General features: G+C 43.0%; 2 protein-coding genes across 4 annotated transcripts; both read right to left on the reverse strand.

Moving 5' to 3' along the window:
• Positions 1-3,846: 3,846 nt before the first annotated feature.
• Positions 3,847-22,082, reverse strand: galnt6 (UDP-N-acetyl-alpha-D-galactosamine:polypeptide N-acetylgalactosaminyltransferase 6 (GalNAc-T6)). Its single transcript, XM_052482513.1, has 12 exons — positions 21,863-22,082; positions 17,780-18,014; positions 16,778-17,061; positions 15,998-16,170; positions 12,343-12,492; positions 10,937-11,171; positions 10,533-10,650; positions 9,696-9,896; positions 6,979-7,110; positions 6,405-6,506; positions 5,830-5,988; positions 3,847-4,700 (listed from the first exon to the last, which is right to left on the reverse strand). The coding sequence occupies exons 2-12, from the start codon at positions 17,984-17,986 to the stop codon at positions 4,587-4,589; spliced, it is 1,875 nt and encodes a 624-aa protein (XP_052338473.1). The 5' UTR covers positions 17,987-18,014; positions 21,863-22,082; the 3' UTR covers positions 3,847-4,586.
• Positions 22,083-25,819: 3,737 nt separating this feature from the next.
• LOC118360139 (adenylate cyclase type 6-like) lies at positions 25,820-111,713 on the reverse strand. 3 transcript variants are annotated; one of them, XM_035739325.2, is made up of 24 exons: positions 111,496-111,713; positions 107,176-107,269; positions 103,911-104,050; positions 102,607-103,549; positions 53,166-53,315; positions 52,729-52,850; positions 51,591-51,702; positions 51,218-51,345; positions 50,902-51,060; positions 50,402-50,543; positions 49,973-50,110; positions 48,027-48,055; positions 47,400-47,547; positions 47,016-47,113; positions 46,620-46,707; positions 46,251-46,367; positions 45,826-45,984; positions 45,550-45,725; positions 45,154-45,222; positions 43,571-43,703; positions 42,071-42,334; positions 31,052-31,256; positions 30,280-30,404; positions 25,820-28,734 (listed from the first exon to the last, which is right to left on the reverse strand). In XM_035739325.2, the coding sequence occupies exons 4-24, from the start codon at positions 103,546-103,548 to the stop codon at positions 28,597-28,599; spliced, it is 3,642 nt and encodes a 1,213-aa protein (XP_035595218.1). In that variant the 5' UTR covers position 103,549; positions 103,911-104,050; positions 107,176-107,269; positions 111,496-111,713; the 3' UTR covers positions 25,820-28,596. The 3 variants fall into 3 exon arrangements, with proteins under 3 accessions (XP_035595218.1, XP_035595215.1, XP_035595216.1); XM_035739322.2 differs by having other exon boundaries at positions 102,607-103,552; positions 111,496-111,712; XM_035739323.2 differs by lacking the exon at positions 107,176-107,269 and having other exon boundaries at positions 102,607-103,552; positions 111,496-111,712.
• Positions 111,714-144,179: the final 32,466 nt, after the last annotated feature.

A 144,179-nucleotide genomic window follows, 5' to 3' on the forward strand; every position in this document is an offset into this window, starting at 1 on the left:
CACAATTATCTGTAAGGTACATCAGTTGAGACCAGGGAGGTTTACCAATGCCATGCAAAGAAGGGCACCTATTCGTAGATGGGTACAAATAAAAAAAGCAGATACTTAATATTCAATTGAGTATTGTGAAGTTATCACTTACGCTTTGGATGGTGTATCAATACACCCAGTCACTACAAAGATGCAGACTACCTTCCTAACTCAGTTGCCGGAGAGGAAGGAAACCGCTCAGTGATTTCACCATGAGGCCAATGGGGACTTTAAAACATTTACAGAGTTTAATAGCTGTGATAGGAGAAAACCGAGGAAAGCGTGTACTGTATGACAGAGTGATAGACCGTTTTGTCAACATAAAAGAGAGGATGGCGGCATTGGTGTTTCTCTACAAGTAGGGTGAGTCAACATGTTTCGTCTACTTGCACGAACGCGCACACACACAGAAATCAGAGACATTGACAGCCACATCATATTTAGCTTACTTTGATTGGACAAAATTATTTTTGGTGTCTTCTAGTTGTCACCATATAAGACTAAGCATAGATGATTTGATGATGTTGAAATGTTGAAGTTAATTTGATTGACCACGCTGAAGGTTATGTTACTGTAGGTTTGTTACATGTATTGTTCTCTGGTTTTGTGATGAAACAAGTTGTGGTCATAACACTGTCATGACCCATATAGTTACACTTGTTGTGATATACAGTGTATTGCGTTATTTTATGGCTGGTTATGACACCTACATAAGGAGTGTCGAAACCTTTTTTTTCCTCTGCCAAGAAGTTTGCTTTCATGTTATGATGATGGGTGTCAAGTAAAGTGTTACGTGTTCCCCATCACAATATGTTGACGAATTACGTTGAAACAACGCTGATTTAACCAATATGTGCCCGGTAGGTTGAGGTGACGAACCTTGACCAGCATTTAGGCGCAGTCGTAATTTAGAATGATGTTTCAGAGACTAAGGACATAGAGAAGCAGTTTGCTAATAACTAACAGAAAACATCAGAAAACACAAAAACATCTCACCCACCATAGTGTAGGATAAATATTATTCTTGGCATGATCTCCCTGAATGGATAGAAGTTCATACCAAAATGTGCTTATAATGTTAAGTCTGAAAGTACTCCTCATATTTTCTGTCTCCTATTGGTGCAGTGAAAAGCATGTACATGACACTGAGTCTATCACGTGAGCCAAGTCCAATATCCAACCTACACATTACCTACCTACTGGAATAAAACTATAAATTGACCTAGTCAACGTGGGCCATGTTGTGAGTAGTGGATATGTGGGTCATTTAGAACCTTTTAATGCACTCAACTGTAGTGAATGAGGATCATCATTTGTGATTGGCAGACTCACATAAGTGGACCAACATTTTAAGTCCTAAACTTCCCTCTTTTTCAGCACTGGATAAAGGTAGATGCAGCACATTTCAGTCAGTGTGTGTTCACTCCCCCTTCTCTTCTTTACCCTCTCTATCCCCCAGTCGGCTTCCTGTCTGTCACCACACTGTGCGGTTATACGTATTCCCTATTGTATCACTGACACACACACACACACACACACACACACACACACACACACACACACACACACACACACACACACACACACACACACACACACACACACACACACACACACACACACACACACACACACACACACACAGTTAGTTAACCCCATGTTTGGACTTCAAACCAGATGGAACTATACGAAGAGAGGCACTCCCAATAGATATACTAGTTGTGCAATTACAACAAGCAAGACGCCACGTTTCCATAACAGAACTCACAAAGTAGCCTAAATAGTAGTGTGGCTGCTGAGCAGAGTAGGTCATGCGGTTGGTCTTAAAGAATATCTCAAAGAAACCCCTTTCTTATCAGACAGTGGAATTAGTTCAACATTAGTTCTTCCTTTCACATACTGTGAAACCACAGTTATGTTCCAACATTAGCACAAACATACTTCCAGCAATGAAGCAATATGCTGCGCATGCAATCAAAAGATGTGGTATGCTAATATGGGCATTGAATTGTACTTAATGTATCCTATGTATCTGCAAACGCAGAACAGAAGTGAACACACAGTTGAAGTCGGAAGTCAGTTTTTCACAATTCCTGATATTTAATCCTAGTAGAAATTCCCTTTTTTTAGGTCAGTTAGGACCACCACTTTATTTTACGAATGTGAAATGTCAGAATAATAGTAGAGAGAATGATTTACTTCAGCTTTTATTTCTTTCATCACATTCTCAGTGGGTCAGAAGTTTACATATCCTCAATTAGTATGGGTAGCATTGCCTTTAAATTGTTGAACTTGGATCAAACATTTTGGGTAGCCTTCCACAATAAGTTGGGTAAATTCTGGCCCATTTCTCCTAACAGAGCTGGTGTAACTGATTCGGGTTTGCAGGCTTCCTTGCTCGCAGACGCTTTTTCAGTTCTGCCCACAAATTCCCTATAGGATTGAGGTCAGGGCTTTGTGATGGCCACTCCCAATACCTTGACTTTGTTGTCCTTAAGCCATTTTGCCACAACATTGCAAGCATGCTTGGGGTCATTGTCCATTTGGAAGACCCATTTGCGACCAAGCTTTAACTTCCTGACTGATGTCTTGAGATGTTGCTTCAATATATCCACATAATTGTCCTCCTCATGATGCCATCTATTTTGTGAAGTGCTCCAGTCCCTCCTGCAGCAAAGCACCCCCACAACATGATGCTGCCACCCCCGTGCTTAACGGTTGGGATGGTGTTCTTCGGCTTGCAAGCCTCCCCCTTTTTCCTCCAAACATAACAATGGTCATTATGGCCAAACAGTTCTATTTTTCCTTGCTGAGCGGCCTTTCAGGTTATGTCGACATAGGACTATTTTTACTGTGGATATACATACTTTGTACCTGTTTCATCCAGCATCTTCACAAGGTCCTTTGCTGTTGTTCTGGGATAGATGTGCACTTTGCGCACCAAAGTACGTTCATCTCTAGGAGACAGAAGCTGTTTAAAGGCTCACTCAACTTAGTGTATGTAAACTTCTGACCCACTGGAATTGTGATACAGTGAATTATAAGTGAAATAATCTGTCTGTAAACAATTGCTGGAAAAATAAGATATTCATTGACTAGCCTATTCAACAGCTCACTCAGTCACACGGAGGAATGTTTATTATTGCAGGAAGATCTTCATTATGTAGGGAATGGGGTGCCATTTGGGACGCCGACAGTCTCTTATCAGCATCTAGCTTCCGATATGAACCAGGGTCTTACCTCCAGAGTAATAAAGTTGGACCAATATCAAGCAGCACTCTAGCGTCACTGCTGTGGATACCGTAGGAGTGTGCACGACCGCACATAATACATAACAGGCGGTGTCAAGAGGAAGACCCCCAAAAATGTCAAAGACTCCAGCCATAGACCTCTCTCTGCTATCGAACGGCAAGCGGTACCAGCGCACCAAGTCTGGAACCTGAACAGCTTCCACTCCCAAGCCATAAGACTGCTAAATAGCTCATCAAATGGCTCCCAGGACTTCCTGCATTGACCCTTTTTTGAGTGCATGATGTTAATAAAAAGAAAATAAGATCTCTCAAAACGTACTAATTCCATTTCTATCATATGTTTATAGTAATGGTTTTCATTATCTGAGAATATCTCTTTTAAAAGTAAAAGCTATTTTGTGTCATTTAGCAGATGCTCTCCAGAGCGACTTACAGTAAGTAGTGAGTACTTACATTTTTCTACTGGTCCCCTGTGGGAATAAAACCCACAACCCTGGTGTTGCAAGAGCCATGCTCTACCAACTGAGACACACGGGACCAGTCATTTCACTCGTATGACAAATAATCCAACTGTATACAGATACAACTTTATTTTAAAAAATGGACACCTTTCCCTTTGGCAGTATTGTCACAGAAACAACATTCACTATATCTACATTCATTACCTGACAAGATAAGTTAAGACAAGCAAAACTATGATTAAAAAAAGAGAACACACTTCTAGGTTGAGGTCCTAGTTGTCAGGAAGAGACCTCCTTCCTGCCACTCCAGGGTCGTGTCCAGTAGGGCACACAGTGGCAAAACGTTTTGCAACAGAAAACTAAGATATGTGCTCTTTCTGGATAAGTTCGGGTAGTAGGCCTAAGTTCTCCCCGTTTCACTCCATTCCAAAACATTTTCTCCCTACTGAACACAACCCAGGCTGCAGAGTCCACTGTCCACACACTCCACAAGAAGAAACCTTCATTCATGAGTCTCTATTATCATAAATATATAGTTAAAAGTGGTTATCCTGAGATCCTTCACTTAGGTGTACACTGCCATAGCACAGTCAGCACTCTATATTCTATGTCCACTCCACTTAGGTCATCAATGGTCTCCAGTGCAGTATGACTCATGTCCTGTCAGGTTCAGCTAGTACTGGTGCTAGTACTGCCTGCTTGACCCAGAGTCTATAGGTAGATTGGTAGGGTCTATACGTTTGTTAATAGCATCTATGGGTGGATGGGCTGGCGGGGGGCGGGGTGGGTCAACGTCTAGTGAAAGCTTCAGTTCTGCTCAAGGTCAGGGGTCGAAGGTTAGGGGTCAACTGAATGCCCAGTGCTGGTTGAGGTCAGCTGCTTTACAGTCGTCCATCACTATCTGGCCCCCTTTCAGGAGTAAGCACTTTCCACTTGGTGGGTTCTTGAGGAGATTCTCCTAGAGAGGGCAGAGGGTTAAAAAAGCATGTACTGCAGTGGGATAACACTGGGTCTGCTGTGGACAGATTAGATCTAGAGCAATAACTTCTCTTGTGCGTTGTGAAAGATCGTTAACAGATAGTTACCTAAACAGATTAAATGTACTTCATTGCGTTTATTTCATCAGTCACACATGCTTTACAAAGGCACTCTTCAAGAACGAGGAGTCTAAAAAATGTCTCCCAGCAGATCTAGAAATGTGTATGCGTGTGTGATATACAGTACCTTCGGAAAGTATTCAGACCCCTTCCCTTTTTCCACATTTTGTTACGTTACAGCCTTATTCTAAAATGGAATAAATTGGGGGAAAAAAATCATAATCTACACACAATGCCCATTAATGACAAAGCGAAAACAAGTTTTCTAGAAATAAAATACCTTGTTTACTAAAGTATTCAGACCATTTGCTATGAAACTCGAAATTGAGCTCAGGTGAATCCTGTTTCCATTGGTCATCCTTCAGAATTCAAAAGGCACTCGCACATCTGAGCAATCTTTTTTTGCAGATGCATGGAAACAGTTGAACAAGATGAAGGAAAAAGGAAACCTCACACTGCTCTTGATAGTATCACTGATCTTTAATAAGCTTACGTATCGGCTTCATGGCCTTCATCAGATCTTGAGTTTAAATATTTTTTGCACCCTTATGTAGACCTAGCCCCACCCACATCCATTCCACACTTGGAAAGTGGTTGGGAGGCGAAGGAAAAACAAATAAGTGCTACCAAATATAGCAATATGCTTTTCATAAATATTTGAATAAAGTGTGTAAATAAGACGTATTAAACACATCTGTAAAACCACAATGAGGACATAGCAAGTTTTCATTAATCATTGGGTACATCGTAAGAAAAACATCAGAGTGAAAAGGGTCTGAATAATTATGTAAATTAGATTTTTATTTGAATACATTTGCAAAAAATACTAAAAAACTGTTTTTGCTTTGTCATTATGGGTATTGATGATGAGGGGGGAAAACAATTTAATAAGGCTGTAACGTAACAAAATGTGGAAAAAGTCAAGGGGAATACTTTCTGAATGCACTGCATATGCGTGCGTGCATGCTTGTCCAGGTGATGCTTCCTTACCTCTGTAAAGAGCCACTCCTGTTGTGGGGCCACGCTAGTCCCTATTCCTTTTAGTGTACAGAGCTCAATCTTAACCTGGTCTGGCTGGGTGTTGGCCTGTAGACACAGCTGCTTCCCTATGTTGTGACGCAGCTCCTTATGAGACGTGTACTCAAAGTACTGGGGAAACAGCAGGAGAGATAAGCATATGAAATCAAACATCACTGTAATATGGTGCTGGGGACTTATTATCGAAGATCGTCGGGGTTCACTTGAAAAATAGATGTTCATTTCAATGTGATTTAAATAAAGGCTAAACAAAAGCGTTGCCTATAAACCTGAATATGGAATTCCAAAAATTGACTGAACATACTGTTGTTGAATGCGTATCAATATCAGAATATCCCTCCACACAACCATAGAGTACAGCGGAGGCTGGTGAGAGGAGCTATAGGAGTGCAGCCCATTGTAAGTCAAACATGCGTTTTCCATAAGTTTGATACAGTTCCATTTATTCCATGCCATTACAAATGAGACAGTCCTCCTACATATCCTCCCAACAGCCTCCTCTGACAGTGTGAGTGAATGTACAGTACCTGGTTACCCCCCATATTGTGGCACGTGTACATGATCAGTGGCTTCCCTCCTTCATTTTTCTCTCCCACATCCAGACAGCTCTGAGCACCAGAGTTCTTAATCTGCACACACACACATTTAACAATGAACACTTATGCATCGCCATCATGTACAGTACCTTCCTAGTCACACTTATGTAGATGCTCTACAGATGGTCATACTATCAACAAACCATCTGTCGATAAGCAACTGCTTGCTAAGGTTACGGCTAGGTTTAGAATAACGGGTTGGGTCAGTGTTAGGGTCAAGTTTAGGGTTAGTAGATATTTATTTGAAATGTTACTTACAGAGCATCTATAGATGGACTATTCCCCCCCCCCCAAAAGTGTTACCTCAAATACTTGTAGCATTTGTTTTGGCCTGCCTGGCTAAACCCTGCATTTAATGAGCAGGATTTGCACTTTTGAGACATCTCTATTATTTTCATGGCAACAGGCAAGCTCAATCATGCACAGCTAAAGAATTTCAAAATACTTCAAATAGTACTTGAAACCAGGTCTGATAGTTAGTACACCTGAATGGAACAAAACGTACCGCTCCGAACTTGGTAGGGGTGAGGTCTGGCACGAACGCCTCGGGGTAAATAGTATTCAGATACCAGGTGAAGTTCTTACACTGCAGCCTCTCCCTCAGATTCACACGCTCCGAGATGTCACCAAATCCTTTCTGCAACATACACAGAGTAGTGGAAAGGAGTGAGACAGGAACAAGTGACTTGCTCAATCCTGTGCTCTGATAGTTAACTTTAAAGTAACTGTCCAGTGAAAATCTGACATTTCTCTAACTCATACCCAAATAATGTTGACTCGTCCGATACTCGTATTTGTGGCCAACACATACATTTGAGAAATATATATATATATAAAAAATAATAATAATAATAATAATTTTTTAAAAACCCCCACATCAAATTTGTATCTCAAACAGACCATTAAAAAAAGTATAGCTATTTCCTCAGAGTATGATGTCATAATCCTGAGGAGGATGAGCTGGCCAATCAGCGGTTTACTTGCGTGAATATTTAATGACCGGTATACACCTACACCATTCTGTTGTTGGGGTACGTCCACACTATTCCAACACAGAAAAGCTGCTTTTCAACATACTTAAATGACCATTTCTTGGAAGGAAAACTATTATTTCATTCATATTATAAGTAATTAAAGGTCATATTTCATAGAAATCTGGAAAGACTGGAGAGTTAACCCCATATAACGGTAGTCATGTCAAATCAAAAAGTATTGGTCATATACATAGATTTGCAGATGTTATCACAGGTGCAGCGAAATGCCTGTGTTTCTAGCTCCAACAGTGCAATAATGTCTAGAAAAAAACCCACAAAAAACAATGCCAGATGTTTGAAGTTTTGAGGGAGTATGCAGTTGGCATGCTGACTGCAGGAATGTCCACCAGAGCTGTTGCCAGAGCATTGAATGTTCATTTCTCTACCATAAGCCACCTCCAACGTTGTTCTAATTTGGCAGTACGTCCAACTGGTTTTACAACCGCAGACCACATGCATGGGGTCGTGTGGGCGAGCGATTTGCTGATGAAGTAGAGGTGAACAGAGTGCCCCATGGTGGTGGTGGGGGTTATGGTATGGGCAGGCATAAGCTACGGACAATGAACACAATTGCATTTTATCCATGGTAATTTGAATACACAGAGATACTGTGACGAGATCCGGATGCCCATTATGAGGCCCATTTTTTAAAAAAGGTATCTGTGAGCAACAGATGCATATCTGTATTCCCAGTCATGTGAAATCCATAGAAATCCATGACTGATTTCCTTATAAGAACTGTTACTCAGTAAAATCTTAGAAATTGTTGCAGGTTGTGTTTATATTTTTGTTCAGTATGTAATGGATATACATATAATGGTGTGTAAAGACATTATGGACAGTATATGATTAGAAAAAGGTGTGCATAACAGTAGTTACATAGAAGAGCCATGACAAGAATACAGTATATACATACAAAGTGGGTAAAACGTTATTTAAACATGTTTAAAAGTGACCAGCGTTCAATGACTATGTACATAGGGCAGTAGTCTCTACGGTGCAGGGTAGAGTACCAGGTGGTAGCCAGCTAGAACAGTGACTAAGGCTAGTGGTGACTGTTTAACAGTTTGATGGCCTGGAGATAGAAGCTGTCTCTTGGTCCCAGCTTTGATGCAGCTGTACTGTCTCTGCCTTCTAGATGGTGGCGGGGTGAACAGGCCTTGGCTCTGGTGCTTGATGATCTTCTTGTCCTTCCTGTGACAGCGGGTGCTGTAGATGTCCAGTGATGCGTTAGGCTGACCACACAACCCTCTGGAGAGCCCTACGTTTGCGGACGGTGCAATTGCTGTACCAGGCGGTGATACAGCCAAACAGAATGTTCTCAATGGTGCATCTGTAGAAGTTTGTGAGGGTCTTAGGGGCCAAGCCAAATTTCTTCAGCCTCCTGAGGTTGAAGAGGTGCTGTTGCTCCTTCTTCATCACACTGTCTGTGTGAAGGGACCATTTCAGGTAGTCAGTGATGTGCACGCCGAGCAACTTCAAGCTTTTGATCCTCTCCACTGCGACCCCATCAATGTGGATGGGGGCGTGCTCTCTCTGCTGTCACCTGTAGTCCACAATCAGCGTTTTGTTAAGGGAGAGGTTATTTTCCTGGTGCCACTCCGTCAGGGCTATCACTTCCTCCCTGTAGGCGGTCTGGTCTCAATCATTGTTGGTAATCAGGCAGACCACCGTTGTTGTCAGTAAACTTGATGATTGAGTTGGAGACATGCATGGCAACGGAGGGGGCTGAGCACGCACCCATGTGGGGGGCCCTGTGTTAGGGATCAGCGTGGCACATGTGTTGCTGCCTACAGTATACAGGCACTCATAAGAACATATTTATTGTAGTTTAGCCTATTCCAGATAAATAATAATATCTTATAATAAACAGATTGCAGTATGCGCAGGCCGACACATTTTGCACAGTAGTGTGTTGTCTAACAGTTAGCCTTCATTCAGCCTTTCCTTCTGTGTCGAACGAATGTGAGATTACCAAGTCTGGCAACACAAGATTATCTACAATTATTATGGAACTTGGAGTGAACGAAAACATGCCATAGGCTTAACCCTGTTCTCTCACCACTTGTTACATTTTAGCTGCGTTCTGGTTGTGTCGGTTGTAGATGTTTAATGCACAGCACTATATCTAACAGTACAGTATATGAAACTTTGAGTTGATTGAGAACATAAGAGAACATAAGCCTACCTCCTTGGCCATCTTGGCAGCGTTACTGTTGCGTCGGTAGTAGATGTGTTTGTAGTCATCCATCCAGACCTCTGCGAGTCGTACCTGGTTCCTTGTGATGACCTCAGTACCTTTAGGGAAGGTGTGGGGTGACTTGGTACGGAACACGTGACCCACCACGGAACACGGAATGATCTCCAGCTGGCCGCCACACTGCCACACCTAGGAGAAGGTTTATTGAAGTTAGCTGGCTAACTTAGTGACCTGCTTTGTCAATGGAGGCACAAGGACACCGATTATTCACTGTTGAATTGTATTGATGACATTCTGTGAACAGTGTGATTCTGTAGCAGCTGACAAAGTTAGACAAAGTTGCTTTGACTTCCTACAAGCATTTTGGGCTGGTGTTTACAGGACATTTGGTGCTGTCTGATTAGGATATATAGGGCCTGTCTCCAAGAGGCCAGATAGACATTTGCTCCGCTTCTGTGCTGAGTGGGGTCTCCTTGTTGCAACTTGTAATAAACCAGATTTTGATTAACTTTACCTACGGCTGTGCTTGTTTTTATTCACCCGGAAATTCCTACTACGGATACACATGCTCACAAAAAACAGGTTAACAGGATTCCTAAGACCTTTTCTGAGATGCTTTGTAGACACAGGCCCAGAGCCATATACAACATCGAGGTCACATGACACCATTCAACCAATTGAATTGAGGTAATAATCAACTGAATTGTCTTTGAGAGAAACCATAATCAGCAAACTCTCTATATATGGCTCTGTTTAAGACTAGCTTTAGTATTTGATAGATATTCCTTTATAATAACATTGTTAGAGGAAAGAGGGGAAACTAACCCTAAAGGACATCTCCACATTCTCACCCCCCCAGATCTCCATCTTGTCATCGTACGTTCCGATGTGTTCAAAGTACGTCTTGGAGATGGAGAAGAGACCACCGGCAAACGTTGGAGTTCTGAATGAACAGACATGCAGAGGTGAGTAACAGATACTAGATGTCCAATGCAACATTATGGAATATACATAGTCTGATTGCCGAGTAGTGATCTGATACATATTTAAAGTGCAGAATATAACATATGCTGAATTGTAAGATGAAAAAAAATCGGAATATATTGCAAACAACTTCAGCAATCACAGCATTATATTCACTACACATACTCTACCCGAAGGACCTCTCCACTAGCTGTCGGAAGGCAATGTACTCTATGAAACATGTTAGGTGGGTCCTTAGCCCTTACTTGACGGGGTAGGTCTCATCTTTGCGTCTGTTGCTCTCATGCTCGGGGATGCCTTCCCAGCCGAAGCTGAGGCTCCAGTCAAAGTTCCCTCTGTTGCGGGCCTTAGCGGTGGCTACAGGCTTGTTGAAGGTAAAGTCATTCAGGTTGATGCTAGTGATCTCTGGGCTGACCACGGCTGTTGGCTCCTCCACGATACGAGCCAGCAGGGGCTCCAGCCAGCCATGGAAACACTCACCTGGGGACGGGAGAGGAGGGTAGAGTTCAGCAGGTGTAAAAAGTTTTCAAAGTACAAGAAGTCGGTAGTTGTCAGTTGGCAAACATTGTGAAGCATTACAGATTGAGATACAATGAATGGAGCTTAGTTGGCAAACATTGCGGAGTTCAGTTGGCAAACATTTTTGGAGCTGACACCACTCCCAATTCTACACAACAGAAAATCCTGTCTATTCTACACAATACTTTTCTATGTGAACATAGTGTAACTCTGCATCCTCCTGGCCTCAACAGACCCCCCAGTATGAGTCCTGAGCATTCTGTCAATGATATGTAATCTGTGTTCACAATTGTCTGACAACATCACATTATGCAAACGCCCTTGTCGGGATGACCCTGGGAATTCACAGTATTTGTGTATGTTTTTGTATACTTTTTATACATCACTGCAAAGCCTTTATCTCCAGTACATTAGTATCTACCTTTCGTCTGTACGTATAGCCCCTCGTCACTCCAATACATTGCATATCTCTAAGCTTACGTGAGTGGAATGTGGTCACACATCTAGTTCTAGCAGGGAAACCCGAAGAGTAGGTTTCAACTGTTCACTGCTTGAAAAAAGAACCGCAGGTAGTAAATCTGTTATAAACATTTATGCAAATAAAGTTGTAACACAATGGTTGTAATTGGATTGATCACTTGGGAAACATTTTACCCACTCCACATATCCTTCCTAATGGGATAGCAAAAAGGGATGGGGGGGTCAACAAGGAGTTAGTTGTGTTGCTCTGGCCTTGTGAGCTAGCTAGTCACAGTGCATCAATCCATCTCCTATCGTATTGTTTGTGCTTTTGAACAGAAAGTACAGTAAAGGTACAGTAGGAGATGGAGAAGGTTGAGTCAAAGGGCAGAGGGCTGTATTCAAATCCATATAGACTCTGGCATACATCTGTGCCATAGGCCAACATATATGTTTTCCTAGTTGGCTAGCTAGTCACATTGTGCATCCAGAAAGGTAGGTCTCTCCCTGGGCCCCTGAGTATTAATGAATGAATCCATCCATCCCTTGTGGGCTAGTTACTGAAAGTGAGCATTCAGGAAAGTGTGTATATTTCTCTGTGTCCTCCTGGCCTCTAGGAGCTTGGCTGTTATCAGGCACTCATTTATTCATCCATCATGGGCTAGCTACTCACAGTGAGCATCCAGGAAGGTGAGTATCTCTCCCAGGGCTCCCCGGGCCCCCAGGAGCCTGGCAGTGATCAGGCCCTTCCTCTCCTGCTGTCTCACCACCTTCACTATCTTTAGCTGCTTCACATACTCATCCAGCCGAGTCCCCAGGTGTTCTGGTAGAAAGGAGAAAACACATACCTGTTATGACATTCTTTTCTTAAGGTGAGCTGGAGCATCGGAGGGAATCGCTTAAAGGGATAGTTCACCTAAATTACATTGGTTTCCTAACCCTATAAGCAGTCTATGGCACAATGTATGATCCTTGCTTTTGGTTTTGTTCACCTGGCCACTCTTTCAAATCAAAATTGTTTGTATTTGTGGCACAATCCAATGCAAGTCAATGGTAGCATTTTTGTTCTTCATGTACAAACCTATAAGTAACTTAATTCCGTTATACAATCCATTCTCTTAAACCTAAGGATGATTTGGACATTAAGAGAGGAAATGCTAATATGGGTAGCATTGACTTGCATTGGATTGTGTCACAAATTCTAAACAACATTTGAAACAGTGGTCAGGCAAACCACTACAAAGCATTGATTACAGTCATACCTTGTCCATTGACTGATTACAGGGTAATGAAACCAATATATGTAATTTTGTAATTTGGGTGAACTATGTAAAAACTAGACATCAATTAAACACAAACACAAAACTTCATGTTTAGTTAGGAATGTGGCTGGCTCTTCAGGTAATACAACATTATTTTCATCAGGTGAGGGTGGAGCGGTTAATGACAGGAGGTCAAGACCAGCATCGCTAGGTAACTGACTAACATAAAGCAGGGGTGTGTTCAGTGACATGTACATAGGAATGTAATGAATAGAACTGACACAATTCTCAATACTGCCAGACAGTCATATCTGTTCTACATAATACATTGCTTTCTAAACGTGATGGGACAGGACGGTAAGTATAGTATTCTCTCTGGTATGCAACCTGGTTTCCGCTCAGGTTATGGATGTGTCACTGCAACCTTAAAGGACCTCAATGATGTCACCATTGCCCTTGATTCTAAGCAATGTTGTGCTGCTATTTTTATTGACTTGGCCAAAGCTTTAGATATGGTAGACTATTCTATTCTTGTGGGCCGGCTAAGGAGAATTGGTGTCTCTGAGGGGTCTTTGGCCTGGTTTGCTAACTACCTCTCTCAAGGAGTGCAGTGTATAAAGTCAGACAATCTGCTATCTCAGCCACTGCCTGTCACCAAGGGAGTACCCCAAGGCTCAATCCTAGGCCCCACGGTCTTCTCAATTTACATCAACAACATAGCTCAGGCAGTAGGAAGCTCTCATCCATTTATATGCAGATAATATAGTCTTATACTCAGCTGGCCCCTCCCCGGATTTTGTGTTAACTGCTCTACAATAAAGCTTTCTTAGTGTCCGACAAGCTTTCTCTACCCTTAACCTTGTTCTGAACATCTCTAAAACAAATGTCACATAATTTATAGATCGGCAGGTAAGGGATATTCTGTTAAAGGTCCCCAAAGCACACACATCCCTGGGTCGCTCGTCTTTTTGATGTATTGTTGTCTCTACCTTCTTGCCCTTTGTGCTGTTGTCTGTGCCCAATAATGTTTGTAATATGTTTTGTGCTGCTACCATGTTGTTATGTTGTGTTGCTACCATGCTGTGTTGTCATGTGTTGCTGCCTTGCTATGTTGTCATCTTATAGGTCTCTCTTTATGCAGTGTTGTGTTCTCTCTCTTGTTGTGATGAGTGTTTTGTCCTACATGTATATATATTTTTGTTTACATTTTCAATCCAAGCCCCCGTCCCAACAGGAGGCCTTTTGCCAGGCCATCATTATAAATAAGAATTTGTTCTTAACTGACTTGCCTAGTTAAATAAATGTTACATAACACCCCCCACCCCACACACACACACACACATCCAGTTATATTTAGAACAGACAAGACCGTAGAGGTCTGAAATTGTGTCACAAGTTTCAGTTTAGTATTAATAACACACACTGTATGCAATTCACTGGCCACAACAGACATCACACTTCTTCCACAGCATACTTTTTAAAAACCAAGTGATAATGCAGCTAGCTAGTATACAGGCGATTGTTAGAACACAGCGCGAGATTAAACCAAACTATATGGCCAGGAGGTTCCAAGGTCCAGAAGTAGATATTGAACTCGGTGTCAAAGCACATCCTCTTTTAGTCTTGATTAGTGAAGCGAGGCCAATGCAATTTCTTGTTTATTTCAACAGTACCCTTAGTTTCAGAATGACTGACGAAACGTTTTGCTGTTGGTGTGCCCTAATGTACAGTTCCCCTTTGCTTTTCCCTTAGCCCATGGTTAGTATCAGGCTCCATTACCTAGACTGGGTTGCGTCACTGCCTGGTATGGCAACTGCTAGGCATCTGAGTGTAAGGCGCTACAGAAGGTAGTGTGTAAGGTCCAGTACATCACTGGGGCCAAGCTTCCTGCCATCCAGGAACTATATAATAGGCGGAGTCAGAGGAAAGCCCATAAAATTGTCAGAGACTCCAGTCACCCAAGTCATAGACTGTTTTCTCTTCTACCGCACGGCAAGCGATACCGGAGCGCCAAGTGTTGGACCAAAAGGCTACTTAACAGCTTCTACCCCCAAAACATAAGACTGCTGAACAGACTACCCAAATCAAATCAAATTTATTTATATAGCCCTTCGTACATCAGCTGATATCTCAAAGTGCTGTACAGAAACCCAGCCTAAAACCCCAAACAGCAAGCAATGCAGGTGTAGAAGCACGGTGGCTAGGAAAAACTCCCTAGAAAGGCCAAAACCTAGGAAGAAACCTAGAGAGGAACCAGGCTATGTGGGGTGGCCAGTCCTCTTCTGGCTGTGCCGGGTGGAGATTATAACAGAACATGGCCAAGATGTTCAAATGTTCATAAATGACCAGCATGGTCGAATAATAATAAGGCAGAACAGTTGAAACTGGAGCAGCAGCACAGTCAGGTGGACTGGGGACAGCAGTCCACCTCCATTTGTTTTGTACAACGCTGCTAGGAGCTGTTTATTATCTATGCATAGTCACTTCACCCCTACCTACATGTACAAATTACCTCATCTAACCGGTACCTCCGCACACTGACTAGGTACCGGTACCCCCTGTATATAGCCTCGTTATTGTTATTTTATTGTGTTACTTTTTATAATTTTTTACTTTAGTTTATTTGGTAAATATTTTCAACTCTTCTTGAACTGCACTGTTGGTTAAGGGCTTGTAAGTAAGAATTTCACAGTAAGGTCTACACTTGTTGTATTTCGGCGCATGTTTACCTCCCTAATCTTACTACATTTGCACACACTGGGTAGATTTTCCTATTGTGTTATTGACTGTACGTTTGTTTATCCCATGTGTAACTCTGTTGTTTGTGTCGCAATGCTTTGCTTTATCTTGGCCAGGTCTGGCCCAAATGGCCTACCTGGTTAAATAAAGGTCAAATAAAAGAAAATAAAATGTGTCAAATAAAGTTGGATTTGACTTGATTTAGAGTCATCATGCCCACGGTAGCCATAGAAATATTCAAGTCCATGACGCCACAATGGGTAGACTGGCGGCCATTTTGAGTGAACCCATAGGATTTCTTTTCTCTGTATTTTTTTTTCTCTTCACCTGCGGTGCTGGCGTCGTCCACCATGATGATCTCAGTGAGCAGGGCGGCAGGGGAGGTGTGGAGGACACTGTAGACGGTACGCAGCAGGGTGGACCAGGCCTCGTTGTGGAACACTATGATTACACTGGTGGTGGGGAGAGGAGGGCAGTGGCGGAACTTACGCTCCACACACCTGGGAAGCAAAGGAAGAGCAAGACACTGTTCGTCATGAAAAGGAAAAACTGTCAATATTATCTGCCCTGTGTTTGAGTTCACATGTGGGGTGTTTGTGTCTACGTAGATGCCCTAGCCTTATATAAATACAATATATACAATATATAAAGAGCATCCCTTAGCAAATATTCATACATAAACCAAATTGATTGTGCTTTTCATGGCTTTCAAGGTTTTGAAATGTTGATTAAATGAAGAAAAAGAAACATCTGCAGCAATACAGTCGTAAACAATAGAGAAGATTGCTAATCTAGGACAAGTCTATTGAAAATGCATCTTTGAACAAGACAAGGAAACCACCCCCAAGAATAATATGCTACCCATCCCTTTCATCACCATGGTTACAGTTAAGACTGAAGCTTTAAGGTGCATCCCAATAATATTTTGTTTCTCGTAAAAATGTGCACTCATTCACTACTTCCCACAAATCTAAAAGCATTAGATTGGTATAGGCATGGACCAGTGGTAGCTTCCACCATGTTCATTATGCCCGTCATTTCCTTTCAAAAACAGTGAATAAGTGCACCTTGTAGGATGAAGGAGAGATAATTGGGACATAGTCTTACTCTGGTGGCCGGGTGTCGTCTCCTAGGCTACGGCTGAGGGAGATCCTGTCGGAGGAGAACTGGTTGAAACAGTTAACAGTCATCCCCTTTTCCTTCTCTTTCTCCTCCTCTGGTGTCATGTTCTTTTTCTCGTAGCCCCTCCCATCGGCCCCAGGCCCTTGGGGGTCCTGTGGGGGCCTCTCCAGGGCCGGCTTCAGCTCTGCCTGACTGTAGTGACCTGGAGGACAGTGGCGGTCTGGGGTGGCCTGCTGCTCCTCTATTGAAGGGGGCTGGGGAGCTCCGATCTGGAATCCCAGGTTATTGTTTCTTTATTTTATCATTTTATTTAGATTTCTTGTATACTTAACAAAAATATAAACGGAACATGTAAAGTGTTGGTCCCATGTATCATGAGCTGAAATAAAAGATCCCAGAAATGTTCCATATGCACAAAAAGCTTATTTCTCTTTATTTTTTATCTACACATGTCCAGTTCTTCCATGGCCTACATACTCAGACATGTCACTAATTGAGCATGTTTGGGATGCTCTGGATCGATGTGTATGACAGCTTGTTCCAGTTCCCGACAATATCCACCAACTTCGCGAAGCCATTGAAGAGTGAGACAACATTCCACAATAAACAGCCTGATCAAATCTATGCGAAGGAGATGTGTCGCGCTGCATGAGGCAAATGGTGGTTACACACCAGATACTGACTGGTTTTCTGATCCACCCCCATTACTTATTTTTCTTTTGGAAGGTATCTGAGACCAACAGATGCATATCTGTACTCCCAGTCATGTGAGATCCATAGATCAAGGCCTAATGAATTTATTTAAATTCACTGATTCCCTTATATGAAATGTAACTCAGTAAAATCTTTGAAATTGTTTAGTTTTGCATTTATTTTCTTGATCAGTGTATAATTATATAACAAACAAAAACAATAAAGTCTGTTCATTAACCCCCTCCCCCTATTCTACTCCCCCCCAACCCACCAAAAGGACCCATACAGCTGTACCTGGAAGCCTAGGTTGTTGACTGCTCCTCGAACCATCACCAGCACCCGATCCTTGCGTTCCACCAGATCCTGAAACCAGGGGTCCTGGGCAGAGTTGGAGCCGGAGCCCACATCCTTCTGTAGGACCACCAGGACCACCATGAACAGAGTTCCCCCAGCCAGGGCCAGCTTCAAGGGGGATAAGCGCCGACGCAGGAACATACGCATGGTGGGTCACAATTCAAAATGGCCACCGCTGAGAGAGCGAGATAAAAGAGAGTTCAGTGTTTCCACTATATTAAATTTATGCAGCGGCACAACTCTCTATTCATAGGGTTAGCTACACTTCCAGGATTACAAGCTAGCTAGCTAGTCACCTTGGAGGATTTTTTTGTACATATCTTCCTTAGATTCTTATCAGCTATGGTAAAAACTATGGTGTAAAATGATTTAGGGGATATCAATGTTTTGACCCTTGTTGAAACACTCTTCCCAAAACCAATTAGTCTTTTCAATGTGTAAACTGTTTTTTTTTAAACTGCGGTGTTTTGTGGTTTATGTTGTAAATGTTTGAAACTGTATGCTGCTTTTTTTGGCTTTAGGTCTCTCTTGCAAAATAGGTTTTGAGACTAACCTGGTAAAATAAAATGTCATCCTGGAAGTGTAGTCAACCCTATTACTAGATGTATGTTATAATTGTTAGTTAAGATACAGTAAGGTAATGCTAGCTAAATAACTTTTGGGTTTAATATAGAATTGGTCGGTGATGTCATTTAGATTAAGGGATCCTAGGGGAAACACTGGAGTTATAAATTAACTGGAGGCATTACATAGTAATAGCAGTGAAGAGCTGGAGTATGAGACTATAATTGTCTTAAATAGACACTGGACTCAAACCCGTTTCGGAATAGAACAAAACAAACAGAAAACAGACTCAAATACTTTCTTTCCCTGATGCAAAGGCGAATCTATGGAGACTAAGGAGACATTTTAAAATGCAGTTCTACCCAAAACCAGATGACTATAATAACTACATGCCAAATGTCAAAAGATGTGATCCAGTCAGCTCTTCTAAACCAGCATGTACAGTCCCTGTGTACCTAGCCACTCCCATAACACTTCTCTGCTGTCATAGCTACTCTCCCTCCGTCTCCCTCCGTCTCCCTCCCGCTCTCCTGAGTAGAGGTGGAGCCCCAGAGGAATAGCCTCACACACACGCACACGCACACACACACACACACACACACACACACACACACACACACACACACACACACACACACACACACACACACACACACACACACACACACACACACACACACACACACAGAGGGAGCAAAGTGAAAGAACAAACAGAACACACCTCTCGGTAAACAACTTGGAATATTGCACCTGTATTCACCTTCTCTAGCCAAGAACACACCCGTCATATACCCACCTGTTCCACTCCTTCCCGGATGCTGACTTAGCAGCACCCACATTCACATTAATGACTGCCACCTTACATAGACACAAACACCAGTAGAAGGAGTATGACTGGACTGATAACAAACACACCGGACATATTTAGCTCCACAACTAGCATGAGTCCTCATTAGCGCACATTGAAGTAAAATGTATCGAAACATTTCGCAACAGAAAAGGAAAACAAGCTTTTCTAATTTCTTAAGTTCAGGTGGTCCCTCCCCGTGTCAGCCCTTTCGCGTCCAGTTAGTTATTTGTGAATACAACCCAGTTTGTGCTGTCATGTGAACTCCATTACGGTCATTCAATGGAGTTGGACACACGTCACAAAACAGATCTGGGACTCTGGGACTCAGGCTATTTAACAATGACCTGCTTTATTAAGAGGGATATCAAATCACAATAAATGATACCCTTAGGTGAACACTGCTTAGGGCCTCAAACTCTTAGTTTGTCATCATTAATTTAAGCCAGTCCTCTCAAGGAAATCCTACCTCCTTCATAATTGATCAAAGACACTCTCATGCTTCCAGAGCCCAACAATGGGCACACAGTGCACTCTCCTTGACTCAAATGTCATCTTAAGTTGACAACCTGTTTGGCTTGTTCCTATACTGGGAACAGACATTGGTGATGTGTAGAAAGGAAGACTGGCAGGTGAGAGGCTTGCTGCCTCAACTCTTTCTAGTTCTACCATATGATATGGAAACAAATGTTTTCAGAAGAACTTTGAATTAAACGCTTGCCCTTCAATTAAAAATGTAATTAATGTATAATAATGCCATCAAAAAAATGTATGTCCAATGCAGCCATTTTTATCTCAATATAAAATAATTTATTGAAAACAACTAAGTATCTTACTGCGATTGTTTTCAATTAAAATGCTCAAAAAGAAACTTAATAGCTTCTTAACAAAGAGCAATTTCTGAAAGCAAGAATTTTACTAGGACTGCCTGGGAGTGGTCTGAGCAGGTAGGGGAAAACTGAAAACTAGCTATTATTGGCAGAAAGGTTTGGAAGTCTATTTCTTATTGGTCTATTAACTAATTACCAGGCAGGCCAAAACTCCATCCCACCAAAACAGGCTGAAATTTCAGGCGGTCTTTTCAGACAGCTCTTACACTAATTTGGGCATTATCATGTTTCACAATATTACTCTAACCTCACTGTTTATTTATTTATATAACACAGGAAAATAGCATTTGACTGCACTGGGCCTTTAATATTTTGTTGAAAAGTTTATCGACAAACATTTATATTTGCTAATAATGGATGAAATTTGTACCATAACAATACTCCACTTCAAAGTATTCCCTTTATGGCTATCAGTGAATGCAATGCTAAATATAATTTCACTATGCAGTGAGAATAGGAAGGCCACCCATAAAACTGGTTTACCAGGTGGAGTGACTGATATTTGTGCATTGAACTTTCTCACTCATTTCACGATTAATTAAGGACTATACATAATCACGGTAGCATCCACATTAATGTAGAAGTGTTAAGAAACATTCTATTGTTATTTACATTTTGTTTTTAAGTGATTCAAATGACAAATACATTATTTACCATTAATTTCTATTGGGCACAAAATAATCTGAAACAACACAAAGAAACAGCAAATGCAGCTAACACATTTCTAGAGTCACAAGCTTGATGTAGGCATTGCGTGCTATGAATATTGGACCAAATACTTAACTTACTACTACTTTAATACACATACTGTATAATTGAATTTGTCCCAATACTTTTGATCCCCTAAAATGGGGGGGACAATGTACAAAAAGTGATGTACTTTCTAAGCGGATGAAAATACCCTCAAATTAAAGCTGACAGTCTGCACTTTAACCTCATAGTCATTGTATCATTTAAAATCCAAAAGTGCTGCCCCAATACTTTTGGAGCTCCCTGTATAAGGTCCTTGGACCTTAAAGAGTAATGACGTATGAGTACAATCTTGGGCTAGACAGAAACTACAGAGAGACACGAAGTGAACATCAAAACCGCAGCAATGTAACACTACTAAAACTAAATAGGATTTTGAAAGTAACTAACTACCGATTAATGGAAGGCAATGTATACCCCGAACTGAACTCCAATGAATTCAATTTCCAAGGAAAACGTAGTTTTCCTAAACGGTCCGTGCCAAAGCGGCTCCTTGGGACCTTATGGTAGGGACGTCCCAAGGATGCTCATTCCTTGAAACCACTGGCCGTTTTAAAAAAGGTTGCCTCATCAACTAAGAAGATCAGCTCGAGCGTGTAACATGATGCAATTTAACAGGAAATTGTTTGTGACAAGAATATCAGGAAGTATGAGAGTATGGCCGATTAGAAATGACTACAGTTAGTAAATATAAAAAGTGTTAAAATACATCTGTCCCTTTGATTTACACAATGAGAAAAATAACTAGTGTATGACAGATAGGATACAATAGAATCATAATATGTCACGATCTTTATCGTGTATCTCAATTGATTTATCTTGATATCCAGTGCCTCACAGGAAATTACAGATAGTTATATGAAAACGTAAAGGCTACATTGTTGCAATATAAATTCACCCTATCTAGTGCAACAAGAAATAACACAATTCCTGATAAGATACAAGAGGCGCAATGATGCGTTGTCTTCTTACCTGTGAAACTGTTCACAAATTTGAAGACTGCCTTGCTGTGTCTTTGCGACGCTCTTTATTTAGTAACGCGAAGGCGACAGATGGACGTAAATATTAACTTCAAAAGCCTTTTACCAAGCGCAAAAAGGATACACTAACACCACCAATGATGTATATATATATATATAAACGGTAGAGCGCCACCATCGCGGCTTCCCCTTTGAACGTAACAGGTGACATTGCTTGAAAGTATTAACTGCAGTCTCCAGGGTCCTAAAGAGAACTTTGTTCGGTCCTAACATTTCAAACAAACATCCCACTGGGCACAGACATAACTTCAACGTCTGTTCCACGTTGGTTCAACATAATTTCATTGAAATGACGTGGAAACAACGTTGATTCAACCAGTGTTGTCCTAGTGCTACTCGTTTTTTTGCCACCAAGAATATAATATAACATTTGGAGCATAGATTAATTTAACTCCACATCAAAATCACTCTGATTTTCAAGACAATTTCATTTGCTTTTGTCAATGGGAAAAAAATATTCACATTGTAAAATTAATGTTCAGCACAGAGTACTGTAGCCTAAGTTAACACAACCATTACCTCAACAGAGTTACATTATTCATGTCAAGAAAGTAAATACCATCTCCACGACCGCTGTCTTGAAACCGTAGAGGGATTTATTCAGTGGCAACCTATTCCCTACATGGTGCAATACTTTTGACCAGAGCCCACAGGGTTAAGTGTCCATAAGTGTCCATATAGGGAACAGGGTACCATTTGGGATGCAACCCTCAGACATTGAGAAGATACTCTCAAAAAGACACATGCTGGGCTCCATCTATCAGATATTGTCAGAAATCTACATTTTGATTAGAGGCTATTGATTGTCAAGTTGCTTGTGCAAATATGACATCCCAGGTACAACACAATACCAAAACCATGCCCATGTCTCAAATGGCACCCGATTCAATATGAAGTGCACAACTTTTGAACAGAGCCCAATGGACACGGGTCAAAAGTAGTGCACTGTACAGGGAATAGGGTACCATTTCGGACGCAACTAATGTGATATTTAATGTCTAAAATTCAATTGTTAAACAAATTGCTTATGTGGTCTGTCAAAATTATAAATAAAAACAAATGGAAACAATTTATTCTTTGAAAAAAGAACAAGAGACAAAAGTGTGGTCTTTCACTTCCCTCCAGTGGTGCTAGCTAGGTACTTCCTTCCGTATGGTGTGTTGAGAACAGAGAAATTGATAGAGGTCATTAATTGGAAATAACTAGTTTCTGCTTGGAAATTACCATTGACGACTTGCATACTTTTAAATTAGTCAACAGGGTTGGACTTCCTATGGGTTAAGGAGGTCATCAGGAGGGATCAGCCAATGAATTATACTTGTGCGGGTTGTCCCGAAGCCACTCCTGCATTGTCTTGGCTGTGTGCTTAGGGTTATTGTGCTGTTAGAAGGTTAACCTTCTCCCCAGTCTGAGGTCCTGAGCGCTCTGGAGCAGGTTTTCAATCAAGGATCTCTCTGTACTTTGCTCCGTTCATTTTTCCCTCGATCCTGATGAGTCTCCCAGTCCCTGCCTCTGAAAAACATCCCCAGTATGATGCTGCCAAGACCATGCTTCACCATAGGGATGGTGCCAGGTTTCCTCAAGATGTGACGCTTGGCATCAAGGCTAAAGAGTTCAATCTTGGTTTCATCAGACCATAGAATATTGTTTCTCATGGTCATAGAGTTCTTTAGGTGCCTTTTGGCAAACTCCAAGCGGGCTGTCATGTGCCTTTTGCAGAGGAGTGGCTTCCGTCTGGCCACTCTACCATAAAGGCCTGATTGGTGGAGAGCTGCAGAGATGGTTGTCCTTCTTGAAGGCTGTCCCATCTCAACATAGGAACTCTGGAGCTCTGTCAGATTGACTATCGGGTTATTGGTCATCTCCCTGACCAAGGCCCTTCTCCTCCGATCGCTCAGTTTGGCCGGGTGGCTTTCGAGTCTCATAGCAAAGGGTCTGAATACTTATAAGGTATCTGTTTATTTTGTATTTTTTATACATTTGCAAACATTTCTAAAAACCTGTTTTCGCTTTGTCATTATGGGGTATTGTGTGTAGTTTGACGAGGATTTCTTTCTCCTTTTAGAACAAGGCTGTAACATAACAAAATATGGGGTCTGAATAAAGGGGTCTGAATAATTCAAACACACTCCCGGTGGTAGTAGAAATTGACTACTTCAAAATGGAGATAATCTCAATGGCGCAGCCCATACCCTCAAAGAAGCAATAATGGGAAAGATAGAAAGATGTGTTGTCTAACTAAGTCTATGGTTGAGAAATAAAGAACATACATTATATATACAAAAGTATGTGGACACCACTTAAAATGATTGGATTTGGCTACTTCAGCCACACCCATTGCTGGCAAGTGTATAAAATCGAGCACACAGCCATGCAATTCGCCATAGACAAACATTGGCAGTAGAATGGCCTTACTGAAGAGCACAGTGACTTTCAACATACAGCACCATCATAGGTGCCACCTTTCCAACAAGAGCTGCCCCGGATAACTGTAAGTGCTGTTATTGTGAAGTGTAAACGTCTAGGAGCAAAAACGCTCAGCTGCAAAGTGGTAGAACACACAAGCTCACAGAACAGGACTGCCGAGTGCTGAAGCGTTTAAAAATAGTCTGTCCTCAGTTGCAACGCTCACTACTGAGTCGCAAACTGCCTCTGGAAGCAACGTCAGCACAAGAACTGTTCGTCAAGGAGCTTCATGAAATGGGTTTCCATGGCCGAGCAGCTGCACACAAGCCTAAGATCACAATGCGCAATGCCAAGCGTCGGCTGGAGTGGTGTAAAGCTCACCGCCATTGGACTCTAGAGCAGTGGAAACGCGTTCTCTGGAATGACGAATCACGCTTCACCATCTTGCAGTCCGACAGACTAATCGGAGTTTGGCGGATGCCAGGAGAACGCTTTGTGCCTTAAATGCATATTGCCAATTGTAAAGTTTGGTGGAAGAGGAATAACAGTCTGAGGCTGTTCTTCATGGTTCAGGTTAGGCCCCTTAGTTCCAGGGAAGGGAAATCGTGACGCTACGAATGTTCCAACATCTAGTGGAAAGCCTTCCCAGAAGAGTGGAGGCTGTTGTCGCAGCAAAGGGGGACCAACTCCATATTAATGCCCATGATTTTTGAATGAGATGTCCGACAAGCACATACTTTTGGCCATGTCGTGTACCTAGGTCTACACTATACCTTGAGGCCTACTCACATCTAGTCTCCAGGGTTGGGGTCAATTCCATTTAAATTCCAGTGAATTTAGAAAGTAAACTTTAAATATAAATCCACATTTTCCTCCTTGAAAAGCATTGAAGATAATTGGAATTGGATTTTCAGTATACTTCCTGAATTGACTGGAATTGAAATGGAATTGACTTCCAACCCTACTGACCCTTATCCACCATCCTGACCACTGTGCGCTCATTTAGTTTCACTTAAGGGACAAGTTAACTTTTTTTTTTGAACCAAATCGGTATTTTGGATGTATATCAAATGTTAAAGGGAAAGAAAAGGGAAATGGGGATTCCTAGTCAGTTGTACAACTGAATGTATTCAACTGAAATGTGTTTTCCGCATTTGACCCAACCCCTCTGAATCAGAGAGGTGCGGGGGGCTGCCATAATCGACATCGAAGTGTCGACTAGCCCACCAGCGATAGACTTCCCCATTTACATCCAAAACACAGATTGTTAAAAAAAGAAAAGAAAGAAAAGAAAAGTGAACTTGTCATTTAATCCATATAGCGAAACAATATGTTAGCTCATGGGATCAGGATCGTGGAACAAGGCTAACTCCCATCCTAAAACCAATCTATTTACATAGAAATATTACTGTATAGTTACATAGGTATAGGGGCGATTTAAGGCACGGTACCCATTATTATGAACATGACATTACCAATTGCGTATCCAACGTATTATTTTAATAAAATGTGCATTGCAATGAAACAGCAGAAAAAAAACACAGGCCTAGATTGCACATTGATTAGGGGAAGACACTGAATAGTAACATTATAATAAATAAATGATCACCAATAACACAAAACAGTATTGTATTGATTTCCTTTTAAGGGGAAATCAAACCATTTAATTTCTTCAATTCTGCTATATTGTTATTTTTGGAATGGAAAAACAAACAGTATTTTGTTGGCCTTTCAACTCAAATACAGTAAGAAACTAATGGGAAAAAGGATGAAAAAAACGAAAAAAAAGGGGGGAACAAAACAACTTGAATCAGAGATCCATTCCTTCCTACACACAGGATCAGCAGGCTCAGTCATGTTCATTAGGCTCGTGTTCACAATAGGAACCCGTTTTACCCACGAAAAACCTAAACAAGCCATTTCTTATTTGACAAGTTCAGGTACTGTAGTACCTCCCTGTTTCACTTATTTTCTTCCGTTCCTAATGAACATGACATAGGTCGATGGAAGAAGATAGATAGCCAGAGACCACAAGTCACCACGGTAGGGCCTACATACTGTAACCTACTCCCTGGTTCAGTACAGTGAGCCTCAGTATTGGGGGGATAAGTGGGATCAAGGGACATAAACCTTCATTTCTATTCAACAGCAATAGTACTTCACATAATACAGAAGTAGCTCTTTCCACGTCCCTGTCCTGATCTGGGAGCCTGTATTGGCACCATTAAAACTAGTTTTCTGGTCATTTCTTTCAATACAAGCCAGATGATGTTTGTACCACAAAAATAATAATAAGTAGTAGTTTCACCATAGACATACAGTATATTTTGTACATTCATAAGATGAGTTTCAACTACTCCTTTGGGGGGTAAAGAGCATGCATCTATGTGCCAAATACCAATACTATCGAATGGTGTCAAATACTATGGAGTACAGATACTGCCATTATATGTACCTCTTATTTCAAGTTAACAGCTAGTGTTCAACCAGATAACTTTTGTGTATTCTCCTGTGCATGTTGTACTGTAGGCTATAGGCCCACCGTGTGTGGATAAGCACCTCCTTTAAACACAATCCAAAATCAATTTGTGGGTTTTTAGACATTAATGGTTGGAATGGAATTGTGATCATATTCACAGTAAAATAAAAGGCATGAAGTAAAGGTGATTTAAATAAAATCAACAAACATAAAATCAGGAATGAACACACAACTCCAAAAGTATAATATATAAAAACTACACGCGTAAGCCTTGCAGCATCAATTTGGCACGTGTGCGTCTAAAATGGCACCCTATTCCCTATGTAGTGCACTACCTTTGACCAGGGCCCTACAAAAGTAGTGCACTACATAGGGACTAGGGTGCCATTTGGGATGCAAACCCACTTGTCATACAGAATCTTTAAAAACCTCACAGTGAAAAATTATGCCCCTTTAAAGATAAAGAACAGCATACACTTAGCCTCACACGCACACACTTATTTCATATAAAACATCTCACAGCAATGAAAACACTCACTCCGGTACCATGGTAGCGATGCAGTTGTTTGTTTGTCCGTCACTAAAGTTTCTGTTTTGGCTTGTACCAAAAAAAAAATACATCTAGAGAGGGAATGTCATTGATGATACATAGGAAAGAGAAACCACACCCTTATGTGGATTAGAATTAGCCTGCACACAATAGAGGCCCTGAAAGGAACACAGAAATCCAGTCCAAGGCTGCTCTGCGTGTGTGTGGTCTGTCTTCGTTCACAGTGCACAATCAAATACAAGATTTCTCAGCTCTCTTTACGTATTAGCAAGCATATCAAAGTCAAAAACAATAATGTATTCGCCACTATCAAAGACAATGGCGTTGTTTTCCGTGGCCCTTGTTGTCAAAAGTGACTAAGAAAGAAAAAGCTGAAAAAACAACAGGTTTGCGGTTGTTCGATCCGCAGTCATTTCAGTTGATCCTTCTGCAGTCATTTCAGTTGATCCTTCTGCAGTCATTTCAAACAGAAATAGGTTGATGTGTGTAGAGTCAGTCCCTCATAATAAAACATTTGTTCTTTGGTCATTGTCATCCTTCTCATCCTTGAATATTTCATATAATACATATGTAGCTTTTGTTACAAGGTCATCATGACAACAAAAAAATTCATCCATTTCAGTGAAAAATAAATAATAGCTCCGGATGTGAAGTATTTGTTGTGTAGCTCACAACAAAACAAATATAGCCTTTTGTTCAGTATTTTCCTTCTAAGGCAATAGGTCTTCACTATAATTCGCTCATTATATCTTTCAAGTAGCTTCGTGTCAAAAGCCTTGAAGTGAGAAAAAAATACCTGGTTTGCGTCACATTTGGCACCGTATTCCCTATACAGTGCACTAATTTTAACCAGGGCCCTAAGGCCTATACAGGGAGCCATTTGAGACCCAAACCTAAAGTAGTGTGTATAAGAATACATGATTGCACACACACACACACACACACACACACACACACACACACACACACACACACACACACACACACACACACACACACACACACACACACACACACACACACACACACACACACACACACACACACACACACACACACACACACACACACACTTCCTTCAGGGCTTTGAACTGTTCCCTTTTTTCTCATCTCTCTCCCTCCTCTCGCTCTCTTTTCTTACACACTCACTCCCCCCTCTCCCGCTCTCTCTCCCTCTCCATCTCTCTCCTCTTCATGTATTAGCAGCCAGCGGTAGTTCCGTGGCCATCCGTTAACTCCCCTTGGTACCATTGGGACCGCTGGTCAGGAAGTAGGTGGTCATCTCTCCTTTCCCCTTCACCTTGACCAGGCCTCTGTGGTCCAGCTGGTAGCCTTTGTTTACCAGGACATGGTACAGGTCTGTGGTCACCTGGGAAAAGACAACACAAGGACACGTAAGTGTGTGTGTGCACGTGTCATTCGACACAGAGACACTCCACCTCCTCTCCACAGACAATGTCAGCCACAGCTACACAGCAACTGTCCTATTGTTTTCTGTTCTATCTAGGATGATCAAGGCACTACACTGTGGAAGGAAAAGTATATGATGACCATTGTAGCGATAGTTGAAGTGGAGAACTTGGTATCTGGTTACAATTCTTGTTCCTTGTAATAAATCATAGTTGCAAAATACTGCGCAGCAGTAGGGTTTTATATACAGCAGGTGGCAGCACCGATCATAGAGGACGGAGGGGACACAATCTATATTGCTATATTGAGTTCATCATATACTATATATACAAAACTATGTGGACACCCATTCAAATTATTGGATTCAGCTATTTCAGCCACACCCGTTGCTGACAGGTGTATAAAATCGAGCACACAGCCATGCAGTCTCCATAGACAAACACTGGCAGTACAATGGCCTTACTGAAGATCTCAGTGACTTTCAACGTAGCACCGTCATACGATGCCACCTATCCAACAAGTCAGTTAGTCCAATCTATGCCCTGCTAGAGCTGCCCTGGTCAACTGTAAGTGCTGTTACTGGGAAGTGGAAACGTCTAGGAGCAACAACAGCTCAGCAGCAAAGTGGTAGGCCCCAAGCTCACAGAACGGGACCATCAAGTACTGAAGCGCGTAAAAAATGTTTTGCCTGACCTCGGTTGGAACACTCACTACCAAGTTCCAAACCGCTTCTGGAAGCAACACCAGCACAAGAACTGTTTGTCGGGAGCTTCATGAAATGGGTTTCCATGGCTGAGCAGCTGCACACAAGCCTAAGATCACCATGCGCAAGGCCAAGCTTCGGCTGGAGTGGTGTAAAGCTAACCGCCATTGGACTCTGGAGCAGTGGAAACATGTTCTCTGGAGTGATAAATCACGCTTCACCATCTGGCAGTCCGATGGACGAATCTGGGTTTGGCGGATGACAGGAGAATGCTACCTGTCGAATGCATAGTGCCAACTGTAAAGTTTGGTGGATAACGGTCTGGGGCTGTTTTTTCTGGTTCGGGCTAGGCCCTTTAGTTCCAGTGAAGGGAAATCTTAACGCTCTAGCATACAGCAGAAATTGTTTGTCGAGATCGGTGTGGAAGAACTTGATTGGCCCGCACAGAGCCCTGACCTCAACCACATTGAACACCTTTGTGATGAATTGGAATGCCGACTGAGAGCTGGGCCTAATCGCGCAACATCGGTGCCCGACCTCACTAATGCTCTTGTGGCTGAATGGAAGCAGGTTCCCCAATGTTCCAACATCTAGAGGAAAGCCTTCCCAGAAGAGTCGAGGCTATTATAGCAGAAAAAGGGGGACCATCATCCAATGAATTACATTGACAGATCAATATAGCATTTAAATAAGTTTTAAATGGGTGAACATTGTATGACTCTCAATGACATGTCTAACATACAGTGGATACCAAAGATATGTACAGTAATTCTTAAAAGCAGGCAAAGTAGGTGTATCTACCTGTATGCAGTCTGGGACTCCTGTGCTGTCCATACGACTGGCCACGTTGACAGTGTTCCCCCAGATGTCATACTGGGGCTTCTTGGCCCCAATCACCCCTGCCACCACCGGACCCATGTTGAGACCTGCATGGGGAAACAAGACACAGTCAACATTGCACCACTTCACCCATCGAGTAGTAAACCTGTACATTTTGTCCTAGATTCCTGCAACATGTGCCGGCTTTTGTTCCAGTACAACATATCTGATTCAAATAGTCAACTAATGATAGACTACTGCAGCCCTAACCAGAATTGAATCTTACTCTGTGTGTTGTCTTTACAAAGGGACACTTTACCACACATGTAATACCACTTAATCTGGAAGTTATTGAAGGAGTGTTTGTAGGTGTACTTCATCTGTTCCCTGAGTCTCATGGCTAGTCCTACTCCTAATACTACTACTACCATCCCACCCCACCCCCATCGCTACTATAGGTCCAGGGACTCACCTATCTTCATCTGGAAGTTATTGAAGGAGTGTTTGTAGGTGTACTTCATCTGTTCCCTGAGTCTCATGGCTAGTCCTACTCCTAATACTACTACTACCATCCCACCCCACCCCCATCTCTACTATAGGTCCAGGGACTCACCTATCTTCATCTGGAAGTTATTGAAGGAGTGTTTGTAGGTGTACTTCATCTGTTCCCTGAGTCTCATGGCTAGTCCTACTCCTAATACTACTACTACCATCCCACCCCACCCCCATCTCTACTATAGGTCCAGGGACTCACCTATCTTCATCTGGAAGTTATTGAAGGAGTGTTCGTTGATGTACTTCATCTGTTCCCTGAGTCTCATAGCGTAGTCTGCCAGAGCCAGGATGTGTGATCGTCCCTCACGGTCGTAGGTAGAGTCGTTGAGGCCAGAAGCAGCCATGTAGGTACTACCGATGGTCTTTATCTTTTCCAGTTGACGGAAGTTGTCCTCACTGATGATCTGGGCGGTCGGGGGGTTATCGGTGAGTTATCGGTGGAAAGGGAAAGAGTTACAAGCAGTGCCAAAATGCACACAATAACAAATCATACTATAATAGCTGGGTCGTTCCACAAATAGGGTACATTTTGCACCCCTGATATTTTAGGTAGAAATTTTGCACCAATATTGAACTTTAAAAGCATGAATTCCTGACTAAAATAGATCACATGAAACATTCAATAAATTGAGATTTTTTATATGAATAAAGCGGCATTTTGTCCCTCGTCATGTTTTTCCGACTTCTAAGAAGATTTGAATCCACTTAACTCCAAAAATTGAAACAATTCCTTTAAATTTTTTTATCTAAAACACTGAACATATAATATTCAAATCATAGTGTAGGTGAGCTGGTTCTACTCTTTTTGGCAATTTTCTGGTATTTTGAGGTGGAAAACTGAGCACATCGGGCATAACATGTCAAACCATAGATAGATAGCCTTAGGGCTGATCCCAATTAGTTGACTGGTCGATTGTTTGCTTGTTAGGCTGTTGGTCAACCAACATTGTTTTAGGTCGAGCAGTAACAAATATATATACAGTACCAGTAAAAAGTTTGGACACACCTACTCATTCAAGGGTTTTTCTTCATTTTTACTATTTTTTTACACTGTAGATTCCAAGAACACAGGATGAGATGTTACTATCCTTTGTGCAAGCACTTCCAAGAGTTAATGAACAGTGAGCGTGGTGAAATTTGGGGAGCGCATCGTCAGTAGTGTACCTTTGGTTCCTAGGGTGTTTCGGCCTTTCACACTATACACCACATATGTCAGAGTCAAGGCCCGCGGGCCACATCCGGCCCGCGAGAAGGTTTTTTACGGCCCCTGGGATGATCTTGATTTATTATTAGAACCGGCCCGCAGACCGCAGCAAGCCGGCAGCCCGCAGATCTTTTACACGCACCAATACTACATTTCCCACAATGCAACGGTGACGCACCGAGCAGTAGGCTGCTTCATTTCAATATTTATTGGCACAGCAGTTGTCAGCATCACAGTAAAATTAACTTTCAGATACCCATCAAAAATGGCAAAACGGAAGGTGGACACTGAGAACCGGGGTTTCAAACAAGGTGGGAGTCGGAGTATTTGTTCACGGAGGTAGCTGGAAAACCTGTGTGTCTTCTGTGTGGAGAAAGTGTGGCGGTACTGAAAGAGTATAATCTGAGACGACATTATGAAACGAAACACGCGGACAAAAACAAGAATATGGACATGGAACAAAGGCTACAAAAGGCAGAGGAATTAAAACGAGGCCTCAAATCTCGACAGGCTCTGTTCAAAAAAGCCAAATCACAAGGCCAGGCTGCTGTCAAGGCCAGTTTTATTTTGGCAGAAGAGATCGCTAAATCAGCCCGGCCATTTACGGAGGGGGATTTCATCAAAACTGCATGATTAAAGTTTGTGACGAAGTTTGCCCAGAAAAAGGCAACTCTTTTAAATGTGAGTCTGAGCAGAAACACCATTGCCGAGAGAGTAGACCAGTTGTCCATCAATCTAAAAGAGCAGCTTGTGAAAAAGGGAAAAGATTTCATTGCATATTCCTTGGCTGTGGATGAGAGCACCGACATTTCTGACATTGCCCAGTTGTCAATTTTCATCCGCGAGTGGACTCCAGCCTAAGCGTGACAGAGGAGTTTTTGGCTTTACGTCCTATGCATGGCACAACTACGGGCATGATTTGTATGAAGAGGTGTCAAGATGTGTAAATGAGATGGAGCTGCCTTGGGAAAAACTCGTGGGTTTGACAACCGACGGAGCACCTGCGATGTGTGGACACAGGAGCGGACTGGTGGCGAAGATACGGGAAAAGATGCAAGAGGAAAACGCGACAGGTGAGCTGACAGCTTATCATTGTATCATACACCAGGAAGCGTTGTGCGGTAAAGCCTTGAAAATGGAGCATGTAATGAGCATCATCACGCGCACAGTTAACTTTATCAGAGCCAAAGGTTTGAATCACCGCCAGTTCAAGGCATTTCTGACGGAGTTAGAAACGGAGCATGGTGATTTGCCTTATCACACAGAGGTGCGATGGCTAAGCCAGGGAAAGGTGCTTCAAAGATGTTTCGAGCTTCGTGAGGAGATTTGTCTGTTCTGGACAGCAAAGGGAAAGACACAACACAACTCCGAGACGAAATGTTTCTGTGTGAAATGGCTTTTCTGTGTGACATTACGAGTCATCTGAATGCAATGAACTTGCAGCTGCAGGGTCGGGATCGTGTCATCTCTGATATGTACAGTACAGTGAAGGCATTTAAAACCAAACTGACTCTGTGGGAGACGCAGATGCGGAAAGAAAATTTGAGCCACTTTCCCAGCTGCCAGACCATGAAAGAGAAGCTCTCTACCAGTGCGTTCCCGAGCGCACAGTTGGCTGATAAAATAGGTATGCTTGCCGCTGACTTTCGACGCCGATTTGCTGACTTTGAAGCACAAAAAAGCAGGTTGGAACTGCTCGGTAACCCATTTGCTGTTGACGTGGAAAGCTCACCACCAAACCTCCAAATGGAGTTGATTGACCTCCAATGCAATGATGCACTGAGGGCAAAATATGCGGCAGTGGGTGCTGCGGAGTTCGCCCGTTTCCTCCCGACACAATGCCCCAGCTGCGCATCCAGGCTGCTCAAACGTTGTCTATGTTTGGCAGCACATACCTGTGTGAACAACTGTTTTCTTTGATGAACTTGAACAAAACATCACACAGAAGTCGACTTACTGCTGAACACCTCCACTCAATTCTGAGGATTTCCTCAGCTCAGAGCCTTACCCCGAACATTGATGAACTTGTGGAAAAGATGGGACACCACCAAGTATCACCCTCAACCTCAAACAAGTGAAGATTACTGTGCAATCACATATTTAGAGTTTTTACTCAGTTCAAGTTTAAAAGTTAAAGTTTAATATTTGTTTTCACTGCATGTTACTTCTCCTTAAACAAAGTGTTGTTTTTGATTAATAGATTTTTGCACTTTATTTTATTGTATTTCAATCCAATTATATTTTAAAAATATTTCAGTTGAGTGGATGATAGAAAATTGCTATTATTGTTTTTTTCTTTGAAGTAAATTTAGCCCACTTTTGCTAAAATAGAAAATATAGGCTACTGATGGTGCCTTGAATACCGGTTTCTTTCATTTAATGTTCATGTTATGGGGATTTTTATATAAAGGAAATTTGTCTTTTGTGTCTGTTGAAAATTAAAGATTACTGACAGAGCCATAAGAAAATATTGCTTTATTTATCTGATCATATTGGAATATATTTGTTAGGTTTTCAGTAGGTTCAATTAGGTTCACTAGACTATATGCGTCATTTAAAAATTTTTCAATGAACATTCGAACAGTCCGGCCCTCGGCTTGTAGCTAAATTTTTTATTTGGCCCTCCGTCCATTTGACTTTGACACCCCTGCTATACACCCTCCCCAAAGGCGGCCAGCGACAGGGTGATCAATCCTACGCTTGTGTCCCATTCCCAATTAGTCATAGGAGTTGCCTTGTTGTTGATAGCCAATATCCCATGGGACTATGCATGGCAGGGGCGTCCTCCTCCCTGAGTCAAGCATTGTTGACCGCATACCTCCTGGCCCTCTCACTTCGGGGCCCTGCTTTCCTCTTCATCCAGAGCCACTGACTGCTGCCTTCTGCCGCCTCCAATACAGCTTTGATTGCCGAACGCTGGCTCTGGCCCTTAATTCCCAGGTCTCTAAGCAGTCTGGTTGTAGATGTTGCCACAAAACCTCTGCAGCCCACCTCCACTGGTCGGACTTCTGTGTTCCAGCCATGATGCCGTGCTTCGGCAGCTAGATCAGCATAGCACAGATGTTTTCGCTCATAAGCTTCATCTACTGAGTCCTCCCAGGGTACTGTGAGCTCAATGATGAATACCTCATTGAGCAAACGGACCAGAGCACCATGTCAGGTCTTAGGGTGGTGGTTGCGATCTCCGGAGGAAACACAAGTTGCCGGCCAATGTCAGCTAGCATTTTCCAGTCGCGGGCCAACCGCAGCTGGTCTCGCTCTAATGGTGTAGAGCCGCTCTTCGGTGGTTTAGCCCCTTCGCGGACAAAGTTTGTCCGTAAGGAGTGTGATGCTGCTGTGGGTGGTAGGGAGTTGGTGGCAGCTCGCTTGTCCTCCAGGGCGGGCGCAAGGTTTTTAAGGACTTGGTTGTGACGCCAAGTGTAGCGTCCTTGGGTGAGGCTTGTTTTACACCCTGTGAGAATGTGCCTGAGGTTGGCTGGCATGGAACAGAGGGCACAGTCCGGATCTTCACCATACCATTGGTGAAGATTAACTGGTGTTGGAAGGACGTCATTTGTTGCTCTGATGGAAAAGCTCAACCGCCTCGCTTCCATGGCCCACAGATCCTTCCAGCTGATCTTCCTCTTCTCCACATTGTCCCATCGAGTCCACTGTCCCTGTTTGGCATGAGAGACTGCCTTGGCCCACCTTGCAGCCTCCTCCTGATGGCGTACTTCCTACACTACCATCTTCCGCCGCTCTGGTGCAGTGGCCTTACTCCAAGAAGCATGGCTAGTTAGCCCAAGGCCTCCTCTCCCTTGCTGAACATGACCCACAATGTCAGCATGTCTGAGGGCTGCTGTTGCCTCCTGGACTGCTTTTCCTGGCCTCCATTTGCGCCCAGTTGCCAAGGTCGGCGCGTTGTTGCTCACCACTGGGTCTCGAGATTCATTCAGTGTCATCTGGCGCCTGGTTTTTGCACACTTGAATTCCTCTGTTAGACTGGTGGGGGCAGCTTGAGGACACCATCTCCATAGAGGCCTATGGTGGTAAGGCATCGTGGAACTCTACTTCTTTAAGTAGCCTGTGACTCCTCTTTCCATCTTCTCCACTGTTGAGATTGGAACCTCATACAGTGCTAAGGGCCACAACACCCGGGGTAGGAGACCAAACTGCAGACACCAGGCCTTTAACTTTCCAGGTAGCTGGGTATTATCGATGGACTGTAGGCGACTACTGATGTCTTTGCGCAGCTGTTGCACCTGGTCTTTGTCCTTCAGGCTTGCATCATACCACCTTCCAAGGCTTTTTACCGGCTGCTCAGACACTGTTGGGATTTGGTCATCTCAGATGAAGAATTTCAGGTCAGAGAGTACTCCCTTCACAATCGAGATGCTGCGTGACTTGGATGGTTTAATCTTCATACGGGCCCAGCTGATGTTCTCCTCAAGTTTTCTGAGCAGTCTCCTGGTGCATGGGACAGTGGTGGTCAATGTTGTAATGTCGTCCATGTAGGCTCTGAGTGGAGGGAGGCGGAAACCAGAGTCGACTCGCTGTCCACCAGCAACCCATTTTGAGGATCATTGTGAATGCCAACGGAGAAACGGTACATCCCGCCATTATACCTACATTCAGGCACTGCCATGAGGTGGTGAACTCTGAGGTGGTGAAGCAGAACTGCAGATCCTGGAAGTACGACTTCACCAGGTTTGTGATGGTGTCCAGTATGTGGAAAAATATGAAGGAAGACCACAGGAGTTCATGGGGCACAGAGCCAAATGCATTGGCGAGGTCGAGTAAGACTACATGGAGGTCCCTTTTCTCCACCATGGCCATTTGGATCTGGTGCCAGATCATGCTGGAATGTTCCAAGCAGCCAGAGAACCCTGATTTCCCTGCCTTCTGTACAGATGTATCAACGCATTCCTTTGCAGGTACTCGGCCATCCTCTGGGCAATGACCCTAAAGAAGATTTTACCCTCGACATTCAGCAAGGAGATTGGGCGGAATTGGCTGATGTTCACTGCATCCTTCTCCTTAGGGATCAGGACCCCGCCTGCCCTACGCCACACTTTGGGTATTATCTTCTTCTGCCAAGCTGTTCTCATAAGCCTCCAGAGGAACCTCAGGATGTCTGGTGCGTTCTTATACACTTTGTACGGGACTCCAATTGGCCCCGGGGCTGATGCTGTTGCCCGTCGAACTGTGTTTTCCACCTCTTTCCATGTTGGAGGGCTGGTCTCAATATGATGTTCCGGGGGTTCAATGGGTGGGATATCTGATGGGATGGCCAGATGTTCATGTCGCTTTGAGTCAAAGTTTGTTGTTCTCAGGTGCTCCTCTAGGTCTTTCTTTGTTGTTTTTAGAGCTCCACTTTTTTCCTTTGTGAAGAGACTTTTAAGGAACTTGAAGGGATCTTTATAGAATCGAGTTCTAGTTTGTTCTTTCTTCCTTCTGCGTTTCCGTAGGTTCTCTGCTCTACGGAGGGATGCCAACTGGGTTTTGATGTCAGCCTGAAGTGCCTCTATGCCCTCCTTTTCCACTTCCAAGGCCTTCTTCCACTGTTTCTTAAGCTGCCGCCTTTCTTGAACGAGGCGCTTGATGTCTTGTTGCCTCCTGGAAACTGGTGGGGTTGGAACCTTTCTCCCGCCTTTTGCCTCTTCCACTCCAAATCTTTCTGTCCCGTACTCATAGATGATGTCCCCCATCCTCTCCAACTTCTTCTCCACTGTGCCTCAAAGTTTCTCGAGGGTCAAGGTAAGGTCAGTATTCACTGTTTCCCACAACTTCTTGTCACTGGCGCCAGGCCACTTCACATACGGTCTGTGCCCTGGTAGTCTCCTCTCGATTGCAGGTCTGGGAGGCTGGGCGAGTTCCACTCCTGTTGTTGGTTCCACCTCAGTTGCTACTTCGGTGCTTGAGTTTACGTCCTCCATGACAGTGGTACTGATGCACTGCAGACTATGGTTTGCGTCCAGTTGCTGTGCTTCATTCGACTGATTTGATCGCTTTCGCAGAAAGTAATCAATGTGAGTTCTCTGTCTCTCTTTACCCAAACACCCCTTCTTTCCCTGGTGGATCCTCAACCCATGGTGTGATGTAACTTTCCTCCAACCACAGACACATACCTGCATCTGTTTGTGGCTCACTGTTGCAGCAGAACTTGTGACGGTTGCTGTGGTGTTCTCTTGTGCTGTGCTCTCATTACTCGTAGTCGTTTCCAGTCCAGTCGTTACCATGTTGTCAGCCGATGAGTCATCTTCCGCCCCCGCTCTCGCAGACTCTAGAGGTATTCTCGTATGTTGACTTTCTGTAGCTAAAGCGGGTGTTTCCAACATACTGCGAAGCATGGGAAACTACAGAAATTGAATAATAGTGAAGACATCAAAACTATGAAATAACACATGAAATCATATAGTATTTTATATTTGAGATTCTTCAAAGTAGCCACTCTTTGCCTTGATGACAGCTTTGCACACTCTTGGCATCCTCGCAACCAGCTTCACCTGGAATGCTTTTCCAACAGTCTTGAAGGAGTTCCCACATATGCTGAGCACTTGTTGGCTGCTTTTACTTCACGCTGCGGTCCAACTCATCCCAAACCATCTCAATTGGGTTGGGGTCGGGTGATTGTGGAGGCCAGGTCATCTGATGCAGCACTCCCTCACTCTCCTTCTTGGTCAAATAGCCCTTACACAGCCTGGAGGTGTGTTGGTTCATTGTCCTGTTGAAAAACAAATGATAGTCCCACTAAGCGCAAACCAGATGGGATGGCGTATCGCTGCAGAATGCTGTGGTAGCCATGCTGGTTAAGTGCGCCTTGAATTCTAAATAAATCACCCACAGCGTCACCAGCAAAGCACCCCCACACGATCACACCTCCTCCTCTATGCTTCACGGTGGGAACTACACAAGCGACGATCATCATCATTTTTGGTTGTAACCAAAAATCTCAAATTTGGACTCTTCAGGCCGGCCACAGGACAGATTTTCACCAGTCTAATATCCATTGCTCGTGTTTCTTGGCCCAAGCAAGTCTCTTCTTATTATTGGTGACCTTTAGTTGTGGTTTCTTTGCAGAAATTTGACCATGAAGGCCTGATTCAAATCAAATCAAATTTTATTTGTCACATACACATGGTTAGCAGATGTTAATGCGAGTGTAGCGAAATGCTTGTGCTTCTAGTTCCGACAATGCAGTAATAACCAACAAGTAATCTAACTAACAATTCCAAAACTACTGTCTTATACACAGTGTAAGGGGATAAAGAATATGTACATAAAGATATATGAATGAGTGATGGTATAGAGCAGGATAGGCAAGATACAGTAGATGGTATCGAGTACAGTATATACATATGAGATGAGTATGTAAACAAGTGGCATAGTTAAAGTGGCTAGTGATACATGTATTACATAAGGATGCAGTCGATGATATAGAGTACAGTATATACGTATGCATATGAGATGAATAATGTAGGGTATGTAACATTATATTAGGTAGCATTGTTTAAAGTGGCTAGTGATATATTTTACATAATTTCCCATCAATTCCCATTATTAAAGTGGCTGGAGTTGAGTCAGTGTCAGTGTGTTGGCAGCAGCCACTCAATGTTAGTGGTGGCTGTTTAACAGTCTGATGGCCTTGAGATAGAAGCTGTTATTCAGTCTCTCGGTCCCAGCTTTGATGCACCTGTACTGACCTCGCCTTCTGGATGATAGCGGGGTGAACAGGCAGCGGCTCGGGTGGTTGTTGTCCTTGATGATCTTTATGGCCTTCCTGTAACATCGGGTGGTGTAGGTGTCCTGGAGGGCAGGTAGTTTGCCCCCGGTGATGCGTTGTGCAGACCTCACTACCCTCTGGAGAGCCTTACGGTTGTGGGCGGAGCAGTTGCCGTACCAGGCGGTGATACAGCCTGCCAGGATGCTCTCGATTGTGCATCAGTCTCCTCTGAACAGTTGATGTTGAGATGTGTCTGTTACTTGAACTCTGTGAGGCATTTATTTGGGCTGCAATCTGAGGTGCAGTTAACTCTAATGAACTTATCTTCTGCAGCAGAGGTAACTCTGGGTCTTTCTTTCCTGTGGCGGTCCTCATGAGAGCTAGTTTCATCATAGCGCTTGATGGATTTTGCGACTGTACTTGAAGAAATGTTAAATGTTCCGGACCTTCATGTCTTAAAGTAACGATGGACTCCGCATCTTTTACCAAATAGGGCTAACTTCTGTATACCACCCCTACCTTGTCACAACACAACTGATTGGCTCAAACGCATTAACACCTGTCAATTGAAATGCATTCCAGGTGATTACCTCATGAAGCTGGTTGAGATAATGCCAAGAGTGTGCAAGCTGCCATCAAGGCAAAGGGTGGCTACTTTGAAGAATCTCAAAAGAATCTAAAAAAATACCACGTGTTATTTCATAGTTTTGATGTCTTCATTATTATTCTACAATGCAGAAAATAGTCAAAATAAAGAAAAACCCTGGATTGAGTATGTGTCCAAACTTTGACTGGTACTGTATGTATATTTGTGCCTGTCGCAGTGATTTAATCCATTGCAGAGGCCAAGACTAAAAGCACATTTTAGCTTAATCTGAAAATGTGGTCGGAGCCTCCGGAGCCTCCAGAATGCAGAGGCCAAATCGAGCTCTATACCGCCTCCCAAATGATGTTACAATGCCGAGGGTTTTGTATAACTCAGCATTGACATGATTGGTTGACGGTAGGTGGGGGCGGTACATCCTGTAGAAAACACAAACTCACTTCCTTTATAACTCCTCCGCACTGTTCCACGAAGCGAAAGAAGTATGTATGCCCTGACTTCTGCTGAGGCCGTATCACCGTAAATTCTGCATGACCAATGCAGACATTGGATCGCCCAGATGCACTTCTCTCTCCAGAATGCACTCTTTCCCGCAAATTTGTGCTCATTCATTTTTTTCATAACTTCATTAAACTGTTTAAACAAAAATGTGCATATGAAAACCATAACTGGCACATAGATCGGTAGAAATGGCAAGATAAATAGGAATTTCACATGAGAAAAGGTTGCAGACTCCTCGTGTAGCCTATTAACGGCAACTTTAGGAGAGTGATGGCAGAATCTGCTAAAGCCAGCAGGAGCAGGATAGTTGGGTCAGGTTACATTTTGTTCAACAGACAGCTAGATAAGGCTAGATTTTTAAAAATGTATTTAACATTTTTGGTGAAGTTGCATACAATTGCCCCTTCCTGTTTGCACACAGCAAGTTTCCATTCCCCCAGTGATGGGGATTTATGGCTGATTTAAGATGAAAACCTCAACCCTGTTACTGTCACGCCCTGACCTTAGAGATCCTTATTATTCTCTATGTTTGGTTAGGTCAGGGGGTGACTCGGGTGGGAAAATCTATGTTTTCTATTTCTTTGTGTTTTTGGCTGAGTATGGTTCCCAATCAGAGGCAGCTGTCTCTGATTGGGGATCATATATAGGTTGTCATTTGTGTTTTGTGGGATCTTGTTTTCTGTATAGTTTGTTTTGCCTTACAGAACTGTGCACTTTCGTTTTTGCCATTGTTATTTTGCTTTTGGTGTCATCAATAAAAATAACGATGTACGCCTAACACGCTGGACCTTGGTCCGGTCATTCCACAAACGAGAGCCTTAACAGTTACGGTAAACCCTGTCAACACTTACTATCGTCTTTTTAAAAATTATTAACCCCTTGAGATGGGTAAATATGTTTTTTTTATGACAAAATGTTCAAAATTAGGTGCAAGTTATTACCCAAAATGCACTCTATTCATAGAACGACTCAGCTATATCAATCGCTATTCTTTATTTCTCTTGGTGACATTGTGGATTTTATTCCAGACCACCCCTTTCTCCCATCCCACCTCCTCCTATCTCTCACCTCGTAAAAGTCTACGATGATCTCGTTCGGTAATCTCAAAGACTCCATCCCCTCGTTGTCTCTCCTCCCTCCCCCATTCCTCCTCTCCTCCCTCCCAAACCTTTCCCTTCCTTTATTTATACAGATTATTCTCTCTCACCTCGTCAAAGTCGGCGATGATCTCGTTAAGTAGCCTGAGACACTCCACTCCCTCGTTGTTGGCCTCCAACTCCACGTAGAACTCAGAGAAGTTGGAGATGGAGGCGAACATGACGGCCACACACTCACAGGACTGGTAGTAGAGCTCGTCGTTACGCCGCTCCCGCGCCAGGAAGTGTGCGGCCACGTCTTTAGGCAGGATGTTGTGGAGGAGGCGGCGGTTGTAGGCCTGAAGCTCCTCCATCTCCTCTTTCTCCTCTGTAGCCTGGAGGGGACAGACACCGGGGAATGGGGAAATGGTTTGTTAAAAGGGATGAGAAAGTGACTAAATGATTAATAGGGCAACCTCATTGCTGTCTGTCTATAGGTATTGTGAGGAACAGAAAATGCTGATTGGCGTTTAGTATTCCACTGAATGTAGACCAGAGTCGAGATTAAAAGTCAATCTGCCGCAACCACTATCTACAGAGAAAGGCTGAGGTCTGCTGAGTGATGTCACCAGGTACAACAACCGAGGCATGTGGACTCTACTTGCTGGACGTGTGTGTGGGGGGGTGCCAGGTCCTACCTAGCTTCCAGAGGAAGTCGAGGCGTGTGTGTGTGCGTGTGTGCGAGGGATGTGAAGAAAAAAAATCCAGCCGTTTTTCCAACTGTTAACGACGATGATGCAATGGTGGAGAGTCGACTCTCCAAAATAATTGATTCTTTGCACAGACCCCATTTCTGAGTGTCAAGATTCAGTATTTTTGAAATAGAGCAGACTGATTAGTTGCCGTACTGCAGAGAACACAAACACTTGTGCCTTTCATAGCAAGCTAGTGAGGGGCGGAGAGAGAGGGGAGGGGCACAGTATAGAGAGGTCAGCCACCAGGCAGACAGAGTCAGAACCGTGCACTAGGCCTATCTATCAGCAATCAAAAGGTGTATCTCGCAATGGAATGCTGTATCTTGCAATTTCTTGGCTTGCAATGTCTCGCAGCTTCAGTAAAGCAGGGCCTATTATCAATGAATAAGTTAGGATATTTTACACGCAACAGACCGAAGACTGAACACACACTCACACCATTAGCATTAGTGGGAACCAAGACTGTTCTCAGGGCAGGTCTGCCGGTTTTGACGAGCAGAAGGGCCTTTTCGTAGAAAGTTAGGAAAATTTATAAAGCAGGTTAGGGAAACGTAGCATGTTAGCGTGGCATGTTAGGAGAGATAACATGCCAGGTTAGGAAAGGGGTAGCTAAAATTGCCCCAGACGAAGCGACACCCAGGCCATCCCTGAGAACTGTCTTGGTTTCCACTAATGCAATGCTGCCAGCACGAGGGAGAGAGGAGGGGGCAGAACCATGGTGTGCATAGGTCTTGGTAATCTGTATCTCTTGTCTTTTTCCCCCACAAAAAAACGTTTGTGGGAAAAAATAGAAAAAAGAAACTTAACGTTAAGGATCCCATTTTCTAAACGTTCACAATCTTAGTGAGTGTGTATGTGTGTGGTGCCAGGTCCTACCTGCAGCTTCCACAGGAAGTCGAGGCGTGCAGTGGACTCAACCTGCTGAGCGTGTAGGTACAGAGCCAGGACGAACACCGTCAGGATGACAGGGGTCATGACCTTGAGAGACACCTTGGTCACACTCTCCTGGCTGGGGGGAGGGAGACAGGGAGACACTCAATCAATCAAGCAATGAATCAAGTAATCAATCAGTGGAGGTCCCTTGGAGGAGGAAGGGGAGGACCATTTTCAGAAAATGACAAATAGTGAAACATTAAAAAAAAGCTAATTTCCATCCTCCTCTGGGTACATTGACTTCAACACAGTAATTATGACAACTTCTGGAGGACATCCTCCAAACTATAAGATATCTTGCAGTATGAACTAACATCTTGTCCATCCAATCATAGGATCAGAGAATAAATCTGGTACTGAAAGCATACCGGTAAACTACAGCTAGCTAGAACTGTAGTGCATAAAATATGGTGAGCACTTGACTCAAAAAGAGAGAAATAATCATTTTTCTTTTTTAATTAAGAAGAAGCAGAGAGAGCTAGCTATAGGTCATGTTTTTTTCTTTTTAGTTTACCTTTAGTTTAGCTAATGCAGATGATTTAGCCTACTCAACAACCTGACTCAAACAAAGACAAATGCTGTTTATGTTAGCTAGCTGGCTAAGGCATCCAACACCACAACTCTTAAGTCAAGGTAAGCTTTCAGTTTTATAAATGTATTGCCAACGGGGCCTGCCGGTTTAACTGCTAAACTGCTTGCGCTACATTTACTGCGTGATTTGATAGACGGATTGGATTGTGGGTATACTAACACGTTAGTTCTAGTTTGTTGACTATGATGTAGTACGCTCTAGCAGTAACCTTATGTTATAAAGGTTTGGCTCGGAGAGGTATTTGATGGAAAATTTAGAGAAGGAGAGCGCGTAGATGCGAGAATGACTTATACAACGAGCAAAGCAATGATGCTGTATGTGGCTGTTATGAAAGTGAACTGTGTTTGCAGGTGATCAGGGGTATATTCATTCCGCCGATTCCGTTGCAAAAAGTATCTTAATTAAACAGACCAACCTGAATTTGTCCAACAGAATCTCTTGTTTTAGTTGAAAATGGAATGTTTTGCAACTGTTTGGACTAACAATTACACATGCTAGATGCAGGCAAGAGTGTGCAAGGCGGTATTGTTTGTGTCACTGTATGTCACCTTGATTTCTCCAATTTGTCTATCGAACCTGTGCACCTACATTGCAAAAGTTAATTTGTAGGCTAGGTTGTAGCAACCCCATGATGGGTAGGTATACTGTAGGGGAACCTTTAGTATCATGTACTGTAGTAGCCTAAACCTATTGCTGTTACACTGAGCTGGGTGAATGGAATATGAGGCCATGCTCATAAAATTAAAATTGGTCTCCTTAATCTTGATTGGCATGAACTGCCACTGTAATCAATCAATCACGATCCTGGCTGAGGTCGGAGACAGAGGGAGGAGGGACTTAGTCTAAGAGTAGACACGCACACTAACATGGACATGGTAACAGTACATTGACCAGAATACTTAAAGAGAAGACCAAAAGATAACAATGAACTTACCACATCTCTGTAACTGTTTCATTGAAACTAGGAAACCAATCTAGAGAGTCATTCAAAGGTGTGAAAGAGCTACGGGCAAAAACAAAACACAAATTGATTAAATACCTTCAACACTTGACAAGACATTTGTGCATTGAACACCACAAAGGTAGACACAAGTTCACATTGACTAGAATTGTATATTTGCGCTCTTAAGCTTGTATTGTGGACTGCAACGTGATTCAACCTGCCTTGAGTACCATGGTCAGGGTTGGCACTTTCGGGACTATTCCATGCAACGTTATCAACTAGTGCAGCTTAAGTATTTGAACAAAAACAAATACTACTTGAACAAATACTATGAAGTGGGCGAACAGGCCACAGTTAGTGCCAGGGTGTGTGTGTGTGTTAACTTACAGGGTGTTGGCGGTGAGCAGCAGGTCTGCGTTGTCGAACAGGGCCACCTGGGGCCACTCCACCAGCAGCAGGAAGGTGACCTGGATCAGCACCATAAGGGCCAGCTTGCCTATACTGCTGATGTGGAGGAACACACTGCAGGCCAGCAGGGTCAGGAGAACACTGTAGCAGAAATACTGGAGGAAGAGAGGGGGGTGTAGCAAGTTCTAACAATGTAATTACATACAGTATTCACACCGCACTCACACCACCCACTAGCGTCCCTGCTGGGCTCACCTCAGGGAAGTGGCATGGCATGGGCTGGCTGGGGCACAGGGTCAGTCCGTCCTGTGCCGACTGTGTCAGGTTGTGTAGTAGACACAGAGTCACCAAACTGGAGGACAGGTTACGTTCACGCACCACACAGTCCACCAGGCCCTCTCTGTCACAGGTGAACTACAGGGAGAGATACACATGTCAACCAACAGAGAAACCCAAACCCACGGATGTCAAACTTGAATTACTACCGTTGCAGGCACTATCGGAAGAATGATTCACAATGTTCGTGCAACACGGCGCTCTATCATCTTCTACTGATAGCTTGTCACAAAAAGCTATGCCACAGTACTGTACAGCTCTTTAAAAAGGAACCGTTTTTATGACCTGTAATTCAAACTACACTGTTATTGTACATGAACGGGAAAGCAAATAGTGGTCCCTACCATGTTCACGAAGGCAGACATGAAGAGGAGTATGATGGTGAGGACCCCCACCAGGGTACTATTGGTACGAGACTGGACGATCTTCTTAGTCAGCGTCTGCAATGCAGCCGGGAAGAGCTGGGAGGAGGAGAGGGGGGCAGGGAGACAGAGAGCGAGAGATACAGAAAGAGAATAATTCATCTTAGTCCTCCTCTTAGATTAAAAGATACAGCCTGGGATCTGGGGAATATGTTTGATGGTCCTTGACATTCTATTTACACGTGGATTCTTGAGGAATATAACGCATCATCTAAACAAATGCCAACTTTTGGCTACATTGCTATGAAAGGGTGATAAGACGATTAGAAAATGGTGGCCCTTGTCCCGTACCTTGATGCAGGAGTAGATGGCACAGATGAAGAGGATGTTGACGAGGATGATGAAGATGCTGATGTAAAGACCCAGCATGAGGGGAGTGCTGTGGAGAAAAAGAAGAAGAATACATCTTACCGGGAAGTCCCATACTGCACCAAATTCAATTTACCATTAGGCTACTATTTAGTACATTACTACATGAATTCAGTATGTTGTCTTTGATGAGGTTTAATACGGTTAAAAGGGCTGTCCCTTATCTGGCTACCCCGTAGAGGTTCAACCAGACCAACCAGCAGCCTAGTTTAGTTCCATGCAGGTACAATTAGAAAGGTTAATGAATACAAAATAAAATATACACTTAAAAATTACAATGAGAAGAGAGGTTAGATATAATTCAAGATATTGACTTACTGGGGGAAAATGATGATCTGGATGAAACAAATGAAGCAGAAGACTAACAGACCACAGGCCACGTAGCCTCCAAAACGATCATCCACCTTCTTAGAGTACTGAAAACATCACCGGGAGAGGGAATAATACAATTAGCGGTTGTGTAACTATTAGCTGCGGCAGCAAGCTGTTAACACAATAAGGAGGACCACAACGGGAGAAAAATCCTTTAGGCTTTACTGTGCTTTCTTTATCATTTTGTAACGTATGTGATGTCTCCTGGTCTGGAGTGGGTTTATATGTATTGTCATAGTCAAATCGATCAAAAAATGAATCATTGACTCAATCAACAAATCACAACGCATCATGCTGAATTTAAGCAGTGTTAACATTTCTCCTCTAAACCTTCTTCTCCAGGTCTTTAGTCTGGAAGGTGAGGAGGAACTTCTTGACGTGGTCTTTACGGAGTTGGTCGATGCTGCGGGCGTCAATGGCTCGGCCCAGAAACTCATCCACCTCATCCTCAGGGTTCAGGGCCTCTTGGGCACAGCGGCTACAAACAGGGAGACAGGACAATAGACGCGGTCATGGAGACAGACAGACAAGGACAACAGACAGGGTCACGGAGATAGAAGCACAAATCAAACAGTATTTGAATTCTTAGCCTGTTTACAGATGTGCAGACGTTATACTTTTGAGACTATTCCATTCCATCATAGGCATTGCTCAATCAAGCGGTTTATTGAAAGAAAACAAATACTATTTGAACCCAGGCCTACCTCTGTGACAGGCAGTGATTAAGAGCCAATAGGGAATTAGTGCTGGACTGACTCTGACCCTCTAAAACCAACAGTCTGCTCTAAACTTAGCTCCAACAATAACTAACAGTGTGCCAATCAGTCCCCAATGGGCCAATGCCTACACTACTACATTAAACACACACACACACACACAAACTGGCCAATGCCTACAACAACACAGAGTACACACACAGTAACCCGATAACAACTACTGGGCCAAAATAGGACTCACTTGTCTTGTCTGGATGTTTCATCGATACCCTGGGAAAAGTGAGAGGAAGACAAAGAGAGAGAGCGAGAGAGAGAGCGAGAGAGAGAGAGAGAGAGAGGAGAAGAATGGATGAGAGAGAGAGAGAGAAAGAAAGAGGAGAGAGAGAAGAATGGATGAGAGAGAGCGATGTTTTAGACACATAGCCAGTGAAAACCAGTGTAACCAAGCCAGTGAAAAACACATACCGCCAGACTCAGACATCTGCACAGTTAATCCCTGGGAGCCAGACTGACATTTTAATTAATGCTGTAGGATTAAAATTACACCGTCCTCCCCCTGGGCAATACCCCTCAGAAAAGAAGAGAGAGTGAGGGGAAGGGAGGTAAATGAGAAGAGGAGAAAAGAGAAGAGAAGGAGAGGAACAAGATGACAGAGGTTGAGAAGGGGAAGGGAAGTGACTTTGGAGAGAGGGTGAGAAGAAGAGGAGAGAGAAGAGGAGAAGACAGGTGAAGTGTCGGGTGTGAGGAAAGAGAGGGGAATGGAGAGAGGTTGAGAACAGGAAGAGAGGAGAAATGATCATGGAGATGCAGCCCTGCTAGACTGATCAGATCTGAAGCATTGTTGTTGTGAATCATATCAGAGTCAATAACAAGTGTTAGGCTAGCTGTCTGCCACTGGCCACTAACTTCCATTGGGTGTTGGGTGGACATTAAAGGGGCAATCTGCGATTGAAACAATAACAAAGGGTACACCCTGCCTCGGTTTTGGTAAAAAGCTGAGGGATGGGCCTGGAGAAATGTAACCACAAAAATTCATAGCCAGAGCTATTGATGCAAAGACTGACCATCCAAGATATCGAAATGATAGTTTTGTGCATATTTTGAGGCTATACAATGTTTGTTTACATTTAATTTGTTTACAAACAATGTGGTAAAACAAGCTTATATTTTGGGTTATGATGAGTACGACAGTTGAACTGAGCTCATGAGGCATTTATAAGTTATATTCCTCAAGAAGAAATTAGTATATATATATATATATGATTAATGTATAACTTAAAAAAATGTATATAGCAATTGTGGATTACCCCTTTTAATCACAGCGGAGCTGTGTAACTAACTCCCACTTGTTGCGATGGAGTTGGATCTATACTGATCGAGACACGATTTCAGTTTTCCATTGGCTGTTTTAGAGGCTTGAGGCTTGTAATTACGCACATGATTAAAGCTTAGGTTGCTTGACAAAAAACATGAACCATTTTATGTCCGTAAAGTCATGCAGTATAATAAAATGTAAAAAATCACAACAGCTGTGATGGAAACAGGAAGTTTTGTTACAATTTTATAAATGTTCGACAGATAATTTGTTTGTTGGTGGAGTCAAGTGATGGTGTGGTCCTCCCACTAACACTCGTAAAACCATGCAGTTTATTAGGCTACGGATGATATAAATGACGAGCTTCACAGGGTGGTGAAAGTGCACGGTGATGAGCTTGATGCTCCGTTTCGAGGGTCTTGTTCTGGTGAGACAAATCAAAACATTCTCCCTCTTATCCATAATCATCTCATCATGTAGACTAGCCTACCCGCACTATCTGCAAGCTGTTAGCTAGAGTGCACATACTGAAACCAGAGCAGGCACATATGCTATTTAACGCAACAGTTTTTTGTGACCAAACTATTAGCAAGAGTTGAAAATGCGACGGAAACACATTGAACTTTAGATTTTTTTTTATTCGGTACATGTGAACTTAAGCCAAAAAGTACACCACGTAATCACGCACTGATTTTCTTTTATCCGCAACAAGTCAGTTTGGTGGAAATACCTCTGGTGGGAAAATGCACATCATTTTCTCTTGACGCAGATTTGAGAATATTCACGTGCAAATCTGTCGCCAATTGGATGGAATCCTAGCTATATAGAGCAACCATTTGCTCTCAGACCATTCCAGGTCATCAGTTTCTCACCATCTGCCTGAAGACCTTGGAGTCCTTGGTCCTGGAGAAGCGTGTGTCGGGTACCCAGCGTGGCATCAGGCCCTCAGTGGAGTTGGCGCGTACCCGCTGCATCATGGCACTCTTGGCCATCGCTGCCTTCTCCTCTTTCTGCAGGGAGGGAAATGACCACACCAATAGACCTTATTCACACTGGACATTTGAAAGTTGATACATTTTTTTATCCCCCGCAAAAATTCGACACTATTACCAACATAGATTCTGACAGAGATTTCGAACAATACACATTCTTTTTGATAATTCAATGAATAATCAATGATAAGTACCATCCAGGAAAAAAATCATTTCTGTGATCTGAAACTGACAATGGACAATAAACGATTATTTTTCCTCGTATAAATGGGGAAACGATTGATTTAACTCGTTAAATAAACAACAGACCCTTTTCTGGCTGCACCCCAGCACCAGGAACGTCTCGATGTTGTTCTCCTTCAGATAGGCGTTCCTGTCCCCTCCGAACCCCGGCTCCACCTCATAGTCCCCATTCAGGTACTGTAGGGTGGCCTTGGTGATGTGGATACGCCTAGTAACACACACATGCACACAAGGTCAAGGGGTCACATTGACACAGTACATCAGAGGACATTTTGAATCTCAAGGACTGCAATACCAGCAAGAGTGTAATCAATACTAACACTTTATTATGATGCCCCACATCTAGTTAGATTTATTGTATTATCAAGCGTGTTTTATCCTCTATTTGTGCTTAATTGTGATGTGTCTGAGCCATATGCCTGTAAGCCAAAAACAAATGTTTATTTTTTTACCAAAAAATTGACAATAAAGGCTTGAACTTGCATGCTCAACTAAATGGTTAGCAGTAGATCAAGTGCAACCCTATAGGAGTTTTCTATGTTGTGTTGGTGGTGGGAGGGGCTTACCCTGCCGCACCCCCTGCCTCCATGTGATTGGCTAGAGTGACATCGTTGGACCATACGTCAAACTGCCACTTCCTGAGTCCCAGCACTCCACAGTGGACCCGGCCGCTATGGATACCCACACGCATGTTCACATTGACCCCTGTGACCTCTCTCACCAGCCTGCAGGGAGACAAACACACACACACACAGTTAGACACACAGACACTTGCACAGACACACACACACCGAAAAAACCCTGTTACGATAGATTCTAGACAAGCCAAAATGTGCTTCTTACTAATTCAAAGTAGGTTATTCATTAGTGTGTGTGACTCACGAGATGGCCTCTATCATGTCCACTCCCATCTCCACACAGCAGTGTGCATGGTCGGCCCTGGGTTCAGGCAGTCCAGACACACAGTAGTAGCAGTCTCCAAGGATCTTGATCCTCAGACAGTGGTTCTCCTATAGGACACACAAACGTGCCGCAAACACAGGTTCAGGGTCAGGATGTAGTTCATACGTAAAATGTTAAATGTATTATGGAGCATGACACAACACAAATGTAAGTGGCCAGTAGCCAATGAATTACACGTCACTATGGGCGATGCAAAATTCACAATTTAAAAGTAAAGAGTACATCTATAATATGTTTGAAATCTGACGCACGGGGTTGAAGTGACTGATTATATGATGTCTTAACTGCTCACCGAAGCTAGTTTGTCGAAGCGAGCGAAAAGTTCATTCAGTGTCATGACCAACTCTTGTGCGGTGCATTGTGATGCCAGGCTGGTGAATCCTTCGATGTCTGCAAACAGTATACTGTTGGATGGAGAGAGACGGAGAGAGAAAGAAAAACAGAGAGAGAGAGCGAGAGAGACAGCGAGAGTAGGAAAGATTGTATGACAGAGGGAGAAAAAGAGAGAACGAAAGAGGGAGAGAGAGAGAGAGAGGGAACAGGGAGAGACAGATCAATAACCCATCATCAGCATGGTCATGTGCCTACAAGCCTGTCTGCTCCCTTCCTCCATCTCTTGTTGAGATAGAGAGCCATTTATTCTGTTCTATATGAGTCCAGCTTTTCGTCTGGACTCATATAGGTCACCTTCAGTCCTCCCTCCCTCCCCAGTGAAGACATCTCAGCACGATTCTCATTTTCTAACTTGTGGTATTAATTACAAGGAAGAGGAAAAACAACTGGAATATTGACACTTCTAGTGGAGAGATGACAGATGGCGCTGTTGCCCTCTTGATCAATGTTCTGACTCAATAATAATAATAATAATAATAACAACAACAACAACATGACGGAAGACATACCGATAGAGAGAGACTGTCTGAGGAGTTTCACAGTGTTAATTCAACACATCTTTATGGTGATTGAATAGAGTTTAGACTAATATCTGGGTCAAGAGGCTGGTGGTATTAGAGCAGGTAGCCCAGGGTCCACAAAACATCTCAGAGTAGGAGTGCTGACCTAGGATGAGTTTAGCGTTTTAGTTAATACTTAATAAGATAGCATGGAATGATCCTAGATCACTATTCCTACTCAGACACTTTGTGGATATGGGCCCAAGGCATTACTGGCTTTCATATGCTTGCTTCCTCCATCCTTGTTTCCTCAATTCCTCTAAAAGTTCATCGGAGGTAGCAGTCCCAGGGAGGGACCTTGGATCCTTTCCTTTAATGTGCTTTAAGAGGATTTGAGGAACTGTGGCAGTTTTGTCATTTGAGCCAATACAGATGTGTCACATTTTGACCTCAGCACCACTGGTTGCGGAAGAGAGTGAAATGGTCAGTGTGTGTCCATGGTTACGGCAGAGGGAAAGAGTGTGTGTCCATGGTTACCTGACGTTGTCATGTTTCTGGATGTAGATCTTGTGGAACATCATATCTTCCTTCTTGGCGTTGATATCTGCCTTCATCTCCATGGCAACGTGCCTCGGAAGCACCGACAGCAACAGACGCTCCTGGAGAATGTGTATGATAGACAGAGAGAGACAGAGAGAGAGAGAGAGAGACAGAGACAGAGAAGTGAGAGAAAAGCACTCAACCCATTGCCTTTCATGTGTTTCAACAGCTAGAAACCTAAATGAGTCACTGCCTTGAGTGCCAGTCATTCGTTGGAATACTGCGTGGGAACATGTTTAGAGGCATTGGGTTCAGAAATACTCTATATTGTTGACCCACAATAATTTGAAAATATAGTTAGGTCAACAAGTGTTATGGCTTGTGTAAATGAATGCCCGTATGTGTGTGTGTGTGTGTGTGTGTGTGTGGCCTACCTGTTGCTGATTCTCTCTCTGTAGGTAGAGCCGAGCCTGGATGTACCCCCTGGTCTCCTGAAAGGCCTGTCTCTGTGATACCTCAGCGGGGTAGTGGGTACAGATACCTATCATGTTGGTGCACAGGAAGATCAACACGTTGGCACTCAGCTGGAGGGGAGGGAGAGAGAGCGAGCGACATGTAAGGTTACACACTTCATAATGTTATCATCCGTTCCCACTGAGCTAGAGGAGAGAGGGAGAGAGATATTGAATTATGATTGACATGCGGTGTGCTTTCTGGCACCACGTAACTGACGTAGTCGTCCAAGTGGGCGCCCCTCCATTTTGATCGTAGCAAAGGAGTAGCTAGCTAGCTACCTACTACGGAGTCCACGGACCGCAGTGGCTTCGCTCAAAGTTAAATCCGAGGTCTACAACGGATAAGCCAGAGACAGCGAGACACCTTGATGAGACCGCGCTTGCTGCCTGCCTGCCTCCGGACCTTTTCTTACCGCTTGACCACCTCCCTCAGATGACCACTCAAGCCATGAACTTTCTAATGATGTTATGTTGTTATTCTTGTGCTTTGAGATTCTTTGAAAAGCGCTACCTTTGAAGTTGAATAAATGTATGATTATTGTTACAGGTTGATTAGCTATTCTGGTTCGGATGAATGTTTCTACATGTCATCTATGTCCTGTTGAATTGTTCAACATAGTTTTTCCTGGCAATGCAAGTACTTTTGTCATGCCAATAAAGCATTTTAGAATTTGAAAGAGAGAGAAGAGTGATGGAGAGAGAGCGAGAGAGAGGGAGAGACAAGAGAAAGGGAGGTGGGAAGAGAGAGAAAGAGAGAGAGAGAGAGAGAGAGAGAGGAGAGAGAGAGAAAGAAAGAAAGGAGAAATGTAAGTATACACTCTGTGGTGACAGAGTGAACCTGGTGTGACCTGGGTGAGGTTGAATACGACATTCACCATCACCATGTCATAAGACTTACAGCACGAAATCTAGACATCTAATCCAGAAATGTCTTGATACACAAATGAGGTATGATATACAGTATATGGTCAGAGAAGATGAGAAAAACCTTGTGTCTTTCCAAAAGTGGACATTCTTGAGATGTCTTCTAGGCTATAATTGGGAAATCGGGATATCTACCCATTTTTTGGGAAAATCTATACATTTCCTGGAAAATCTATACATTCCCCTTCATGCTGGTAAATGTACAGATTTACCGGGGAATCTATATATTTACAGGTGTTACTGGGAATTGACATTTCTGTAACTAAACACAACCTGGAGTAGAGGGTTTAAACCTACATTGACTGTAGGTTACAATACAACATTATAGACCAAGTGTGTGTACCAAATGGTGCCCTATTCCCTATATAGTCTCTGGTATAGCTGTCCCTCCCTTTCTCATACTGTTCATAACCTTATTGTGACTGGTTCAGTGATTAAGTGGACATCAATAGGACAACAGTATGTTGCCTGTCTGTCTGCTTCCCTTATTGGATCTGACAACGCATCAAAACACAACTCATAATCACAGACAATACAAAGACATGGGGTAAGAGACAGAGAAGGCCCACGTTTCTTCCTTACTCCACTAGGCCTCTGTACAGATAAGACACTAGGAACTGATTGAGAGAGGAGGCTCACTATTTCTCGCACTGTGCACATAGGCAAAATGCTAGTCTGATTTGCTTAAATTCACAGACGCTTGTGTTTTCAGACACAGCGGCAGTGGGGAAGAGACTAGGCGAATGTGAATTGTATATGAGCGCGCTGCAGCAAAACACAACCGCATTGTAGGCTTATATGCACGGGCTGGCTCAAATGAAGTTTAGATGTTTAGCCTACAGTTAGACTAGACCAACACAACAGCATTAGGCTAGCTAAGTGAAGTTTAGACAGTTACAGTTAGCTTAGCGAGGTCGTTGACCTCGAGAACATTCCTCTACAGGCAACACACACCCTCTACAGGCAACAAGCCAGTGTCTAAGTGATTTTGTCCACATCCAATGGTTTACACTGAACACACATGACTACAAGCTCTCTCTCTTAGCCTGGGAAAATAGCTTGACCCCTGACCAGAGGACAGACTATTTCATCACTAATGAGAAAAAGACAGACAGCCTCAGACCCTGGCTGAAGCAGACTGTATAACAGCCAGATGGCCATGTTGTTGTCTGATGGAGATTAATGAAGGAAATGACTTAGAGACTGACTGGTGTGTTCTGCTGTTCTCAGAACAACATTCTAGACCAGTTCCATAGAAGTTCTAAGGCCATTCCTTTTATGGACTCTGCTCTCCTCAAAGTGAACAATAGGGTATATTTTGGGGGGGGCGTATCTACTGGACTATCAGAACAACTAGTTCCATAGAAGTTGTATAGAACTATTGCAACTGAATCAAATCCCACACAGATGGCAAAGTGGTGTGCTCTGTGCTCCTCAGAACATTCTGGAACACTTGGTCTTAACAGACAAGATTCTAAAACAGCCAGGCTTTAGGCTCAACTATTTCCACTAAATCAATCAAATGGCATTACCAAACATGGCAAGTGTGCAGCACTCAAAAACGCAGCGCAGACTCTGCTCAAAGATCAGAGTGTGAAGTGTAATACAATACGCTTCAAGTTTTTTTCAATTGTATATTATAGCCGGAGGATAGTGCGCCTCTACTGCCGTATTTGACATTTATAATTATCTCCGACATCAGTACCAGCATATGTAAGTCGAAGCTGGTATGTAGCCAAACATGTTTGTGGGTCTGTGCATTCGTCTTGTGTATCTGTGCATTCATACACCCACTGCATACTTCCTTGCATGTGCGTGCTTTGAAAAAGGGGCCATTCACTTCATTGGATTCTACTGATAGTGTCTAGTACGTCTTCGTCTACGATTGCGAGGTGAAACAGACGTGTAGCTACTGTAGTGTGACTTTGCTCAAACGTGACTTGTGAAGCACCCATGTCATCTTTATGAAGACTTAATAAATGTTTTTATAAAGCCTATACGTTGTAGTTTGTTTATAGTGGGACCAGCAGACGTGTAGTAGCCACTGAGACGAGACAAAGAATAGAGAAGTATTGGATGTTGATCCAAAAAATACATATGTTTTTAGTCTTATGTATGGCTTACACATGGTAGACAGTATATGTGAACATAAAGTAAATGGCTCAGTAGAATAGAATAAACACTTGAACATAAGTATAATACAGGAAGGCACAATTTATTGTCCAATATTTACAGTTGAAGTCTGAAGTTTACATACACTTTGGTTGGAGTCATTAAAATTTGTTTTTCAACCACTCCACAAATTTCTTGTTAAAAAACTATAGTTTTGGCAAGTCGGTTAGGACATCTACTTTGTGCATGACACAAGTAACTTTTTCCTACAATTGTTCACAGACAGATTATTTCACTTATAATTCACTGTATCACAATTCCAGTGGGTCAGAAGTTTACCGACACTAAGTTGACTGTGCCTTTAAACAGCTTTGAAAATGCCAGAAAATTATGTCATGGCTTTAGAAGCTTCTGATAGGCTAATTGACATAATTTGAGTCAATTGGAGGTGTACCTGTGGATGTATTTCAAAGCCTACCTTCAAAACTCAGTGCATCTTTGCTTGACATCATGGGAAAATCAAGATAAATCAGCCAAGACTTCACCATGGGACCACGCAGCCGTCATACCGCTCAGGAAGGAGACGCGTTCTGTCTCCTAGAGATTAACGTACTTTGGTGCGAAAAGTGCAAATCAATCCCAGAACAACAGCAAAGGATCTTGTGAAGATGCTGGAGGAAACAGGTACAAAAGTATCTACATCCACAGTAAAACGAGTCCTATATCGACATAACCTGAAAGGCCGCTCAGCAAGGTAGAAGGCACTGCTCCAAAACCATCATAAAAAAGCCAGACTACGGTTTGCAACTGCACATGGGTACAAAGATCGTACCTTTTGGAGAATTGTCTCTGGTCTGATGAAACAAAAATAGAACTGTTTGGCCATAATGACCATCATCATGTTTGGAGGAAAAGGGAGGAGGCTTGCAAGCCGAAGAACACCATCCCAACCGCGAAGGACGGGGGTGGCAGCATCATGTTGTGGGGGTGCTTTGCTGCAGGAGGGACTGGTGCACTTCACAAAATAGATGGCATCATGAGGGAGGACAATCATGTGGATATATTGAAGCAACATCTCAAGACATCAGTCAGGAAGTTAAAGCTTGATCGCAAAAGGGTCTTCCAAATGGACAATGCATACTTGTCAAACCAAGCATACTTCCAAAGTTGTGGAAAAATGGCTTAAGGACAACAAAGTCAAGGTATTGGAGTGGCCATCAGAAAGCCCTGACCTCAATCCTATAGAACATTTGTGGGCAGAACTGAAAAGGCGTGTGCGAGCAAGAAGGCCTACAAACCTGACACCGTTACAAAATCCACCCAACTTATTGTGGGAAGCTTGTGGAGGGCTACCAAAAACGTTTGACCCAGGTTAAAAAATGTAAAGGCAATGCTACCAAATACTAATTGAGTGTATGTAAACTTCTGACCCACTGGGAATGTGATGAAAGAAATAAAAGTTGTTATAAATAATTCTCTCTGACATTTCACCTTCTTAAAATAAAGTGGTGATCCTAACTGACCTAAGACAGGACATTTTTACTAGGATTAAATGTCAGTTATTCTGAAAAACAGAGTTTATAAATGTATTTGTATCAACTGTACAATGTATTGTATCAACTGTACATGTGTTTTGGGGAAGGGGAGATTGGGGAAAAGTGAAAATGTGCAGTATTCAGCACTAATACTGAGTCCGATAGCAGAAGATGTGTGTGTAGCATGAATGTGTGTGTGTATGTGTGTGTGTGTGTGTGTGTGTGTGTGTGTGTGTGTGTGTGTGTGTGTGTGTGTGTGTGTGTGTGTGTGTGTGTGTGCGTGCTAAAGAGTGGAGAATCAGAATAGGTGGTCAGTCCAGTTCAAGTGTTCAGCAGTCTGATGACTTGTAGAAAGAAACTGTCTCTGAGACTGTTGGTACCAGGCCTCATGCTCAGCTGACTTAGGAAGTAGTAACACTGTTGTGTCGTCTTGACAAGAGTGGTGGTGTTGTTGGTCCAAGTCAAGCCCTCTGTGATGTGGAACTTATAACTCTACTGCAGTCCTGTTCCCTCCTCTGCATCCGAAAGGTCGACAATCAACTCCTTTGTTATGCTGACGTTGAGGGAGAGGTTGCTGTGGTGGCACCGCAATGCCAGTTCACTTACCTCCTATAGGCTGCCTCATCGTTGCTGGTTATCAGGCCTACTTTATGATGGAGTTTGTGTCATGCAAAGCCACACAGTCTTGGTTGAACAGGGCTTATAAACTGGGCAGTTTGAGCCCTGAATTTTGATTGGTTGAAAGCCATGGTATATCAGGCCGCATACCTCGGGTATAACACAACTTTCAGTTTTACTGTTCTCATTACGTTGGTAAGCAGTTTATAATAGCAATAAGACTCCTCTGGGATTTGTGATATATGGCCAATATACCACACCTCCTCGGGCCTTATTGCGTAAGTATAGCAGAGAGCTGAGGTCGCATCCGTGGGGGGCCCCTGTGTTGAGTGTCGAGGAGGTGTTGTTGCCAATCTTCACAGACTGGTCTGCCCGTCAGAAAGTCCAGGATCCACTTGCAGGGGTTTGTGTCCAGACCCAGAGGTCTGAGCTTGGTGACGAGCTTGGAGGGAGCAACAGTGTTGAATGCTGAACTGTAGTCAATGAACAGCATTCTCACATAGGTGTTCCTCTTGTCCAGATGTGTTAGGGCCATGAGAACAGCAATGAAAAATGGCATCTTCCATGGATCTGTTGGAGCAAATTGGAGTGGGTCCAAAGTACCTGGCATGCTGGACTTGGTGTCCCAAATGGCACCCTATTCCTTATTTAATGCACTTATTTTGAAGTGGTTTACTCGAGTGAAGACCTTGTTTGTGTGAAGATGGCAGGTTGGAGTGCTCTCCTCTCCACAATGTCACTAGACCTGAGAGGAGGTTTACAGTGTATACAAAGAGACAGGCCAGGTTCTGTGTTGTTACAACAATACAGACAGAGGCAGACTAACAACCTGACCCAGTACTCTGAAAAAAAGTGTGTGTGTACTCTGAACAAAATATCTATCTACCATCTCAAGACAGTGGCAGCAAAACCACTCAATATGTCATTGCTGTACTATTTGCTAATGTTGAACCAACCAAATTTAATTTGGGACGATCAGCACTGTTTAACTGACCTGATAATAAGAACTCTACTGTCTGTGTGGTTTGGGCTGTCCATTTGAAAATGAATTAACGTAAACAAATGGTTTACATATGTGTCGGACAACAACAAGTCCTGAAGGGACATTACAGGAAATTCTTCAGATAAACAAGTGTCCTGAGTGGCGCAGTGGTCTAAGGCACTACATCGCAGTGCTATCTGTGCCACTAGACTATCTGACACGGTCGCCGGGTGCACGGTGCTTCCTCCGACACATTGGTACGCAGGGCTTCCGTGTTAAGTGGGAATTGTGTGGCTTGGTTGGGTTGTGTTTGGGGAGGACGCACGGCTCTTGACCTTCGCCTCTCCTGAGTCCGTACGGGAGTTGCAGCGATGAGACAAGACTAACTACCAATTGGGGAGAAAAAGTGGTAAAAGTAACAACAAATTGTCATATTCTGAGATGTCCAGGAAGGGAGAGCGCTCTACTACTTCCAAGCAGCATTATGATGACACAGAATGGTTGATAAGAACCAGAGTACGTGAACGGAGAGGAGCAAGTATGTGCGAGGAGTTGAGCGGTCAGAAATCCCGCTCATCAGTCATGGAGCGGTGCTTGTGCACCATTCCAGCACTCCTTGTCCTTTCCAACCGCTCTGCTAAAAACTGATCAGCATTCACAGGGAGGGGGGGACTGCCTCTTCAAATTTGAGACATTCATTAAAATCACAATTTTGACCAATACCCATCTATTTTTGTGACTACCATTTGGTTTCAAAGTATTGAAAACTAACCATATGATTTGAATTAAAAGAATTTGAAAAAACATGAAAAGATGAATGTAAGGAGCACTCATCATTTAAAATAGGCTACATGTCATATTAAACAGCATATAAACAGTCTAAATAGGTCAGGAGCCAGACAGGGAGCCTAAGAAGGAACGAAAAGTATTTTTTTAGGCTATAGTATTTCAAGGCTATTGTCTACAAAGAAATACATTGTGAAACATTTGCGAGTGCGAAACACTAGGCTGGTAGGGAGTCAGGGAAATTAAGCACTCAGCATTTAAACAACATTTTATTGTATTAAATCATTATAGTCCATAAATTGTGCATATAGGCTGTGACTTACTTAGAATGAAATACAAATGAAACAAAATGCCTTATTTGGCTCAGTCTACGGTGCCTTTGAAATCATTTTTAGAAACACGAGTTTGGCCAGAGTCTGTGGCTTCAGGCTCAAGCGATGGTGCCTGGAGAGCAGGTCAGCAGTAGAAAATATCCTCTCCACACTTGCAGAGCCAATAGGGATGCTAAACACCCTTTTGGCCTCTCTTGCCAGACTGGGCACGGATAGAGCTTTCGGGATACATGTCTTTTCAGATCCCACAAGGATTCTTTACATCACCACTCTCCCTCTGTTGCTCTTCATCTTTGTAAGTCACCTTGATTTTGCACCTGCGTGTTTTATCAGCTGTTTCTTTCTGAAAATATTTAGCAAACGTCATGACAGTAGATAAAGTAAGGGGTTATAGCAGCACACAAGTAAACTACAAATGCATACTGGGCCGGGCGTGTCCCGCGCTCGTGAAGTGAGCGCTACTGTAGTAAAATTGGAGGAGGTGAGAAAGCTAAAGCTCCAGACATTGGGAATCTCGCTCTGTGCAACAGTCAAATTGGGCACGCTCTGCTCCTTGCTCCTCTCACCTTTCTCAAAGTGTTCATAATGCCAGGCTAGGCTAGTAACTGAAAAGGTCACTGGTTCGAATACCTGAGCAGACAAAGTGAAAAATCTGTTGATTTGCCTTTAAGCTTAATCCTAATTGGCTCCAGGGGCCCCGTATTACCAAGGCTGACCATGTAAAACAACACATTTCCCCGGACCTACAGTGGGGAGAACAAGTATTTGATACACTGACGATTTTGCAGGTTTTCCTACTTACAAAGCATATAGAGGTCTGTAATATTTTTATCATATGTACACTTCAACTGTGAGAGACAGAATATAAAACCAAAATCCAGAAAATCACATTGTATGATTTTTAAGTAATTAATTTGCATTTTATTGCATGACATAAGTATTTGATACATCAGAAAAACACAACTTAATATTTGGTACAGAAACCTTTGTTTGCAATTAGATCATATGTTTCCTGTAGTTCTTGACCAGGTTTGCACACACTGCAGCAGGGATTTTGGCCCACTCCACCATACAGACCTTCTCCAGATCCTTCAGGTTTCGGGGCTGTCGCTGGGCAATACGGACTTTCAGCTCCCTCCAAAGATTTTCTATTGGGTTCAGGTCTGGAGACTGGCTAGGCCACTCCAGGGCCTTGAGATGCTTCTTACGGAGCCACTCCTTAGTTGCCCTGGCTGTGTGTTTCGGGTTGTTGTCATGCAGGAAGACCCAGCCACGACCCATCTTTAATGATCTTACTGAGGGAAGGAGGTTGTTGGCCAAGATCTCGCGATACATGACCCCATCCATCATCCCCTCAATACGGTGCAGTCGTCCTGTCCCTTTTGCAGAAAAGCATCCCCAAAGAATGATGTTTCCACCTCCATGCTTCACGGTTGGGATGGTGTTCTTGGGGTTGTACTCATCCTTCTTCTTCCTCCAAACACAGCGAGTGGAGTTTAGACCAAAAATCTCTATTTTTGTCTCATCAGACCACATGACCTTCTCCCATTCCTCCTCTGGATCATCCAGATGGTCATTGGCAAACTTCAGACGGGCCTGGACATGCGCTGGCTTGAGCAGGGGGACCTTGCGTGCGCTGCAGGATTTTAATCCATGATGGTGTAGTGTGTTACTCATGGTTTTCTTTGAGACTCAGCTCTCTTCAGGTCATTGACCAGGTCCTGCCGTGTAGTTCTGGGCTGATCCCTCACCTTCCTCATGATCATTGATGCCCCACGAGGTGAGATCTTGCATGGAGCCCCAGACCGAGGGTGATTGACAGTCAATTTGAACTTCTTCCATTTTCTAATAATTGCGCCAACAGTTGTTGCCTTCTCACCAAGCTGCTGTCCTATTGTCCTGTAGCCCATCCCAGCCTTGTGCAGGTCTACAATTTTCTCCCTGATGTCCTTACACAGCTCTCTGGTCTTGGCCATTGTGGAGAGGTTGGAGTCTGTTTGATTGAGTGTGTGGACAGGTGTCTCTTATACAGGTAACGAGTTCAAACAGGTGCAGTTAATACAGATAATGAGTGGAGAACAGGAGGGCTTCTTAAAGAAAAACTAACAGGTCTGCGAGAGCCAGAATTCTTACTGTTTGGTAGGTGATCAAATACTTGTCATGCAATAAAATGCAAATTAATTACTTAGAAAATCAAACAATGTGATTTTCTGGTTTTTGTTTTAGATTCCGTCTCTCACAGTTGAAATGTACCGATGATAAACAAATTACAGACCTCTACATGCTTTGTAAGTAGGAAAACCTGCAAAATCGGCAGTGTATCAAATACTTGTTCTCCCCACTGTATCTGGTTTATGTGAAAATACAACTTTTTTTTTTCCTTCTCGGTCATATTTGTCCAAACAAAATCCACTTAAAAAAACAAACAATCAACACGCACCCCCAAACTGAAAAACGTTGACCAAAATTACACATTTAATTTGCAAAATGCATTTAGACATTAAATACATGACACAAAATCATCTACTTCCAATGAAAAGAATTTCAATCAATCGTTACATAATGGCCCAATAAATACTATCACCCTAACATGGTTAACCTTCTTTTATACAGTAGGTCTGTGCCATTTGTTGGTAGTATAATTATAGTATGACCATAAAAGGCAAGTAAACATGTCATCACATCATGGGCTGTATTAGTGTTTCCCAAAACGATGTTTTACCAACGATGACCAAAGCATAGAGAATGTCACTCAAGAGCATGAATATCCAGAAACAAAAGGCTTCATTTCACCTTTTTCCATTTTGTACCTCACAGATTCACTGATGCTGTACGTTATTTTCATCAACATTACACTGGGTGTTTTCTTCTCGCAATGCAGCGAGGGGGAAAACAAATCTCCCTGTATTCATGCTTTTGGCAGTCCTCTGCAGTGATGCACAGACAACCGGCAATCATTGCGTCCTAAGAGGGACATCTAGTCATGTGGACCGTAATCATAACTTTTCCACCTGCACGCAGAGAAGAATTCCTCGGTTGGATTGAGGAAATGAGAGTAAGGAGAGAGAAATTGCATCATCATTCGTGGGTGGGCTGCAAACGATTCAGTAATCAAGACGGGAGTGGTGGAACGCAAAATTGTCCAATATGACGACGAAGCGGACATGTCGGGCCTCACTCTATGGTGCAACGCATCAAGAAATGTGAGGAGACGACGTGTATTTTATGGGCAAACTGAAGGTATGTGGCAAAGAACACCATGGCTGAAGACGGAGGCACACAGGGTGATGTTTGCATCCCTTTGCCCTGGCACCATGTACGGTGGTCCTCTTACCAATGAGGTTCCTCCCTCCTCTCCTTACTTTTGAAATGCTGAAGTCGGCTTCATCCACATAAATTAATGTATGGGGTGTTGCATTTGGCTTCAAGCTCCATTATTCTCTAAAATAAAAATACAATAAAAGGAACAATATTTATGTACAGTGCCTTCGGAAAGTATTCAGAGCCCTTGGCCTTTTCCACATTTTCTTACGCCTCTTCTAAAATTGGTTTAAGTAAATAAATAATTCCTCAGCAACTACACACAATACCCCATATAATGACAAAGAAAAAACAGAAATAGCTTATTTACATAAGTATTCAGACCCTTTGCTATGAGACTCGAAATTGAGCTCAGGTGCATCCTGTTTCCATTGATCATCCTTGAGATGTATCTACAACTTATTCTACAATGTATTCAGACCCCTTGACTTTTTGCTCATTTTTAGGTTACAGCCTTATTCTAAAATGGATTAAATAGTTTTTTACCCCTCATAAATCTACACACAATACCCATAATTGCTCAGTTTAGCCGGGGGGCCAGGTCTAGGAAGAATCTTGGTGCTTCCAAACTTCTTCCATTTAAGAATGATGTTGGCCACTGTGTTCTTGGGGACCATCATTGCTGCAGACATGTTTTGGTACCCTTCCCCAGATCTGTGCCTCGACACAATCTTGTCTCGGAACTCTACGGACAATTCCTTCGACCTCATGGCTTGGTTGTTGCTCTGACATGCCCTGTCAACAGTGAGACCTTATTTAGACAGGTGTGTGCCTTTCCAAATCAAGCCCAATCAATTTAATTTACCACAGGTGGACTCCAATCAAGTTGTAGAAACATCTCAAGGATGATCAATGGAAACAGGATGCAACGGAGCTCAATTTCGAGTCTCATAGCAAAGGGTCTGAATACTTATGTAAATAAGGTATGCTTTTTAGTTTGATAAATTTGCTAAAATTTAAATAAAATAAAAAAACGTTTCACTTTCTCATTATGGGGTATTGTGTGTAGATTACTGAGGAAATAGTTTTATTTAATACATTTTAGAATAAGGCTGTAACGTAACAAAATGTGGAAAAAGTCAAGGGGTCTGAATACTTTCCGAAGGTACTGTATTCCCCTTTGAGCTACTCTACCACCACACATTTGAATCTCAGTTCCTCTATAGGCCACTCTACCTCTCCTTTGGCCTTGCCCTGGGCCTCTTCCTTGGTCCTTGGCAACTCAGAGAGAGGTGACATCAAGTATGCATGAATAAGGACTGATTGCTGATTGAACCACCGTGCAAAGAAGTTTTGCGCACATGCAGAGGTTCACATTCATAGAGGAGTAATTTGTATCAGCCGTGACCAAATGTTTTAATTTTGTTTGTCATGATTTACTCAACTGAGTTTTGTGTCTTCTGTAGAGTTGCGTTTCCTGTTTTGCAAAAATGTGCTTAAGATTTGCATTGTGTGTGAAAGCAATGAGAAATTACTTACAAAATTTTTTTTTTTGCAAAAAATAAGTGTTGTACTCATTAGGTTATGATGGTGATCAAGTGGACCTCAGTTTCATTGAAAGTGTCTTAACATGAGAAAAACTTTATTCCCGCACCCAACTGAACATTTACTTAAAGGCCTCCTCCTTAATTCCATTTAGTCTATTCAAAACACCCCACTAAACATTTGTCATGGAACGTTTATTTATACAGGTTCGTCTGATTGTGCAAAAATCTCTTGAGAAACACAGACCATCTTTTGAAATGGAGTTCGCAGCTTTGTGGCCGACAGAAGACTTGAACATAATCTAAACATTAGCTTATAAGGTGAGGACCCCCACAAGTGTAAGGAAAGAGAGACGGCGTGATGGAGAGAACACACCCAACAAAAAACACTTTCCCAGGCACATGCTCACACACACACACACACACACACACACACACACACACACACACACACACACACACACACACACACACACACACACACACACACACACACACACACACACACACACACACACACACACACACACACACACACACACGCTGCTAATAGACTTTATTATTGCTAAAAATACTGCACAATTTAAACACTTTGCTCTCCATATCCCCCTTCCCCACTATGTGTAAATATTGTACTGTCAATTTGTGTGCCTTCGTGTATTTTTACCTATCTTACACTACATGACCAAAAGTATGTAGACACCTGCTCGTCAAACGTTTAATTGGAAAATCATGGGCTTTAATATGAGGTTGGTTCTCTCCTTTGCTGCTATAACAGCCTCCTGGGAAGGCTTTCAACTAGACGTTGGAACATTGCTGCGGGGATTTGCTTCCATCCAACCACAAGAGCATTAGAGAGCTCGGGCACGGATGTTGGGCAATTAGGCCTGGCTCGCAGTTGGCGTTTCAATTCATCCCAAATGTGTTCAAAATGGTGGAGGTCAGGGCCCTGTGCAGGCCAGTGAAGTTCTGCCACACCGATCTCGACAAACCATTTCTGTATGGACCTCACTTTTTGCACTGTTGACACAAAGTTGGAAGCACAGAATCGTCTAGAATGTCATTGTATGCTGTACTTTAAGATTTCCCTTCACTGGAACTAAGGGGCCTAGCCAGAACCATGAAAAACAGCCCTAGACCATTATTCTTCTTCCACCAAACTTTACAGTTGGCACTATGCATTCAGGCAGTTAGCGTTCTCCTGGCATCCGCCAAACCCAGAATCGTCCTTCAGACTGCCAGATGGTGAAGGTCAATTCATCACTACAGAGAACATGTTCCAGAGTCCAATGGCGGTAAGGTTTACACCACTCGAGCCGATGCGTGGCAATGTGCATAGTGATCTTAGGCTTGTGTGCGCGGCTGCTCGGCCATGGAAACCCATTTCATGAAGCTCCCGACAAACAATTATTGTGCTTAAGTTGCTTCCAGAGGCCGTTTAGAACTCAGTAGTGAGTGTTACAAATGAGGAAAGAATGGGTTTACGCGCTTCAGCGGTCCCATGCTTCACAACAACAGCACTTACAGTTGACCATCCTCTTTTACCAGTTCAACAAATATCTTTTCCAAACATTACTTTTCTGGCCTACTTTCTCTTTATTTAAATCTCCATTTTGCAGCTTTTCTTGTATCTAATTGAATTCCGACATTGTCTTTTTTGCTTCCGTGGATCAACGTGAACTTTTTCTGACCGTTCTCAAAAGCATTTGGCGACTGGCGTGTAGCCCGAAAGCCCGGGGGGGTCAAACTCTTTCCACGGGCCCGAGTATATGCAGGTTTTTTTTCTCTTTCCTTTCAATTAAGACCTAGACAACCAGATGAGGGTAGTGACCTTAATCAATCAATCAAGTACATTTATATGGTGCGCTTCTAATGTTTCCCTTTTGTATCTCCCTTCCACACCACCACATCCTAATTGACACAGCCAATCCTTTCTCAAAGGTCTTCCTCCGGATGTGCATTTCTGTTCGTGTTTCTGTGTGTAATAAATACCCCTAAACCTGAATTCCTCATCTCCTCATTGCATACTCACCGATACGCCATGGTGGCAACAGATATCCTGAACCAGTCAGTCCTATAGAAAACATCCTCAAACAGTCCTCTCTTCATTTTAGAATGAGAAACGGCTCATTAGAAAGATGGAAAAGTTACAGTGTAGAGATGGGGAGTATATGGGCAGAGAGAGAGAGGGAACGAGAGACAGAGGGAGGGTATAAAGAGAGACAAAGACCGAAAGAGGGAAGGAGGACAGAGAGAAAGAGAGAGAGGCCCATCCGTCTGTGCCAACTTGGACAGCTTCCATCTGGATGCTGGTCTCTGTTTGTGTAATGGCTTAAAACCAAAATTGGTTTTAAGCGACCTGCGAGCCCATGGAGTAATCTGGTGTGTGTGTGCGTGCGTGCACGTGTACATTCCACTAGACTCAGCAGATTTAAACTGGAGCCATACATCTGTCAGAACCAAAATGAACGCAAAACATGAGCGCAAGTCTTCCCCAGCTATTCAGGGATTTATTAATAAGTAAAACAAACATAGTAAACGTCCTTCTCCACCAGGACCCCCCCCGCCCCCCCCCCCTCCTTTTTAATAGAGTATACACAACTTTCAAATCAGAGGGATTACAGAGCTGTTTTCATATTGCTCTTTTCAGTGGGGGTTTTTGTGCTCGTGTCCAACATCACTCACCCTCACATTACCTCACTCTGCAACTCAGTTGCCTCAAAGTTAAGCAAACCAATGTTCTGCCTAAACTTAACTAATCGCATTCATTTCCCCCCTCGAGGCAGAGCTGCCTTCAGAACAAGATGGAATAAGGTCATTTCCATGTAAATGGACCCATGAGCAGCAACATGTTGAGCATGTCAAATTGGGTGTCAAATGAAGGCTAAGTCTATATACAGTGTATCTTTTTGTTATTAAAGGCACATGTTTTCCAACCATTTTCCATCCTAAAAATGTGGAATAAGCAATGGCTTTGATTGTGTGTTAAACAGATAGAAAATGAGTCTTAGAAAACATATACCAGAAAAAGTTTATATGTGCAAATGTAGTTGCAGGGTACGGTGAAATTCTTGAGCTCCAACGATGCAGGACAAAGTGAAATAAACCAATAAAAATACATAATAAAAATAATATATAATGTACATATTAACAACTGTGGAAATTATAAATAATAAAATGTCCATTGGGGTGGGGTAGGGGGGATAGCAGACTAGTAGTGGCTATTCGGGGAGTTGGCCAGTCTACTAGTTTTTGCCATGATGCTCCCATACTGCCCACATCTGAGTGATGGAAAAAGGGAGAACAGACAATGGCTCGGGTGGCTGGGGTTCCTGATATTCTTGGCCTTCCTGTGACACCTTGTGTTGTAGGTATCCGGTAGGGCAGACAGTGTGCCCCCAATGGTGCGTTTGGCTGAGCGTATCACCATCTGTAGTGCCTTGTGGGTTCGTGGTAGTGGAGTTGCCGTACCAGGCTGTGATGCACTGGTACACTGAGGGCCCTCGGGGATAACTCACATTTCTTCAGCTTCCTGAGGATGAAGAGTCACTGTCATGCCTTCTTCACCACGGTGTCTGTGTGGTTTGACCATTTCAGCTCCTCACAGATGTATACATTGAGGAATTTGAAGTTTTTTTAGTCTCCACGACAGCCTGGTTCCTCCTGAAGTCCACAATCAGCTCCTTTGTTTTTCTGATGTTGTGGGAGAGGTTGTTAACCTGAAACCTCGCCGTCAGAGTGCCTACCTCCTCCCTGTAGGCCGTCTCATCGTTGTTGGTAATTAGGCCTACTACTGTTGTGTTGTCAGCAAACTTGATGGAGTTGCAACTGTGTGGGGCCACGCAGTTGTGGGTATACAGGGAGATCAAGAGGGGACTGAGGATGCACCCTTGTGTGGCCCCCGTGCTGAGAATCAGTGTCTGGGGGCAGCCCCTAAGGAAGTCCAGGACCCAGTTGCATAGGGAAGAGTTCAGTCCCAGGGCCATGAGCTTTGTTGTGAGCTTATAGGGCACTATTGTAATAAAGGATGGAGCAGTAGTCAATGAACAGCATCCTCACATACAGTATGCATTCCTTTTGTCCAGGTGGGTAAGGGCAGTGTAATAGCGTTTGCGTTGTCAGTGGATATGTCAGGGTGGTAGGCGAATTGGAGAGGGTCAAGTACGTCATGAAGACAGAAGTGAGTGCTACGGGTCGGTAGTCATTCAGTTCAGTTACTTTCCCTTTATTGGGCACGGGGATGATATATGGAAGTAGGTGGGGATAGCGGCCTGAGCTAGAGAGAGGTTGAAAATGTCCCAAAACACAACAGCCAGCTGCTCTGCACATGCTCTGAGGGCGCGCAGGTAGGGATGCAGTCTCGGCTGGGAGCCTTGCGTGGGTTAACACATGTCCTCCGTGGAGACCATAAGTACGCAGCCCTCGTTGTAGCCCTTGTTCTCAGGGGCTCTCCTCGGCCGCTCAGAGTCGTCACAGTGCTCTAAGAGTAAGAAAAGGTGTTTCGCTCGTCCGGTAGGGCGGAGTTGGTGTCCGCGGCGTGCCTGGCTTGCTTTTTGTAATCCGTGATTGTTAGGAGCCCCTGCCTCGTGTCCAACCGTGTCCTCCACTTTGTCCGGTTCTTGATTCGGGTATGTTTTGAAAGACACTATCAGTATCACATCATCAATGTATTTGTTTTATTAATCGAGTGACTGAGTCTGCGTATTTATTGATGTTACCCCAGAGGCGACCCGGAACATATACCAGTTCATGTGAATCAAAATACTCTTGGAGCATTCATTCTGATTGGTCGGAGCAGCGTTGTACACACCTGACCACCGGAACTTCCCTATTGAGTCTTTGTTTGTAGGCAGGGAGAAGCAAAATTGAGTCGCGGTCAGATGTGCGGAAAGGATGATGGGGAGAGGGCCTCATCCCTGTGTCGAAAAGGCATGTACTGTAGCAGTGGTCAAGCGTCACATTTCCATGAGATGAATCAATGTGTTGATAATTCAGGAGCACAGTCCTCCCTATTACTTTTGTTAAAGTCCCCGCTGACGACAACGAACGCTGCCGCCGGGTATGTGGTCTCCAGTTTGTTCAGGGTCCAATGAAGATCTTTGAGAGCATTTTTGGTGTCAGCTTGGGGCGGGATGTACAAAACCATGACGATAATCCCTCAAAACACAATGCAAATTAAGACCCCTACCAACTAATAGAAACATATTAGTTAAGTGTTTTTTGTTTATTATACTGAACAAAAATATAATACGCAACATGCAACAATTTCAAATATTTTTCTGAGTTTCAGTTCATATAAGGAAATAATTTAAATATATTCATTAGGCTCTAATCTAAGGATTGCACATGACTGGATAGGGGCGCAGACATGGGTGGGCCTCTGAGGGCATAGGCCCACCCACTTGGTAGCCTGACCGACCCACTGGGGAGTCAGGCCCAGCCAATCAGAATGAGTTTTTCCCCACAAAAAGGCTTTATTACAGACAGAATTACTCCTCAGAACCCCTCCCCCTCAAACGACCCCGCAGGTGAAGAAGCCGGATGTGGAGGTCCTGGGCTGGCGTGTACACGTGATCTCCGGTTGTGAGATCTGTTGGATGAACTACCAAATTCTCGAAAATGACGTTGGAGGTGGCTTATGGTGGAGAAATGAACATTAAATTCTTTAGCAACAGTTCTGGTGTACCTTCCTGCAGTCAGCATGCCAGTTGCACACGCCCTCAAAATTTGAGACATCCGCGGCATTGTGTTGTGGCCTTATTGTCCCCAACACAAGGTGCACCTGTGTAATGATCATGCTGTTTTATCAGCTTCATGATATGCCACACCTGTCAGGTGGATGGATTGTCTTGACAAAGGACAAAATGCTCACAAACAGGGATGTAAACAAATGTGTGCACAAACTTTGAGAGAAATTATATTTTGGTGCGTATGGAACATTTCTGGGATCTTTCATTTTGGCTCATGAAACATGGGACTTTACATGTTTTATTTATATTTTTGTTCAGTGTAATTATGAAGTGATATAATCAGTAACAGAATCCCCCCCCCCCCCACCAATTACTTTTATCGGTAAAGGAATTTCTGCAATTGAATTGGCTACAATACGGAATCATAGAAGTCACACACCACAGTTGGGTCACCTGCTTCTGTCCTCCACTGGCATTCTTATGTTCAGCTGATAACTGTTTTTCTTTCTCTTTCTGTCATATGGTAGTCAAAGCAAGAGCGCAACAAGTCTGGATAATCCCTCCCCACTGGGCACAGACATCAGTTCAACATCTAGTTTTGTTTTGCATTTGGTTGAGTTATCAACTAACGTGAATTCAACAAAAACAGAAATCATTATGATTAATAAGAATTTGTTCTTAACTGACTTGCCTGGTTAAATTTGTTCTTAACTGACTTGCCTGGTTAAATTTGTTCTTAACTGACTTGCCTGGTTAAATTGGTTCTTAAATGACTTGCCTGATTAAATAAAATAAAAATTGGATTTAGGTAAAAAGTTGTGCCAAAAATAGGAAATACCTTTACGATGACGTCTTTTTGCAAATCCAATCAGTTTTCCACATTGATTCAACGTCATCACATTGATTTTTTTTGTGTGGTTTAAATGACGTGGAAACAATGTTGATTAAAACCAGTTTTTGCCCAGCGGGCTCCCCTTCACTCTCTCTGTACAGTAGAGTAGAATAAAGGATTAGAGTTCAGTACAGTACACAGTAGAGCACACCAGAGTTGAGTACACTAATGTACTGTGCTGAACTCTACTGTACTGAATTATACTCTACTACGCTGACCTCTACTGTGCTGTACTTTGATGTCCAAATTTGGTCTTGTTTAGTGGCAGAGCTCAATAAAATAATAGCCATTGTGTAGAACAGTGGTGTAAAGTACTTAAGTAAAAAATACTTGAAAGTACTACTCAAGTAGTTTTATGGGGTAGTTTTATCTGTACTTTACTATTCATATTTTTTACAACTTTTATTTTTATTCACTACATTCCTAAAGAAAATGATGTACTTTTTACTCCTTACATTTTTCCTGACACCCAAAGGTGCTTGTTACAGAACATTTTTCCTATTCAAACATTTATCAAGAGAACATCCCAGGTCATCCCTTCTGGCAGACTCACTAAAGACATGCTTTGTTTGAAAATGATGTCTAAGTGTTGGAGTGTGTCCCTGTCTATACGAAAAAGAAAAAAGAAAATGATGCTTAATAATATAAGGAATTTGAAATTATTTATACTTTTACTTTTGATACTTGAATATATTTTAGCAATTACATTTATTTTTGATACATAAGTATATTTAAAAACAAATACTATTAGACTTTTACTCAAGTGGTATTTTACTGGGTGACTTTCACTTGAGTCATTTTCTAATAAAGGTATCTTTACGTTTACTCAAGTTTGACAATTGGGTACTTCTTCTACCACTGGTGTAGAATAATAACCAAATATGCAGGGTATTGCATATTTCTACTTTGTACACATATTTAAGATGCATAAACAAGTCCAAAATACTTCTTAACTGCTTCTACCCCCAAGCCATAAGACTTCTGAACAGCTAATCAAATTGCTACACAGACTATTTGCATTGCCCCCCCCCCCTTTTACACTGCTGCTACTCTCTGTTTATTAACTATGCATAGTCACTTTAACAATACCTACATGTACATATTACCTCAATTACCTCGACTAACCAGTGCCCCCGCACATTGACTCTGTACCGCAACCCTCTGTATATAGCATTGCTATTGTTATTTTTACTGCTGCTCTTTAATTATTTGTTACTGTTATTTTTTACATAACACTTATTTTTTCTAAAAAACGGAATTGTTGGTTAAGGGCTTGTAAAAGTAAGCATTTCACTTTTGTATTCGGGGCATGTGACAAATACTATTTGATTTGATTAGATTGACATTCATATCCATAATTATGCATTTCTGTGTAGTACAGATCTGGGACCTATGATTCAATTATCTTATCGCAATTCTGTTACTGGGTGTATATCCACTTGGATTTACTGCAGTTTCAATAACCAAAAGAGATTTTTTCAAACTCAAGTTGTCATTTCATAGCTAACACCCCATTATTTCAGCAGCCATCTTTGAATCTTAGTAGTCCTTGTACATAGAGTTGTATGGTTTGTTAAACTTTGAAATCAATGTAGTCTTTTTGGCATAGATTTTAAGTGACAATTCTGAGTCTCCCCACAATTCCATTACTGTGGAATTGCCCATAAAGGAAAAACTCCAATCTGTGCAAGTTGCAACTCTTGCAGAACCTAAAGAGAGACATCTCTGATATGTAATTTCCCCCTCACAGCTGTGGCATCATGCTGTGTGGGGACTCTTTATGTAGAAGTTAATTCCTAACCTTAACCCTTGCCCTACTGTGTAGTGCTGAGCGATTAACCGAAATTACAGTAATTGACCCATGTCGGTTCAATTATTGGAATCCATCTTTTTCCTGTGAGCTCAATGTGCACATTGCACAGTTTATCTGATGTCAAATCAGATCAAGCCCGAACTGTGCGATGTAGTAGGGAGTTGAAGTTTCCAATAGGCCAATATTCTACGTAGTTTACCCAGAAAACTACAATGACCATAATCCATTGCACGCCTACTTGTGTGTTTCTTTAACACATGGGGCTCGATTTTAAGAAACCTAACGCAATGGTAAATCTAAACAACAGGCGGCAACCCTATAGGTTCAGGAGTATTTCAGAAATAGTTTTGTTATTTTCACTATTATAATTATTGGCGCACTTGCTGCCATTGGCGCGAAAGGGATGGGTTTTGATGAAAAAACGAGTTATGGGTATGACGGTCTTTTATGTGTATTGCCTTGGAATCAACTTCAATGTTAGTCTGTTATAGTTTGTGAAATGGCTTACAGAAACTACATCTAATGTAGACATATCTTTGATAAATACCTTAACTTGAACCCATTTGCAATCCACATTGTTCTAAGTAATTACATGGCTTCACTAGCTTTCACACTGATATAGAGGCTAGAGGCCTACAGTACATTGCATTATGACTGAGCATGGACATGCCAAACATTGTCAATAAGCAAGATTAGATTCATTATTGAAAAGGCCTAAAAAGAGAACAAATAATTATAATCAAATTCTAAACTAAACTTATTTTAAAATAGGCTATGCCACACTTACAGGCACCAATGTGAAGAGAAAGGAAGAATGTCCACTCACCGTTATACTGCTCCCAAATAGACCTACGTTTTACGAAGATAATCTGAACCATTTTACAGATCAGATCGCATTCACACATCTACAGAAGTTACATTGCATGTGCACCACGGACGCTTTAATCATAAAACCAGGAAGGTGAATCATTATAATAAGATTGCTTGTTTCCCTTCAATTGTATTACAACCAAATCTGTTTTTTTTGTAAACAACAATAAATACATGTATAAAATGTAATGATATCATAAAATCACTTGGATAAAAAAAAGACAAGAGCTGCCCTGGACAACTGTAAGTGAAAAGATCTAAAGAGCAGCAATGGTAGGCCACACAAGCTCACCGAACTGGGCCGTTGAGTGCTAAACTAGCCTGAACTAGCCTTCGTTACTGGAATTGTTACAGGTTATAGATAACTTCTAAATACGAGGTTTACCGGTATTCAACGAGGTTATCATCTCTAATTTCATGATGGGCATGGACACGTAGCCTACATCCTGGTTTTACGCACGTCCAAAACGGGACCTGCATGGCTAAAATAAGGTGGGACCGCCTACAATGCATAGATACCAAGGCAAATGTCAGCTCACTGTTTTACTCCCCTTCAAACTTGGTGGTTAGGATTTATTTCCCATCGGTCTCAGGAGCCAATCCCTTTGTCAACAGTCTTGACTACTTCGCAATTGCATTGGGCAGGGGGGCTATAAACATTAGTTTTGTATGTTTTTTAATACGAAATATACAGGCACCAAAAGCACATTAAGCTACTCTTGTTTCATGCGCATATGGACAGTGTGCGCCACGGCTGGATAGGCAAAGTTTCAACTGTCACAATTCATGCCATAACCAACTGCGCTACCACTAAAACCAGGTTTTGGTTGGTCTTAAATATCCCGACAAGCGCTACCTGAAATTAGCACTTTGGATCACGTTAAGGTCACGCCTAAAATATTTCCAACCCATCCCATCTGAGCGCAAGTGTGCTGATGTTAGACAGGTACATTGCTGAACCTGGCATTAGGGCTGGAAATGCCAGTGATGAAAATGAAAACTACCGTGCGTATGACACAACTGCCGCCTTAACGGCAAACGAAAATGTTTTGGCCTGTGTTGTTACAGCATTCAACTCACATAACGCATAGTGCTCTTCATTGTACATTTTTTAATAGTTGAAACCGAAAACCGTGATTATTTGTAATAATCGAACAGTCACAAAAAGCACTAGTTGCTCAGCATAAACACATGCACGAAAGCAATTACGTGCATGCACATGAGTGGACACACTGAACTCAGGGTTCAGCTGCAATTACAGTTCTGTACAGATTGCAGAAAACAAGCTTTCAATAATTATCCAGACAGACCTGATTAGTGAATAGATTCTCTGTTCTACTCACTAATCTTTACTGTCATAGGCGAGCTAGACCTTGAACTGTACAATGTCCCAGACCAGCCTTACCACAATGCTCGAAGGAATTGGCTTTTTCAATAGCAGTTGCCTCCATTTTAAGTAGGGCTGTGCAATATAGCCAATATATAAATATATCATATCATGGTATATATATATATATATATATATATATATATACAGTGCCTTGCGAAAGTATTCGGCCCCCTTGAACTTTGCGACCTTTTGCCACATTTCAGGCTTCAAACATAAAGATATGAAACTGTATTTTTTTGTGAAGAATCAACAACAAGTGGGACACAATCATGAAGTGGAACGACATTTATTGGATATTTCAAACTTTTTTAACAAATCAAAAACGGAAAAATTGGGCGTGCAAAATTATTCAGCCCCCTTAAGTTAATACTTCGTAGCGCCACCTTTTGCTGCGATTACAGCTGTAAGTCGCTTGGGGTATGTCTCTATCAGTTTTGCACATCGAGGGACTGACATTTTTTCCCATTTCTCCTTGCAAAACAGCTCGAGCTCAGTGAGGTTGGATGGAGAGCATTTGTGAACAGCAGTTTTCAGTTCTTTCCACAGATTCTCGATTGGATTCAGGTCTGGACTTTGACTTGGCCATTCTAACACCTGGATATGTTTATTTTTGAACCATTCCATTGCAGATTTTGCTTTATGTTTTGGATCATTGTCTTGTTGGAAGACAAATCTCCGTCCCAGTCTCAGGTCTTTTGCAGACTCCATCAGGTTTTCTTCCAGAATGGTCCTGTATTTGGCTCCATCCATCTTCACCATCTTCCCTGTCCCTGCTGAAGAAAAGCAGGCCCAAACCATGATGCTGCCACCACCATGTTTGACAGTGGGGATGGTGTGTTCAGGGTGATGAGCTGTGTTGCTTTTACACCAAACATAACGTTTTGCATTGTTGCCAAAAAGTTAAATTTTGGTTTCATCTGACCAGAGCACCTTCTTCCACATGATTGGTGTGTCTCACAGGTGGCTTGTGGCAAACTTTAAACAACACTTTTTATAGATATCTTTAAGAAATGGCTTTCTTCTTGCCACTCTTCCATAAAGGCCAGATTTGTGCAATATACGACTGATTGTTGTCCTATGGACAGTCTCCCACCTCAGCTGTAGATCTCTGCAGTTCATCCAGAGTGATCATGGGCCTCTTGGCTGCATCTCTGATCAGTCTTCTCCTTGTATGAGCTGAAAGTTTAGAGGGACGGCCAGGTCTTGGTAGATTTGCAGTGGTCTGATACTCCTTCCATTTCAATACTATCGCTTGCACAGTGCTCCTTGGGATGTTTAAAGCTTGGGAAATCTTTTTGGGGGCCCAAGAAACACACGCAACACTATCAAGTGTAGGTCATTATTGGGGATGGCGCCTGCCTGTAAGAGGATAGGCCTACATCCAAAAGTGTCACCCTCCTCCTTATTTTTGTGTCCTACTTTTGACCAGAGCCCTATAGGCCCCGGTCAGAGGTACTGCACTACATAGAGAATAGGGTGCCATTGCAGACTGGGTAGTTTAGCCACAGTCAGTCAGAGTGACATTTGACAAGAAGGTCAGTGCCATTGATTCACCCTCACTATAATCACAACAGACAGATCCGGATGGAACACAGCAGGAGACTAAAGTGAAAACTGTCTTCAAAAGCCTTGGGGCTTAGCATCCCAAATGGTACCCTTATCCCTATATAGTGCACTACTTTTTATCAGGTTCCATCCTGTTGGCAAACAGGCTCCGGCCAAAAGTAGCGCACTATATAGGGAATAGGTTGCCATTTGAAAAAGAGCCTTGGAGCTTGGTGTTCCATGATGGAGGATGGGGATCAACAGTTAACACAGCGCTAATGTAGCTCAGTCTCCCACCGCCATTCTCATCTAAATCCCTCTATTTACTTTAGTACAGGGGCCTGGACCGGTCTTTAGTGCAGTGTCCGTCAGACCTGGGTTCAAATACTATTCAAAATCGTTCAAATAAGTGGAGCGTTTGCTTTAGCTTGCCTGAAGTGCCAGATGGGACCGGTTTGCACTTGAGGGAGTGTACTGCTGGTTTCATTACACCAGCTAAGCTCAATCAAGACTATTTAAAGTATTTAAAAGAAAACAAATACTACTTTCTTTTCTTTACACTGCTGAATGTAGCTCCCAGGGAGGACTTGATTAATTATTGTGAAGATCTAGATTATAGACTACATCTCTTGCACATACCCTTTTCATCTAAAATTGTTTGCATAGTACAGAGCACATACAGTACATGCTTAATACAAATTGACGGTACATTATGTTTAAAGTCATTTAGACCATGTTGCGAATAATAATGAGGATAATGGATCAAGAGCCTGTTTAGACTTGCATTCCTGTTATATTTAGCAATATTTCCCTTTTCCCCCACCCTAACTCATCAAGTCTGCAAACTTACATTTAAATGTCTGAAGGGGTAAAATGTTGACTTATTTTATGTTTTTCTTTCTTTCTTCCTCAATACCTTAAGGCCCCCCCAGAAATATGCTGCTTAAAAGAGATTTTATATGTAAGGCTGCCACTCACCGTTACATGGGGGACCAATGGGGTGGGGGAACGACCAATGCGTGGGGAGTTTCCCTGTGGGTCCTGCTTTTTGTTTCACATCCATGGGCTTATTAACACTGAAGATAACAATTACATCAATAATAATACATTATTTTCAAAACAATGGCACCGCTAGGTATTTTCTCTTGGAAAGACCTAAAATGTCCCATTAAACATTCCAGCTGTCTTGATAACCGAGCAAGAAACCATGTCGATAGAGCAATTCTCCAAAAGGACACACACATAGAATAGAGAAGCCATTTGTACAAACGGACTGCTTTTTCATCAGCACCGAACAAAACTAAAGGTGTAATCATAATTATGCATAAGAAACTAAAAATCACCATCTTGGGTAAAGCTGAAAACCAAGAAGGCAGAATCACTTTGTTTAAATGCATCCATAATGGAAAGAAAATCAAATCAAAGTTTATTTGTCACGTGTGCCGAATACAACAGGTGTAGACTTTACAGGCTCTAACCAACTGTGCAATTTCGAAGTAAAAAAAAAAAAAGGTATTAGGTGAACAATAGATAAGTAAAGAAATAAAAACAACAGTAAAAAAGACAGAAAAATAACAGTAGTGAGGCTACAGTTGAAGTCAGAAGTTTACATACACTTAGTTTTGGCAAGTCGGTGAGGACATCTACTTTGTGCAAGACAAGTAATTTTTCTGTTTACAGACAGATTATTTCACTTATAATGCACGGTACCACAACTCCAGTGGGTCAGAAGTTTACATACACTAAGTTGACTGTGGCTTTAAACAGCTTGGAAAATTCCAGAAAATTCCGTCATGGCTTTAGAAGCTTCTGATAGGCTAATTGACATCATTTGAGTCAATTGGAGGTGTACCTGTGGATGTATTTCAATGCCTACCTTCAAACTAAGTGCCTCTTTGCTTGACGTCATGGGAAAAATCAAAGAAATCAGCCAAGACCTCAGAAAAAAATTGTAGACCTCCACAAGTCTGGTTCATCCTTGGGAGCAATTTCTAAACGCTTGAAGGTACCACATCCATCTGTACAAACAATAGTACGCAAGTATAAACACCATGGGACCACGCAGCCGTCATACAGCTCAGGAAGGAGATGTGTTCTGTCGCCTAGAGATGAACGTACTTTGTTGCGAAGCGTGCAAATCAATCCCAGAACAACAGCAAAGGACCTTGTGAAGATGCTGGAGGAACTCGGTACAAAAGTATCTATATCCACAGTAAAACGAGTCCTATATCGACATAATCTGAAAGGCCGCTCAGCAAGGAAGAAGCCACTGCTCCAAAACCGCCATAAAAAAGCCAGTCTACGGTTTGCAACTGCACATGGGGACAAAGATCATACTTTTTGGAGAAATGTCCTCTGGTCTGATGAAACAAAAATAGAACTGTTTGGCCATAATGACCATCGTTATGTTTGGAGGAAAAAGGGTGGTGCTTGCTAGCCGAAGAACACCAACATTATGTGGATATATTGAAGCAACATCTCAAGACATCAGTCAGGAAGTTAAAGCTTGGTCGCAAATGGGTCTTCGAAATTGACAATGACCCCAAGCGTACTTTCAAAGTTGTGGCAAATGGCATAAGGACAACAAAGTCAAGGTATTGGAGTGGCCATCACAAAGCCCTGACCTCAATCCTATAGAAAATTTGTGGGCAGAAATGAAAAAGCATGTGAGAGCAAGGAGGCTTACAAACCTGAGTCAGTTACACCACCTTTGTCAGGAGAAATTAGCCAAAATTCACACAACTTATTGTGGGAAGCTTGTGGAAGGCTACCCGAAACGTTTGACCCAAGTTCAACAATTTAAAGGCAATACTACCAAATACTAATTGAGTGTATGTAAACTTCTGACCCACTGGGAATGTGATGAAAGAAATAAAAGCTGAAATAAATCATTCTCTGTACTATTATTCTGACATTTCACATTCTTACAATAAGTTGGTGATCCCAACTGGCCTAAAAAAGGGGATTTTTACTAGGATTAAAAATCAAGAAGTGTGAAAAACTGAGTTCAAATGTATTTGGCTCAGGTGAATGGTAACGTCCGACATCAACTATATATATGCAATGAGAGAAAAACATTTTTTAAATTAATTTTAGAATAAGGCTGTAACGTAACAAAATGTGGGAAAAGTCAAGGGGTCTGAATACTTTCCGAATGCACTGTATTTCGTTCCTTAAATATAACCATTTGCAGACATTAACAGAACGCTCAAATCAATTCAATCCGACCTCAGTAGATGGACTAACATACCAATTGCTGTAACCGGAAGAATATCTATAGTCAAAATAAATATATTGCCACGGCTGACTTTCTGTAGTTCAATGCTTCCCTGGGGTCCCCCTTCTGGCTGCAGGGATCAAATTCATGTATACGTTTTAAAATGTATATGTCAAGTAAGCAATCCCGGATAAAGTTACCAAACTTACAAAGAGGGAAAGATATAGGTGGACTAACAATCAAATCAACGTTTATTTGTCATGTGTGCCGAATACAACAGTGCATTCCACCTATCCTAAATTGATTGAAACATGATTCTTCCGCTCCCTGGCTGAGTATAGAGAAACATGGCATATTACTCTGGAAGAAGTGGCCTTTACTGATATCTCCCTTAAACAATGAAAATGACTCTTTGGTCCTATTATTGCTCACACAATTACTATTTGGTACAATTTTGAAAAACAATGTAACTGGGAATCAATAATGCCTTGCGATCTGGAGGGCGGCCTTTTGCATCCCCCCCAATGGTCAAAATGTAGAATCCGTATCCTTTCTGATATCATGGACAGTAATGTTTAGAGAACATTTCAAGATTTGAAAGACACACACATTACCAGGCAACTCATTTTGTCTAAATTATATTAACAACAACTTATGTCAGCTATGCTGGCCTATGGAATCCCTTGGGAAACCCAACTACCAAACCACACAATAACGTGACTCATAAATAAATGATCTGGGCTTCCGAAGTGACTGATTTCTATAATATATAAAATAACAAAAATGAAAGCTCATATTCTGAGCTAGCCATTAAAAAAGTATGGTCCACAGATCTAATTGAATATGAACAACCCTTTAATTGGAACAGAATATTAAAAAAATATGACCTTGGCATTCCGTAATCACAACCATTATTTTATACATTTTAAGTTTGTTCACAGACTGTATTTAACACGTAGGAAACATTTTATGATGAAATTGGCTCCCAAATGTTCACTGTGTGCCATAAATCAGGTAGGCACATTCTTTCATATGATGCTGGATTGTCCTGCAGTTAAATGCTCCTGGGACAAAGCTACAAAATGAATTTAGAAGTGCATGAATGTAAATGTTCAACGCTTTGCATCTATCTACTATGTTACTTAACAATGCGAGCTCCTTGAATCTCTCAATCAGAGAGATAACTGTTGGTAGCCAGCACTACTGCAAAAAATGATGATGGCTCTTAGATGGCAATCACCTCACTCTCTCTTAATTCACCAATGAATACAGCTACTATTAGAAGTTAGGACATAACTATCGACAGTGAGAATGAATGGTGCTACTAAAGGATCAATTGAGGCATGGCCAAATATACAGTGATGTAAACGTTTTCCGAGTTGACAAGCAACCTGGATGTCTTAAAGCTATTTCCTGTGCTTGGCCCTCTTTTGGCTCCCTACCCTCTGGATGTGTACCAAAATCATTAAAAGTGCCAGTAATAAAGCCTTTCCTGAAATCGTTTTTAAAAATTTGGGTCAAAGTTTGGCTATCAGCCTATAATCAAATCTCCCATTCCTCTGAAATATTTTAGAAAAAGCAGTTGATCTGCAACTCACTGCCTTCCTGAAGACAAACAATGTATATGAAATACTCCAGTCTGGTTCTAGACCCCATCATAGTAATGAGACCCCACGGGAAGGTGGTAAATGACCTTTTAATGGCATCAGACCAAGGCTTTACGTCTGTCTGAATGTACTATTACTTAATATGTAACCCGTTTCAGGAAACTAGGCATATGTCACAAGTTCACAGGAGAGCCATGCAATAAAATGCAAATTAATTACTTAAAAATCATACCATGTGATTTTTCTGTATTTTTGTTTTAGATTCCGTCTCTCACAGTTGAAGTGTACCTATGATAAAAAATAACAGACCTCTACATGCTTTGTAAGTAGGAAAACCTGCAAAATCGGCAGTGTATCAAATACTTGTTCTCCCCACTGTATGAGCGAAATGAGCATTACTTTGAATTATGTATAAAAATAAATAACATGTTGTCCAAAGGTAAAAGAAAAATATGGAAAATAATAAATTAAAATGTTATATGAGCTGAATATATGAATTTGAAGATTTTACCTAAACCTAAAATGTGGTCCACCCAAAAAATACAAAAATGCTACTTGAACCCAGGTCTGGTGTCTGTTATTAGAAGTTTCAGCAGTGTTAGCCTATCCTCATTCAAATTACCATTCTTAAGTCTCATCAGTGGTGTTATTTTATGTGCAATATTTATGTTATCGCTTATCCTGTGGTACGTCCCAAGTGACACACTATTCCCTACTTTTGACCAGATTCCCTATATGGTGCACTACTTTTGACTAGAGCCCTAAATAGGGAATAGGGTGTTATTTGGAACTCCTCCCACCCACTAGTATGGTGCACTGTAGAGTTATCCAGTATTGTATCACTGTAGTATCACCCTTGTAAGCTGTAACACAATGACATGATGAGTCACACACGTGTGTGTGCGTGCACGTGTGTCTGTCTCACTCGCTCTCTTACACTGTGTATCCCTAGGTTTCTCTTACACTGTGTATCCCTAGGTTTCGGTTTCTCTCTCTCTCTCTCTCTCTCTCTCTCTCTCTACCTCTCTCTCTACCTCTCTCTCTACCTCTCTACCTCTCTCTCTACCTCTCTCTCTCTACCTCGCTCTCTCTACCTCGCTCTCTCTACCTCGCTCTCTCTACCTCTCTACCTCGCTCTCTATCTCTATCTCTTTCTCAGCTGGGCTCCTGCATTTCCATAATCTGTGCCAGTGTATCATAGGCCTCCAGGGTTTGTCTTTCCCTATGGACTTGTTTGGCGCCCGTGAAATCTGACGAAGAATTTTAACCGCCATTAGCCAAGTCTGCTGTACTGTGTTAAAGACAGAGAGAGAGACACACAGTCCACTTTGCTGAGCCAAACCAAGCTCTACTAAGCTGGCCTGGTTACACATCCACCAGTTGCTGGAAAATACAATATCCAAGCCAACACAGTTCGGTCTGGTTCAGTACGATAGTGTAAAATGGGTACCAGTTTACTGGGTTGATCAATGATCCCATAGCACAAAGGGCCCAGTAGGACTCTGAAGACCAGAGGAGTGAGCAAAACAATATTGATCTGCATTTAATGGAAATTAAGCTCTCCTGTGCATGCTAACTACTAACTCTGTGAGGCTGCCCTCATTCACTCTGACTGGGGTAAATGTCAGTGGGCCATGAGTCACAGATTGGTCTCCCTCATACAATTAGAATTAATAGAAGTACCAGTCCACCCATTATGGCATAATTCATTTACTTGAATGGGACCCCGCTCTACTAATTCTATGGTCTACCTAACACTTACCTCACAGTGCGAGCAATACACGCAGAAGTGAGGTATTTTCTGAGCAAAAGGTGTGGATAATCAGTCTAAGGTAGATGTGGTGATGGCTGGTGGTTGCTTGTCAGGCCGTTTTCTTACGTAAGGAAAGAGTTCTGCCCTAAATGCATTATGTACACCTCTCAGACTGTGACAACTCATTGATTGGTATCTTGTTCACCACTGGTGTGCAAACCTGGGTGTACATACTATTCAAAATCTTTCGAATCCGTTAAGCATTTGCTTTAGACTGCCTGGAGTACCAGGTGGGCAGAGTTTGAACTTTTGGGACTTGTCTAATGGGTTCCATTCAACAGGCAAGCTCAATAGAACACAGCTGAAGTATTTGAAATGTTTTGAACAGTATTTGAATCCAGGTGTGCTAATGTGCACCAGGAGGATCAGCATGTTATCTTTCCACTGGGTTGACCTGCAGACAGCGAGTTGAGTGACTACACAACAAACTAATTCCACAGAAACAGGTTTTTCCACTAGCAGCAGCACCAGGTCTAAACAAACTGCAGACACAAATCCTGGTCTATATGTGCAGTCAAATATATTGGCACCCTTCACAATTCACAATTTCTTCTAAAATAATTAGACATTTAAATACATGTAATAAAAAGCTGTTGCACAGGACCAACAGCAAAAAAACTAAATTGAAATCGAGATTTTTCACAAAGTCAAAAAAAAAAATGGCCTGAACTAAAAAAAAAATCTGATTAATATGTCAAGAGCCAAGTGAGCTTGTTTACTGTGTAATTTATCTCACCTGTGAAAATGTTTAGGTGCCTACAGGGTAAAAAAAAAACCTATTCAACCAGAACAGAACATTCTGCTCCGTTGCACTCCATTAAAAAAGGGCAAGGGTGCCAATAAATTTGACTGTCTGTACTCTAGTACTACCACAGACTACCATGTACATTCTGTAGTTCCTCTTACGGTTCCTAAGTAGTGTGTAGCAACTGTTGCTACCATATGCGCCTGCCAATGCAACAAGGATGAGTAAGTGAGTTGAAGGAAAGGTCAGTACAGAATGAGGGTGAGATTAATATACGTATATCTAAATACATATTCTATATAGACTACTCCATAGTGCTTAAAACGCTCTACAGACTAAGCCCTGTCTAAGCGGGGGGGGATTTAGCTATATGGAAAAGGTTTTAAAGAAAGTCATACCAAGGATCATTTAGCTATTTTATTTTGAATTGTAAGACCCCTTGGACTATATATATATATAAATAAATATTATTTGATAAAACACTGGGGGACCATCAGACGAGTCTTGTGAGGCTTCATACATGTACAGTGGGGCAAAAAAGTATTTAGTCAGCCACCAATTGTGCAAGTTCTCCCACTTAAAAAGATGAGAGAGGCCTGTAATTTTCATCATAGGTACACTTCAACGATGACAGACAAAATGAGAAAAAAAATCCAGAAAATCACATTGTAGGATTTTTAATGAATTTATTTGCAAATTATGGTGGAAAATAATTTTTTGGTCAATAACAAAAGTGTATCTCAATACTTTGTTATATACCCTTTGTTGGCAATGTCAGAGGTCAAACGTTTTCTGTAAGTCTTCACAAGGTTTTCACACACTGTTGCTGGTATTTTGGCCCATTCCTCCATGCAGACCTCCTCTAGAGCAGTGATGTTTCGGGGCTGTTGCTGGGCAACACAGATTTTCAACTCCCTCCAAAGATTTTCTATGGGGTTGAGATCTGGAGACTGGCTAGGCCACTCCAGGACCTTGAAATGCTTCTTACGAAGCCACTCCTTCGTTGCCCGGGCGGTGTGTTTGGGATCATTGTCATGCTTCATTGTTTTCATTGTTCATTGTTCATTGTTCATTGTTTACCTTCCCCCCCTACTCACAAGGCAGGCAATACGCTCGACCTCATCTTTACTAGATGCTGTTCTTCCACTAACCTCATTGCAACTCCCCTCCAAGTCTCCGACCACTACCTTGTATCCTTTTCCCTCTCGCTCTCATCCAACACTTCCCACACTGCCCCTACTCGGATGGTATCGCGCCGTCCCAACCTTCGCTCTCTCTCCCCCGCTACTCTCTCCTCTTCCATCCTATCATCTCTTCCCTCTGCTCAAACCTTCTCCAACCTATCTCCTGATTCTGCCTCCTCAACCCTCCTCTCCTCCCTTTCTGCATCCTTTGACTCTCTATGTCCCCTATCTTCCAGGCCGGCTCGGTCCTCCCTCCCGCTCCGTGGCTCGACGACTCATTGCGAGCTCACAGAACAGGGCTCCGGGCAGCCGAGCGGAAATGGAGGAAAACTCCGCCTCCCTGCGGACCTGGCATCCTTTCGCTCCCTCCTCTCTACATTTTCCTCCTCTGTCTCTGCTGCTAAAGCCACTTTCTACCACTCTAAATTCCAAGCATCTGCCTCTAACCCTAGGAAGCTCTTTGCCACCTTCTCCTCCCTCCTGAATCCTCCTCCCCTCCCCCTCCTCCTCCCTCTCTGCAGATGACTTCGTCAACCATTTTGAAAAGAAGGTCGACGACATCCGATCCTCGTTTGCTAAGTCAAACGACACCGCTGGTTCTGCTCACACTGCCCTACCCAGTGCTCTGACCTCTTTCTCCCCTCTCTCTCCAGATGAAATCTCGCGTCTTGTGACGGCCGGCCGCCCAACAACCTGCCCGCTTGACCCTATCCCCTCCTCTCTTCTCCAGACCATTTCCGGAGACCTTCTCCCTTACCTCACCTCGCTCATCAACTCATCCCTGACCGCTGGCTACGTCCCTTCCGTCTTCAAGAGAGCGAGAGTTGCACCCCTTCTGAAAAAACCTACACTCGATCCCTCCGATGTCAACAACTACAGACCAGTATCCCTTCTTTCTTTTCTCTCCAAAACTCTTGAACGTGCCGTCCTTGGCCAGCTCTCCCGCTATCTCTCTCAGAATGACCTTCTTGATCCAAATCAGTCAGGTTTCAAGACTAGTCATTCAACTGAGACTGCTCTTCTCTGTATCACGGAGGCGCTCCGCACCGCTAAAGCTAACTCTCTCTCCTCTGCTCTCATCCTTCTAGACCTATCGGCTGCCTTCGATACTGTGAACCATCAGATCCTCCTCTCCACCCTCTCCGAGTTGGGCATCTCCGGCGCGGCCCACGCTTGGATTGCGTCCTACCTGACAGGTCGCTCCTACCAGGTGGCGTGGCGAGAATCTGTCTCCTCACCACGCGCTCTCACCACTGGTGTCCCCCAGGGCTCTGTTCTAGGCCCTCTCCTATTCTCGCTATACACCAAGTCACTTGGCTCTGTCATAACCTCACATGGTCTCTCCTATCATTGCTATGCAGACGACACACAATTAATCTTCTCCTTTCCTCCTTCTGATGACCAGGTGGTGAATCGCATCTCTGCATGTCTGGCAGACATATCAGTGTGGATGACGGATCACCACCTCAAGCTGAACCTCGGCAAGACGGAGCTGCTCTTCCTCCCGGGGAAGGACTGCCTGTTCCATGATCTCGCCATCACGGTTGACAACTCCATTGTGTCCTCCTCCCAGAGTGATAAGAACCTTGGCGTGATCCTGGACAACACCCTGTCGTTCTCAACTAACATCAAGGCGGTGGCCCGTTCCTGTAGGTTCATGCTCTACAACATCCGCAGAGTACGACCCTGCCTCACACAGGAAGCGGCGCAGGTCCTAATCCAGGCACTTGTCATCTCCCGTCTGGATTACTGCAACTCGCTGTTGGCTGGGCTCCCTGCCTGTGCCATTAAACCCCTACAACTCATCCAGAACGCCGCAGCCCGTCTGGTGTTCAACCTTCCCAAGTTCTCTCACGTCACCCCGCTCCTCCGCTCTCTCCACTGGCTTCCAGTTGAAGCTCGCATCCGCTACAAGACCATGGTGCTTGCCTACGGAGCTGTGAGGGGAACGGCACCTCAGTACCTCCAGGCTCTGATCAGGCCCTACACCCAAACAAGGGCACTGCGTTCATCCACCTCTGGCCTGCTCGCCTCCCTACCACTGAGGAAGTACAGTTCCCGCTCAGCCCAGTCAAAACTGTTCGCTGCTCTGGCTCCCCAATGGTGGAACACACTCCCTCACGACGCCAGGACAGCGGAGTCAATCACCACCTTCCGGAGACACCTGAAACCCCACCTCTTTAAGGAATACCTAGGATAGGATAAAGTAATCCTTCTCACCCCCCTCTTAAAAGATTTAGATGCACTATTGTAAAGTGGCTGTTCCACTGGATGTCATAAGGTGAATGCACCAATTTGTAAGTCGCTCTGGATAAGAGCGTCTGCTAAATGACTTAAATGTAATGTAAATGTTCTCCTTCTCCCAAATCCAGTCAGCTGACATTCTGAAAGAGCTGCAAAATCTGGACCCCTACAAATCAGCCGGGCTAGACAATCCGGACCCTTTCTTTCTAAATTTATCTGCCGAAATTGTTGCAACCCCTATTACTCGCATGTTCAACCTCTCTTTCGTGTAGTCTGAGATTCCCAAAGATTGGAAAGCAGCTGCGGTCATCCCCCTCTTCAAAGGGGGGACACTCTTGACCCAAACTGCTAAAGACCTATATCTAGCCTACCTTGCCTTTCTATGGTCATCGAAAGCTAAGTCAACAAACAGATTACCGACCATTTCAAATCCCACCGCACCTTCTCCGCTATGCAATCTGGTTTCAGAGCTGGTCATGGGTGCACCTCAGCCACGCTCAAGGTCCTAAACGATATCTTAACCGCCATCGATAAGAAACAATACTGTGCAGCCGTATTCATTGACCTGGCCAAGGCAGTCTCTATGGGGGTGACACAGGGTTCAATTCTCTCTTCTCTGTATGCATCAATGATGTGGCTCCTGCTGCTGGTGAGTCTCTGATCCACCTCTACGCAGATGACACCATTCTGTATACTTCTGGCCCTTCTTTGGACACTGTGTTAACAACCCTCCAGATGAGCTTTAATGCCATACAACTCTCCTTCCATGGCCTCTAACTGCTCTTAAATACAAGTAAAACTAAATGCATGCTCTTCGACCAATCGCTGCCTGCACCTGCCCGCCCGTCCAGCATCACTACTCTGGATGGTTCTGACTTGGAATATGTGGACAACTACAAATACCTAGGTGTCTGTTTACACTGTAAACTCTCCATCCAGACTCATATCAAACATCTCCAATCCAAAGTTAAATCTAGAATTGACTTCCTATTTCACAACAAAGCATCCTTCACTCATGCTGCCAAACATACCCTCGTAAAACTGACCATCCTACCAATCCTCGACTTTGGCGATGTCATTTACAAAATATCCTCTAATACCCTACTCAATAAATTGGATGCAGTCTATCACAGTGCCATCCGTTTTGTCACCAAATCCCCATATACTACCCACCACTGCGACCTGTACGCTCCCGTTGGCTGGCCCTCGCTTCATACTCGTCGCCAAACCCACTGGCTCCAGGGCATCTACAAGACCCTGCTACGTAAATTCCCCCCTTATCTCGGCTCGCTGGTCACAATAGCAGCACCCACCTGTAGCACGCGCTCCAGCAGGTATATCTCTCTGGTCACCCCCAAAACCTCTCCTTCTAGGTCTCTGCTGCCAATGACTGGAACGAACTACAAAAATCTCTGGAACTGGAAACACTTATCTCCCTCACTAGCTTTAAGCACCAACTGTCAGAGCAGCTCACAGATTACTGCACCTGTACATAGCCCATCTATAATTTAGCCCAAACTACCTCTTCCCCTACTGTATTTATTTATTTTGCACCTTTGCACCCCATTATTTTTATTTCTACTTTGCACATTCTTCCCCTGCAAATCTACCATTCCAGTGTTTTACTTGCTATATTGTATTTACTTTTTACTTTTTTTGTTGCCTTTACATCCCTTATCTCACCTAATTTGCTCACATTGTATATAGACTTACTTTTCTACTGTATTATTGACTGTATGTTTGTTTTACTCCATGTGTAACTCTGTACTGTTGTATGTGTCGAACTGCTTTGCTTTATCTTGGACAGGTCGCAATTGTAAATGAGAACTTGTTCTCAATTAGCCTACCTGGTTAAATAAAGGTGAAATAAAAATAAGTAAATAAAAACTTAACTTCATGTCCACTTTCTAACTTCATAAAAGTTGGCCATATGTACTGTACTCCTCGTTTGGATGTGTCTTGTCTTACCACTGTTACTAGGGACAATGACGCAACAAACAGCCAAGGGGACAGGTGGTCCACTTCATGAGTTATTCCCTCAGAGCTAGTTGGTCTCTGTGCTGTCAGCCTGTCTGAGCGAGGAGTGTGTGTTCGTGTGCCTATCTGTCCCGCAGTTTGAGCACACGCCTATACTCAGAAATCCCCACATACACTCACAATGACCAGGACACATGAGAGCCATAGATCTCTATCTATAACCACATTTCCATCCATAGTTTTTATGCAAGTAAAGTCATACCGTATTTAAAAACAATTAAAATCACGACAGCTGACGGAAATAGGGCAAAATAGGTTACTGTTTTAGTCATGTCTTTGGTCACCTTTGCATGGGTTAAACAAAAAACAGACTAATGATTGGTTTACAATAGAGCCTCCCACAATGCAGGCTGCAGGATGAAGTTGAAGAGCAACTGCAGAAACTTGCAGTCGACTGCAGTGAAAACTTCATGACCTTAGATAACATGATTTTTGTCCATTTCATGCAGTCGACATGTACTCTAGGCACAAGTTGGACTATTTTTTATCTCCATAATGCAACACTCTTTGAAAAGTAAAATTGTATAAATGCCGACAGATCATTTGGTCATTCGACATGGTGGGATCTTTTTGTGTCGGTATTATGCGAGAAATGGCAGTGGAAACACTTTATGTGCAAATATTCATATAATAACCATCATATCGAAGTAAATTTAGAGTCACGCAATGATATGGTGTGGTCCTCCAACTACGACTCAGGAAACCATGCAGCTAATAGGCTACAGATTAAATAAATGATGAGCATCACAGGGTGGTGAAAGTGCACAGTAATGAGCTTGAAGCGCCTTTCCAATAAATATTGAGTTTCTTATTCTAGTGTCATGATGATCAATGCTTGACAAATACAAGTATTCTCCATAATAATCTCATTATGTAGGCTAGCCTAACCATACAGTCTACCCACACTTTATCTGCAAACTATTGACTAGAGCGCACGTGCCAAGAATTTAACACAACAGTTTGAGAAAAGTTGAAAATGCAATAATGGAAACACATTGAACTTTAGATTTTATTCAGTACATTAAAACGTACGCAAAAGAGTACATTTTGTGTGCACTACGTCATCACGCACTGATTTTTATACGCAACAATCTATTCTTGCTTGCAGATATTCCAAAGCTTTGTTAAGCTAGATAGGGAGAGGTGGTGAACAGCCATCTTCAAGTCTTTCCACAGATTTTCAATGAGATTAAAGTCTGGGCTTTGGCTGGGCAACTCGACTTTCACATTCCTGTTCTGAAGCCATTCCAGCGTTGCTTTGATTGTATGCTTTGGGGTCATTGTCATGTTGGAACTCTTTGCACTCTGAAGCATACCAGTCTCCCAGTCGCTGCCGCCGTAAATCATCCCCATAGCATGACGCTGCCACCACCATGCTTCACAGTATGGACGGCGTTAGATGGGTGATGAGCTGTGACTGGTTTTCTCTGGACATATAACTTTGCATTCAGGCCGAAGAGTTACATTTATGTCTCATCAGATCACAATCTTTTGCCTTATGATCTCAGTCTTTCACATGCTTTTTTTTACAAACTCCAGGCATGCTATCATGTGCCTCTTTTTCAGATGGCTCCCGTCTGTCCATTTTAACATAAATCCCAGATTGGTGAAGTGTTGCAGAGACTGTTGTCCTTCTGGCAGTTTCTCCCATCTCAGCCAAGGAACACCTCCCTGATCAAGGTCCTTCTTGCCAGGTTGTTCAGTTTGGTCAGCTCTAGGCAGAATCTGGTTAGTTCCATATTTTTTAAATTTCCCAATGATGGAGACCACTCTGCTCTTACAAACGTTCAACACTCTAGAAATGGTTTTATACCTTTCCACAGATACATGGCTCATCGCAACTCTCTCGGAAATTATGTCCAAACAATTGAATTGGCCACATGTGGACTCTAATCAAGTTGTAGTGAGATCTCAGGGATGATCAAAGGAAATTGGATGCACCTGAGCTCAATTTGTAGTGTAGAGGCAAAGGGGTGTGAATACTAATGTTAATGAGATATTTCTGCATTTCATTTTCTAAAAACATGTTTTCACTGTTGTTATGGGGTATTGTGGGTAGATGGTGAGATAAAAATTATATTCTATCTATTTTGAATTTTTTCTGAAGGCGTATATATATATACACACTACCGTTCAAATGTTTGGGGTCACTTAAACACGTTTTTGAAAGAAAAGCACATTTTTTGTACATTAAAATAACATAAAATTGATCAGAAATATATTGGTAATGTTGTAAATGACTATTGTAGCTGGAAATGGCAGATTTTTTGTGGAATATCTACATAGGCTTACAGAGGCCCATTATCAGCGATTTCTCGCATGGAATAGCCTTCATTTCTCAGAACAAGAATAGACTGACGAGTTTCAGAAGAAAGTCCTTTGTTTCTGGCCATTTTGAGTCTGTATTCAAACCCACAGATGCTGATGCTCCAGATACTCAACTAGTCTAAAGAAGGACAGTTTTATTGCTTCTTTATATCAGAACAACAGTTTTCAGCTGTGCTAACATAATTGCAAAAGGGTTTTCTAATGATCAATTAACCTTTTAAAATTATAAACTTGGATTAGCTAACAACGTGCCATTGGAACACAGGAGTGATGGTTGCTGATGATGGGCCTCTGTACGCCTATGTAGATATTCCATTCAAAATCAGCCGTTGCCAGCTACAATAGTCATTTACAACATTAACAATGTCTACACTGTATTTCTGATCAATTTATTTTAAATGGGCAAAAAAATAAGATTTTCTTTCAAAAACAAGGACATTTCTAATTGACCCCAAACTTTTGAATGGTGGTGTGTAAATATATTTATTTATTTTCTTTTTGGGGGGGCTCCTGTAGGTAGCGTTATAGCGTTAGTTAGCGCTAGTCGGCAGTACCTGCGCAAAAACTCCGGCATTTTTAATTCTATAACTTGTTCTCAATCTTTTTTTTTAAATAGTGAGCAAATATGTTTTCAGCTATTTTATTTCCCTGACTGATCAAAAAACACTTCTCATGCTCTATTTTGTGTCTGCAGCAGACACATAGTGAGCAATATGTTAGGAACATCAAAATATCAAATCACAATAGATATAGAATTGTGAGAATCGCAAGTATTGGCACCTGAGTATGGTGATAATATTGTATTGTGAGGTCCCTGGCAATTCCCAGCACTACTATTTAGTGCACTTGTTTTGACCACAACCCTTGGGCTGCCATTTGGGACACGGCCTATGGTTCTGGGACACATGACGGGTGCAGGTGACCTAAAACAATAATAAATTAAATATCCATGACATCATGTGCCATCTTTAATACTGACATGCATGTAGGGCTGCATGTAGGTGTGATGTAATGAGATTAAATCAGATGTAGGCCTATAGATGAGGATGGATATGTGTAAGCAAAGGCTTTACCACAGTCACATGCCTCACATTCAGCTTCTTTCTCCCTCCATGCGTCTGGTCAGGTCAATATCACTGGTCAGGTCAATATCATTTGGTGAGGAACGCACAGACAAATAGTAGCTATGTAGATATGCCTAAATATCCATTCAAGTTTTACACTTCAAACAATTGTTACCCACAACTATTCGGCGTGTAGCCTTCATTTTGTGCTCTGCATTTGTTGTATGGCACTAAAGTGTCCCGTTTCTGATCTCTCCAATCGCTCTATAGAGTCCGCCCCCTAGAGAATTGGTATGTCAATTATGATGAAATGTCCATGTATTAGGTTCAGCCAAAGCTTTTCAGCCCATGGCCTTGCTTCTGTAGTCTCCATTACTAGCAACAGTTGTTTTGCATGACAGTAAAGTTTCCTGTTTCTGGTCCCTCCACTCTCTCTAATACATTTTTTTTCCCCAGAGCACCAGAACCTCTGAACCTTAGCTCTTATATGGCCCAAAGTCTGAATGAGGACTTTCTCATCCAGCTCTGTGACTGAGAGAAGACCAAGACTGACATCAAGGGACAGAATAGAATAAGTGTCTCTCTCTTGAGAGCCGGTTATCTATCAATCTTCATCGGTCTGCTTTCATCAGTGCCAGCCAGGCCAGGGCTCAGCCAGGGTGAATCGAGATGTAGCCCAGACCGAGCGAGGCAAGCCCAGAACAGAGAACGGGACACAGAGATCTATTGGAAATAATCCTCAGAAGTTCCGTCAGCTCAATCTCATTCTCAGCCGAGCTGAGAAATAAAAAGGCCACTCTATGTTAAGGCAGTCTTTGTGGAGAATAGAATTGTGTGACACACACACACACACACACACACACACACACACTCACACACACACACACACACACACACACACACACACACACACACACAGAAAAGATATACGTGCTGTAGTTTTTCAAGTGGATGAGTCAGCCTGGTGCTATTTCACACACTCTCCATCTCTGTCACCACCCTCTCCGAGTCTCTTTTTTGTCCCTCCTATCAACAGTCTCTCTCTGCCCCTGATACTTCATGTCCATTTCCAGAGGGAAAATTCAAGTAAGGGGAAAAGCAAAAAACATAGAAGGGGGCAGAGAGGTTTGTGTGTGTGTGTGTGTGTGTGTGTGTGTGTGTGTGTGTGTGTGTGTGTGTGTGTGTGTGTGTGTGTGTGTGTGTGTGTGTGTGTGTGTGTGTGTGTGTGTGTGTGTGTGTGTGTGTGTGTGTGTGTGTGTGTGTGTGTGTGGAGAGAGAGAGGTCTCAGAAGAGGAGAAGAGTTTCCCAGATTAGGGATGTCTGGCCATATGATGCCAAGGGGCCTCCCAGCCTCCCTCCCCCCATCCCTCTGGGCTGGCTAAACTGAATAGGGCTCTACTGTACATTCACAAAATCACTGGTGGCAAATACAGACAGAGGCTGACTGGCAGATTGTTCCCCAGAGAGTGAACAATTGTGCACACTACTATCATTCACCACTGACTCAAAGGGAGTACGTACAATCATCATCACGCTCATTTTTTTCAATTTTAATAAAGTCACATAAAACCTTTTAGATATTATTTACTTTATGTACCTCAAGAATGTCGTAGAACTAGTGGAAGGAGCGCTACAGCAGTGTCCTCCCTCCCTCCCACCACTAGAGCTCATGTCCCTGTCATTGATTGCTCATGGGACTGGAACTTATTCCCATGGATGGGATGGAGAAAGGGAGAGAAACCCTGTCCGCACCAAATGGCAGCCTATATAGGGACACAGGCACAGTCCCTGCCAGACATTCCCCCGGGCCTGTTAACACCCATGCATGGCCAGTCCAGTCCCTACAGCCCCAGGCCAGTTCACAGTCTATCAGGAGGCCATGATCACCAGACCAGGCTGGCCAGCCACCCTTCTCTGCCAAAACCAATCAGGCAGCGAGCCTCACACAGCCAACCACTGAGCCCACAGACACACACTCCCTGGATCCCAAATCAACCCCCAACCCCTACCCCCATAGGCACATGGATATCTGACAAGATTGGATAGGTGTCTGAAATCTGGCAGCAATCAGAAGGTAAATTGAAGCTTTATATTTCCAGAATACAGTTCTTCATCTATCCAATCCTCCCAGATCTCCACAAGTACCTAGGGGGTAGGCACTAGTGGTTGAATCAATGATGTACAGTGCCTTCAGAAAGTATTTATACCCTTTGACTTATTTCACATTTTGTTGTGTTACAGCCCGAAAATTAATGTAATATTTGTTTTCTTACCCAACTACACACTATACCCCATAATGATAAAGTGTAAACTAATTGAAAATGAAATACCTCATTTACATAAGTATTCACACTTCTGAGTCAATACTTTGCAGAAGCACCTTTGGCAGCGATTACAGCTTTGAGTCAGCTTGGGTATGTCTGTATCAGCATTGCACATCTGGATTTGGGGATTTTCTCCCATTCTTCCTTGCAGATTTTCTCAAGCTTTGTTAAGTTAAATGGGGAGCGGCGGTGAACAGCAATCTTCAAGTCTTTCCACATACTTTCAATGGGATTCAAGTCTGGGCTTTGGCTGGGCCACTCAAGGACTTTCACATTCTTGTCCTGAAGCCATTCCAGCACTGCTTTGGCTATATGCTTGGGGTCATTGTCCTGTTGGAACATAAATCTTCGTCCCAGTCTAAAGTTGTTTGCACTCTGAAGCAGGTTCTCAACAAGAATTTGCCTGTATTTGGCTCCATTCAAAGTTCTCTCTATCCTTGCCAGTCTCCCAGTCCCTGCTGCTGAAAAGCATCCCCACAGCATGAAGCTGCCACTACCATGCTTCACGGTAGGGATGGTGTTAGACGGGTGATGAGCTGTGCCTGGTTCTCCAGACATTGCGCTTTGCATTCAGGCCAAAGAGTTAAACATTTTGTCTCTTCAAACCACAGAATCTTTTACTTTATGCTCTTAGTCTTTTACCTGCCTTTTTGCAAATTCCAGGGGTGCTGTCATGTGCCTTTTTCTCAGGAGTCGCTTCTGTCTGGCCACTATCCCGTAAAGTCCAGATTGGTGAAGTGTTGTAGAGACTATTGTCCTTCTGGCAGGTTCTTCCATCTCAGCCAAGGAACTCTCTAGTTCTGTCAGAGTGGTCATTTGGGTTCTTGATCACCTCCCTGACCAAACTAAGCCCGGTTGCTTAGTTTGGTCGGACGACCAACTGGGCAGAGTCTGGGTAGTTCCATATTTTTTCAATTTTCCAATGATGGAGACCACTGTGCTATTGGAAAAGTTCAACACACTAGAAATAGTTTTATACCCTTCCCCAGATATATTCCTCATCACAATTTTGGAGATCTACGGACAGTTCCTTGAACTTAATGGTATAGTTTCTGCTCTGACATGCACGGTCAACTGTGGGACCTTATATAGACAGGTGTGTATCTTTCTAAATAATGTCCAGACAATTGAATTGGCCACAGGTGGACTCCAATCAAGTTGTAGTGACATCTTAGGGAGAATGACAGGAAAATGGATGCAACCTGAGCTCAATTTGGAGTGTCATTTCTTCCCCGTCTAAAAACATGTTTTCAGGTCATTAATATGGGGTACTGTTTGTAGATGCGTGAGAAAAAAACCCATATTTAATCCATTTTGAATTCAGGCTGCAACAACAAAATATGGAAAAAGTCAAGGGGTATGAATACTTTCTGAAGGCACTGTATATAAAACACTAGATTGCTGATGCTATTTTTTGATCATTGAGAACCGGTCAGACATATTGGCACTCCCCAGTAAAAGCATTCTACAGTGCTTCAAGGACAAAATCAAATCAAAAGTATTTTTTGTTGTTGTAGTGGGGACAGTAACATTAGTCATCAAAAAAATTATACTTTAAGATAAATGTTTTTGAATGTTACTGTTTATTTCACTTAATAGAATTTAAAAGTATGCATTAAAGTGTCTGTAATAGAATAAACGTCACCAAAATGATGATGTAGACATCAATAAATGCATTTCTATAGATTCCAAAATATATTTTTAGCAATGATGGCGGAGTGCCAACATGGAGGCTTCAACATAGTGTACATATAGTGTCATATATATTATATTATATAGTGTCAACTAGTGTACATATAAATGATTGAGTTGAATGCTAAAGGGTCGATTTGGGATTCAGTGTCTGTCTAGGGAGGGAGTGGGGAGTGGACAAGCAGAGCACCAGACCACTGAACCAGTAGTAAACTGTGCCATGTCAATACGGTCCCATTCAGGGTGGTTGTATCTACAGATTAAGGATCTTACATTTGAGCCAATTTACTAGAGCAGGAAAAGAATCCTGCAGCAACAGGAAATGTCAATTATTATGTGGATTATAATCAAATGTACATTTTTGTAGGGGTTAATACATTTTTCATTAGGGCACATCAAGTCTGACATTTTAAAGTGGAAATGACTAACTTCAGAAGCCTTTTTAAAACAAATACAATACCAGTTTGAATTTCCTGCTTTCCAGGAACATTCTCAGCAACAAAAGAGTGATCAAATTAGGATCCCACGTCTGTATCATACTACACTGCATACCAAATGGCACCCTATTCCCTATTTAGTGCAGTCGTGATTTTAAATGGTACTGATCTAATGGGCATGTCAATAACTTGTCATACCAAATAGTATCATAACTATAAATCGATATGTTTTGATAGACTCTGTGTAGAGCAGAAGCTACTGCTACTATGTCTATGTTAGTTTGTCAAGAACTTTTTATCTGAAGTGTTTGCTTATGGACTGTTTATAAAGTAATGTCAACAATTTGACATGACTTGTTCATGTATTTATCAACATTAGTAAGTAAAGTTTAGCAAACTATGTAATAACGTTTATAGGCAGTTTATATGCAATAATCATTCAGAATGACAAAATAATGCATAAATCTAGTAAGAAAAAAAAGTTTGGGTCAATCTCTTCCTCTATTTTCAAGCAATGGATATTCAGTTATGTTCCTTTGTCAAGTCCATTGGACTATCAGAATCCTCCCCAACGCCCCCATCCGCAAAATATTCCCCCACCCCTTACACAAAGCCACAATGGCATCCTTGTCTCAGTGAATTGAGGCTTGAATATGAATGCTACTGTATTATATTATCATGATATTCCTGCAAAACACAGCTAAACAGGCTCATTTAATCCAAATGACCTTCTACAAACTCCAAATGAGCTTCTGATCGTCGCACATACAGCTTCATTACAATTAACATTTTAAGGCGGCCAACACTTCACTATCCCCTCTACTTTTAGTAAGGCGCCTTTGACACCACACCATGGGAGAATGGTGAAAGGAGTGTGGGTGAGTGTATGCGTGAAATATAGAGTCCGTACACAGTTTATCCTATATTAATGCAGAGGGAAGAAACAGTAGGTTGCTTCAAGCCATGGATAGTGGTGGGTAGTGGGGCCTGATTGTAAGAGGATAAATAGGGGGCCCTGGCTGAGAAGGAAGAGGTGGAGTGATTTTGTATCTTTCTTCTCATGCCAAAAGTGTGTTCCCTGAAAAGCTCATTGAAGTTTAGCTACACTCTATCTAGCAAGAATTTGGATTGAGCAAGACCTCATGCACGGTCATGCATTGTTTTAAAAAAAAGGTTAAACGTACAGTGGCAAGAAAGGGTATGCGGAGCCTTTGGAATTTTTTTTTATTTTTTAAATTTTACCTTTATTTAACCAGGCAAGTCAGTTAAGAACAAATTCTTATTTTCAATGACGGCCTAGGAACAGTGGGTTAACTGCCTGTTCAGGGGCAGAACGACAGATTTGTACCTTGTTGGCTCGGGGTTTGAACTTGCAACCTTCCGGTTACTAGTCCAGCGCTCTAACCACTAGCTACCCTGCCGCTCCGGGGTTCATATGCACAAACTGGTCATCGAATTTGATCGGATCTTCATCTAAGTCACAACAATAGACAAGCATATAGTGTGCTTAAACTAATAACACACAAATTATTGTATTTTTCTTGTCTATATTGAATACATCATTTAAACATTCACAGTGTAGGTTGGAAGAAGTATGTGAACCTCTGGGTTAATTGGAGTCAGGTGTCACGTTCTGACCTTAGTTCCGTTGTTTTCTCTTTTTGTCTATGTTAGTTTGTCTATGATTTTCTATTTCTGTGTTTGGCCTGGTATGGTTCTCAATCAGAGGCAGCTGTCAATCGTTGTCCCTGATTGAGAACCATATTTAGGTAGCCTGTTTTCCATTGTGTTTTGTGGGTGGTTATTTTCGGTTTAGTGTTGTGTTGCACCTTACAGGACTGTTTCTTTGGTTGTTTATTGTTTCGTGTTCAGTGTTCATCAAAATATTTAAAATATGAACACTTACCACGCTGCACCTTGGTCCTCCTCTCCTTCCCCAGACGACAAGCGTTACATCAGGAGTCAGCTAACATGGAGTCCAATCAATGAGACAAGATACTTTTTTTTAAACTCACAAACTTTGAGTTTGCTATTCACAAGAAGCACTGCCTGATGTGCACCATGCCTCGAACAAAAGAGATCTCAGTAGACCTAAGATTAAGAATGGTTGACTTGCATAAAGCTGGAAAGGGTTACAAAAGTATCTCTAAAAGCCTTGATGTTCATCAGTCCACAGTAAGACAAATTGTCTATAAATGGAGAAAGTTCAGCACTGGAGTGGCCGTCCTGCAAAGATGACTGCAAGAGCACAGCGCATAATGCTTAATGAGGTTAAGAAGAATCCTAGAGTGTCAGCTAAAGACTTACAGAAAACATGCTAACGGCTTTGTTGAGTCTACGATACGTAAAACACTAAACAAGAATGGTGTTCATAAGAAGACACCATGGAAGAAGCCACTGTTGTCCAGAAAAAACATTGCTGCACATCTTAAGTTTGCAAAAGTGCACCTGGATGTTCTGTGCTACTGACAAAATATTCTGTGGACAGATGAAACTACAGTTGAGTTGTTTGGAAGGAACACACAACACCATGTGTGGAGAAAAAAGCCACAGCACACTAACATCAAAACCTCAACCCAACTGTAAAGTATGGTGGAGAGAGCATCATGGTTTGGGGCTGCTTTGCTGCCTCAGGGCCTGGACAGCTTGCTATCATCGACAGAAATATTAATTCCCAAGTTTACCAAGACATTTTGCAGGGGATTGTTAGGCTACCTGTCCGCCAATTGAAGCTCAACAGAAGTTGGGTGATGCAACAGGACAACAACCCAAAACACAGAAGTAAATCAACAATAGAATGGCTTCATCAGAAGAAAATACACCTTCTGGAGTGGCCCAGTCAGAGTCCTGACTTCAACCTGATTGAGATGCTGTGGCATGACCTCAAGACAGCAGTTCACACCAGGCATCCCAGGAATATTGCCGAAACAGTTTTGTAAAGAGGAATGGTCCAAAATTCCTCCTGACCGTAGTGCAGGTCTGATCCGCAACTACAGAAAACATTTGGTTGAGGTTATTGCTTCCAAAGGAGGGTCAACCAGTTATTAAATCCAAGGGTTCACACACGGTGTGTTCAATAAAGACATGAAAACATAGAATTGTTTGTGTGTTATTAGTTTAAGCAGACTATGTTTGTCTACTGTTGCAACGTAGATTAAGATCAGATCAAATTATATGACCAATTTATGGAGAAATCCAGGTATGAGTTCACATACTTTTTCTTGCCACTATATATTTTTTACGTACAGTTACATGAGCCGAGCCCTATTCTACATACCTGGTTTGTGGCGTAATTTTGGTCAAATGAGTTTAACTCGGGATAACTGGTACCCTGAAAATGGCTCACCTTTTAGCCAGGTAAATATCTATGGCACCGAATCCTTCAGAACTCCATTTAATCCTGAATGAAGAGTCTGAGTCGCAAGTTGAGGACCAATGACATCAGATTCCGTCCCTATCGCAAAGATTGCGCCATCATCCCCTTCATTTAAATAGAACGGACTAAATATTTTATCAATCAAATGTTTGTTTTTTTGCGTGTTAGAAAATAGTAGTTATTAAAATACCTATCACATTACACATTCAGTAATGACTGAATGCAATTGAAACTTCAAGCACAGTATAACTTTTATATGACTTACTAAAATTATTCTAGTGATAGGAGTGGGGGAAAAAAAGGTGTTTGTGCATTGATAAGCAAACCAAGGTCGGCATTAACGATAAGCAATAAAATAAAGATTACACTTCTAAAAGCCTATTTCACACCATAGCCTGCTGAATTTGCAAGATAAGTTTCATTTTGATTTTGGCACAAATTAAAATGTTGCACTGTCTCGCCCATGGATTGATGCTTCTCAATGAAGATTTCAGCGTTCGACAAGCCACGTGCGACATGCACGCGCAGTTAAAAGCTTGCTAGAGTTAGCAGCAGGGGGACAAGCAATATCCACAGTCATAATACAGTTGATGCCTGGGCAGGAATGTGAAGCTTACTGATGCAGGATAGCTCTAGAAAACCCTCTGTAGGTCTAGCTTGAATCATAGTATACCCCACCAGTCTTCAAGCTATTCTCAATAAAGCAATGCACATTTTCGACCAATGCACAGACAAAGATGATTATTGTCATCAAAATCATACAAAACTTGCTGAGTAGAGTGTAAAGCCATGTAACGTCAACACTTTCCTACATTCCTGTAAGTGTGCAAATGGCAAGTAAATTTCCCCATGACTCATAATAAAGTTAGACTGTGTATCAAAATGGCCACCAGCTGAATAAGATTAATTGCATTGTATTAAAAAGTGTTGATTGTATAATCCTACCCGTTTCCAATAAAGTTGTATGGGATCATATCATGTTGACTGTATAGCCCTACCTGTTTCCATAGGAAAACATCATCCTGGTTGAGTTGCCATGCGGTGATGAGGTGTATGGTAGACAGTACCCCTCCACTCAGCACTGCAGCTCTCATCCTCACTGGCAACAGCGTATAGATTATGTATATAAAGAACACAGACCACCAGATCCCCTCAGAAGCGCTTCGGGGGGCAACCATCAACACCCCAAACACCTGGACCACCAGCAGCACCCCGATCACCAAGTAGCTGACGATCCACATGTAGTCCTGGTGGAAGCCGTTCCTGTTACACACCACCATCATGGACAGGAAGAGGGCCATGGCCACGGAGAGCACCGAGGCGTAGGCTACGTCGGGTGGAGCGTGGACACAGTGGAAGGCTAGCATGACGCCGCAGACTATGACAAGGACACCCATCAGCATAGTCAGAGAGCTCTGGTTGAGCCTGAAGAAGTAGCGCTGGTACAGACGTTCCAGTTTCGCCGACGTGAACTTCTTCGACTGGAACACTCGTACGACGCGCATCCAGCACTCCGCGGCTGTGAAGGCATTGCATGTTCCTCCGTCCTCCCCCGTTCCTTCCCCCAAATCCTCCTCCCCTGGACCTTTCCTCCCTGTCAGGTCTCCGTCATCGAACCCCAGATCCACGGCCTTCAACCCCAGGTCTCCCGCCGCCCCGGTCCGTTTCCCATAGTGGTCCTCCTGCCAGCCACAGCGCATCCCAAAGTTACCCCCTCCGCTGGGGCCGGACCCCCCTCCTCCACGGTGGTAGTGCTGGGGGGTGGGAGGGGTGGGATCCAGGTCCTCAGCGTCCCGCAGGCAGCTCATGCAGCGGGGCTTGCAGAGAGATGACCCTGAGCAACCGTTCTTCCGCTTGTTGGACTTTCTGCCATTGCGCTCCCCCCACGCGGTCTTTCTTTCGTCCACTTTGGCTACGAAGAAGCCTCGGACCCACGACATCCTACTGGGTGGGAGATAGCAGGGACAGATAGACAGGGTTAGACCAAGAGACCCCCGTATGAGGTCAGAGACAGACTGGGGTTACCAGGACTACAATAACACACAGTTAGGGACGGACATGAAATAACACTTTTTTATCATGGTTTCAATATGGTTGACATTGGATCAAATTATAAAGTAGAAACAAACACAGGGCTCAACTGTTTATCATTCAGTTAATTCCTAGCATCTTCATACACATCCATAGTACAGCTTCTGTAAAATCAGTAGATATACTTGACTCCGTAAAAGAGCATAAGTCCTCCTATGCTTCTTACAAAGTAAAAAGATTAATGCAAGGTCTGACAGTCCGGTCCCCTCACCTGTGTAGGCTTTGTGGTGTGTGCCAACGCTGCGATCCTCAGCCAGGCCACTCATTTATCCCACTGGTCCCAGATCAGATCACACAAGGACTGGACAAGGACACATTGGAGGAGTGTGTCTGCCTTGGAGTGGCCCACTACTGTCAAAGAATTACAGTGTCAAACACCACTCATTTATCACATTTAGGTCACAGGTCCCATCACAACACAGCGGGCTCAGACTGGTCAGACCGGTCAGGGAAAAATAGGATTCAGGAGGTGTGTATGTCTGCCTTGGAGCCGCTCACCACTGTCAAACAACCAATCACAGTGTCTAACATGATTACCTAAAACACAACATCCATTATTATGCAATTCAAATGAATTTACTAAAGTACAATGTAACATGGTAATCCATGTTATTAGTGTAATTATAACACAGGTATAAGAGCTACTTATTACGAAAGGGTTTTCAGTTGTATGTTGTTCAGTTGTTGACCGTAGCCTAAATGTGAGGATAGCGTGTGCAGCCAGACAATACAGAACTCCAACTCAAAATGTGACCGTGTGTTTGTTCTAATCAACAACAGCTGAGCTAAATTGTCAAAGTACATTTCCTCCTCCAGTCCCCAACCCTACGCTTTGGCAGTTTCCCCCAGAGAGACGACCTTCAAATGTCCTTGTGTTTTCTTTACTAATATTCAAGTGTGACTGCCCTATCATTGACGTCTTACACTTTTCAGTGCACAATCTTGTATACAGATTAGGGTGTCCACCCACTCTGCCCAGAGTGGGTGAAAACACGCTTTGTTCATGAAATTTTACTTCCTTATGTTATAAAATACTTTTTTTTTTTACCAAGACAAACATGATTATTCCTGTTCGGAATCATTCAGCGGGGTCTTTCTCGAAACACTTAATTAACATTATATCGCAAAAGTCAGACTTCGTAAACCTAATACATCCGCTAAAAAGCACTAAGCTCTGTTGACATCGTGGTGCAGGTTTCTCTGAACAACTTTTGAGGATTTCGCATTTTGCGGTTGTCGTCTTCAAAGATCGCAAAAAAAAGCTAAAGCATGACGAGCTTAATTAAATGTAAAAGGCCGACTTGAGTAAGACATTTACGCGTGTTAACCCTCCCAAGGCTTCTGGCCCATAAGGCATCCCAAGTCGCATCCCCAGAGCATGCGCAGAGTGTTTACGGACATATTCAATCTCTCACTATCCCAATCTGTTGTTCCCACTTGCTTCAAGAAGTCCACCATTGTTCCTGTACCCAAGAAAGCTAAGGTAACTGAACTGAATGAATACTGCCCTGTAGCACTCATTTCTATAATCATGAAGTGCAGTGAGAGAATAGCTAAGGACCATATCACCTCCATTTTACCTGACACCCTAGACCCATTACAGTTTGCCTGGACAACAGGAATATCTATGTGAGAATGCTCGAACTACAGCTCAGCCTTCAACACCATAGTGCCCTCAAAGCTCATCACTAACCACAGGGCCCTGGGTCTGAGTCCCTCTCTGTGCAACCGGGTCATTGACATCCTGACTGGCTGACCCCAAGTGGTGAAAGTAGGCAACAACACCTCCCCACGCTGGTCCTCAACACAGGGGCACCACAGGGGTGCGTGCTCAGCCCCCTATAATACTCCCTGTTCAGCCATGACTGTGTGGACACGCACGTCTACAACTCAATCATCAAGTTACTGATGACACAATATTACAGAGAGGAGGTGAGTGCCTTGGCGGAGTGGTGCCAGGACAATAAGCTCTCACTCAATGTGGACTACAGAAGACAGTAGAGAGAGCACACCCCCTACCACATCGACGGGGCCAGAGTGGAGAGGGTCAAAAGCTTGAAGTTCCTCAGCGTGCACATCACTGACTACCTGAAATGGTCCCTTTACACAGACAGTGTGGTGAAGGCGCAACAGCGCCTCTTCAACCTCAGGAGGCTGAAGAAATTAATCTTGGCCCCTAAGACCCTCACAGACTTGTACAGATGCATTATTGAGAGCATCCTGTTGAGCTGTATCACCGCCTGGTACGGCAATTGCACCGTCCACAACAACAGGAATCTCCAGAGGGCGGTAAATCCCACCGCATCATCAGGGGCACACCGCCTGCCCTCTAGGACAGCTACAGCACCCTGTATCACAGGAAGGCCAAGAAGAAAAAAGGACCCCCAGCCACCCAGAGACAGTACAGCTGCAGCAAATCTGGGACTGAGAGACTGATAAACAGCTTCTATCTCCAGGCCATCAGACTGTTAAACAGTCACCACTAGCCGGCCTCCGCCCAGTACCTAAACCTCAGACACTGTCACTAGCCGGATACCACCTGGTACTCCTGCACCATAGAGTGGTCACTTTAATAATGTTTATACTGTTTTACCCACTTTATATGTATAAACTGTATTCTAGACATGGCTCATCCTATATAACTACAAGTATACACACTTTTGCAAATTGGATTTGTTCTGATATTTCTTCATTTCTTTCTTTTAACTTTTTGGATGAGGTGTGTTTTGTTTTGTATTGGTAAGGTATTACTGCACTGTTGGGAGTTAAAAACACAAGCATTTCTCTGCACCTGTAAGAACATATGCAAATCTGTGTATGTGACCAATAAACTTTGATTTGATTTGTAATGAAAGCTTGGTATACGCTCCGTGCGCCATTGACATTTCACTGACACACTTGTTTTTGTGAGAAATTGTTGAAAAATAACATGAATTTTTAAACATACTACGTCGTGTCTCAAAATCGATATCCATCTTACCTCTATATTGTTTTATGTCCTGCGGAGTCAAGAAAAAAGATGACAAGTTCAACAGGAAAGTGAGCCTGTCTGGTAGCCAGTAGCCTTCATTTTTCACAGAATTCAGCCTAGCTGACGCAATGCTACACATTTGTTACCACTTTTTTTTCTCTGGCCTCCATTGATTTAGTCACTGTCACGTTCTGACCTTTATTTCCTTTGTTTTGTCTTTATTTAGTATGGTCAGGGCGTGAGTTGGGGTGGGCAGTCTGTGTGTTTTTCTATGTTGGGGTTTTGAGTTCAGCCTAATATGGTTCTCAATCAGAGGCAGGTGTCGTTAGTTGTCTCTGATTGAGAATCATACTGAGGTAGCCTGGGTTTTACTTTTGAGTTGTGGGTGTTTGTTTTCCGTGTGTGTGTTTGTTGCCACACGGTACTGTTTCGGTTTCGTTCGTTTCACGTTTATTGTTTTGTAGTGTTCAGTTTATGTCTTTAAATAAACGTTTTGGACACTTACCACGCTGCGCATTGGTCCTCCGATCCTTCTCGCTTCTCCTCCTCAGAAGAGGAAGAGGAAAGCCGTTACAGTCACCCAAATTCTGGCCACCCCACTAGAGTAAAAAAAACTCCAGTAACTTATTAACATATTAACGTATTACGATAGAGACATGAGGTAATTAGTTTTCATAGAGGATTATCTACTATTTTACCGTTTGGACACCTGATACAGATGTACTGCTAAATGACTTAAATGTAAATGTACTGTATGTATATTTCTGCATTTCAATATGGTTCCTTCCATTCCAAATACACTTGGCCTATACAGTTAAACTGCTGTATGGATTACGTGAACATTTATATCATGCCTTGTTTAGGTAGATAACAACAACCTGAAAACCCAGACAATTGTAAATTTGTATAATGTAATTCAACTCTCACCAGCTGCTATTGGTATAATACCTCCAACTAACTCCACTAGTCCCATAGACTTACAGAGAGAGAGACACAGAGAGAGAGAAAGCGAGAAAGCGAGAGAGAAGTTAGCTAGCTAGTTACATTATATCAATCTCCCCATAACATCAGGGCAGAGTTGGGTTTGCCCTATTAGACAACAAAGCTCCTATGAGTGGGCAGTTAGCAGTCAGCAGCCATCACAGATGAAACACACACACATGCCGCACGCACACAGAGATGAAGTGCCCTCCAATCCAGATTAAATTGTACATGTTTCCTCTCCCCCATTAGCCATTATGACTCACGGCCTGTGTCCCAAATGACACCCTATTCCCTATAGAGTGCGCTACTTTTGACAAGGGCCTAGGCTTGCTTCCGGCTGCATTCAGCACACGTCAAGGACATAGGTATATAACCTCTAAACTTAATAAAGACTAAATCTCTCAGTCAGGGAGAATCTGTAGAACAAGAACATGGAGGAAAAATAATACAGAGATGCAGTGTTTCTGCGTGCGTGTGCCTCGACATTAGCGCTTGTCGAGGACAACAACAACAAATTTCAGACAAAATTAATATATACTATACAAGCAAAAGTATGTGGACAACCCTTCAAAATTAGTGGATTTGGCTATTTCAGCTACATCCGTTGCTGACAGGTGTATAAAATCGAGCACATAGCCATGTCATCTCCATATGGGTGAGGCGGCAGGTAGCCTAGCGGTTAAAACGTTGGGCCAGTAACCGAAAGAATGCTGGATCGAATCCTCGAGCTGACAAGGTAAACATCTGTCTTTCTGCCCCTGAACAAGGCAGTTAACACACTGCTCCAAGGTAGGCCATCATTATAAATATGAATTTGTTCTTAACCAACTTGCCTGGTGTTACATTTTTTTTAATAAAATAAAATTGGCAGTAGAATGGCCATACTTTCAATTACTTTAAGTGCTGTTATTTTTATTGCTGTTATAGAAACATCTAGGAGCAACAATGGCTCTGACACAAAGTGGTAGGCCACACAAGCTCACAGAACCGGACCGCCAAGTGCTGAAGTGCGTAAAAATTGCTTGTCCTCAGTTGCAACACTCACTACCGAGTTCCAAACTACCTCTGAAAGCAACGTCAGCACAAGAACTGTTCGTTGGGAGCTTCATGAAAATGGGTTTCCATGGCCGAGCAGCCGCAAACAAGCCTAAGATCAACATGCGCAATGCCAAGCATCGGCTGGAGTAATGGAAAGCTGGCACACACAGGACTCTGGGGCAGCGGAAACGCACTCTCTGGAGTGAGGAATCACGCTTCATCATCATTTTAAAGTCACTATTGGTATAATTAATAACTTCACCATGCTCAAGGGGATTTAAAAAAAAGTTATTTATCTTGCTTTGAAGTAGCCTACTTTAGCCAATTCTCTGATTATTTTATAAAGACAAAAAAGTACTTGGTTGTAATTTTTGCTACATTTTATAGCCTATGAAGGGTAGCCAACCATCCTACAGGACAGCCTTAAAGGGACAGTGTTGTATTTTTAGACAGGCTTGAATATGCAAAGAAGTCAATAGGCAGAGAGTAGCCTACATTTTTTGTCTGATTCTCTGTATGGTAATAGGCATAATAATCATAATAATATATATTTTTTTTTGTAAAGTGGTTCCTTGCATCATATGACTCACTTTTAAGTCACCTTTTTGGCCCATAGCGTAACATACCTCTTTTGGGGGGACAAGTGACTTGGCAAAAAAAGTTAATGTCAAACCCTGGTGTGTGTGTGTGTGTGGGGGGGGGGATTGTGGGAAATATACATTTATCGACATTGACAAATAATCTATTATATCATATTTGAATCTATTCAAATCTACAGTACATGCCTGGCATGCCTTTTTTTCTATTCAAGAGCAGTAGCTATTGATAGAAGTTGCTTCATAAAATAAACCTTTGGAACTAACTGAGGGGCTGGCAAACAGAGAATCCTGTTCTGTGGTTTGTTATTTCAAATACAGTTAGTTCAAATCTGTACTACCATTCTGCCAATACACAACATAGTCTTCTGTCTGACATCAGTAGCCTAGGTTGTATTCGGTGTGTTATTTCAAAATGTAATTTCCAAAACATGTAGCCTACCTTTGCTTATTTTATCATTCCTAACATTTCACCTATAATAAGTGGTTTCTCTTTTTATTTTCCTTTCCCCCTATCATCATACCACAATATCTCCCCATTAATGTCAAAGCAGGTTTAAGGACAAATATTAACATTGAGTTGATGATTGGAACGTCAGATATTCTATTTTAAATACAAATATTAAAACAGAAAATAGCACGATATGCAAATGACATATATAGGCATCTGATCTATGCACTAATAGATTATTCAATGCTCCTCTAGGTCAGACTGGTAATCAAGCATGTATTCACCTCTGGTGCATTCACCGCCGTACAGACACACAGCACGAGCACACAGCAGCATGCAGCGGTTATGTAACAGAAACAGAACAGCGCATGCATGCATTTACGGCAGCATCCGCTCGAGATATCATAAAATAAATAAAAAATACGTATTTATATTCTTACTGACTCGGGTTAAACCGGGAAAACAGTTGTCAACGTTGTAAATTAATATATATAGGGTATATATTGAGTTTGAATATATATATTATCTATATGCAGGACTAAAGACCACATCATTCTCAGGATGTTTGCGATAAATAGGCCTCTATGATATGTGACATGCAATCAACTATCTGCATATAGCCTATTTGGTTGCAAGGCCAGCCCGAAAACACCGATTACATCGGAAGCACCGTGTGTATGTGTAGCCTATGTTAACCAGCCTTTACCCTGCCCGACTGCTGACATTTCGTTGCAGTTACGGCAAGTATCCTATACTTCTCAAACATTGCTTAGGCCTATATAACGGGGTGTCTGTTTCCTTGCACTGACACGTTTGTTATCTATTTAAGACCCTGGTAAGGCTATACCTTACCATTCGATGCCAGAATTTAGGTCAGAAGTAACGTTAATCATTTAAAATCTCTCTACCAACTTCTTAGATAAACTCTAGACAAGTAGTATAGCAGGGTTTCCCAACTGGCGGCCTGAGCAAAATAACAATATATATATATTTTTACAATTTTCATTGTTGTAAATCATACTTTAAAAAACACCAGAAAATCAGCTCCAAGTCATTTTAATTTATGAAATCTGTTCCCAATTATTCCCACGCATCATAGAGAGACACCTGATCGTATACAAATGTAAGCAAGGTTTGAAATGATGATGTTTTAGCCAAATACATGTTTATGCTTATTGAGGTCAATGTGCAGTCTACAAATTATTTATAATTATGTTCCGGACCCCCGACCACCCACTCAAGAATATCTAGTTAATGATCCCTAGCCTACAGTATTGGCAAAGTCATGATACCGTAATGCACCTTCAAGCATATTTTTATGGTGAGAGAACATGATACATGTCCTAAACCGGATTCTTCTTGGTAAGTCCCTTCTTGTAAATGCACCTAGAATGTCTCCTTATTTAGTAAAGGCCTCAACAAATGTATGCAGCTTACACATAGCCTATGGGCTTGTTATTAGCTACATGGTCGATAGTGCCAAGTAAAACAGTGCAAATACAGAGCAAATACATTGCAAATACCTGCATAACATAACATGCCACCTTGAGACTAGGCTACAGGCTACTGCAACACTTTGCCATAAGAGGCCGACTCTCAACATTGCAACCTAGGATGTTCTGTTGACATTTTGTAGCACTACTGTTTTCTATAACTACACTGATAATAGTCGACTTGCTACTATTGTAGCGTTGTTGTAGCCTACAAAACAGTTGGTCAGAAGCCTAGGACAGCGGTAGAGCTTGCTTGTACTTACCACATTGACAGACACCCTTATACGAATAGCGCGCAATATGGACTACTTTTCTCCCTCTGTGTTGGTAGACATACTCCGCTGTCTTCTCGTTTCAGATGAAAACGTTTATCAGTCGACGTCTGCAGGCGACAATCGAAGGGAACGGCTACAAATGTACAAATCTCTCGTTCGCGCTTTGCTCTTCTCAACGCTCTCTCACCCTCATACATTCTCATTAACTCAGTAAGCCCCCTAGAGGCAGCTCCAGTGTGTGTATGTGTGTGTGTGTGTGTGTGTTTGTGTGTGTGTGTGTGTGTGTAGGGAAGTACTTCTCATGAACTAATAATAGGACAACAAATGGCAACACAAATACAGTGGTGAAAAAAGTACCCAATTGTCATACTTGGGAAAAATCAAAGAGACCATAATATAATAATAATAATATATTAAGCAAACCAAGCATAGTTTATTTTTGTTATTATTTTTTTAATAGATTTTTTACAGATAGCCAGGGGCATGCTCCAACACTCAGACATAATTTGCAAACATGTGTTTAGTGAGTCCGCTAGATCAGAGGCAGTAGGGATGACCAGGGATGTTCTCTTGATAAGTGTGTGAATTAGACAATTTTCCTGTCCTGAAAAACATTCCAAATGTAACGAGTACTTTTGGGTGTCAGGGAAAATGTGTGGAGTAAAATGTACATCATTTTCTTTAGGAATGTAGTGAAGTAAAAGTACACGTTTTCAAAAATATAAATAGTTAAGTACAGATACCCCAAAAACCTACTTAAGTAGTACTTTCAAGTATTTTTTTACTTTACACCACTGCACAAATATGAGTGCTATTTTGAGTGGGACAAGCAATGAAGAATGTGATGGAGATTGAACTACTAAACTACTAAAAAGGTCAGTAAAAGTTGTGTAATGAGCATGCTGTTAATCATCTTCAAACCCTTGTTTACACTTTGCGCTAACATGTTTTTAAATGATCCGATCAATAATAACCAATCAAAAGCTGATGTTGTGTCTACACATTGCATTAAAATGTGTTTCTTATCCGTTCACTCTGTCCGCATTGTGAACAGGTTAGCTGGGGCCTGCCTCTATGCAAAATATTTGACAGATATTCTTTCAAAATAATATTTATTTAAAGACAATTTGATGCCATAAGTCAATGGTACTACCTGTCAATGATTTTAGAGGCCAGTATAATGAATTATTTAAATGGTTTGACCATCCATATCTGTTTACACTTGATTGATATCCAGACACAATGCATACCAGACTACCTCCAGAAATGGTCAGGAAGATTTAATCTCAATCAAATCTAAAGATGTCTTTGAATCCTCTCTACACGCCTGTTTAAAAAAATGTGGCCACAATGTAGAATGTGGACAAGATCAGGACAAAGGGGTCTCAAGAGAGTGACAATGTTGACTGCAGCTAGCCAAGATATACCATTAAGGAGTGCAGCCTACTACTTTAGCGTCCAAGGACCTTAGTAAGTAAGTCGCTTTGCACAAGCATTTCTCCTGTTTCTGTAGCATGAGGCAGTTTGATGTACAAGTACACCCACCAGACAGGACACTAGTCTACTGCAGGGCCTTATCCCCAATCAATGGCCTTAATGCTGAGTGCCAAGCAGATATGCACATCGTCCCATTTTTACAGTCTTTGGTTCCAATCTCAGGGCAGACACTCTAACCACGAGGCCACTGAGTTGGTTATATATGGGCACAATCAGAATGTGGACAAGATCAGGACAAAAGGGGGCTCAATAGAGTGACAATATAGACTGCAGCTAGCCAAGATGTACTGTTAAGGACTGCAGGCTAGCCTACTACGTTAATGTCCAAAGCATATAACCTACAGGTAACTGACAAAATAAAGGAAACACTTAAGTAAATGAGGGATACAAAGTAAACTGAACAGAAATATAAATGCAACATGTAAGGTGTTGGTCCCATGTTTCATGAGCTGAAATAAAAGATCCCAGAAATTTCCCATATGCACAAAAAACGTATTTCTCGCCAGTTTTGTGCACACATTTGTTTACATCCCTGTTAGTGAGCATTTCTCCTTTGCCAAGATAATACATCCACTTGACAGGTGTGGCATATTAAGAAGATGACTAACAGCATGCTCATTACACAGGTCTATCTTTTGCCGGAAGCTCTGGACTGGGAACCGTCGCCGGAAGCTCTGGACTGGGAACCGTCGCCGGAAGCTCTGGACTGGGAACCGTCGCCGGAAGCTCTGGACTGGGAACCGTCGCCGGGAGCTCTGGACTGGGAACCGTCGCCGGAAGCTCTGGACTGGGAACCGTCGCCGGAAGCTCTGGACTGGGAACCGTCGCCGGGAGCTCTGGACTGGGGATCGTCGCAGGAAGCCCGGCACTGGTGGTAGTGGACTGGTTACACGCACCTCAGGGCAAGCGCGAGGAGCAGGCACAGGACGCACTGGACTGGGAAGGCGCACTGGAGGCCTAGTGCGTGGAGCCGGGACAGGTGGCGCCAGACTGGTAACACGCACTTCAGGGCGAGTGCGGGGAGCAGGCACAGGACGTACCTGACTGGGAAAGCGCACTTGAAGGAGAGTGCGAGGAGCAGGCACAGGACGCACTGGACTGGGAAGGCACTCTCTCGTCTCACTCTGTCCCAACTTCGCCATTGCCTCCATGACAGTCTCTGGTTTCTTCCTCTGCTCAGTCGCCAGCTCCATGTGCCAAAAAGAAACTTGGGGTTGTCCTTGGGCTTTCTGTATCCGCGAACCCTGTCGTCGTCGCTGTCCTCCATTATCTCCTTTAGTCTGTCGCCAAGGAAGGGTTTAGAATCTCCCCATCACTTCTTCCCATGTCCAGAAATCCTTCACCTGGTGAACACGCTGCTTGGTCCTGGTTTGATGGGATATTCTGTCACGTACGTTCGTAGAAACGGACCAAAGCGCAGCGGATGTTGAGTTCCATGTTATTTATTAGAAAGTGAAACTTAGCTAAAACAAATAAACAGACGTCTCAAGTTTTGAGGGAGCATGCATTTGGCATGCTGACTGCAGTTATGTCTACCAGAGCGGTTGCCAGGGAATTCAGTGTTCATTTATCTACCATAAGCCACCTCCAACGTTGTTTTAGAGAATTTGGTGGTACGTCAAACCGACCTCACAACCGCAGACCGCGTGCAAACACGCCAGCCCAGGACCTCCACACCCGGCTTCTTCACCTGAGGGATCCCAGACAGCTGATGGAACTGAGGAGTATTTCTGTCTGCAATAAAGCCCTTTTGTGGGGAAAAACTGGGTCTGGCTCCCCAGTGGGTGGACCTATGCCCTCCCAGGCCCACCCATGGCTGCGCCCCTGCCCAGTCATGTGAAATCCATAGATTAGGGCCTAATTAATTAATTAAAATGGACTGATTTCCTTATATTAACTGTTAAATCCTTGAAATTGTTGCATGTTGCGTTTATATTTTTGTTCAGTGTATATTGAAAGCAGGTGCTTCCACACAGGTGTGGTTCTTGAGTTAATTAAGTAATTAACATCCCATCATGCTTAGGGTCGTGGATAAAATGCCCAGTTGCTCATTATTTTGGCTACCATGGCTAGAAGAAGAGATCTCAGTGACTTTGAAAGAAGGTCTCAAATGATCATAGGGGGGTTTAAAGGGTGTGTGTGTGTGTTAGTGATGCACGGGTCAACTGTTTGTTCACCCACACCCGCCCGCAATTGCCTGCACCCAAACCTAGCCTGCAAATAGGCCGATAGGAAATGCGCTGCACAGTCAGAGACAGCGGAACAATGTTTTTGACAGGGGGTGAGGGATTTAGTTTTTTACATCTAATTTAGATATGTTTCGGCATTATAATTTCCTACATTTTGGTAGGCAATTTGTTAGACAACGTGTCTATAATTAGATACATGCGGCTTATCTTCTGTTATTACTGCCCTAGAAGACTAAATAAACCCTTGCTCACCAGAATAATGTCATAAATCGATGAATCCTTCAATCTATTTGACATCAGTAATGTTTTCCCTTTCATCGGTGCTTCTCTCACGCAGCAGATGTTTAGGGACCGGACAAAAGGATATGAAAATATATAAACAGAAAGATTTTCAGAGCAGCATTTCCAAATGACATCAGTTTGACCGGTTTAATATGGAAATTTGGAGCAGTGAAAATGACCCAACATGTTCCCAGTTATCATTGAGCACTCGGGAGGTGGGCGTCCCTCCAGAGTGGTCGAGCACCTTTGAAAAAGAGTTGGGGAAAAGTACTGTAAATTATTATGTGTGTGCAAAATATATCAGATATCGAGGGCCAGTCCTGGTCACCTGGATCCACTGGTGATGACAAAAATCAAATCCAGTCAAATCAAATTTTGTTTTCATGTACAGTACCTTGCGAAAGTATTCAGCCCCCTTGAACTTTGCGACCTTTTGCCACATTTCAGGCTTCAAACATAAAGATATAAAACTGTATTTTTTTGTGAAGAATCAACAACAAGTGGGTCACAATCATGAAGTGGAACGACATTTATTGGATATTTCAAACTTTTTTAACAAATCAAAAACTGAAATATTGGGCATGCAAAATTATTCAGCCCCTTTACTTTCAGTGCAGCAAACTCTCTCCAGAAGTTCAGTGAGGATCTCTGAATGATCCAATGTTGACCTAAATGACTAATGATGATAAATACAATCCACCTGTGTGTAATCACGTCTCCGTATAAATGCACCTGCACTAGTCTCAGAGGTCCGTTAAAAGCGCAGAGCATCATGAAGAACAAGGAACACACCAGGCAGGTCCGAGATACTGTTGTAAAGAAGTTTAAAGCCGGATTTGGATACAAAAAGATTTCCCAAGCTTTAAACATCCCAAGGAGCACTGTGCAAGCAATAATATTGAAATGGAAGGAGTATCAGACCACTGCAAATCTACCAATACCTGGCCGTCCCTCTAAACTTTCAGCTGATACAAGGAGAAGACTGATCAGAGATGCAGCCAAGAGGCCCATGATCACTCTGGATGAACTGCAGAGATCTATAGCTGAGGTGGGAGACTCTGTCCATAGGACAACAATCAGTCGTATATTGCACAAATCTGGCCTTTATGGAAGAGTGGCAAGAAGAAAGCCATTTCTTAAAGATATCCATAAAAAGTGTTGTTTAAAGTTTGCCACAAGCCACCTGGGAGACACACCAAACATGTGGAAGAAGGTGCTCTGGTCAGATGAAACCAAAATTGAACTTTTTGGCAACAATGCAAAACGTTATGTTTGGTGTAAAAGCAACACAGCTCATCACCCTGAACACACCATCCCCACTGTCAAACATGGTGGTGGCAGCATCATGGTTTGGGCCTGCTTTTCTTCAGCAGGGACAGGGAAGATGGTTAAAATTGATGGGAAGGTGGATGGAGCCAAATACAGGACCATTCTGGAAGAAAACCTGATGGAGTCTGCAAAATACCTGAGACTGGGACGGAGACAACAAGACAAGACAATTTTTTAATTTTAATTTTTAATTTTACCTTTATTTAACCAGGCAAGTAAGTTAAGAACATATTCTTATTTTCAATGACGGCCTGGTTATATTGCATTTCATTTTCATGTCAGTCTACCTGCTTTAGTTCAACACCTTTTGTGTTCTTTCGCAAAAGTTCTATTGAAATCTATTGAATTGTTTCAATCTGAAAAGTTATAGTATATCTCCACTATAGGGAGTTTCTACAAAGGAATTTATGGTTGCCTTACAGAACAATTAAAGAGATCTTGCCACACCATCTAGTGTGTCTTATGTTATTGTTTGGTGTACATACAGGGAGGAGGAGTACAATTGTACACTGAAAAAGTCATTCTCCTTATATATTATGGGCCTACCCTAACTCATATTACAGTCAGAACCTACAGGTCTGTAGCTTCAAGGCACATTCACAGTCAGAAAGTGGCAGTTACGAGCTCGGCTGTGCTCGTCATTGGCTCAACCAATGTGTAACAGTTAATAAATCTGTTATAAACTATACATCCAAAATTAACAGATATTGAAATTAAACGATTTTATAAACGATTTTGAAAAAAGGGTCTTAGAAGATCTTTATTAACATTGATAATTAGAAGAACTGAAATACATATGGAAGGGACTTGAAAATTGCACCCAAAACAGAGTTTAGGCTAGCTAGAAAACATTGATGATGAACTAATGCTCCTCACAGAGTAAATCAATAGTATGAAGTGGCATCCTCTCATCCCCTTTCTTTCCTCCACAGATCGGATCTTCTGCTATGCTCACTTCTTTCTGATGTTTTGAGGAGTAGGCAAGGAGAGAGTATGCAAGGAATGTAGGGATTTTTGAGATTCACAGCATTCCACACACTTAGTAGCTGTGGTTCTGCATGTTGTAAGTCATGAATTCCAATAGAGGGCGACTTTGTCAGACATTGCTCACATGCAAAGAAAAACCCACCCATATCATCTATTTTCTAGCCAGAAGTCTTGGCACATCAGAGAGTATATAGATTGAATGTGGACACACACACACACACACACACACACACACACACACACACACACACACACACACACACACACACACACACACACACACACACACACACACACACACACACACACACACACACACACACACACACACACACATACATACATACATACATACATACATACATACATACATACATACATACATACATACATACATACATACATACATACATACATACATACATACATACATACATACATACATACATACATACATACATACATACATACATACATACAAGTTACATACATAACTTGGAGTAACATTTTGTTGTTTAAGTGTTCCCTTTATTTTTTTGAGCAGTGTGTATATATATATATATAACACTTAAACAACACAATGTAACTCCAAGTCAATCACACTTCTGTGAAATCAAACTGTCCACTTAGGAAGCAACACTGATTGACAATACATTTCACATGCTGTTGTGCAAATGGAATAGACAACAGGTGGAAATTATAGGCAATTAGCAAGACATCCCCAATAAAGGAGTGGTTCTGCAGGTGGGGACCACAGAGCACTTCTCAGTTCCTATGCTTCCTGGCTGATGTTTTGGTCACTTTTGAATGCTGGCGGTGCTTTCATTCTAGTGGTAGCATGAGACGGAGTCTACAACCCACACAAGTGGCTCAGGTAGTGCAGCTCATCCAGGATGGCACATCAATGCGAGCTGTGGCAAGAAGGTTTGCTGTGTCTGTCAGCGTAGTGTCCAGAGCATGGAGGCGCTACCAGGAGACAGGCCAGTACATCAGGAGACGTGGAGGAGGCCGTAGGAGGGCAACAACCCAGCAGCAGGACCGCTACCTCCGCCTTTGTGCAAGGAGGAGCACTGCCAGAGCCCGGCAAAATGACCTCCAGCAGGCCACAAATGTGCATGTGTCTGCTCAAACGGTCAGAAACAGACTCCATGAGGGTGGTATGAGGGCCTGCCGTCCACAGGTGGGGGTTGTGCTTACAGCCAAACACTGTGCAGGACGTTTGGCATTTGCCAGAAAACACCAAGATTGGCAAATTCGCCACTGACGCCCTGTGCTCTTCACAGATGAAAGCAGATTCACACTGAGCACGTGACAGACGTGACAGAGTCTGCAGACGTTGTGGAGAACGTTCTGCTGCCTGCAACATCCTTCAGCATGACTGGTTTGGCGGTGGGTCAGTCATGGTGTGGGGTGGCATTTCTTTGGGGGGCCGCACAGCCCTCCGTGTGCTCGCCAGTGGTAGCCTGACTGCTATTAGGTACCGAGATGAGATCCTCAGACCCCTTGTGAGACCATATGCTGGAGCGGTTGGCCCTCTGTGTTCCTCCTAATGCAAGACAATGCTAGACCTCATGTGGCTGGAGTGTGTCAGCAGTTCCTGCAAGAGGAAGGCATTGATGCTATGGACTGGCCCGCCCATTCCCCAGACCTGAATCCAATTGAGCACATCTGGGACATCATGTCTCGCTCCATCCACCAACGCCACGTTGCACCACAGACTGTCCAGGAGTTGGCGGATGCTTTAGTCCAGGTCTGGGAGGAGATCCCTCAGGAGACCATCCGCCACCTCATGAGGAGCATGCCAAGGTGTTGTAGGGAGGTCATACAGGCACGTGGAGGCCAGACACACTACTGAGCCTCCTTTTGACTTGTTTTGAGGACATTACCTCAAAGTTGGATAAGCCTGTAGTGTGGTTTTCCACTTTAATTTTGAGTGTGACTCCAAATCCAGACCTCCATGGGTTGATACATTTGATTTCCATTGATCATTTTTGTGTGATTTGTTGTCAGCACATTCAACTATGTAAAGAAAAAAGTAGAATAATTAATTCATAAGAAGAATTCATTCAGATCTAGGATGTGTTATTTTAGTGTTCCCTTTATTTTTTTGAGCAGTGTATATATATGAATATGAGAGAGCGAGAGCGAGAGAGAGAGAGAGAGAGAGAGAGAGAGATTCAAATGGACTTGTTCTTGTCTGTTTGACATTACCTGCCTTAATGGGTCGATACATGTGTGAAAATGCACAGCGTAGCAGGACTCCTACAAAGTGCCACATCAGTGAAAACTGAGGCGACCTGTATCACATCCCCCTCCTCCTCCCACATTAACTTTGGTCAGAAGACACTGTTACACACGGTTCTCTCCCTCCTTGCATACAGAGAATACATCAATATAATACATCAGCATCCTTTCTATTCAAGCCGTGTCTATCTGTGTAGAAATACAGAATTACAGTAATAATAAGTAGACAACTGGCAGGTGGTTCAGAGATGTTTTGGTTCTGTATGAAACAGTAAAATCCTATATGTTCTTCAATGTAGGAGTTATTCATACACAACAGCTTGTGCAATTTGCATATACATCATCTTTTCTCTTTACTTTCAAGACAACAGATGGGAAACTGATGTATGGACAAACCTTAAAATACTGTGGCAATATTTGAGTTAGACTTTGTCTGTGTGAATGCATGTGCAGAGTATTTTGTTTTCGACTTAATGTTCAAATCTATATTTGTAAGCAACTGTAATGCCTATTTCATTAGAAAATCTCCAAGCTCTGTGATTAACACCGTCCAATTAATGTATGGCCTACTTATATCCGCAGAAGAATCTTGCTGATATAAATTTGCTTAGTTAGCAAATCTTCACAACATAGGAAAATCAAAGGAAACAAGCCATAGCTGTTAAGGTTATGTGATGATAATGCATTACAGTCTAATCCTATCCTTATGATTACGTTATGAGATGAATGATGGAAATGCTGTGAATGCTGCTGTAGGGGATACTTACACCAATAGTAATCAAATACAATTTGGACAAACGAAATGAGAGATTTTTTATTATTATTATACAGTAGACCTTAGCCTAAGCTATGATTCATAGCCCATGGTAAAAAGTGACTTTTGATCAAATATCTGGGGTGAGAAATGTCTGCTTATCCTGTCGTTTGGTGTATCTACAGCCTACAGGACATATACCAGTGACTTGTGACGATGTAGGTTATTGGCTACTGTCAGTTATCGCACATGAACTTCCCCTGTTGCACCCGTAGCCTATGACGATGCGACTGTCATTCATTTGGCTTGAAAGGAGTTGCGCATTCCAGAACATACCCTCGCTGAGAGGGGTGGAGTTCCCTTGGTGAACATCAGTCACCACTGCAGAGGGAATCACATTCACACATTATAACAGTAAATATAATCTATTTAAATGCTCTTGTGTCCTGCCTGGCATTGACGTGAGAGCATTGTATCCTACTGATGTGAACGTAGATGTGGGCTATTTGTAGAGGACCCCTATATCACCTATAGATGGAATTGAACCCCATTCGTAAACGGAGACCCAATCCATCTCCATTGAATCCTTCAGGACGATGTGAAAAGTGCATTTCTTACATTATTTATTGACATAGAAGTAATGTAACTGTGCATCAGATCAGGTTTGGTACAATAGTATTGATCATGATTCAATAATCAATATACAAGAATAGAGGAATTAGAACCGGTGTAGACGAATTTCCCCCTATGAAGGATGTCCTCTAATGCATTGTCTGCTATTCTGAGAGAAAATGTATTGATGAGGGGAGACAGTTACCTTCTTAGTTGTTGCCATCAAACTGTAGCTTCTTTTTTACTGAAGTTGGCTGAGGTGACCGAGATTCCCCTCAATCTTCTTTACTGAAGTTGGGCTGAGGTGACCGAGATTCCCCTCAATCTTCTTTCCTGAAGTTGGGCTGAGGTGACCGAGATTCCCCTCAATCTTCGTTACTGAAGTTGGCTGAGGTGACAAAGATTCCCCTCAATCTTCTTTCCTGAAGTTGGCTGAAGTGACCGAGATTCCCCTCAATATTCTTTACTGAAGTTGGCTGAGGTGACCGAGATTCCCCTCAATCTTCTTTGCTGAAGTTGGCTGAGGTGACCAAGATACCCCTCAATCTTCTTTACTGAAGTTTGCTGAGGTGACCGAGATTCCCCTCAATCTTCTTTGCTGAAGTTAAATTTCAGATGTCCCTGACTAATTCAAGCATCTTTCTGCTGAAGGAGGTTCATTATTTCTTTTCTTATGGGGCTTTTTTAGGCGATTTGTTACGAAGGGACGAAAGGAAGTAGCATCTACAAAAATATTGTACATTCTACACATTTATGACAAAAAGGAGTGCCGCAGTAAATCTGAAATTGCAGGCCCGTCTGTCGTGCAATCCCTGAAAAAAGTTATGGTATAATTGTCATGGGGGAAACTTGATTTGCTCAGTTAAGCCTGCCTAGGCATCGTTAAGGGAGTGTTGTTTCTTTATCATCACAGTGCATTTGATAATAGACTAGTGACCATGCATGCAGGGTCATGCCTAATGTACAAGGAGTGCTCATGCCTGAACATTTTCACATAATAAAGTGCATTTTCTCTCATGCGTTAAACATAAACAAAGTGTTTATAGTTTGGTTATGGTTTGGAGGTTACCCAAACAGAAACATATGAAAAACTGTTTATATCCATTCATCTATTTGGAGAACAGCAAAGACAAGCAAAAATGACCCAGCCATTATCACCTTGGCTGCTGTAGCTTCATTCACTTCAGTCGAGTTACAAAAACATAGCCTATTAGCTATATAATTACACATTAACTCACATTAACTCAGCACTGGGATTTAAAATATATTATTTAATACATACAGAGGGATCTGTTAGGAAATAAAGTTTACTTTCCAGTTTACTTTCCTTTCTTTCTAAAATGATCTGCCGAAATTGGTGCAACCCCTATTACTAGCCTGTTCAACCTCTCTTTCGTGTCGTCTGAGATTCCCAAAGATTGGAAAGCAGCTGCGGTCATTCCCCTCTTCAAAGGGGGAGACACTCTTGACCCAAACTGCTACAGACCTATATCTATCCCACCATGCCTTTCTAAGGTCTTCGAAAGCCAAGTCAACAAACAGATTACCAACCATTTCGAATCCCATACCTTCTATGTTATGCAATCTGGTTTCAGAGCTGGTCATGGGTGCACCTCAGCCACAATCAAGGTCCTAAACGATATCTTAACCGCCATCGATAAGAAACAATACTGTGCAGCCGTATTCATCGACCTGGCCAAGGCTTTCGACTGTCAATCACCACATCCTCATCGACAGACTCGATAGCCTTGGTTTCTCAAATGATTACCTCGCCTGGTTCACCAACGACTTCTCTGATACAGTTCAGTGTGTCAAATCGGACAGCCTCTGGCAGTCTCTATGGGGGTGCCGCAGGGCTCAATTCTTGGACCGACTCTCTTCTCTGTATACATCAATGATGTCGTTCTTGCTGCTGGTGAGTCTCTGATCCACCTCTACACAGACGACACCATTCTGTATACTTCTGGCCCTTCTTTGGACACTGTTAACAACCCTCCAGACGAGCTTCAATGCCATTACAACTCTCCTTCCGTGGCCTCCAATTGCTCTTAAATACAAGTAAAACTAAATGCATGCTCTTCAACCGATCGCTGCCTGCACCTGCCCGCCCGTCCAACATCACTACTCTGGACGGTTCTGATATCTACAATCCAAAGTTAAATCTAGAATTGGCTTCTTATTTTATAACAAAGAATCCTTCACTCATGCTGCCAAACATACCCTTGTAAAACTGACCATCCTACCGATCCTCGACTTCGGCGATGTCATTTACAAAATAGCCTCCAATACCCTATTCAATCAATTGGATGCAGTCTATCACAGTTTTGTCACCAAAGCCCCGCATACTACCCACCACGGCAACCTGTACGCTCTTGTTGGCTGGCCCTCGCTTCATACTCGTCGCCAAACCCACTGGCTCCAGGTCATTTACAAGACCCTGCTAGATAAAGTCCCCCCTTATCTGTAGCATGCGCTCCAGCAGGTATATATCTCTGGTCACCCTCAAAACCAATTCTTCCTTTGGCCGCCTCTCCTTCCAGTTCTCTGCTGCCAATGAGTGGAACGAACTACAAAAATCTCTGAAACTGGAAACACTTATCTCCCTCACTAGCTGTCAGAGCAGCTCACAGATTACTGCACCTGTACATAGCCCATCCCCACCTACTGTATTTATTTATTTAGCTCCTTTGCGACCCATTATTTCTATCTCTACCTTGCACATTCTTCCACTGCAAATCTACCATTCCAGTGTTTTACTTGCTATATTGTATTTACTCCACCATGGCCTTTACCTCCCTTATCTCACCTCATTTGCTCACATTGTTATATATAGACTTACTTTTCTACTGGATTATTGTTTGTTATATGTTTGTTTTAATCCATGTGTAACTCTGTGTTGTTGTATGTGTCGAACTGCTTTGCTTTATCTTGGCCAGGTTGCAATTGTAAATGAGAACTTGTTCTCAACTTGCCTACCTGGTTAAATAAAGGTGAATAATAATAATAATAATAATAATAAAACAGCTAATTTCCTGCAATTATACACATTTTTCCATTGGGTTGGGAGAAATGTTTGCAGTTTTAAAGCATTTAAATTAGATGCCATTAACTCTCAGCTCAGTGCGATACGGGGCAAGGTGACAATCCTGGAAAACGCTTTGCCTGACATCAACAACAAGATAACTATAAACGCGGGGCGCCTGGACGAGGCAGATGGGCGAATCCTATCCATGGAAAACTTATTGACAGATGCCATGGAAACAATAGCATATGGAACAAGTCCTACAGGCGGCGAAAAACAACAACATCACAGTGGGAAACGCCAAACTCACTTTACACCAGGACCTGTCAGCTGGAATACGCTGAAAGCATCCCTGAGAGTTTGACGAAGTGAAGAAATACTCAATTGACCGAGGCATCTTCAGGGGATTCAAATACCCAAACGAGCTCAGGATTCTTCACCAAGGAGCCTTGCGACACTTCAAAACTCCCGAACAGGAAAAAAAAAATTTGAAAGACAATCCTGGTCAATGAGAAACGGACCAATGACTAAATGCGATTAATGCTAATTACTAAAGGAGGTAAGACAACATATAGCCGATATCCAAAGACCCACCCGCCCCGCTAAGTGTCATTATAGCCATCCAATGGGGGGGGGGGGGTAATAGATCCAATGGGATGCGTCAAGTTGTTTGGGAACTCGGCTGGGGTGTTCAGAGATTATTATTTTATGTACACCATTTATTTTCCTTTTATGTTTATGTTGAACGCAGCTGTAACGACTATCCACTTTTACCCAGTGATGACTTGCACTAAAGTTTGATTACTGTTCGATGACGATGACTAGTACCTTAAATCTATTGACATGGAACTGCCATGGTCTAGGGCATGCAATAAAACGGAAAAAGATACTATGTGCTCTAAAAAAAGAAAAAGCAGACATCGCGCTATTACAAGAGACACACCTCTGTGATGCTGAACATGCCAAACTCCGCAGAGCTTGGGTGGGACAGGTGTATTTCTCATCTTTCAAATCAAACAGTAGAGGCACAGCCATATTTATCCATAAAAATGTTCCATTCATAATTGACAAAAACATATCTGATCCGGAGGGGAGATTTACTTTGATAACTGGGTCACTATATGGTCAACCAATTACTATCTTAAACATATATGCCCCTAACACAGATACTCCTGCCTTCATGTAAAAAATGATAACCCTGTTCAATGAGTATTGTGTTTCCTTTGCCGTGGTGGCCGGAGATTTTAATTGTACCGTTAACCCAACCCTAGACAAATCATCTCAAGTCCCCACCACAAATCCTAGATCTGCAAAGATGTTGAACTCTCTTACAAAAGAGATGGGACTGATAGATATCTGGAGTGAGACTAATAGCTCATCTATGGACTATACATACTACTCTAATGTCCATAGACATACTCCCGTATAGATTACATTTTTATCCCAAAGAGTTTCATAAATTCAGCCACATGTACAATCGGACCCATAGCACTTTCAGATCACGCCTTTGTCCACCTCCGCTTTGACCTCTGCAAAAACATCCCGAGGTCAAAGAGCTGGAAATTCAACACCTCCATGCTATCAAACGAAGCGTTCCATACATTGGTAACTACATGGATAGACAACTACACACAAGACAACAAAGATTCTCCTGTTTCTCCGGCCACAATGTGGGACGCTGCTAAAGCCACCCTAAGAGGTCATCTAATTGCATATGCTTCCTCTAAGAAAAAAGCAATGGAAGCACACAGGCTAGATCTTGAGAGGGAGCTGGAATCCTGTGAAAAAATACATAAACAATTCCCAGACAGCACCTCCTGGAGTCATCTTAAAGCAGCCAAAGCCGAACTGAATTTGGACTACACTCGGGAGATAAAAAAAAAGTTATTTACTAAACAGAAATACCATGAGTATAGCAATAGGCCCAGTAGATTGCTTGCTTACCAATTAAAAAAGGAGCAGTCAGCGCGTACAATCATGGCTATTCGAACAGCAGAGGACGAGGTCACATATGACCCAAAAAAGATCCATTTTACTTTTCATGATTTTTACTGCAAACTATATACCTCTGAGAGAAAACACATGGAGGCAGAACTCCACTCTTTCCTAGAGGGAATCTCGCTACCTAAACTATCAGAGACCGACCACGAATATCTCAAATCCCCCTTCACTCCTGAGGAGATCCTGGAGGCAATTACCTCCATGCCACCTAATAAGTCCCCAGGCCCAGATGGATTCCCCAGAGAGTTCTACAAAGCTTTTTGGCCCCAGCTCAGCCCTATCTTCATGCCAATGCTGGAGGATTTTTGCAAAAACGGAGTTCTCCCAGACTCAATGCACACAGCTCGCATTACAGTGTTGCTCAAAAAGGACAAGGACCCCCTATGCTGCTCTTCCTTCCGGCCCATAAGCTTGTTGGATTTCGACTATAAAATAATTACCAAATTGCTCGCCAAAAGACTAAACACTCTTCTTCCCAAAATAATAAAAGCGGACCAAACTGGCTTTATTAGAGACAGACACTCTTCTGATAACATTCGCTGTCTTTTTGATTCTATTGATCAAGTAAACGCACAGAAGACCCCTGTCCTGCTGGCGTCACTGGATGCTGAGAAGGCGTTTGACAGGATGGAGTGGAGCTTTCTGTTTGCAGCTTTATGCCATATGGGCCAAAATTGCCATATGGGCCAAAATTTTATTAAATGGATCAAATCACTATACTCTCATCCAAATGCCATGGTGACTACTAATGGACTGAACTCTGACAGATTCCCTCTGGAACGGGGCACGAGACAAGGGTGCTCGCTGTCCCCCTGCTCTACTGGTTGGGGGCGGAGCCTCTGGCAGAGCTGATAAGGAGCAATCCAGGTATTATGGGTGTTTCTGCAGGCGGCCTGCAGCACAAGATTTCGCTTTACGCGGATGATGTCTTGCTCTACATATCCAACCCTGAGAAATCCCTCCCTCTCATTTTAGACACACTCACCAACCTCAGTCATCAGGCAGTATTGGTTCTGTTTTCTTGTCCAAATGCTTCTCTTGTTTTGGATCTCTCTATGTTCATTATTATTAAACTCACCATCTGCACCTGCTTCCTGACCCCCTGCATCTTTGTTACAAAAAGGGCCGGAGTCCAAAGAGACCGGTGCCCAACAGCCAATCAGAGCTACAGTAGGGCTATATACAAACAAACCATTTGCCACATTACACACAACAGCGCGACTTTAGATCATTAGAATAAATTCGCCAAAAGCCACCTGAATGGATTTCTGTAAATATGTAAACACCATGGGAGTCCTGTTACATATGGAAACTTTACAGTCCTATTGATCTAACAACCATGAAAAGGTAGGCTCTATCTCCTTCAGTTATGCACATCATTAACAACAAGATCAACAACTGATGCTAGCCAGAGCAAGATGAGCTAAAATCTAACGAAGGAACATTAGATAAACCCTCTCAAGATTGTACTGGTAAACGATGGGGAATTGTAGCCTCCTCGTCCTTCTGCCAATGCATGCTTTTCCTAACCAAGCAACCAAGTTAATTGGCTTGCTAGCTAGCTACTTCCAGACACAAATGAGAGAACACCTCATATGTTACTCGCAGTAGCAGAGCTAGTTAGGCTGTTTACATGTTATCTAGAGTGTTCTTGACTAACTACATATTCAGCGTTTGTTGCGCATTCGCAAATTCATCAGTTGTTCTGCGCTCTGACGAGAGTGCTCTGAAACTGGAGTAGATAGCCAGAGTGAATTTGCAAACACAAGAGATATGCTAAATGGATAACAGTCGTTCAAGTTATTGCTAGCTAAACAAATGACACCTGTATCTCTAGCTGTGTATATCCACCAAAAAAACAATATGAGGGGAAAAAGTCAGTCACTCACCCACTCCTCCAATGGCATGACATCCTGCTAGCAGCTACAGTTGAAGTCGGAAGTTTGCGTACATCTTAGAAAAATACATCCCTGTCTTAGGTCAGTTAGGGTCACCACTTTATTTTAAGAATGTGAAATGTCAGAATAATAGTAGAGAAAATTATGTATTTTAGCTTAAATTCCTTTCATCACGTTCCCAGTGGGTCAGATGGTGTCCACTCAATTAGTATTTGATAGCATTGCCTTTAAATTGTTTAACTTGGGTCAAACGTTTCGGGTAGCCTTCCACAAGCTTCTCACAATAAGTTGGGTGAATTTGGCCCATTCCTCCTGACAGAGCTGGTGTAACGGAGTCAGGTTTGTAGGCCTCTTTGTTCACACACGCTTTTTTAGTTCTGCCCACAAATGTTCTATAGGATTGAGGTCAGGGCTTTGTGATGGCCACTCCAATACCTTGACTTTGTTGTCCTTAAGCCATTTTGCCACAACTTTGGAAGTATGCTTGTCATTGTCCATTTGGAAGACCCATTTGCAACCAAGCATTAACCTCCTGACTGATGTCTTGAGATGTTGCTTCAATATGTCCACTTAGTTGTCCTCCCTCATGATGCCATCTATTTTGTGAAATACACCAGGCCCTCCTGCAGCAAAGTACTCCCACAACATGATGCTGCCACCCCGTGCTTCACGGTTGGGATGGTGTTCTTCAGCTTGCAAGCCTCCCCCTTTTTCCTCCAAACATAATGATGGTCATTATGGACAAACAGTTATATTTTTATTTCATCAGACCAGAGGACATTTCTCCAAAAAGTACAATCATTCTCCCTGTGTGCAGTTGCAAATCGTTGTCAGGCTTTTTTATGGTGGTTTTGGAGCAGTGGCTTCTTCCTTGCTGAGCGGCCTTTCTGGTTATGTCAATTTAGGACTGGTTTTACTGTTGATATAGATACCTTTGCACCTGTTTCCTCCAGCATCTTCACAAGGTCCTTTGCTGTTGATCTGGGATTGATTTGCACTTTTCGCACCAAAGTACATTAATCTCTAGGAGACAGAATGCATATCCGTCCTGAGGGGTATGAAGGCTGCGTGGTCCCATGGTGTTTATACCTGCGTACTATTGTTTGTACAGATGAACGTGATACCTTCAGCCATGACATAATTTCCTGGAATTTTCCAAGCTGTTTAAAGGCACAGCCAATTTACTGTATGTAAACTTCTGACCCACTGGAATTATACAGTGAATTATAAGTGAAATAATCTGTCTGTAAACAATTGTTGTAAAAATTACTTGTGTCATAGATGTCCTAACCGACTTGCCAAAACTATAGTTTGTTAACAAGAAATTTGTGGAGTGGTTGAAAAACAAATTTTAATGACTCCAACCTAAGTGTAGGTAAACTTCTGACTTCAACTGTATATCTGGCCTGGTAAAGGTTTTATGCACTGACTGAATGGAAGTTTTTTTACTCCTGGATCGGCTGGTCTCGGGAAGAAATTAGCAGTCCTCAGTGTCTGAGATCAAAGTTAAGACCAAGTACAAATGTATCCAACACTGAGACAAGACCGAGACACTCAATATGTGGACTCGAGACCGGTCTACAACACTAGCCTACACAGTGGCGATTTTAGCATGTAAATCTTGGTGTTTTTTTAATGCATGCCAGCAAAACCACTACACTACACAATACTAAACAATACATTAATTGCACTTATAACGGTGACAAATGTTGCCCACAATCCTTTAGGGCCTAGATAAAGCTGTCCCAACAGCAGTCCCAACATCTTACCACTGCTACACCTGGCTATCAGCAGAGCCTTGTCTGGCAGCGAAACAGTTCATTCAGCCTCATTTACTGCCTTTCAAAAACATAGCTGATATGGCTGACTTGCTTAAACAAATGTGGTTTCTACTGACAAATCAAATCAAATCAAATTTTGTTTGTCACATACACATGGATAGCAGATGTTAATGCGAGCGTAGCGAAATGCGAGCGTAGCGAAATGCTTGCGCTTCTAGTTCAGACAACGCAGTAATAACCAACGAGTAATCTAACCTAACCATTTCACAACAACTACCTTATACACACAAGTGTAAAGGGGTGAAGAATATGTACACAAAAATATATGAATGAGTGATGGTACAGAACGGCATAGGCAAAGATGCAGTAGATTGTATCGAGTACAGTATATACATTTGAGATGAGTAATGTAGGGTATGTAAACACTATATTAAGTGGCATTGTTTAAAGTGGTAAGTGATACATTGTTTTATACATTTTTCCATTATTAAAGTGGCTGGAGTTGAGTCAGTATGTTGGCAGCAGCCACTCAATGTTAGTGGTGGCTGTTTAAAAGTCTGATGGCCTTGAGATAGAAGGTGTTTTTCAGTCTCTCGGTCCCTGCTTTGATGCACCTGTACTGACCTCCCCTTGATGATCTTTATGGCCTTCCTGTGACATTGGGTGGTGTAGGTGTCCTGGAGGGCAGGTAGTTTGCCCCCGGTAATGCGTTGTGCAGACTACCCTCTGGAGAGCTTTACGGTTGTGGGCGGAGCAGTTGCCGTACCAGGCGGTGATACAGCCCGACAGGATGCCCTCGATTGTGCTTCTGTGAACGTTTGTGAGTGCTTTTGGTGACAAGCCAAATTTCTTTAGCCTCCTGAGGTTCACCATGCTGTCTGTGTGGGTGGCCAATTCAGTTTGTCCGTGATGTGTACGCCGAGGAACTTAAAACTTACGACCCTCTCCACTACTGTCCCGTCGATGTGGATAGGAGGGTGCTCCCTCTGCTGTTTCCTGAAGTACATGATCATCTCCTTTGTTTTGTTGACGTTGGGTGTAAGTTATTTTCCTGACACCACACTCCGAGGGCCCTTACCTCCTCCCTGTAGGCCATCTCGTCGTTGTTGGTAATCAAGCCTTCCACTGTCGTGTTGTCTGCAAACTTGTTGATTGAATTGGACGCGTGCATGGCCACGCAGTCATGGGTGAACAGGGAGTACAGGAGAAGGCTCAGAAAGCACCCTTGTGGGGCCCCAGTGTTGAGGATCAGCAAGGTGGAGATGTTGTTACCTACTTTCACCACCTGGGAGCGGCCCATAAGGACGCCCAGTACCCAGTTTCACAGGGCTGGGTCAAGACCCAGGGTCTCAAGCTTGATGACGAGTTTGGAGAGTACAATGGTCTTAAATGCTGAGCTGTAGTCGATGAACGGCATTCTCACATAGGTATTCCTCTTGTCCAGATGGGTTAGGGCAGTGTGCAGTGTGGTTGTGATTGCATCGTCTGTGGACCTATTGGGGCGGAAGGCAAATTGGAGTGGGTCTAGGGTGTTAGGTAGGGTGGAGGTGATATGGTCCTTGACTAGTCTCTCAAAGTACTTCATGATGACAGAAGTGAGTGCTACGTTGCGGTGCGGTAGTCATTTAGCTCAGTTACCTTAGCTTTCTTGGGAACAGGAACAATGGTGGCCCAGGTTTTGGTAGCGGGCCGTGTCAGTGGTACTGTATTGTCCTCAAAGCGAGCAAAGAAATATTTTTGTCTATCTGGGAGCAAGACATCCTGGTCTGCGACGGGGCTGATTTTATTTTTGTAATCTGTGATTGACTGTAGACCCTGCCATATACCTCTTGTGTCTGAGCTGTTGAATTGCGACTCTACGTTGTCTCTATACTGACGATTAACTTGTTTGATTTCTTGCAGAGGGAATATCTACACTGTTTGTATTCTGTCTTGTTTCCGGTCACTTTGCCCTGATTAAAAGCAGTGGTTCGCGCTTTCAGTTTCGTGCGAATGCTGCCATCAATCCACGGTTTCTAGTTTGGGAATGTTTTAATAGTTGCTGTGGGTACGACATCGCCGATGCACTTGCTAATAAACTCGCTCACCGAATCAGCGTATTCGTCAATGTTGTTGTTTGACTCAATGCTGAACATATCCCAGTCCACAAGATGGAAGCAATCTTGAAGCGTGGAATCTGATTGGTCAGACCAGCGTTGAACAGACCTGAGCGCGGGAGCTTCCTGTTTAAGTCTCTGTCTATAGGCAGGGAGCAACAAAATGGAGTCGTGGTCAGCTTTTCCTTATATGCGTCGCGGAAATTAGAATAACTATGATCCAGGGTTTTACCGGCCCTGGTTGCACAATCGATATGCTGATAGAATTTAGGGAGTCTTGTTTTCAGATTAGCCTTGTTAAAATCCCCAGCTACAATGAATGCAACCTCAGGATATGTGGTTTTCAGTTTACATAGAGTCAAATTAAGTTTGTTCAGGGCCATAGATGTGTCTGCTTGGGGGGATATATGCGGCTGTGACTATAATCTAAGAGAATTCTCTTGGTAGATAATGCGGTCTACATTTGATTGTGAGGAATTCTAAGTCATGTGAACAGGAGGACTTGAGCTCCTGTATGTTGTTATGACCACACCACGTTTCATTATTCATAAGGCATACCCCCTTCTTCTTACCAAAAAGGTGCTTGTTTCTGTCGGCGGAATGCGTGAAGAAACCAGCTGGCTGTACCGACTCCTGACAGCGTGTATCGAGTGAGCCAAGTTTCCGTGAAGCAAAGAATGATTGAGATGAGAATTCATTACATGGGCCGTTCTTACAGTATTCTCCCTGTACACCAATTCAGAACTGTAGGATAAATAAAGGGGGCATATAAGCAGACAATAAAAGTTCTTACAATATTTGATGATTACATTTATCTAAAACAAGCTATAGGCTACACACCATGGCCAATGTTGAATGTTTATCCTTTTAAGGTTAGAGTTAGGAGAAAGGCTAGCTTGGGTTAAGGTTCGAGGAAGGGTTAGCTAACAGGCTAGGTTGTTGCAAAGTAGCTAAAAAGTAGTAAGTAGCGGGAAAGTTGTTAATTAGTTCAAATTCTACCTTTGTGAACTCACAACCTTGTGGTTGCTAGACATTCACGTTATACGCCTACCTATCCACTCCGACCAACCACCCTACTTTCATCTTTTTTGCCTTAAGTAACCATCAGTCTAATGTAACCATACCAAAACTTTGCGAGCTCACAGAACAGGGCTCCGGGCAGCCGAGCGGAAATGGAGGAAAACTCGCCTCCCTGCGGACCTGGCATCCATTCACTCCCTCCTCTCTACATTTTCCTCCTCTGTCTCTGCTGCTAAAGCCACTTTCTACCATTCTAAATTCCAAGCATCTGCCTCTAACCCTAGGAAGCTCTTTGCCACCTTCTCCTCCCTCCTGAATCCCCCCTCCTCCCTCTCTGCAGATGACTTCGTCAACCATTTTGAAAAGAAGGTCGACGACATCCGATCCTCGTTTGCTAAGTCAAACGACACCGCTGGTTCTGCTCACACTGCCCTACCCTATGCTCTGACCTCTTTCTCCCCTCTCTCTCCAGATGAAATCTCGCGTCTTGTGACGGCCGGCCGCCCAACAACCTGCCCGCTTGACCCTATCCCCTCCTCTCTTCTCCAGACCATTTCCGGAGACCTTCTCCCTTACCTCACCTCGCTCATCAACTCATCCCTGACCGCTGGCTACGTCCCTTCCGTCTTCAAGAGAGCGAGAGTTGCACCCCTTCTGAAAAAACCTACACTCGATCCCTCCGATGTCAACAACTACAGACCAGTATCCCTTCTCTCTTTTCTCTCCAAAACTCTTGAGCGTGCCGTCCTTGGCCAGCTCTACCGCTATCTCTCTCAGAATGACCTTCTTGATCCTAATCAGTCAGGTTTCAAGACTAGTCATTCAACTGAGACTGCTCTTCTCTGTATCACGGAGGCGCTCCGCACTGCTAAAGCTAACTCTCTCTCCTCTGCTCTCATCCTTCTAGACCTATCGGCTGCCTTCGATACTGTGAACCATCAGATCCTCCTCTCCACCCTCTCCGAGTTGGGCATCTCCGGCGCGGCCCACGCTTGGATTGCGTCCTACCTGACAGGTCGCTCCTACCAGGTGGCGTGGCGAGAATCTGTCTCCTCACCACGCGCTCTCACCACTGGTGTCCCCCAGGGCTCTGTTCTAGGCCCTCTCTTATTCTCGCTATACACCAAGTAACTTGGCTCTGTCATAACCTCACATGGTCTCTCCTATCATTGCTATGCAGACGACACACAATTAATCTTCTCCTTTCCCCCTTCTGATGACCAGGTGGCGAATCGCATCTCTGCATGTCTGGCAGACATATCAGTGTGGATGACGGATCAACACCTCAAGCTGAACCTCAGCAAGACGGAGCTCCTCTTCCTCCCGGGGAAGGACTGCCCGTTCCATGATCTCGCCATCACGGTTGACAACTCCATTGTGTCCTCCTCCCAGAGCGCTAAGAACCTTGGCGTGATCCTGGACAACACCCTGTCGTTCTCATTTACTTTAACATCAAGGCGGTGTCCCCCGTTCCTGTAGGTTCATGCTCTACAACATCCGCAGAGTACGACCCTGCCTCACACAGGAAGCGGCGCAGGTCCTAATCCAGGCACTTGTCATCTCCCGTCTTGATTACTGCAACTCGCTGTTGGCTGGGCTCCCTGCCTGTGCCATTAAACCCCTACAACTCATCCAGAACGCCGCAGCCCGTCTGGTGTTCAACCTTCCCAAGTTCTCTCACGTCACCCCGCTCCTCCGCTCTCTCCACTGGCTTCCAGTTGAAGCTCGCATCCGCTACAAGACCATGGTGCTTGCCTACGGAGCTGTGAGGGGAACGGCACCTCAGTACCTCCAGGCTCTGATCAGGCCCTACACCCAAACAAGGGCACTGCGTTCATCCACCTCTGGCCTGCTCGCCTCCCTACCACTGAGGAAGTACAGTTCCCGCTCAGCCCAGTCAAAACTGTTCGCTGCTCTGGCTCCCCAATGGTGGAACACACTCCCTCACGACGCCAGGACAGCGGAGTCAATCACCACCTTCCGGAGACACCTGAAACCCCACCTCTTCAAGGAATACCTAGGATAGGGTAAGTAATCCTTCTCACCCCCCTAAAAGATTTAGATGCACTATTGTAAAGTGGCTGTTCCACTGGATGTCATAAGGTGTATGCACCAATTTGTAAGTGGCTCTGGATAAGAGCGTCTGCTAAATGACTTAAATGTAAATGTAAATGTAAAACCATACAAATGTGTACTAATTTAATTATCTGCAGATAAAGAATAATAAGAATTGGGGGGCTTGCCTGTTTTGCATGTTATTTTGGCCTTAATACATGTCACTAGGGTTGCACATTTAGGCATATATTCAGAGGTGGAAACTCCATGGGAATTAACGGGAATATATGGGAATTCACAGAAATATTTGCAAATGAAAATGAATACCATCTAAATGTAGATGTTGTTTTGCATTGGATATATTTACCATATCATATGGAGACAGAAACATAAACCTTTTACCTTATCATAAGTAGACATAATTGCAAATGATTAAATCCTTCCAATATACATTTTTTAAAACTATTTAGTTACGAATTGAACTTTAATTTAATGAGTTGACTCTTCACATGGGATGATTTCACTGAACAACAAAAGAAAGGGAATATTGAATGATCCCAAATGATTCTTCGCATCTCCCCAAAACGTTTTCAACATACATCTGTAAAATGATAGTCTACAAACTAAAGCTTTGGTTGTCCTCCCCTCCTCAATGTCCACCTCTTGAACATGAGACTCCGAGGCCTCATCTTCACTGTCACTTTCCAACCTTGTTGGAAAGGCTCGTTGTCAGGCTCAAAAAGCCTCAAATTTGCCCAGGTGGCCACCCGTTTTTAAACCCTTGTATTGGTCAGCCTGTGGCGTGCTTTGGTGTGTGTGTTCCCAAACAAGGACCAGTTGCGCTCTGAGGCGGCTGATGTTGGTTGGATTTGGAGGATGATGGAGGCAACAGGGGAAAGAGCCTCAGATCCACAAAGTCCCTTCCACCAGGTGGCTGATGAGATATGTTGGCACGACTGACATATTGCATCTTCATCCCAAAGCCCTTGCTAGGAAGTGTACTTCACCAGACTGCCAAGAATCTTGCCGTCATCCAGGCCAAGGTAGCGAGACACTGTAGTGATAACACCATATGCCTTGTTGATCTCTGCACCAGATAAGATGCTCTTGCCTGCATACTTGGGGTCCAACATGTACGCTGTGGTGTGTATGGGATTCAGGCAGTAGTCTTCACACTTTTTGATGTATTTCAGAACTGCAGTTTCCTCTGCTTGGAGCAACAGTGAAGTGGGCAAGGAAGTACGGATTTCCTCTTACATTTGCAAGCAGAGTCTGAACATCAGACAGGATGGCATTCTCTCCCTCAATCCGTGCAATGGCTACTGCTATAGGCTGCTTACCACTCTCTCCCAAAATACATCATCCAGGAGGATCCTCTTGATTGGGCTGTCCATATCAGCAGACTGTGATATGGCCATTTCTTGGAGAGACTCCTTTCCCTCCATGTCAAACATGATGACAACACCACCCCAACGGGTGTTGCTGGGCAGCTTCAATGTGGTGCTCTTATTCTTCTCACTTTGCTTGGTGAGGTAGATTGCTGCTATATGACCCTTCACATACCTAACCATTTCCTTGGCTCTTGTAGAGTGTATCTATTGTTTTCAGTGCCATGATGTCATTGAAGAGCAGATTCAATGCATGAGCAGCACAGCCAATGGGTGTGATGTGAGGGTAGGACTCTTCCACTTTAGAACAAGCAGCCTTCATGTTCACAGCATTGTCTGACACCAGTGCAAATACCTTCTGTGGTCCAAGGTCCTTGATGACTACCTTCAGCTCACCTGCAATATAGAGACCGGTGTGTCTGTTGTCCCTTGTGTCTGTGCTCTTGTAGAATACTGGTTGAGGGGTGGAAATGATGATGTCGTTAATTATTCCTTGCCCACGAACATTCGACCACCCATCAGAGATGATTGGAATACAGTCTGCTTTCTCTATGATTTGCTTGACCTTCACTTGAACTCTGTTGAACTCTGCATTTAGCAAATGAGTAGATAAAGCATGTCTGGTTGTAGGGGTGCATGCTGGGCGAAGAACATTCAGAAATATCTTCCAATACACATTGCCTGTTAGCATCAGAGGTGAACCAGTTGCATGCACAGCTCGAGCAAGACATTCATCAGCCTTTCTCAGACTACGTTCCTCCATTGAGTCAAAAAAACTTCTGATTCCAGGAGGACCATGAGCTGTTGCTATCGATAAGGTGGCTGATTCATAATTTTCACCTCGAATAGAAGTAGAGGGACTTTTGTCAGAGGTTGCTTGTTGTGAGCGCTGAGGGAACTTTATGCACTTGACCAGATGATTCTGCATCTTTGAGGCATTCTTCAAATATGATTTGGCACAGTATTAGCAAATGTACACCGCTTTTCCTTCTAGCTGCAGTGAAATGTCTCCACACATCAGATAGGGCCGTGGTATTTTCCTGTGAAGATTAGATTTTTTTTTAAAAATTTTTTAAATACAGTTTCATGTACAGATAAATAGTTGAGTAGTAAAAGTAGTTAAACAACTGCTTTGTAAGATAATGTTTTAAAATGAAACATGTATGGAAACAGGTGAATTAACACTCCTCAGTTAGCAGGCTCAAGCAAGCTAAAACCCACATGGTAGCAAAAACTAACTAGCAGAAATTGTTAAGAAGATTATTATTAAATTATTTAAACACACTTTGCCTGTAGGCTACTATTTACTAGTTAACAAGAAATAATGTATGTCATATAAAATATTTTCTCCACAACATGTATTGTAGTCAAAACTTACCACAAAGCATGTAGTCCTTGGCTCAGACAGTGTAGTAGTGTGAGCTCAATAGCATCTTATTAGTGTGCAAGATCTTGAGAATCAGCTGTACATGTGATGGAAGAGCACACTGCACATGTGATGGAAGAATGCACTGTGCATTCAGAGGGTTGCAATTCCATTGAATTGGGGATAGTTTAACCAAAATATGACACAAGACCTAGAATTGCCTTATGAGTATCCCACAAAAAAGGTTCACTGTTATAAGATAACTTTTTTGATGAATTCCTCAAATTTTTACAATTTGTTTATACCTTCCGGAAACCTGCCACACCCAATGTGATACGGAATCGCTATTATTTTTAATTTTTAGAACACACTCAAGAACCTCCAGAAGCTAACCAGCTAACTAGCTACAAGCTATTTAGTCATTGTTAGTTTTTTTAAACCTGGATAACACTCGCCAGTCCAGCCCCCTGCCCCATCCACCGCTGCTCCTGGACTCTGATCACTTGGCTACATAGCCGATGCATGCTGGACTGTCCATTAATCACGGTACTCCATTCTGCTTGTTTGTTTTATCTGTCGGCCCGTTGCCTTGTCAATGCCATTTTACCTGCTGTTGTTATGCTAGCTGATTAGCTGTTGTCTCACCCACTGTTTTAGCTAGCTTTCCCAATTCAACACCTGTGATTACTGTATGCCTCGCTGTATGTCTCTCTCAAATGTCAATATGCCTTGTATACTGTTGCTCAGGTTAGTTATCATTGTTTTAGTTCACAATGAAGCCCCTAGTCCCACTCCTCATACCCCTGATACCTCCTTTGTCCCACCTCCCACATATGCGGTGACCTCACCCATTACAACCAGCATGTCCAGAGATAAAACCTCTCTCATCATCACCCAGTGCCTGGGCTTACCTCCGCCGTACCCGCACCCCACCATACCCCTGTCTGCGCATTATGCCCTGAATATATTCTACCATGCCCAGAAACCTGCTCCTCTTATTCTCTGTCCCCAACGCTCTAAGCGACCAGTTTTGATAGCCTTTAGCCGCACCCTCATACTACTCCTTCTCTGTTCCGCGGGTGATGTGGAGGTAAACCCAGGCCCTGCATGTCCCCAGGCACCCTCATTTGTTGACATCTGTGATCGAAAAAGCCTTGGTTTCATGCATGTCAACATCAGAAGCCTCCTCCCTAAGTTTGTTTTACTCACTGCTTTAGCACACTCTGCTAACCCTGATGTCTTTGCAGTGTCTGAATCCTGGCTCAGGAAGGCCACCAAAAATTCAGAGATTTCCATACCCAACTATAACATCTTCCGTCAAGATAGAACTGCCAAAGGGGGAGGAGTTGCAGTCTACTGCAGAGATAGCCTGCAAAGTAATGTCATACTTTCCAGGTCCATACCCAAACAGTTCAAACTACTAATTCTGAAAATTACTCTCTCCAGAAATAAGTCTCTCACTGTTGCCGCCTGCTACCGACCCCCCTCAGCTCCCAGCTGTGCCCTGGACACCATTTGTGAATTGATTGCCCCCCATCTAGCTTCAGAGTTTGTTCTGTTAGGTGACCTAAACTGGGATATGCTTAACACCCCGGCAGTCCTACAATCTAAGCTCGATGCCCTCAATCTCACACAAATCATCAAGGAACCCACCAGGTACAACCCTAACTCTGTAAGCAAGGGCACCCTCATAGACGTCATCCTGACCAACTGGCCCTCCAAATACACCTCCGCTGTCTTCAACCAGGATCTCATTGCCTGTATTCGCTACGGTGCCGCAGTCAAACGACCACCCCTCATCACTGTCAAACGCTCCCTAAAACACTTCTGTGAGCAGGCCTTTCTAATCGACCTGGCCCGGGTATCCTGGAAGGACATCATCCCGTCAGTTGAGGATGCCTGGTCATTCTTTAAGAGTAATTTCCTCACCATCTTAGATAAGCATGCCCCGTTCAAAAAATGCAGAACCAAGAACAGATATAGCCCTTGGTTCACTCCAGATCTGGCTGCCCTTGACCAGCACAAAAACATCCTGTGGCGGACTGCAATAGCATCAAATAGTCCCCACGATATGCAACTGTTCAGGGAAGTCAGGAACCATTATACGAAGCTAGCTTTTTCAAGCAGAAATTCGCATCTTGTAGCTCTAACTCCAAAAAGTTTTGGGACACTGTAGTCAGGAACCAATACACACAGTCAGTCAGGAAAGCTAAGGCCAGCTTCTTCAGGCAGAAATTTGCATCCTGTAGCTTCAACTCCAAAAGTTCTGGGACACTGTGAAGTCCATGGAGAACAAGAGCACCTCCTCCCAGCTGCCCACTGCACTGAGTCTAGGGAACACGGTCACCACCGACAAATCCATGATTATCGAAAACTTCAACAACCATTTCTCAACGGCTGGCCATGCCTTCCGCCTGGCTACTCCTACCTCGGCCAACAGCTCCGGCCCCCCGCAGCTCCTTGCCCAAGCCTCTCCAGGTTCTACTTTACCCAAATCCAGATAACAGATGTTCTGAAAGAGCTGCAAAACCTGGACCCGTATAAATCAGCTGGGCTTGACAATCTGGACCCTCTATTTCTGAAACTATCCGCCGCCATTGTCGCAACCCCTATTACCAGCCTGTTCAACCTCTCTTTCATATCGTCTGAGATCCCCAAGGATTGAAAGCTGCTGCAGTCATCCCCCTCTTCAAAGGGGGAGACACCCTGGACCCAAACTGTTACAGACCTATATCTATTCTGCCCTGCCTATCCAAGGTCTTCGAAAGCCAAGTCAACAAACAGGTCACTGACCATCTCGAATCCCACCGTACCTCCGCTATGCAATCTGGTTTCCGAGCCGGTCACGGGTGCACCTCAGCCACACTCAAGGTACTAAACGACATCATAACCGCCATCGATAAAAGACAGTACTGTGCAGCCGTCTTCATCGACCTTGCCAAGGCTTTCGACTCTGTCAATCACCAGATTCTTATCGGCAGACTCAGTAGCCTCGGTTTTTCGGATGACTGCTTTGCCTGGTTCACCAATTACTTTGCAGACAGAGTTCAGTGTGTCAAATCGGAGGGCATGCTGTCCGGTCCTCTGGCAGACTCAATGGGGGTGCTACAAGGTTCAATTCTCGGGCCGACTCTTTTCTCTGTATATATCAATGATGTTGGTCTTGCTGCGGGCGATTCCCTGATCCACCTCTACGCAGACGACACCATTCTATATACTTTCGGCCCGTCATTGGACACTGTGCAATCTAACCTCAAAACGAGCTTCAATGCCATACAACACTCCTTCCGCGGCCTCCAACTGCTCTTAAACGCTAGTAAAACCAAATGCATCCTTTTCAACCGATCGCTGCCTGCACCCGCATGCCCGACTAGCATCACCACACTGGATGGTTCCGACCTTGAATATGTGGACACCTATAAGTACGTAGGTGTCTGGCTAGACTGCAAACTCTCCTTCCAGACACATATCAAACATCTCCAATCGAAAATCAAATCAAGAGTCTGCTTTCTATTCCGCAACAAAGCCTCCTTCACTCACGCTGCCAAGCTTACCCTTGTAAAACTGACTATCCTACCGATCCTCGACTTCGGCGATGTCATCTACAAAATCGCTTCCAACACTCTACTCAGCAAACCGGATGCAGTTTATCACAGTGCCATCCGTTTTGTCACTAAAGCACCTTATACTACCCACCACTGCAACTTGTATGCTCTAGTCGGCTGGCCCTCGCTACATATTCGTCGCCAGACCCACTGGCTCCAGGTCATCTACAAGGCCATGCTAGGTAAAGCTCCGCCTTATTTCAGTTCACTGGTCACAATGGCAACACCCATCCGTAGCACGCGCTCCAGCAGGTGTATCTCACTGATCAACCCTAAAGCCAACACCTCATTCGGCCGCCTTTCGTTCCAGTACTCTGCTGCCTGTGACTGGAACGAATTGCAAAATCGCTGAAGTTGGAGACTTATCTCCCTCACCAACTTCAAACATCAGCTATCTGAGCAGCTAACCGATCGCTGCAGCTGTACATAACCTATTGGTAAATAGCCCACCCATTTTCACCTACCTCATCCCCACAGTTTTTATTTATTTACTTTTCTGCTCTTTTGCACACCAATATCTCTCTACCTGTACATGATCATTTATCACTCCAGTGTTAATCTGCAATATTGTAATTATTTGCCTACCTCCTCATGCCTTTTGCACACATTGTATATAGACTCCCCTTTTTTCTACTGTGTTATTGACTTGTTAATTGTTTACTCCATGTGTAACTCTGTGTTGTCTGTTCACACTGCTATGCTTTATCTTGGCCAGGTCGCAGTTGCAAATGAGAACTTGTTCTGAACTAGCCTACCTGGTTAAATAAAGGTGAAATAAAAAATACAATTTAAAAAAAAATCCCGGTCTTAATTTCCCATGGAAAATTTCAGAAAAAAATCTGGAAATTTCCCGGAAAGTTTCCGACCCTTTGCAACCCTACGTGTCACATATCCGTTTACATCATTGAGTTAATAAATCTGCATACAAACATGGTCTCTTTTTTGTTTTCTTGAGTAAGGCAGCTCCAAAATGCAGGCGTTTCAGCCTAGCTCAGTGCTTTCTGTGGTGTTGGGGCAACCCAGCAGAAAATATGGAGCGTTGCGCCGTGAATGGCTCAGTGTTCTGTCACTCATGGGGACAGCACACCACCTCCAAGTCTACGGGTAGAGCTCGAAAATTCAAGCCCTTTGGGTGCTGCCATAGAGTTACATTAGAAGTGCCCATCAAATCACGTTATATCTACAGTAGCTTTGATTGGACTGATCATGTCAACATCATACTTTCAAAATCTTAGCTAGCAGTCATCATCATGAATCAAGTTGACAATTTACTGGCAAATAATTTTAATCCTTGTCCTACGAATAGAAATAATGAAGATAAATTATACATTAAATGTATCAGTGCTCATCGGCCATCGGATATAAACATTACACAAGTTGGAAATCACAAATTCAACAATAGGTGGTTTGGAAGGAATCAGTGGCTAACTGCAAGCATTGCAAGGCAATCATTCGTCTGCTATTCAGTGGAGTTGCTGTGTGGTCCCACGTCTAAGATTAAGGGTCTCTTTTCCAAGTTTAAAATGATAAACAATCAACATTGGCCATGCTGTCAATGAAGCATGATTTTGTGCCGCGCTCAAAACAACTGTTAACTGAACTGCAAAATCTGACTTCAGTGAGTTCAAGACAACTGGTAACTCGGGAAAAACGAGCTAAGACTGGGAAAATATGTTTTGACCTTTCATCCAACTTTGAATTTTAAATCCGGAACTCGGGCCTCTTTCTAGAGATATGACCTGAAGATCACTGGCGTCATCAAGATTCAATCTTTTTTTTCTAAAGTTCCCAGTTGTCTTGAAAGCACCATAAATCCAGAGAATAGCAGACTTTGATGACACAATCTGCCCACAAAGGACCGCTGCGCCACCTTCCTGTTCAAGTGAGCACAGCACAACAAGGTGAATCCAAAAATGTCTCGTATGCTGCTGCATAAATGATGTAATATGACAGGGAGATATGTATACTGCAGCTAAGAAAGTAATACTAAGTGTATGTTGTGTAGTAAGCTGTTAGTAGCCCATGTGCCTCATCCTAATAATTTGGTCTATTTTCACCTCTTAATTTTGCCTACTGTTCTGACTTGGTGGTGCACATTCATTGTCTGCTTATCTGCCCCCTTTATTTATCCTATGGTTCTGACTTGGTGTACAGGGAGAACACTGTAAGAACGGCCCATGTTCTGAATTCTTTCACTGTACATTTCAAAAGTGCTGAACAAATAGTTATATTGACTACGTCCGTCCTAGCTCGCTCATTAATGTCTTCATCGAAATGGTGGATTGTCTCTTATCCACTTATCGTCCCCTTATGCTATAGTTTGTACATCTCAATTGTCAGTAGAAGCCACATTTGTTTAAGCAAGTCAGCCATATCAGCTATGTTTTTCTAAAAGGCAGTAAAGGAGGCTGAATGAACTGTTTCGCTGATAGCCAGGTGTTAATGTGGTAATGGTAATGTGGTCATGTGTTGGGACTGCTGTGTGGACTCTACTTTTGGGGCAGCTTTATGTAGACCCTATCAGTCTGTGGGCACCGTTTGTCACC

The sequence above is a fragment of the Oncorhynchus keta genome, chromosome 27 (assembly GCF_023373465.1).
Source record: "Oncorhynchus keta strain PuntledgeMale-10-30-2019 chromosome 27, Oket_V2, whole genome shotgun sequence".
NCBI classification, from domain to species: Eukaryota; Metazoa; Chordata; class Actinopteri; order Salmoniformes; family Salmonidae; genus Oncorhynchus; species Oncorhynchus keta.

Coding starts and splice junctions, on each gene's coding strand:
- galnt6 (XM_052482513.1), bottom strand. CDS start 17,986: ATGCGTATGTTCCTGCGTCGGCGCTTATCCCCCTTGAAGCTGGCCCTG. Junction 17,062..17,779: donor TCAACAACCTAGGCTTCCAG/GTACAGCTGTAT, acceptor CTGGGATTCCAG/ATCGGAGCTCCCCAGCCCCC. Junction 16,171..16,777: donor GACGACACCCGGCCACCAGA/GTAAGACTATGT, acceptor TTTGCTTCCCAG/GTGTGTGGAGCGTAAGTTCC.
- LOC118360139 (XM_035739325.2), bottom strand. CDS start 103,548: ATGTCGTGGGTCCGAGGCTTCTTCGTAGCCAAAGTGGACGAAAGAAAG. Junction 52,851..53,165: donor AGAGAGAGAATCAGCAACAG/GTAGGCCACACA, acceptor CACATTCTCCAG/GAGCGTCTGTTGCTGTCGGT. Junction 51,346..51,590: donor GCTTCGACAAACTAGCTTCG/GTGAGCAGTTAA, acceptor TGTGTCCTATAG/GAGAACCACTGTCTGAGGAT.